This window comes from Musa acuminata, chromosome BXJ2-7, assembly GCF_036884655.1.
Source record: "Musa acuminata AAA Group cultivar baxijiao chromosome BXJ2-7, Cavendish_Baxijiao_AAA, whole genome shotgun sequence".
NCBI classification, from domain to species: domain Eukaryota; kingdom Viridiplantae; phylum Streptophyta; class Magnoliopsida; order Zingiberales; family Musaceae; genus Musa; species Musa acuminata.
In genome coordinates this window covers 594,635-726,141 of record NC_088344.1, presented here as the reverse complement: position 1 = coordinate 726,141, position 131,507 = coordinate 594,635, and the positions used below count along the sequence as shown (strand labels likewise).

The 131,507-nt window shown below is 42.5% G+C and overlaps 19 protein-coding genes, 1 non-coding gene and 1 pseudogene across 26 annotated transcripts; 11 read left to right on the top strand and 10 right to left on the bottom strand.

The window, feature by feature from the left end:
• Nucleotides 1–7,656: 7,656 nt before the first annotated feature.
• LOC135618011 (cytokinin dehydrogenase 5-like) lies at nt 7,657–8,418 on the bottom strand. The gene has a single exon (XM_065118912.1). The coding sequence runs from the start codon at nt 8,416–8,418 to the stop codon at nt 7,657–7,659; it is 762 nt and encodes a 253-aa protein (XP_064974984.1).
• Nucleotides 8,419–11,617: 3,199 nt separating this feature from the next.
• Nucleotides 11,618–12,838, top strand: LOC135616058 (uncharacterized). The gene is made up of 2 exons (XM_065115223.1): nt 11,618–12,153; nt 12,239–12,838. Exons 1-2 carry the CDS (start codon nt 12,010–12,012, stop codon nt 12,764–12,766), a joined length of 672 nt encoding a protein of 223 aa, XP_064971295.1. The 5' UTR covers nt 11,618–12,009; the 3' UTR covers nt 12,767–12,838.
• Nucleotides 12,839–26,254: 13,416 nt separating this feature from the next.
• LOC103990973 (auxin-responsive protein SAUR71-like) lies at nt 26,255–26,897 on the top strand. The gene has a single exon (XM_009410294.3). It carries the CDS (start codon nt 26,310–26,312, stop codon nt 26,679–26,681), a length of 372 nt encoding a protein of 123 aa, XP_009408569.2. The 5' UTR covers nt 26,255–26,309; the 3' UTR covers nt 26,682–26,897.
• A 1,363-nt stretch (nt 26,898–28,260) lies between these two features.
• On the bottom strand, nt 28,261–29,382 carry LOC103991156 (LOB domain-containing protein 4-like). The gene is made up of 2 exons (XM_009410515.3): nt 28,974–29,382; nt 28,261–28,810 (listed from the first exon to the last, which is right to left on the bottom strand). The coding sequence occupies exons 1-2, from the start codon at nt 29,148–29,150 to the stop codon at nt 28,427–28,429; spliced, it is 561 nt and encodes a 186-aa protein (XP_009408790.2). The 5' UTR covers nt 29,151–29,382; the 3' UTR covers nt 28,261–28,426.
• A 372-nt stretch (nt 29,383–29,754) lies between these two features.
• On the bottom strand, nt 29,755–36,912 carry LOC103991157 (transcription factor JUNGBRUNNEN 1-like). The gene is made up of 7 exons (XM_065115729.1): nt 36,547–36,912; nt 36,184–36,467; nt 34,774–36,103; nt 33,750–33,891; nt 31,382–31,718; nt 30,875–31,216; nt 29,755–30,770 (listed from the first exon to the last, which is right to left on the bottom strand). The coding sequence occupies exons 1-3, from the start codon at nt 36,746–36,748 to the stop codon at nt 35,816–35,818; spliced, it is 774 nt and encodes a 257-aa protein (XP_064971801.1). The 5' UTR covers nt 36,749–36,912; the 3' UTR covers nt 29,755–30,770; nt 30,875–31,216; nt 31,382–31,718; nt 33,750–33,891; nt 34,774–35,815.
• Nucleotides 36,913–43,720: 6,808 nt separating this feature from the next.
• On the bottom strand, nt 43,721–45,224 carry LOC135616155 (fe(2+) transport protein 1-like). Its single transcript, XM_065115342.1, has 3 exons — nt 44,480–45,224; nt 44,257–44,406; nt 43,721–44,158 (listed from the first exon to the last, which is right to left on the bottom strand). The coding sequence occupies exons 1-3, from the start codon at nt 45,113–45,115 to the stop codon at nt 43,853–43,855; spliced, it is 1,092 nt and encodes a 363-aa protein (XP_064971414.1). The 5' UTR covers nt 45,116–45,224; the 3' UTR covers nt 43,721–43,852.
• A 2,479-nt stretch (nt 45,225–47,703) lies between these two features.
• On the top strand, nt 47,704–48,921 carry LOC135616326 (probable BOI-related E3 ubiquitin-protein ligase 3). Of its 2 annotated transcripts, XM_065115520.1 has the most exons (3): nt 47,704–47,958; nt 48,077–48,294; nt 48,378–48,920. In XM_065115520.1, exons 2-3 carry the CDS (start codon nt 48,100–48,102, stop codon nt 48,831–48,833), a joined length of 651 nt encoding a protein of 216 aa, XP_064971592.1. In that variant the 5' UTR covers nt 47,704–47,958; nt 48,077–48,099; the 3' UTR covers nt 48,834–48,920. The 2 variants fall into 2 exon arrangements, with proteins under 2 accessions (XP_064971592.1, XP_064971591.1); XM_065115519.1 differs by lacking the exon at nt 47,704–47,958 and having other exon boundaries at nt 47,969–48,294; nt 48,378–48,921.
• Nucleotides 48,922–49,734: 813 nt separating this feature from the next.
• On the bottom strand, nt 49,735–50,883 carry LOC103991158 (uncharacterized). The gene has a single exon (XM_009410517.2). The coding sequence runs from the start codon at nt 50,881–50,883 to the stop codon at nt 49,735–49,737; it is 1,149 nt and encodes a 382-aa protein (XP_009408792.2).
• A 1,369-nt stretch (nt 50,884–52,252) lies between these two features.
• Nucleotides 52,253–54,718, top strand: LOC135618009 (putative proline-rich receptor-like protein kinase PERK6). Its single transcript, XM_065118910.1, has 8 exons — nt 52,253–52,682; nt 52,792–53,313; nt 53,399–53,485; nt 53,563–53,633; nt 53,793–53,869; nt 53,984–54,128; nt 54,204–54,365; nt 54,446–54,718. The coding sequence occupies exons 1-8, from the start codon at nt 52,523–52,525 to the stop codon at nt 54,716–54,718; spliced, it is 1,497 nt and encodes a 498-aa protein (XP_064974982.1). The 5' UTR covers nt 52,253–52,522.
• Nucleotides 54,719–55,180: 462 nt separating this feature from the next.
• LOC135586934 (U1 small nuclear ribonucleoprotein 70 kDa-like) lies at nt 55,181–60,794 on the top strand (annotated as a pseudogene).
• Nucleotides 60,795–61,888: 1,094 nt separating this feature from the next.
• On the top strand, nt 61,889–70,487 carry LOC135616489 (succinate dehydrogenase [ubiquinone] flavoprotein subunit, mitochondrial-like). Its single transcript, XM_065115728.1, has 16 exons — nt 61,889–62,113; nt 62,894–63,058; nt 64,095–64,182; nt 64,527–64,673; nt 64,770–64,910; nt 67,061–67,146; nt 67,222–67,314; nt 67,405–67,468; nt 67,658–67,801; nt 67,895–68,082; nt 68,190–68,364; nt 68,449–68,619; nt 68,719–68,788; nt 68,872–68,992; nt 69,074–69,111; nt 70,102–70,487. The coding sequence occupies exons 1-16, from the start codon at nt 61,997–61,999 to the stop codon at nt 70,202–70,204; spliced, it is 1,911 nt and encodes a 636-aa protein (XP_064971800.1). The 5' UTR covers nt 61,889–61,996; the 3' UTR covers nt 70,205–70,487.
• A 2,066-nt stretch (nt 70,488–72,553) lies between these two features.
• On the bottom strand, nt 72,554–72,626 carry TRNAR-CCU (transfer RNA arginine (anticodon CCU)). The gene has a single exon. It is a non-coding gene; the product is annotated as a tRNA-Arg (tRNA).
• Nucleotides 72,627–74,208: 1,582 nt separating this feature from the next.
• Nucleotides 74,209–77,008, top strand: LOC135582634 (transcription factor bHLH18-like). Of its 2 annotated transcripts, XM_065115726.1 has the most exons (5): nt 74,211–74,438; nt 74,915–74,971; nt 75,122–75,568; nt 76,028–76,423; nt 76,546–77,007. In XM_065115726.1, the coding sequence occupies exons 2-5, from the start codon at nt 74,936–74,938 to the stop codon at nt 76,609–76,611; spliced, it is 945 nt and encodes a 314-aa protein (XP_064971798.1). In that variant the 5' UTR covers nt 74,211–74,438; nt 74,915–74,935; the 3' UTR covers nt 76,612–77,007. The 2 variants fall into 2 exon arrangements, with proteins under 2 accessions (XP_064971797.1, XP_064971798.1); XM_065115725.1 differs by having other exon boundaries at nt 74,209–74,438; nt 74,915–75,568; nt 76,546–77,008.
• A 2,714-nt stretch (nt 77,009–79,722) lies between these two features.
• Nucleotides 79,723–83,497, top strand: LOC135616488 (leucine-rich repeat receptor-like serine/threonine-protein kinase BAM1). Its single transcript, XM_065115727.1, has 2 exons — nt 79,723–82,460; nt 82,913–83,497. The coding sequence occupies exons 1-2, from the start codon at nt 79,859–79,861 to the stop codon at nt 83,359–83,361; spliced, it is 3,051 nt and encodes a 1,016-aa protein (XP_064971799.1). The 5' UTR covers nt 79,723–79,858; the 3' UTR covers nt 83,362–83,497.
• A 4,715-nt stretch (nt 83,498–88,212) lies between these two features.
• Nucleotides 88,213–90,372, top strand: LOC103990981 (uncharacterized). The gene is made up of 2 exons (XM_009410307.3): nt 88,213–89,064; nt 89,327–90,372. Exons 1-2 carry the CDS (start codon nt 88,379–88,381, stop codon nt 90,036–90,038), a joined length of 1,398 nt encoding a protein of 465 aa, XP_009408582.2. The 5' UTR covers nt 88,213–88,378; the 3' UTR covers nt 90,039–90,372.
• Nucleotides 90,373–91,180: 808 nt separating this feature from the next.
• LOC135616487 (uncharacterized) lies at nt 91,181–93,410 on the top strand. 2 transcript variants are annotated; one of them, XM_065115724.1, is made up of 2 exons: nt 91,181–91,344; nt 91,890–93,410. In XM_065115724.1, exon 2 carries the CDS (start codon nt 92,009–92,011, stop codon nt 93,287–93,289), a length of 1,281 nt encoding a protein of 426 aa, XP_064971796.1. In that variant the 5' UTR covers nt 91,181–91,344; nt 91,890–92,008; the 3' UTR covers nt 93,290–93,410. The 2 variants fall into 2 exon arrangements, with proteins under 2 accessions (XP_064971796.1, XP_064971795.1); XM_065115723.1 differs by having other exon boundaries at nt 91,181–91,349.
• Nucleotides 93,411–97,569: 4,159 nt separating this feature from the next.
• Nucleotides 97,570–98,870, bottom strand: LOC135616057 (EPIDERMAL PATTERNING FACTOR-like protein 2). The gene is made up of 3 exons (XM_065115222.1): nt 98,181–98,870; nt 98,075–98,109; nt 97,570–97,999 (listed from the first exon to the last, which is right to left on the bottom strand). The coding sequence occupies exons 1-3, from the start codon at nt 98,278–98,280 to the stop codon at nt 97,763–97,765; spliced, it is 372 nt and encodes a 123-aa protein (XP_064971294.1). The 5' UTR covers nt 98,281–98,870; the 3' UTR covers nt 97,570–97,762.
• A 6,218-nt stretch (nt 98,871–105,088) lies between these two features.
• Nucleotides 105,089–109,760, top strand: LOC135616486 (probable xyloglucan glycosyltransferase 9). Of its 4 annotated transcripts, none has more exons than XM_065115721.1 (7): nt 105,089–105,214; nt 105,476–105,648; nt 105,729–106,600; nt 106,684–106,992; nt 107,084–107,374; nt 107,474–107,587; nt 108,717–109,760. In XM_065115721.1, exons 3-7 carry the CDS (start codon nt 105,815–105,817, stop codon nt 109,335–109,337), a joined length of 2,121 nt encoding a protein of 706 aa, XP_064971793.1. In that variant the 5' UTR covers nt 105,089–105,214; nt 105,476–105,648; nt 105,729–105,814; the 3' UTR covers nt 109,338–109,760. The 4 variants fall into 4 exon arrangements, with proteins under 4 accessions (XP_064971793.1, XP_064971792.1, XP_064971790.1 ...); XM_065115720.1 differs by having other exon boundaries at nt 105,726–106,600; XM_065115718.1 differs by having other exon boundaries at nt 105,476–106,600.
• Nucleotides 109,761–111,629: 1,869 nt separating this feature from the next.
• LOC103991161 (AP2-like ethylene-responsive transcription factor CRL5) lies at nt 111,630–114,970 on the bottom strand. The gene is made up of 9 exons (XM_009410519.3): nt 114,416–114,970; nt 113,728–114,310; nt 113,538–113,620; nt 113,354–113,362; nt 113,179–113,267; nt 113,029–113,102; nt 112,895–112,945; nt 112,733–112,809; nt 111,630–112,367 (listed from the first exon to the last, which is right to left on the bottom strand). The coding sequence occupies exons 1-9, from the start codon at nt 114,738–114,740 to the stop codon at nt 111,907–111,909; spliced, it is 1,752 nt and encodes a 583-aa protein (XP_009408794.2). The 5' UTR covers nt 114,741–114,970; the 3' UTR covers nt 111,630–111,906.
• A 7,196-nt stretch (nt 114,971–122,166) lies between these two features.
• LOC135616341 (RNA-binding protein 1-like) lies at nt 122,167–123,875 on the bottom strand. Its single transcript, XM_065115529.1, has 2 exons — nt 123,410–123,875; nt 122,167–122,887 (listed from the first exon to the last, which is right to left on the bottom strand). Exons 1-2 carry the CDS (start codon nt 123,851–123,853, stop codon nt 122,213–122,215), a joined length of 1,119 nt encoding a protein of 372 aa, XP_064971601.1. The 5' UTR covers nt 123,854–123,875; the 3' UTR covers nt 122,167–122,212.
• Nucleotides 123,876–127,242: 3,367 nt separating this feature from the next.
• LOC135616175 (RNA-binding protein 1-like) lies at nt 127,243–130,904 on the bottom strand. The gene is made up of 3 exons (XM_065115360.1): nt 130,475–130,904; nt 129,225–129,954; nt 127,243–127,495 (listed from the first exon to the last, which is right to left on the bottom strand). Exons 1-2 carry the CDS (start codon nt 130,868–130,870, stop codon nt 129,280–129,282), a joined length of 1,071 nt encoding a protein of 356 aa, XP_064971432.1. The 5' UTR covers nt 130,871–130,904; the 3' UTR covers nt 127,243–127,495; nt 129,225–129,279.
• Nucleotides 130,905–131,507: the final 603 nt, after the last annotated feature.

The window sequence follows — 131,507 nt, the reverse complement described above, 5'->3', positions numbered from 1 at the left end:
CTTTTTACATGGGACTCTAACTAAAGATGTCTTTATGCAGCAACCCCCTGGCTTTGTTCATCACCAGTATCCGAGATATGTCTGCAAATTATAAAAAGCCATTTATGGACTCCGTCAAGCTCCAAGAGCTTGGTATACTAAACTTAGATCGTTTCTGATATCAATTGGCTTCATCAATTACAAGTATGATACTTCTTTATTCCTACGACAACAACATAAAAATACAATATATCTTCTAGTATATGTAGATGATATTATTGTTATAGGCAATGATCCCTTACAGATTCAGACATTTTTAAAGCAATTGGCTAATCGATTCTCTCTTAAAGATTTAAGGCTCTTGTACTATTTTCTGGGAATGGAAGTAACATTTACATCCTTAAGTCTCCTCCTCTTACAGAGAAAGTATATTCAAGACTTATTATAAAAGACAAATATGCAGGATACAAAAGAAGTTGCTACTCCTCTCTCTACTAGTGAATCACTCAAATTATGTGATGGCAGCTCTACCACGGACTCAACTCAATACCGACAAGTACTTGGTTCCTTACAGTACTTGGCTCTCACCCATCCAGATATCTCATTTACAGTCAATAAATTATCTCAATACATACACCAGCCTTCTGCTATACATTGGTATACAATTAAATGAATTTTACGGTATCTTAAAGGGACCCTTAATCATGGTCACTTTCTCCGCAAAACTACTCCACTTCATCTCCATGCTCTTGCCGATGCTGATTGGGCAGGAAACTTTGATGATAGAACCTCCACGTCAGGGTATATCATCTTTCTTGAGTCTAATCCAATCAGTTGGAGTTCTAAGAAGCAAAAGACAGTGGCCCGGTCTACAACTGAAATTGAATATCGTGCAATTGCTATCGCTGCTGTTGAACTCATTTGGGTCATAAATCTCCTCAAGGAACTTAAAGTCAGCTCTACCCATATTCCTACAATATATCGTCACGATGTTGGAGCTACCTACTTATGTGTCAATCTAGTATTCCACTCACGCATGAAACATATTGCCATCGACTTTCACTTCGTGCGAGATCAAGTTATCAGATATCAACTTCGTGTCTCTCATGTCCATACAGCTAATCAACTAGCAGACTCACTTACGAAGCCTCTAGCCCGCAAATTATTTTTGTTGCATCAGTCCAAGATCGGTATCCTCGACAGGAGCTGATCTTGCGAGGGCATAATAGAGAGAGATTTCCTCAACTATATAGCAGATGAGATTTCGTCAATTGCACGAGGAAATCTCTCTACTCGGTTAAAGAAATCTTCTCGTTCACCATGTATAAATAGACTTCATGTGATACTAATTGGAATGTGTGTTTCTCTTTACCTTTACAATTTCATTTTTCATTCTCTCATTTTATGTTAAGAACCCCGAGGATGTAGTGTTAAAAGCACTCGGAAGATATATATTTCGAATAATGTTAGAGTCCAAAGGATACACATTCTAGGTGGTCTTGATGATGTTTGGAATACGAGTGCTTCGAGTATCAAAAAAGATGATCATATTATGGGTCATGTCTTTCTCTTGGAATCAATCCTTTTTGAAAGAATTTGAATGACGAGGCAAGGGTGTCGACGACAATGGAAAGGGAAGCGTTAGTGGTAGGAGATGGCGAGCAGTGGGCAGAGTCTGCCAAGTGCAGAGGTAGATAGGTTGGGGTCACCGATCGATGGCAATGGGTAGTGGGGAGAGTCTACAACATAAGCATGTACTGTAACAAGGAGTGGAGGAGTCAGGCTTAGGCGGTGATCGATGACAATGGACGATGGGAGAATTGGTGGCTACAACGATGGTAGCCATGGCCAATGATCGGTAGCAAACGACAATGAGGAGAGTCGACGATAGTAACAATGGGGGGACAAGGTGTGCGAGCGGTAAAGAGAGTCAATAGCAGGAGGAGGATGTGGGGAAGGAAAAAAAAAGGGGGACTATGAATAGTAAATTATTATTATTTATTATTTTTTAAAAATTATAAATAGTAAAAAAAGACTCTAAATAGTACTTACTATCTTTGATTTATGTCCATCACGTAAGTTCAAAATGCGTGGGAGGATCAGATTCGCGCATTAAGATCCGCACGTGGGTTATGATCTCAGTCGTAATAAGATGATTTATTTGTGGTAATATTTATTCCATCATTTTTGGTCTCCATGGAGCACCTCGATGTTGGTCGTGGCCAATTAATATAGCAGTTGTGTGGTACAATGTCATTACGTGGGTGTAATTATGGCTTCGCATCATCGACATTTGTTTGACTATCGAGACATACGTCCACACCGAAACATTAATGTGCGGTTATCGGGTCGGATTCAGATAGAACATGGATTTAGACCGAGTACCAATCGAGACGGCTTAAGATTCTACTTAGCGGATCTAATCTTGAGAATCCTTATGCGTTAACATAATTGATTGTTACGGTAAGTAACTTTTTTAGCCGTGGCCTCGGGGCCGTCGTGGCTCGATTCAGGTCCGGAAGGCGGTGATCTCCGTGGGGGCGTCCCTCGGGGTCTCCCGACGGCCGAGCTCGGTGGTTCGGGTCGGGAGGTCGGTTCGGCAAGTCGGGTCGGCGGTTCGGGTCGACGGTTCGGGTCGGGAGGCAGCTCCGCCGCAGCTTCGGGAAGAGGCGACACCGTCTCGCACATGCACACAGTTAGAGAAAGATGTAGAGGGGATAGTGGATGAGGCAGAAGAAGAGCCTCTGAGTGTTTTGTGTCTGAGTGAGTTCCTCCCCCTTTTTGTTCAGGGCTTCGGGGTATTTATAGAGGAGGTTTGATGTTACCTGACGTAGCTGTCTGCAGGGCAGGACTGTACCTTTGGTGGCGTCTGACATTGCCACTGGGGCTACGTGGGAGACCGGGAGATCGTAGGGTATGGGTGAGCTTCAACCGTTACCTGCTTCTGTCTCGTCCGGCTGTGCTGGGTCTGCCATTTTTTGTCATATCATATGCCCCCCCCGAAAGGAGCTATGCGTCGGTTCTTGCATGCAGGGGGTCCGATGCATGGCTTTTTACTTCAGGTGGGCTGGTCATGCATATCCGAGGCGTATGACGTAGGCGGGCTAGCCGCGCGGACGTGTCTCGTGCAACATGGGGTCGAGGTGCGCAACTCAGTCAGGAAGCCGAGCAGGGTTGGACTCGGAGCCAATGAGGGCTGAGGAGCACAGCGTAGGCGGGGTGATCGCGCAGGTGTGGTCCCGGGATGGCGTAGAGCCGAGGGTCGAGGAGCACAATGCAGGCGGGTTGGCCGCGCAGGTGTGGTCTCGGGAGGCGTAAAGCCGAGGGTCGAGGAGCACAACGCCGGCGGGGTGACCGCGCAGGTGTGATCTCGAGAGGCGTAGAGCCGAGGGCCGAGGAGCACAACGCAGGCGGGGTGACCGCGCAGGTGTGATCTCGGGAGGCGTAGAGCCGAGGGCCGAGGAGCACAACGCAGGCGGGGTGACCGCGCAGGTGTGGTTTCAGGATGGCGTAGAGCCGAGGGCCGAGGAGCACAACGCAGGCGGTTTGGCCACGCAAGTGTGGTCTCGGGAGGCGTAAAGCCGAGGGTCGAGGAGCACAACGCCGGCGGGGTGACCGCGTAGGTGTGATCTCGAGAGGCGTAGAGCCGAGGGTCGAGGAGCACAACGCCGGCGGGGTGACCGCGCAGGTGTGATCTCGAGAGGCGTAGAGCCGAGGGCCGAGGAGCACAACGCAGGCGGGGTGACCGCGCAGGTGTGATCTCGGGAGGCGTAGAGTCGAGGGCCGAGGAGCACAACGCAGGCGGGGTGACCGCGCAGGTGTGGTCTCGGGATGGCGTAGAGCCGAGGGCCGAGGAGCACAACGCAGGTGGGTTGGCCGCCCAGGTGTGGTCTCGGGATGGCGTAGAGCCGAGGGCCGAGGAGCACAACGCAGGCGGGGTGACCGCGCAGGTGTGTTCTCGGGTGGCGTAAAGCCGAAGAGCCGTGGAGCACGACGCAGGCGGGTTGACCGCGCAGGCGTGGTCTCGGGTGGCGTGAACCCGAAGAGCCGAGGAGCACGACGCAGGCGGGTTGGCCGCGCTGGTGTGGTCTCGGGATGGCGTAGAGCCGAGGGCCGAGGAGCACAACGCAGGCGGGGTGACCGCGCAGGTGTGGTCTCAGGATGGCGTAGAGCCGAGGGCCGAGGAGCACAACGCAGGCGTGGTGACCGCGCAGGTGCGGTCTCGGGATGGCTTAGAGCCGAAGAGCCGAGGAACACGACGCAGGCGGGGTGACCGCGCAGGTGTGTTCTCGGGTGGCGTAAAGCCGAAGAGCCGAGGAGCACGACGCAGGCGGGTTGGCCGCACTGGTGTGGTCTCGGGATGGCGTAGAGCCGAGGGCCGAGGAGCACAACGCAGGCGGGGTGACCGCGCAGGTGTGATCTCGGGAGTCGTAGAGCCGAGGGCCGAGGAGCACAACGCAGGCGGGGTGACCGCACAGGTGTGGTTTCAGGATGGCGTAGAGCCGAGGGCCGAGGAGCACAACGCAGGCGGTTTGACCGCGCAGGTGTGGTCTCGGGAGGCGTAAAGCCGAGGGTCGAGGAGCACAACGCCGGCGGGGTGACCGCGTAGGTGTGATCTCGAGAGGCGTAGAGTCGAGGGTCGAGGAGCACAACGCCGGCGGGGTGACCGCGCAGGTGTGATCTCGAGAGGCGTAGAGCCGAGGGTCGAGGAGCACAACGCCGGCGGGGTGACCGCGCAGGTGTGATCTCGAGAGGCGTAGAGCCGAGGGCCGAGGAGCACAACGCAGGCGGGGTGACCGCGCAGGTGTGATCTTGGGAGGCGTAGAGCCGAGGGCCGAGGAGCACAACGCAGGCGGGGTGACCGCGCAGGTGTGGTCTCGGGATGGCGTAGAGCCGAGGGCCGAGGAGCACAACGCAGGCGGGTTGGCCGCGCAGGTGTGGTCTCGGGATGGCGTAGAGCCGAGGGCCGAGGAGCACAACGCAGGCGGGGTGACCGCGCAGGTGTGTTCTCGGGTGGGCATAAAGCCGAAGAGCCGTGGAGCACAACGCAGGCGGGTTGACCGCGCAGGCGTGGTCTCGGGTGGCGAGAAGCCGAAGAGCCGAGGAGCACGACGCAGGCGGGTTGGCCGCGCTGGTGTGGTCTCGGGATGGCGTAGAGCCGAGGGCCGAGGAGCACAACGCAGGCGGGGTGACCGCGCAGGTGTGGTCTCGGGATGGCGTAGAGCCGAGGGCCGAGGAGCACAACGCAGGCGGGGTGACCGCGCAGGTGTGGTCTCGGGATGGCGTAGAGCCGAAGAGCCGAGGAACACGACGCAGGCGGGGTGACCGCGCAGGTGTGTTCTCGGGTGGCGTAAAGCCGAAGAGCCGAGGAGCACGACGCAGGCGGGTTGGCCGCGCTGGTGTGGTCTCGGGATAGCGTAGAGCCGAGGGCCAAGGAGCACAACGCAGGCGGGGTGACCGCGCAGGTGTGGTCTCAGGATGGCGTAGAGCCGAAGAGCCGAGGAACACGACGCAGGCGGGGTGACCGCGCAGGTGTGGTCTCGGGATGGTACGGAGCTAAAGGGGGTGTCCTCAAGCATTAAGCGACCGAGGAGGCCTCGGGCATTATGCGACCGAGGTGGCGGCCTCGGGCATTACGCGACCGAGGTGGTGGCCTCGGCAAGCATGGAGCCGAGGCACTCGACGCAGGCAGGATGCGGCCGAGGGATGTAACCCAGGTGGGCATGGTAGTGGATATGGCCGAGGAGTTCGGCGCGGGCAGGCTGGCCGTGCAGACGTGTCTCGGGGTTTATGAAGCCGAGGGGCACGACGCGGGCGTACTGGCGGCACTGGTCTGTCTCGGGAACATGGAGCCAAGGAGCACGACGTAGGCAGCTGGCGACGCAGGTGTAGTCTCGGGCATTACGCGACCGAGGAGCACGATGCAAGCGGGCAGACCGCGCAGGCGTGGTCGCAAGGGCCATGCGACCGAGTAGCACGATCAGGCGGGCAGGACGCGAGGACGTGGCCTCGGGCACCACGCGGCCGAGGAACACGACAGGCGGTCGGGCCGCGCTGAGGTGGGTCTCGACAGAGATTGGCCGAGGTGCTCGGTGCAGGCAGGCTGCGACCGAGGGACACCGCTCAGGCAGGCAGGCCGCGCTGAGGTGGGATTTCGGCAGAGAGTTGCCGCGGTGCTCGGTGCAGGCAGGCTGCGACCGAGGTACACCGCTCAGGCGGGCAGGTCGCGCTGAGGTGGGATTTCGACAGAGAGTTGCCAAGGTGCTCGGTGCAGGCAGGCTGCGACCGTGGTGGTGGGCTTGGCAAGCATGGAGCTGAGGGGTTCGGCGCAGGCAAGCCGCGGTCGAGGGGCGTGAACCAGGTGGATAGGGCCGTGGAGCTCGGCGCGGGCAGGCTGGCCGCGCAGACGTGTCTCGGGGTTTATGAAGCCGAGGGGCACGACGCGGGCGTACTGGCGACACTGGTCTGTCTCGGGAACATGGAGCCAAGGAGCACGACGCAGGCGGCTGGCGGCGCAGGTGTGGTCTCGGGCATTACGCGACCGAGGAGCACGACGCTGGCGGGCAGACCGCGCAGGCGTGGTCGCAAGGGCCATGCGGCCGAGTAGCACGACGCAGGCGGGCAGGACGCGAGGACGTGGACTCGGGCACCATGCAGCCGAGGTACACGATAGAGGCGGACAGGCCGCGCCGAGGTAGATCTCGGCAGTGATTGGCCGAGGTGCTCGGTGCAGGCAGGCTGCGACCGAGGGACACCGCTCAGGCGAGCAGGCCGCGTTGAGGTGGGATTTCGGCAGAGAGTTGCCGAGGTGCTCGGTGCAGGCAGGCTGCGACCGAGGTAGTGGGCTGCTTGCTGCGCATGAGGCCGAGTGGCCGAGGCAGCGTGCTGGCTGCACACGGGGCCGAGGGGCCGAGGCAGCGTGCTGCTTGCTGCGCATGAGGCCGAGGAGCCGAGGCAGCGAGGCTGCTAGGCAGCGTGCTACTTGCTGCGCATGAGGCCGAGTGGCCAAGGCAGCGAGGTAGCAAGGCAGCAAGGCAGTGTGCTGGCTGCGCATAAGGCCGAGTGGTCGAGGCTGCTTGCTGGCTGCGCACGAGGCCGAGTGGCCGAGGCAGCAAGGCAGCGTGCTACTTGCTGCGCATGAGGCCGAGTGGCCGAGGCAACGAGGCAGCAAGGCAGTGTGCTGGCTGCGCATGAGGCCGAGTGGCCGAGGCAGCGAGGCTGCTTGCTGGCTGCGCATGAGGCCGAGTGACCGAGGCAGCGAGGCAGCTTGCTGCGTATGAGGCAGAGTGGCCGAGGCAGCGTGTTACTTGCTGCGCATGAGGCCGAGTGGCCGAGGCAGCGAGCAAGGCAGTGTGCTGGCTGCGCATGAGGCCGAGTGGCCGAGGCAGCGAGGCTGCTTGCTGCGCATGAGGCCGAGTGGCCGAGGCAGCGCGCTGCTTGCTGCGCGTGAGGCCGAGTAGCCGAGGCAGCGTGCAGCGTGTTGGCTGCGCATGAGGCCGAGGAGCCGAGGCAGCGCGCTGCTTGCTGCGCATGAGGCCGAGTGGCCGAGGCAGCGTGCAGCGTGTTGGCTGCGCATGAGGCCGAGTAACACGCTGCACATGAGGCCGAGGAGCCGAGGCAGCGTGCAGCGTGTTGGCTGCACATGGGGCCGAAGGGTCAAGGCAGCGGGCTGCACCGTCAGCCGAGCAGCTGACGCGGGCTGGCCGCGCATGGGGCCGAGGTAGCATGTTGTGCCGTTAGCCGAAGAGCTGACGCGGGGTGGTCGCGTCTGGGGCCGAGGCAGCGAGGCTGCTTGCTGGCTGCGTGTGAGGCCGAGGAGCCGAGGCAGCGAGGCAGCAGCGTGTTGGAGTGAACAGAGCTTACCTTAACAGGGTTCTTGGGGGAGAAGAAGGACGACCTCCAGTTGTTGATGAGGCCTTCATCAATGATGACGAAGCCTTCGATGTAGTCGAACCTTTCGCTCCGGTGGGCGCTGTGGAGCGAGACGAGGAGCTCCTGGTCTCTGGTGAAGGCCGCGAAGTCGGAGTACAGTACTCGGATCCATCTCACCCCGTGAGGAGCTGTCTCCAGTGCAATCCGGGCTCTGATGATGATCCCAAACTGTCCCTGACCACCGAGAACTCCATGGAACAGCTCTGAGTTCTGCTCTTCTGAGCATGTTATCAGCTCGCCCTTGCCTGTGACCATATCGAGCTCGTGGACATTGCTGATCTGAGGCCCGTGGTGAAAGGCTTGCCCGCTTACGCCGGCGTTGGAGAGAGTGCTGCCGACCGACAAGTAGAGGTAGTCGGTCCACGACTTGGGCGCGAGGCCGTCGTTGGCTAGCGTCCAGTTCAACACATCGACCTGGAGATCACCCCCCGAGGCGTCGACATAGTACTCGCCCGTGGACGGCGAGCACGTCGGCTCCGGGCGGGGCGCGATCCGGCCGCGACTCATCTGGACCACGACGCCGTCCGGCGAGAGCGTCTGGCCCTTGATCGAGTGGCTGTGTCCCCTGGCGGAGACCGGCAACCAGCGGGCCGTGCGCGTGGGACCGATGGGCCGACGCGGGCGGAGGCGCGCGGGGGCCGAGCCGCGCGCGTGGGGACCGAGGAGCCGGGACGCGCGGGCTGGCCGCGTGCGTGGGGCCGACGCAGGCGAGGCGCGCGAGGCCGAGCCGCGCGCGTGGGGCTGGTCGCGCGCGGGCGGATTGGCCGCGCGCGTGGGGCCGACGCAGGCGAGGCGCGCGGGGCCGAGCCGCGCGCGTGGGGCTGGTCGCGCGCGGTCGGATTGGCCGCGCGCGTGGGGGCTGAGAAGCCGAGACGCGCGGGCTGGCCGCGCGCTTGGGGCCGATGCGGGCGGATTGGCCGACGCGCTCGGGCTGGTCGCGCGCGTGGGGCCGATGCGGGCGGATTGGCCGACGCGCTCGGGCTGGTCGCGCCTCGGGCTGGTCGCGCGCGTGGGGCCGATGCGGGCGGATTGGCCGACGCGCTCGGGCTGGTCGCGCGCGTGGGGCCGATGCGGGCGGATTGGCCGACGCGCTCGGGCTGGTCGCGCCCGTGGGGCCGGGGGGTCGAGGAGCCAAGACCAGCCGCAGAGGTCGCTGCTGCTAGTGCAGGTCGACTGCAGTGGAGCAACCAAGGAGAAGACTAACGTACCGTCATTCCGGACCCTCCTTCTAGCGTCATTCTGTTACGGTAAGTAACTTTTTTAGCCGTGGCCTCGGGGCCGTCGCGGCTCGGTTCGAGTCCGGAAGACGGTGATCTCCGTGGGGGCGTCCCTCGGGGTCTCCCGGCGGCCGAGCTCGGTGGTTCGGGTCGGGAGGTCGGTTCGGCAAGTCGGGTCGGCGGTTCGGGTCGACGATTCGGGTCGGGAGGCAGCTCCGCCGCAGCTTCGGGAAGAGGCGACACCGTCTCGCACCTGCACACAGGTCGGGCCGGGAGCTCGGCCCGACCCCTCCGACGATCAAGTTAGAGAAAGATGTGGAAGGGATAGTGGATGAGGCAAAAGAAGAGCCTCTGAGTGTTTTGTGTCTGAGTGAGTTCCTCCCCCTTTTTGTTCAGGGCTTCGGGGTATTTATAGAGGAGGTTTGATGTTACCTGACGTAGCTGTCTGCAGGGTAGGACTGTACCTTTGATGACGTCTGACATTGCCACTGGGGCTATGTGGGAGACCGGGAGATCGCAGGGTATGGGTGAGCTTCAACCGTTACCTGCTTCTGTCTCGTCCGGCTGTGCTAAGTCTGCCATTTTTTGTCATATCATTGATCGAGTTTTAAGGGTCATTAAGAAGTCAGGTAAATGGATTGGATCTCCTAAGCGATGGAGCTTCTTCTCTTGGCCTAAACACTGTGGGACCGAACGTTAATGCAGATGGGAGCTGCTCATCAATAGATCACGAATCATGGAGTTAGTTCTACTGCCACGAGCTCATCCTGTCATTTCGTGTGGCCAAGTAGTAGGTGGATGGTAGACTAAATTGGTTGGTCCCACCCGGAAAATTTGAGAATTAAATCTTATGTCTACTTTGTCTGATTATTAAGTTAAATATTACAAAAAATATATTTTCGATAAGTTTTTAAGGACAGTAATTAGCTAGTAAAGATTTAGATGATTTATCATATATCAGTTGTAAGAAAAGAATCGTTATTTTAATCATTGGTTGTTGTGTTTATTTATTTATTTATTTTTGGGTTGAAGTGTTAAAATGACAAAAAGAAAATAATAAATTAGCAAGAAATAGGAACAAGGAAAGAAGAAGATTTTTTATTTTTTTCTTATTGAGAGAGAATGGGATGTATTGGACATGGAAGTCCCATCTTCCAAGTTCTCTCATGCATTCAATGATGGCAACCCTTTGCATTCATTCCCCAAGTCACATTTGCCTTGAACCAAGGATCTCTATTAGAGAGAGAGAGAGAGAGAGAGAGAAGGGGGGGAGGACAAATCCAACGGAATACTCTACTCGAGTCAAGGCTATCATCACGGCTCACATAAAGTTGAGAGTGAATTCAATTTATTGAGAGAGAGAGAGAGAGAGAGAGAGTTGTATGGATATATCATGTAGTTATGGGAGTTGAACTACTTAATAATAATTATTATTATTAAGTCTTGGGATGACCTCTTTCTCTTTCTCTCTCATATGGCCCTTTTACTACGTTACTTGGCCTTAAATTGCAAAGACAAGGACATGCACCATCACGGGCCCCAAAGAGACAACTAACATTTGATTCATTAATGCATTGTCATTCACATGCACAAATCGGCGAAAAAAATGACAATATATATATATATATATATATATATATATATATATATATATATATATATATATATATATATATATATATATATATATATAAAGTGAAAACTCATGCTGATGGCTATTTTATTTTACAACGTGGAAGTTTATAAAGCACTAAATGATTTTATTATATTTTTACGTGAGCATGCATGTTGGACACACATTCATGTGGTGTTGATGTGACATCTATAACTGTTGGCATTTTGCAGTGAGTTAGGGCTATTATATATGTACATACATACATACATACATGTACATATTAAATATCAATTAACGTGTTATTAAATGATTCACTTATCTCTCACTATCAATTATGATATGATATGGTTCATCTAAAATTTATCCACCTGATTTGAATACCATAACGAAACTTTCAAAAATTTGAGTCATCTATGAAGATATGAGATATTAATACAACATAAAATCTTATGCTATTAAATTGTGTCAAATCAATTATATATCATTAAACTCTTATAGTATCTAATTAGTTATTGTATTATTAATACAAGTAATAAATTATAGGTTTGAGTTTATATGTGAACATCTTATACGTTGTTTAATATAATATTTATTTTTTTAATTATTAAAAAACACATATTTCGAATCCTTCATTGTTTTTTTTTCATCTCACACACATAATATTTATGAATAATAATTAATTAATTTTTTGTCTATATTCTTATTATGGATGAGAAGTAATTCTTTTGAAGCAACTTATAAGCAATCATTTTTATTGTAATTTAATTTGAAGTGGAGGAGTAATTGTGAATGGGGGTGGAGGAGATGAGGAGGACCACAGGATGAAGATGATAGATAGATAGATAGATAGATAGATAGATAGATAGATAGACAGACAGAAAGAAAGAAGAAGATGGCAGTGGGAAGTGAATCCAAGCGTTTGCAGACACCGCCTGCACATAACTCATGGAGGAGGAGAGTGTTGGCATCCATCGCCACTTCAAGGGGGCGACCAAATGGGGCGCAGCAGATGCCTCCGCTGCTTGCCGCCAAACCCCAGCATTTAATGCCGTCTCTTCCCCGTCCCTCGTCCCGTGCATGTCCTTCCAACCCTCCATTAATGCTCCCTAACCTTGTCTGACAGTGCCCTGTCACCAGCTCTCATTAACTACCTCGCTCCCCCAGCACATCAATCAATCGCATCCTTCATCTACTCCGCTTCCTTCTTCTTGGCACCTCCTCCCCTTCTCTTACGTCTCCAAGTACCGGAGTTCTTGCTGTCGAACGATGTTGGTTGAGGTGAGCTCGAGGGAGGGGGAGCGGGGTCCGATAACCCTCGATCTCCTCGGCGGATGCACGTCGGTGGCACCCAAAGACGTTGATGCTGGCTCGAAGCCGTCCATTGGCTGTCGTGGCGACCTCCGTCCGCTGGTTCGCACTCGGTTCCCGTTCTTCGTGGGTGGTTCTCGCCTTCGCCTCGTCTTGGGCTCACGTCGATGTTTCCTCGTACTCGCAGGACCTTAACCGGCTGCCGGACGACGGCCCGAAGCCGGTAGCGGCGGCGCTCGCCGGGAGCCAGAGCGTGTGCACCATCGAGAAAGTGAAGTGGGCGCTGGAGCGGGCGGAGCGCGAGTCGCGCGGCAGGGAGATGAAGGAGGAGGAGCAGCAGCGGCAGCGGCGGCGGCGGCGGAGGATGGGGATGGAGAGGAGGAGGAGGAGGAGTCATGAGGCATCGGACGGCTGCTCCTCCCCCTCGCCCTCGCCCTCGCCCTCACCCTCGCCCTCCTCTTCGTCGTCCATCACGACGGCGTCGATCAAGCGGCGGGGTGACGGGGAGGAGGGGTCCGCCGGCTGCGACTCCGCAGGCGGCAGCCTGGTGGCGGCGGGCTGCCCTAGCTGCCTTTCCTATGTGCTGATATCGAGGATGAACCCGCGGTGCCCACGCTGCGACTCGCAGGTGGCACCGCCCTTGGCGGCGACGGCTCCTCCGCCTCCGCAGAAGCGGCCCCGCATCGACCTCAATTTTGCGCTTTTCCCCCTGTAAAATTACTTAATTATGTATGTATATAAAAATATACAGGCAGGAGCAGTATAAAACAGTAATATTAATTTCCAAGTCCTCGCCATCATTTTATTATTATTATTATTATTATTATTGTTTTGATGCTTGTGGAATTCATATCATTTTTATCTCTTTACTGCTTTATCCCATTCCCTGGTAGATTAAATCATCAAATTTATTTATAGTTGTAAGTGTTGGAGAGGCTATGCGTTCATCTGTTGATCATCGTACATCTAATCTAATATTATTTTTCTCTCTATTGTTATGGTATCAAAAATAATAATCTAGTGACACATTATACCTTCGATAATAAGGTGCACCGCTTATCAATTATCATCATATAATTTAGTTTAAATTCACCTAAGGTTTTTGATTGAATAGATTTTTTTTTCCTAATATTTTGATGCACACAGCTACACCACAAGTAAAGTAGCCCAGTCCAACTTGTTCTTCTCATACAATTCCATATACTCATTCAACAGAGGAGGCGATGGGGGTTGCAGCACTCCGCAAGTCAGCTTCGACAAAATGAGTTGGCGACTCGCTTTCGTCGTTAATGTGCATGAAAGGGGTGGTGTGTTGGAAGGAAAGCTTGACTGAGAGAGAGAGAGAGAGGCTCCAAATTACTGCGCTCATACTGATCGATCTGTCATGTCTCATCCCGACTGCAGAGAGAAACATGACCATCCCATCTTCTCTCTCCGAATCCCCTTCTTCCACAATTTCTTCTTGTCCATTTCGTTCGTCGGTTTAGCTTGCATCAGTTGCACCCAAAGAAGATACGACTGGTTCATCGGTTGTACACATTTCATTCATTTTCTGCAACCATACTTAAATTAATTATCAATAGTTGAGCTCTTGATTTCTAATCGGATCGCTTTTGATCGATGATGATTGACAATACGATGTTTTTTTATTTTTTTACTTATTTTTAGGATATTTTGATCCAAAATATTTGTTATCGTAAGATGTTCCGAGTTAATCCAAGAGCTTGTCATGAGCCTTGGAATCAAGGTTAAGATGGTTTAACAAGATATTATTATTATTATTATTATTATTATTATTATTATTATTATTATTATTAAAAATATATATATTTTTATTGTTAAAAATAATAAAAATGTAAATATATAATTTATATTTTCTAAAGAGATCTAAGGTCCCGACTTGGATCCACTATTTATCAGATTCAATCAATGACCCTGAGACATGACGTACGGGAAGAAGAACCGAGTCATAACGGGTTTCGTCCTCATGCACTCACTCTCATCTTCCTCCTGAGTTGAGATGTATGGGGGGCGTGGGTAAATGTGCAAGAATGGTTAGATGGCGTGTGACGTCTCCTCCGGCACGGTCTCCGTCACCGTTCAAGGGCGACCGCGACTCCCCCTCCACCTCGCATTTAATGCGCCTCTCCCCCAGTGTGGTACGTCCATTTAAGGTTGCTGAGGTCCACGCATCGCCACCACCGCTGCCTGCATCTCCATTGTATTGTTGCCACCGCGCGCGTGATGGGAGTCTCGTCCGCGCCCGCCATTAATGCCGCTGCTGCTGATGAATGCGATGGCAAACAGCAGACGGTCGGAAGAGTCAACATGACAAACCATTCACACCATTTATTGGGTTCTTATGCCTCCATTCCCCATCATTTAATAACATCACTTTCCTTCTCTCTTTCGAGCTTTTATTGGGACAACAAAAATTGCAGGGTTTGATTTAAATAAATAACAAAGCATCTCTCTCGGTGAATGAATGCTTGAAGCAGAAATTGACCTCCAAGAATTCATGACTATCTATCTATCCTTGACTTGATTACTTTCTCTCTCTGTTTTCCAGGATGGAGGTTGGCTTCTTTCGAGGATTATATCTATGGATAGAGAGAGAAAGTCGTCGAACAGCAAACTCTGACATGGGAGAAGGAAGGATTAAGTCTCCCAGAGGAAGTAGAAGAAAATACATTCAACTTCTCTGTCCCAATTGCCTCACTCCATATCCTAAATTCCACCTAACACAACTAATCCATTATGGTGGATGCATACATTCAACATGTCGACAGTCTTGGGTAATTCAATGACCTCAATTGCAAGGTTCTGGTCACGATCAACAGCAGAGTAGCTACCTTGGTCACTATACGGAGAGATTGCCTTCGATCGTAAGATTAACGGGAACAAGGTGGTATGCATGAGGTCTGCTGCTGTTTGTCCACTTTCTGGCTACAAAATTGTTTCCAGCTTGGTAAGCTAAAGATTATGATATGAATCCAACCGGTTACATTCGAAATTAAATTCCTTGAATCCAACTAGATGTGGCAACCCCTAATGAATAAGGAATCCAGATCCAAAAGGCATCATCATCAAAAGAGTATAGGAATAGGAATGCCTTTTGATAAATTAAATTATTATTCCGAATTCAACTCCAGCGAAATCATGATAGAAGAAGACATTTTCAAGAATCATTAACTTTGCGGAGTGACCAAATAAATGCTTTGATTGTACCATATAAGTTAATCTGAGTGCTAAACAATCCTATAATATAAACAGGTGTAACTCATGCACTTGTATCAAACAGTAATGGCCGCATTGGACATTTCCAAATTATAGCAATCGTAGCAGGAAGAAGAGAACAAAACATGGAGTTCTTCAGTAACCACATCATGTTGACTACACACAGAAAATGTTGAACATCACATGGAATTAATTAATTCTAAGCATCCCTTGCTGACAGTAACCAAAATCTAGTGCTGCCAGTTCAAGCAACAGTAGGAAACATGGGCGCATGAGAAAGAACATTGGTGCGCATCCCAGTGCCCATGGAGATGAAGGTTGCTTCCACATCCTGTCTAAGAATGTTATTTCTGAAGTTGGTGTTTGTATTGCAGAATCCAAACCAGAATTGCTAAAACTTTAGGATGACAGGACTATTCCTACCTAATGTTTATCTAAGATGTCCCAAGCACCAACAACAAGGGTCAAAACAGCAATGAGATTGAAAGGTGAAAATAAAACTGGTAGATTTGTCAACATTATTATCTTCATTGAGTATGCTTCATAGGGTTTCTACTGTAGTCTATCTATGTAATAATTTCCTGTTCTTAGACAGCATTGCTGGTTTGTTTCACTGTCATTGTGCTTGAGATACAGCTGTATGCTTAGTTTTAAGTCAACAAGTAACTGGTTTTGCTGAAAGGGATTGCTTTAATTGGATTTGTCACCTTATCTTTTGTGTGTGGAACTATTCAAGGCTGATTGAGACATTGGAATCGTAGACCAGAAAATATAGTGTTCATTCAGGGTCGATAAAAATGTGTATAATAGAAGAGAGCAAATGCATGATTGGCAGAAAGATTAGCTTCCCTGAGAAGCATATCAAATTCCATGACCAAGTATGTTAGAGGTCTGCAGAATAATTCTCAGCGAATGTGTCAATTATGAACATGGACTTCGAGCTCCAAGGAAAACGAAAAACAAAGTGATTCTCTTGAATTGAATGGGTGGAGAGATGGAAGAAAGGAATTCTAATCTAAAGATTTCATATGACTCCTTGGTCCTGAGATGTCAGCTTTACATTTTGCTATTAAATATCACACTGATTGCAAGATTGCGATCAAAAGTGGAACTCAGCTCTTGCCCATATAAAGTTGAAAACAGTATTAGGCCTTGGTATAATTCTTCTAAATCAAGTTCTTCATCTTCATTTATAATTTCTGGTTCTTGCTTGTGTTTAAACTAAAATTCTCACATACTGAATTAGATGGAATGAAAAAGAAAGGTGACCTGTAAAACATCTTTAATAAACATACTTTTTTTCCTTTTTCTTTTGAATTTGAGGAAATCCTATATATACCACTTGTAGCCGTAAAAGAACAAGAACACATCGATGCATGCATCAAGTAAACTGCATGTCTTTTCCAAGGTTTCCTTGTCCAGATATTTCTTTCTCTGTTCGAGTTGCTGAATGAGCTCAAACAAAAAAAGATCTTTAAGCAGAAGGAAAACACGGCAGCTAAAGATGCCATCTGTTTTGGGTTTCTCCAATGCCGTCTCAAAAGGTGGAATAGATGCTGCAGAGAAATATCCCAATGGCTTAGCCCCAGTTGGTATATGGCTACAAAGAGCCAATCTGCATTTGTCTTGGATCCCAGACAATGAATTGAATTCATGTTAGTGAAAGACAAGGAAATAGAAAGACCTTTGTTTATGAGGAAATAGAAATACTTGCTACTCATGTAATAGAAATACTTGATATATATATATATATATATATATATATATATATATATATATATATATATATATATCAAGTTTGACTCAATCATGAGATTGATTAGATTTTTTCTATTATCTTTTATTAAATATTTTTCTTATAACTTTGATATCATGATAATTTTTTTTTTCTATATAAGGACAAATTCTAACAAGATTGATGTAGCCTGATATGTACGAGATTAGACATCAATGTTATTAATTTACGAACCAAAGTTATGTCAACTAACTCAGTCAATCATTAGCAATTTGAGGCTATTTTTTCACTCTATCTTTTTTTTTCTTATCTCACACAAATGAATATATATATATATATATATATATATAATTAATTTATGTTAGCTATTGTAGGATAACCATAAACTCTAATACACATTAATATGTTTTATAGAGTTATGGATGATGCTAAAAATATTAGGAGTATTTCAGATATTTTATTCTATTGTTTCATTCAGGGTCAATTAAAATAAATTTTTATTATGGTTAAAAGTGGTTAAGATGAAGTTAGTTTCTCAAGAGACATTACTCTCAATGACATATTTTGAAGGCGTATTTTATATCAAAATATGCATCAACCAAATGAAAGGGCCAAAGTCAAAGTCTTGGTCGTTGTTGTCTTCCTGGAAAGGAAGCCGCCAGATCACATCCGCGTTAACATAGCTCATCAGCTTTGTCTTGTCCAAGTACTGGGCATTCAGTGCCGGTGACTTGTATTGCATTTTTCTCTCCGGGAAATCATATCATCTCCCACCCACCCACATCAAGGACTACAAGTCCAGCAGAGTCATCCTTGACCACAAGTAGATGGCTTGAGTACTTTGTTACGCATTAGATACGACCAACCTATCTATCTATTTACCTTTTTTCGGTTTACATTCCATTAGAGCATTAATGATCTGCACATAATATATGATTTGATTAACTGCTAAGCAACCTTCTACATATCTATCCTTCTGAAATTTCAAAATAATTAAGAAAATTATTTCTTTGGATGGACAGATATGAAACATAATTGCATTTCTGTATTCAGTCGATGCACATGAGAATTGAAACTTCACAAATCAAATGCCACATTCGTTTGATCAGATCTTTGATCATATGAAAGATGCTTTTTCTTTTTCTTGAACAAAAGGCAAAAGAAGAAAAAGCAATACAAACCGAAAAAGCACCAAATTTAGCTTGAGGAAAATGTGGTGCAGTAAGTAACATGAGACCTAAGTATCAACAACAGAGAGCTTCTTCTCTTGGGGGAAGAAACGGAGGAGTCCTCTTCGTGCTGTGCATCACTTGGCTGTCATCTTCAACACTTGCTCAAAATGCTGTGCATCACATGGTATTCTAAGGACGCCCTTCTGCCGGTAGCCAAACTCCTGAGCTGCCAACTCCAGCAAGCTCACAAAGCATGGATGGTCGAAGGCCTTCACGCTCACCACGAACCTCTGCAACTCCTTCCCTGTGCCCACCATCACCGGAACATGTCCTTTAGGCGCTCGATCTACTCCGCGTTCCTCGGCTGGCTTCCCCATTCTCCTTCCGATCGAGTGATCGAGCTGCACATCTCTCTCCCTCTAATATGTGTGTATATATATACATATCGAGTCCCGGAGAGGAAAGCTTGGCATGTTTGACTCGAACGTCACGTTGTACGGAAGCTTTTCAAGCCACTGGCATGCAGTTAGATAGCTTATAGTACTTCTTTGTCTGGTCTACACTCGATGAACGTAACATGAAGAAAGGGAGGTGTGAAACCGGGAGAATGGGGGACTGTTCTTGTCTGCTTAGGGGCTCCATGGAACCTTCAAATGCATGTCTTGGATGGAGGATGGGAATATTTGTTTGACTTGCATTGTTGATGAAGAAAAACACGGCTTCAGATCTCACAAAAACCATCTTTCTTCTGGGTGTTTTCCTATGATTGTTACATGCATGCATGCAGGTGAAACCTGCGGACTCTTTCACCGCTTTAAGCTCATACTCACAGTAGCATTCAGCTCTCTCGGTTGCTCGTTCCTCCATGGAAGATGGGAGTCAGCACAAGAAAAGAAGATGTCCCACCATGACATCGATGCGTGTGTGACGGTGAGATGAGAGTTTCAGGACTGTACTCAAAACGACATGTGAGTTCCTCGGATTGAAACGGTGGGCGATGCAGATGGTATGGTGGTCTTCGTTGAATTGGAGCTGATCTGGCCATGTGAAGCCCCTTTTAAGAGCGTGGAAAACGAGAACAGAATCTTTCATGTTCTCAAATGCTGCTGGTTTTTTATGGAAATTTTTGGGCCAATATATTTAGAATATATAGAGACGCATCCAATATCTGGCCAAGTTTATTATCACATCAGATTGATCATCACAAATGGCATCAAAATGATCAAATAGAAAAAAAAAGATTATTATTTTTAGGATAGTAATTTTGATCGATTAAATTGATAAATTAATTATCTCATTTCAATCATAACATAATAAATATATTATCATGGTGTAAGAGTGGAAAGACTTCTTATAATTAGATCGATTAAATCGGTATGATTGTCCCCAAAAAAAATTACTAATTTAATACATATTGATCTTATCCACGATAGAGTTAATGATTGATTCCTATAAGACTTCAAGCTTGTCTAAGAATTCAACCATTTTATTTCGTTTGATTACTCCGACGTTAAAGTCAACAAGGCAGAAGAGGAAACGGATAAAGCTAAAGAAGTCATCATGCACAGACATCAATCAGACATCAATGTCGAGTGCCGACATCGAACGCTTGGAGCCTAATGTGAAAACTATGGATCATGTGATGTGGACATTCGTCATCAAATTGCATCGTATTTGTTGGTCAATAGTAGAAATTGGGTCAAACAAAGTTGCTGATGCTACTACGATGTATCATATGTGATTATATGTTCTTGGATTTTATCTCTCGGGGAAGTGATAAGAAGAACCGCAAAGAGTAAGACAATGACATGTCCTCATCAATTAATTCGATAGGTAATCATGTCTAGAAAAAGAAAAGATGAAAGTCATTCTTTACTTATATACTTATATGGACAATGATTCAAGATAGATGATTATGTGTTATCCTCGTTGTCACGCATGTGAATAAGATATCAAAGAGAGACTATTGGAGATAGTTAGAACCTACTTCTCCATAGAATATCTCATATAATGTGTTAGTTTGGCAAGTCCCATAGTTCCACATCGGGAAAATCAGACTTGTCGTCTCGTCTTGGAACTATAAATAAGGGCCTGAGCTTTGGTGTAAATACACCACGAGAAGTATCACAGACACCACAAGAAGTACAGCAGACATCACAAGAAAACCTGCTTATGGTTTGAAGTCTTCTTGTTTAGGAAGCTGAAGGTGTTTTATGGCCTAGGAACATTTCCTAAGGCATTTGTAAGTGTCCCTCTTTTATAATAGTAATTTGCTCCTCTTTCTTCCGTGGATGTAGGTCAAAGTCATTTGACCGAACCACGTATATCTGGTGTTCTGATGTTTTGTTTGTTCTTGTCGCTTTTATTATTTTCGCTTTATTGTCTTTGTTGTGTTGCCAAAATTACCCTTTGGTAAATATCCTGGGGCTAGCTCTAACAAATTGGTATCAGAGCCTGGTTCTGGGATCTTTTGGCAACGATGACAATAACAAAGATTGTTGTCGAGAAATTTGACAGAAATGTCAACTTCAGCATGTGGCAACTCAAGATGGAGGCCATTCTGGTTCAAGACGGAGTTGATTTGGCACTTCAGGGTGCTGAGAACATTCCAGATGGTACGTCAAAGGAAGATCTTGCGGGTATGGATAAGAAGGCCCGATCCAGCATCATTCTAAACCTCTCTGACGAGGTTTTACGGGAGGTAGCTACGGAGACTACGGCTAAGAGCATGTGGGACAAACTTAAAGCCTTGTACATGAAGAGGACAGTGGAGAATCGTCTCTACTTGAAGCAGAGTCTGTATATGCTTCGGATGGTTGAAGGTACATCTATACTCTCGCATCTTGATAAGTTTGATTCTTTGGTTATGGATTTGGAGAATATAGATGCAAAAATTGATGATGAGGATAAGGCTTTGTTGCTCTTGTGTTCTCTTCCCCAATCTTTTAAGCATTTCCGTGATACTTTGATTTATGGAAAAGAAACAGTTTTGTATCAAGAAATTAAATCTGCACTGAAATCTAAGGAGCAGATAGACAAGAATATCACTGGGGAAAGTAGAGAGAATCAAGCTGATGGTCTGGTTGTTAGGGGGAGAATGGATAAAAGAGAATTTGACAGTAGTAGATCTAAATCTAGATCTAAATCCAGACATAGAAATTTGGAATGCAGATATTGTCATAAAATGAGGCACATTAAATTTGATTGCTTTAAATTGAAAAATAAATTAAAGTAAAAGGAAAATTTTGTTGAGAAAACTATTGAATCCGCTGAAGCTAGTGTAGCATCCGATGAGAATTTTGGAAATATTTTCTTTGCTACTGATGACAGGACAAAGTCTAAAAATGAATGGATTTTAGATTCAGGTTGTTCTTATCACATGTGTCCCAATAGGGATTTGTTTTCCACATATGAATCTTGTAATGGTGGAATTGTTTTGATGGGCAATAATGCCGTATGTGATGTTGTTGGTAGAGGAACAATCCGAATTAAAATGCATGATGGTATTGTGAGGACGCTCACTAATGTTAGACATGTTCCTGATTTGAAAAAGAATCTCATTTCTTTAGGCACCCTAGAGGCCCTTTGGTGTAAATACACAGCTAAAGGTGGAGTTATGAAAGTTTCTAGAAGTGCTCTTATTGTTATGAAAGCTTGTAGGTCTGGTAGCTTGTATATTCTGCAGGGAACTACTGTCACAGGTTCAGTTGCAATTTCGTCATCATCATTGTTTGATTCTGACATCACCAAATTATGGCATATGCGTCATATGAGAAATATTCGACCACCACAAAGGTATGCAAATTTGGTTGCATATGCTTTGTCTGTTGCAGAAGAAACAAGTGAAGTTGGTGAGCCTACTTCCTATTCAGATGTAGTTTCTTGTGATAATTCCACTAAGTGGTTGATTGCTGAAGGAAAAGTCCTTGTTCAGAAAATTCATACGAAGGACAATCCAGCTGATATATTTACGAAGCCTCTTCCGGTTTACAAGTTCAAGCAGTGCTTGGACTTGGTTGGTGTTCATTGTTGGTGATTGCCCGTTGGGGCTTTTGTGAAGAAGGTGGAGCAAGTTTTGTTGGGACATGCCAAGGTGGAGATTTGTTAGTTTGGCAAGTCCCATAGTCTCACATCGGGAAAATCAGACTTGTTGTCTCGTCTTGGAACTATAAATAAGGGCCTGAGCTTTGATGTTAGACACACCACGAGAAGTACCACAGACACCACAAGAAGTACAGCAGGCATCACAAGAAAACCTGTTTATGGTTTGAAGTCTTCTTGTTTAGGAAGCTGAAGGTGTTTTATGGCCTAGGAACATTTCCTAAGGCATTTGTAAGTGTCCCTCTTTTATAATAGTAATTTGCTCCTTTTTCTTCCGTGGATGTAGGTCAAAGTCATTTGACCGAACCACGTATATCTAGTGTTCTGGTGTTTTGTTTGTTCTTGTCGCTTTTATTATTTCCGTTTTATTGTCTTTGTTGTGTTACCAAAATTACCCTTTGGTAAATATCCTGGGGCTAGCTCTAACATAATGTTCTGACCATTTAGTATAAAGGCTCGTCTCCAACATAATGAAAAAAAGACTTACTTTTTTTGGTCACTCATGCACTCATATAATTCGGGTTGCTAACTTGGGTATTGGAATGATCGAATCAAGAAACATTTTTCGATCTCGATCTTCATGTAGGTGGTACCTCAGGAGCTCGATGTTTTTCACCTAGGCGACACCTAGAATAGTTTATCCCTTTACAACCAAGTATAAAAGCTCATCTCCAACACTCATAATCTTATGTTATTAACTTGGGCGTTAGAGGGACCTAGGACTAGGTCGAGAAACCTCTCCTTACCTCAGTTTTTATGCAGGTGACATCTCAGGAGCTTGATGTTTCCATCTCAGAGACACCTCGAATAATCCTATGCAAACGGGTTCGGACCATGTTAAACTGATTAAGACATCAAAAACTTCTTCTCTCATCAAATAGTAATGTATGACTTTTTTTTTTTTATTTGAAGCATACATATAGGTAGTCATCGATACATTATACTTGTTTGACCAATAATGAGATTTGATCATATGAGATAAACGATGTCGCACTAGTAAAAATGTTAAATTCGTCCCATAAGGTTGATAATGCAACATTGTTAGAAAGCTAACTCAACCAAGTTGTTACTTCACAATTGTAACCTAATGATTCAATGCATGATCTCATAGTCCATTAATGATCAAATAATGCATGTAATCATTCATATCATTTACCATCATCTAACCTAATAATTCCTCATCACATAAAAATCCCTCCAAATACTTATTAATATTATACAAACAAATCTATACTAATTAAGTTTCATAGCATATATCTTTGGCATAATTTTTGCATTATCTTTCTTAACTTTCCGACACATCAACATAAGATGGGCTAAGAATTAGATCTCGGTTAACTCCGAATCTAACCCATATGTTGGACAATTAAAATCTATCTCAACACAAAGCAAGTGATATTTATTCTATATCTTTAGGTGAAAAATATAAAAAATAAAACCCAAATCTCTTATAAAATCCGACATCCAATTTTAATATGACGAACTCTATATTTAGGCTACAGTGACATAGTGAAATTAATCGAGAGTTTAGTCGGCACATATCAAAAACATTTCGTATGGGACAAGAGATGGTACCTAACTATACTAGATGGTACCTAATTATACTAGATCAGGTACCACATTCATCCCTTGGCTTCGTCATAGTTTGAGTAGATATGAATCATAGCATGTCCTTATCACTCTGCAAATTGGCACATCAATGGGCCAACAAGAAGGAATGATACCAAACTTATCCACACCTACCCTTTGTTTCAACTTTTTACCTTTGGGTGAGGCCTAATTTTTCACTTCAATTCTCAAGTCAATTCCAAGGTTAACGAGCCCCTAATCAACCCCAATCATGGTTAGTTTATATATATATAATCACCTTGGTGAATGTGCAAATATTCCTACAGAAATAATTGGGTGCATACAAATGACAGAGAGAGCAACAATTGCTAGACACAATGGACTTGTGAATTAAATTTTTGTGCATGTACCAAATCTTGGTCATTTCTTGTCATTTTATTGATCAAGGGATTTCATTTTATGTATAATTATGAGAAATGAGTTAAGAAACTTTGTTTCTTTAATAATAGGATAGCAATCGAGAGAAGCAATCCAATGACACCAATTCAGTGTTGCAACAATCTTTCTTTCTCCCCAAGATAAATATATTCTCAATAACCTGTTCTTATTGATCATTAAGCACACATAATTGGATAACCAGCTTCATACTTTTTTTGAATATGCAATTTATAATCATTAGATTGATCATCACCCTTGATTAAATGGTCCCTGGTAATGATTTTTTTTATTTATTTTTGGCATAATCGCAAACAATCTCGTTAGAGTAGATGCTAATGGACAATGTCGATTGGTCCGATGAACATATTTGGTCTCTTCATAGATAATTCTTTGTGATTGTCATGTTTACTATGTAATTACTTATGGATGAGTAGTTTTGTCGACAATGTGGAGAGCTCTTTGATCGTGGAGAGTCTCCAAACAATTCTTGGTAATTATTATTATTATACTTAGTAGGAGGAAATTACTCTCCGCTCGATGTCGACGTATATGGCTGATTGATCATCTACTAATTTCAAGCTCGCAAGGATAGTAAATCGTAGGTTCATGGAATCGTATATGTAAAAGAAAATTCTTTTCCTGACATGCAATTGTAAATTCATGCATGCCATGCCAAATTGGACATCATCATGACCTCCCCAAATATTCAGAAGAATAAAATAGAAAACACCTTCATTCTTTAATGGGTGTAGGAACTCCCAAACACAAAAGCATCATCGTCGTCATCACTCGCCAAACACCCAACTGAAGGTGGATAGTTTACGTGACTTGCTTGGGGATTGGGCAGAGGCACGAGGGGAAGTCTCGTCTTCGTGCAGCTTTTTGGCTTTAGGATACATTAAACTAAGTTACCATAAATGCTTAAAGAACGCATGATCGACTCACCAAAGGTCCGGCCGTGATCAGTAATGTACGGTGTACGTCATGGGCGCACTCGGTAGTATTCTAAACCCAACAGATGCATCAGCACCGTCCGATCTACGTGGATATGCGGAATCGACGATCATCGTCGTGAATGCGCGTGATGGGATTTGTCGAGGAAAGCCACTTCCTATTAGTTATTACTATTGTCGTCGTCGTTACAAAGGTAGCGGAGAAGTGGCTCCCAATCCAATGACAACTTGGGTTCGTGTGATCTCTCGCTTATAGGCATTTAGAGAGAAGAAAAGGCGACTGACTTGAAGTTGGATGAATCACCGAACAAAAATCGGCCATCATCCTACGAGTTGGATTAGAGCAATCGTATTCTTCAAATAATTCCACATATAAATTTCATGTAAGTCCATATCTAGTACTCCTACCTCGAGCATTGCAGTGATTTATGCTAGCGATGGAGGCCATTTGTGTGTGGGGGGGGTGGAGATTTATCGAGGTTAAGTGCAGCTTAATTAATTGAAATGGGTGTTGTGGTGCACAAGGTGGTGGGTTTTATACTCTCTAACTATGGTATCATGGAACAGTGTGTCACGGTCACCGTACCAAATGGACTACGGAAACCATATCATCCGCTTTACCTACTCCACTTCCATATTATATATCTTCACAAGAATTAATGGTTATTAAGATTTATTTGTTTATTAAAGCTTTCTCCGGTGGTGTGGACTGATAATACATTGGTTTCCTCGTTGGCTTTTGCGTTGACTCCACGTTGATTTTGATCCTATGCGTGCCGCAACTCTACCGCCGAATTAAGACAGGAATCGCCAGCGCGGCACACATCAAGAACCGCGTTGTGTGTGGATCACTACGCAACTCGTGACGCTAAAACGGCCCCCACGCGTTGAAAGAGCCGCTCGCTGTTGTACGAAGAACAGCTAAATCGGTAAACATAGATATAAATAATGGATTTAAAAGTCCTCCATTTTCCACTATAAATACGTACCCACCCACAGCGGCGGAGGCCACCTCGGCTCTCCTCGTTCGCCATCCTCCCACGGCAACAGAGAATGATCCGGCGGCTGTCGAGGGTGGTCGACTGCGCCCAGTACGAGTCGCTGCGTTGGTCCGGCAAGGGGAGGCGGCACGGGGAGCCGGCGCAGGGGCACTTCCCAGTGTACGTGGGGGAGGAGATGGAGCGGTTCGAGGTCCGAACAGAGCTCCTCGCCCGCCCGGCCTTCGTCCGGTTGCTGCGCCTCTCCGCCGACGAGTACGGCTACGAGCAGCGCGGCGTCCTACGCATCCCCTGCCCCGTCCCGCTCTTCCGCCGCCTCCTCGCCGCCGCTTCCTCCACGGAGGAGGAGGAGGAGAAGAAGGAGAAGGAGAAGGAGCTCCTGCGATCCTTCCCCGAGTTGCTCCTCGGTTCCTCCGACCGGAGTTGACCCGGCGTTTCGAATCGCTCGTCCTCTCGCGCCCCCACGGTTTCTCGATTCCCGGTTTTGCCCTTGCAATCCTACCGCAGATGAACCGCCCGGTGCGCTCAAAGGAGAAGGGTAGTTGTGGAATTTTGTGTTTCTAATCATCGAGTGTATGCACTATATCGATTGTAAATACGAGTGTATTATGCTTAATATGAACAATTATTGTCTTTGTCTTTTTTTTTTTGCCCTTAAATGAGAATAATTGCTTATATAAGAATTTACCCCATTAAAAAAGTATTTCCCAAACGTCATTTATTGCTTGAAAAAAAAATTGGCCCGACAAAATAAATTAACATCTTCATTATTGCTTATATATATATATATATATATATATATATATAATGCAAGACGAAAAAGATGATTAGCGTTAAAAGCACACATCGTACGAAAAGGAAGTTTGGATTCTCTCATGATATATGACGATGAAATGTCAACGCAGTAGGTATCACAAATAATCGCCTTAATCTGTCTTAAAAGAATAATTTGTCCTAAATAAAAAAACTCTTTAATCATGTTTTAACTACTAGAAAAATTGAGCTCAGCTGATCCATTCTTCCTGATCTTAAATTCTTTCATGTGCGACTTAGAGCACCACCGGGCATCTTCTGCGCTGCACAAAAGCAGAAGCTCTCATGTCTGATTGAATCTTACGCTTGGGCTTTTAGTTCTGGAGTATCTTTCACTCCAGTTGGGTCTGACGGGAACATTTGATCTTTTTGTTCCATCTATACGCTCTATAACAACGTCTCATCCATCAGAATTTGACGATGCAATCAGCAGCTGTGATGGATTTTGTCATGGCCATCTCCCTCCCTCTGCTTCTCTTTTCGATGCTGCTGGGCTTCAGCTGCTACTACCTGGGGAGGCTGAAGGGGCGGCAGGACGCGCGCGCCCGCGTCGGCTTGCAGCAGAGTTAGGAAGGCCCATATTGTGCTCGGCAGCCTTCTCTACGTGTGGATTCATGTTTGTGTTTTGATTCAGTGTAACTTTTGATCCATAAAATTGAAAAGATTTGTGATGATTTCTGATCCAAACACCACAAGAGACTCTGATATCGGTAAAAGTTTCTTCCTTTCTAGTCCAAGGTCTCATTTACAGAAGATGATCGCAGTTCCAATCACAAGAACGAACCTCTTGAGCCCCGGTACTCACAGAACACGAGCTTCTGGTTACAGACCACCTTCTCCTCCTCCTCCACCGCCAGCGATCTCGGCGATCTGGTGGCGCTGACACGTTCCTGTTACCCACTTTACAGTTATATATAATGGGGGAACTAAGAGCCGTGAGTGATGGATTCTGCTGCTTGTTTGCAGCTTTGTGGAACTTGTAGCAAATCTCACATATTGGTATTTCCTTCTGTCGTCTTACAATTTAATATACATCAAATGTTATTCTTCTGCTTGGCTTAATGCATAGCTCACTCGCATCTTATCTTTTATTGTCGTGATGCTGAGCCTCTGCTTACTTATCAGTGATGCTAACTACAAAATGAACAGTGTAGTGATAGCAGAATAATTATAGACATTATGTTAGGAGTAAATGACACCAACAGTACAGTTCTACACACAAGCACTTCAATTCTTGTTATAAGACGATGTCTGCATCACATGCAGCCTCTGTATCCAAAAGAAAAAGAGCTGCAATATTGCCATCTAGATATCAAAAGCTATCTTTATAAGACACGAGAACAGCACTGGCTGATGGTGCTAAAATGACCAAATTGGTGGTTCTGATCCCAGGTTAGTCTGGTCCAGCACCACCATGTCCAGGGCGAAGATTGGCTTGGCATTGACGGTGTCAGGCTCCATCAGTTGGTTGTGAGTGGGGGACATGGAGGAAGAGCCCGTGCTGGTGCTCCCTGCGCCCATGGGGCTGTGGCCAAGGCCAGCGTGGGCGAGGGAGGCGGCGTGGCTCATCCGCAAGTGCACCATTTGTGCTTGTGCCATGGCCAGCTGCGCCTGGAGTGCCTGGATTTGGCGATGGAGGGTGGAGATGGCGGCGACGCACCCGTACACTGGGTCGCGCACCCGGGCGTTGGCCTCGTACACCAGGCTGCTCACTGCGTCTCCTCGGTGCTGCACTGCTATCTCCTTTGATCACACAAACAATTTGAGTCGCATGGTGAGTTATGAAGCCATTCTTTTCATGTAATGTCTTGTGGTGATCGCAATCTTACAAGCACATTTTACACACACACACACAGACCGACACCCACACCCACACCCACAGAGAGAGAGAGAGAGAGAGAGAGACCTGCAAGAGCTTGCTGACGTTGCTGGCGCCGAACACCTTGTGCACGTTGGCGAACTTGTGGGGCTCGTCGGCAGGGAAGTGAGGAGCAAAGATGCAATCCTGCGTGCACCGCCGCCTGAGGAGCTTGCATGCTGCGCATGGCGAAACCGTGTTGTGCTTCCTAGCCACCTCCTTCATCCTTGCGCACACCGCTTTCCGAGCTGAGTTGGGCGACCTTCGGCCTCCTCTCCACAAGCCCAGCAGCCTAACTTTTAGCGCCCATGTCGCAATCCTTTGGGGGAAGAGAAAAGGCGAGCGATGAGGAGGAGGACGAACAAGGAGACAGTAAAGGTAGAGGGGAATGGTGAGTGTGACGGAGGCGGAGACGGTGTGGGTATTTGAAGCGTGAGGATATTCTCAGAGAGGCCCCACTGGCGGGGCGAAGTCATGCAGATTTGGCAAGGCAAGAACATCTCGGTTGACAAGATGTTTGTTTACGGTATCCACAGTCAATGTGTGTGTGTGTGTGTGCGTCCATGGTGAAGAAGAGATTTTAACTCTTGGATCTTATCTTCGACCATGTTTCCTTGTCGCTTCTCGTGCCCTTGTCTGGGCTTTCGAGGTCACAGTTGCAGATTAGTACGCGTAGAGAGAGAGAGAGAGAGAGAGAGAGAGAGTGGCCGCCATGGAGCCTTGTACTCCGTGTGGCTTCCTCGGGATTCAAATGTAGCAAAGCGAGCGATGGCCTCATCATCACCATCATGCTTAGTTCTGCATGCCCTAACACTACCAAAACCATGCATACTTTAACCTCATTCCTGCCGTAGAAAACAGTGACTTCTCATGCCAACACTGTGAAGAAAAAGGTCACACTTTGAACAGCGACGGAGGCACATCAAACTATTTAGTGACATCTTGAGATGATGGGGCACGAGAGAAGAGCCAAGCCAGGCAATCTCCGCAGAGTCTCTCTCATACATCTACTTCCTGTTCATATATACCCATGCTATTTTACTGTTACTCTTTCCCTCCCAGTTCTTTCAGTATAAGACAGGAATGATGATGTAGATTTTGGAGGAGCACACTGGAAGAGAGATCCATCGAGTGAGACCTCCACTGCAACAATCCTCCTTTGACTTGCTTGATGAGCTATCTGGGTTTTGAAGAATCTTCTTTTTCAAAGGTGAGTTAATTTGTTTGGAAGACCATCAATGCATCAATGGCCTTAATTAACATGAGAAGCTTAATTAGATTCTCATCCACATGGGGCCCTCTCCACTGTCCCTGCCTGGCATGACCCTACAACTTACACGTGATCAAACGACAGCAGAATGGCTGTCATAAGGTGCAAAAAAGCTTTCAGTGGACTGAAGCCAAGCAGAGGCAGGCGGCTTTGGGTAAAATTGTCAGGCTCTCATGTGTCTTGTGTAAATAGGCAAGCAGAAAAGGATCACATCAGAGTACTCCCTAGGATTGAACAATAACAGTCTGTTCTTCTTCCTCTGTCATTGGATGCATTCCCCATATGACTGAACGACTACAAGTTGCCTGAACTCTGATATGCCAATGGAGTAAGTTGCAGTGTACCAAGGACAATGGCTAGCAGGAAAGAAGGGTTTTCCCCATGAGATTTCAGAACTTGTAACTGCTGGTTCAACTCGATCTAAGTTGTTTCTTTACTCTCAGAAGGCTATGCGTGTGTGTGTCATCCATGGATGACAATGATTTTCCTGTTGCAGGCTGTCTCAGAGATGGGGAGAACTCAAGCATGGAGTGAATAAAACCAGTCTTATCAGGTCTTCTTGTCAGGTAAAAGCTCTGTACAAGTTCATTTTTAGGATGATAAGGAAAACAGAAAAACTTGCTGATGGAGGCAATAAAAATGGCAGTAGAAAAGAGATTGATGGGATGAGAAAAAGTACCTCAATGGACAACAAGCTGTGCAGCAAAAGGTGCTGCTACTTTTGCCATGGAAAAGCAGAGCTTGCGTGAGGGGGGTGAAGCATGCGCAGTGATGGGGCTGAAGTAGAAGTAATCGAGACTCGGAAGCAGCTCTTCCAGCATGAACACATATAATTAGAGATTCCTTTGTTTGTTCCCTCGGGGCTGCCTCCTAATTCAAGCTTAAGTCTGAAGTTCTCGCCATCTTCTTCCTCCAAATCTCTGTTAAGAGTTCGCCATGGTTGATACCGATGGCAAGAAGGAAGAGATGCGTGGGGAGTTGAATCATAACATGTATCTCTGAAATAGTAGAAAATGATGGCCTGCATGCATGTCAAACGAACAAAATGATTAGACTTGTGAAGTCTCAAACCACCGAGAAACTTCCTTTATTACAAGACAATTGTATTCCCACAAATCTCATAATTTGATGATAGATTAAGATTTAGTGGCAAATGACTAGATTATGATTAAGGATTAGTACTAACCTTTACAAACTGTTTCCGGGCTCCATCATCAAGTTGCATGAACTTAAAATAATCTGAGGTCTGTCAGCCACAGTCTGCCATCTCATTTGTAGGATGAAATTTTCTGGAAATAGAACTGGATATAATGTGTCGAAGAAGCCTGGAGAATTGCCGATAGCTCAATGAGTTTATATTGTTATTGATGATATTTACATGCCTGTAATTTTGAGGGATACATATGTTGTAACTGGTAATCTAATCCTCTCTGGTGAAGTTGAACCATGGAGCTTCGAGAAAACAGTAAAATGGAGGCCTCTCATGGTTCGCCAATACAATTGCTGGATCAATCTGATTTATCCTGCAAATATATATCGCAGCTAAAAAATTAAATTGAAATTAATTTTGCAGATATACTCGCGACAATGTATCATACGGGTAAACAAAAAATAGTAAAGTATGCAGCGATGAAAATCCCTTCCGGTTCCAAGATGTTCAACTAATCCACCATGAAAATGGCATCAGGTTGATTAATCTCAAGCTTCTGGAATCAACTAAAAGCTTACTGATCTCAGATAAGCAATTATCTTTGTTATAAGGTTTATCAGATACCCAACTCTTTGCGGCTCTGCTTTGGATTGCATTTAAAGCATCAATATCGATATGATCTCCCAGTCTTCTGCTACTGTCTTCAGCAGCTTAAGACCCATAGTAAACATCAAAGAGCCCTGCAACACTTCCCTGATGATGATAGCAGCAGTTACTTACCTCCGAAACATGCTCTGGTGATCTTCTACGCTTCAAATTTCTTGACACAAAAACTGTGGATTGCTTAAGATCAGTAAGACAGGTCGTAGTGATCTTTTTACCAACAACAAGACAGCAGATATCCCATGAAAACTTCTGGTTTTGAATATGTGATTGAAGATACAACAGAATACCATTCTGTCCAACCTCACATCTACTAAGACTTACCATCCACAATAAAGAATCCTTTGACAAATTGAACGGTAGCTAAACTTCTTGAAGTCGTTGTATTTGCTGTATACTTTGAAATTCTCATATAGCCAGTGTATCAATTCTTGGAAAAAGCCAAACTTGGCTCTCCAGTATAGGATGCAAGTCAAGGTCAATCTTTTCAACTATTATTAATCTAACTAGTAAGATGAACATTTGGCATGAGCGTATGTTCATCTTACGCATCCACGAATCCAAGCCTACCTGTCCAATGATTGATCTTTTGTGACCATTGACAAGATTGTCAAACGTCATGTAAGCCATGTCTTAGTTCTTGAAATTTAAGGCCAAATAACATAGCTGTTTGGTGGTGAAACTAAGTTTGATGTTTCAGTGGTTCCACTACCATTTGCCAGAAAGTTACCTTAGGCTTGCAGGACGGTAACTTTCAGATGTTAACGCTATTAAGTATCTGAAGAAAGCAAAGCCAATATGATCCTTATGACTGATTCAGATGTTATCACATTGAAGTTTCTCAAGAAAGCAAATTCAAATTGTTTCAAGAAATATCTGTTTACCTTTAGGACTTCAAATTCTTCCATCAGTACAACAGATTTCAACCTTATTACTTTACCAGTGGTTTGGACCACAAGCCTCTTTTCTTCTATTTTCCCTTTCCATTTTGCCACCAGGGATCCTAAAACTCAACTTTTATAAGTTGACAAGGCTAAATGAGCAGGGTAAAATATATGAGATATATTGCCCTAGCATTCATGGGCCAGGGTAAAATATATGAGATATCTCCCATGAAACACTAGCAAATATGGTGACTCAGCACTAGAGTCCAGGATCATGTACAAGCATTAATAGAGAAGCTAAAGATGACAAAATTTTTAATAAGACAAGACATATACAAGTTTAAAGCCTCAGAAGGATGAAACTGAGTGAAGTATTGTATATTCTTTATAGCCATTGAAAAGTCAAGGAGGAATTTTTTTTTGTCACATGCAGCATACTTTATGGCCTCATGCAAGGGCACTCGAGTTATATGTATTAATAAATATGTGTTAGGAGTTGTCAGTGGAATACTGGTGCACTTTCCTTTGTTTTAATTATAAGATGTGGAAAAAGGGCAAACAGAGCTGCAGCAGGTGTAGAATTGAGAAAGTCCTAAAACCAATATCCATGGAAATCTTTTTCTATTTCTTGTTCTTATCTGATCGACAGAGGCTAGCACAATGCTGTACAGAGTGGACCTTCTTTAGGAGAACAGAATGAATTACCAGGTGAAATGTTACCATATTGAACTTGACTCTTGTTTTAGGAAAAAAGGACAATCATCAGGCCAAATTTTAGATGGTTGGATTTTTGACTCAAAATCTATGATATTTAACATTTAAAAAGAACCATGTTAATGAAGACATGAAAGAAGTACCTTCATGATAGTTACTGGTGTAACATATAGAGCAATTCCATCCATAAGCTGATACTTGGGATGTCAAAAGGTAAGATTTCATGGACCGAATGAATGATCCTCGGTTATAGGCAATGTTTATTTCTCCTGTACTCCATTCAGCCTACACAAAATTAAGCATGAGTACAATAATATCATTTGCCTTACGATTTATAGGTTTGAAATAGACAAAAGAATTTTCAGATCATAATATGATAAACTTTTTGTCTTCAATTTAAGTTAAAAGGAAATGGAAATATATATCCTCTGGATATCTGGAACAAAGCCAGCAAAAAAATTGTAAAAATTCAGAACTTTTGGTGAAGTACATCGAAATCTCACGAAGATGATACCAGAAAAATGGATCTTTAGTAAAGCAATCAGCCAAAGAGCATAAACCTACAAAGCAAATATCAAGATGGGTACAAATGTGAATAGGATTTGATGTTAGATTTTTGACAAATTTCGCAGGCAGGGTAGAAAGAGGAAATCATAAAGCCAATCACACTTTCACATGATGTGCTATGATAAATTATCATTGACATAAAACACACAAGACATATTTCCTGATTTTTGTTCATCTGATTCATCTGTTGTCCAAGTTGAAATCACAATGTTCCCCTAAAAAGAAGTTGACATCACTACACATCACATTGATCATAATTGATTTCAGGGTCCTTTGTATCATTGACTAATCCATTAATATACTTGCATAGAAAAAAATAACAAGCAAGGTCAAGATATCCTGCGTCTACAGTAAGCAGTCAATGATCCAGAAAAGACTATCCATCCAAGAAAAAATATGCATATCTTTCAACACTAGCGTCTTGTTTTCTGATGGCACTGGAATCTTTCTTCTCAGATGTTCTTCGATCGTAGACCAGTTCATAGATTAGAATTTCCGCCGTCTACCGATCAACGATGCTAACGCAAATATTGTTTGACAAGAGAAAGGCCGAATACAAAAGGAAAAGAACGATCTTTTTGGGGGTACAAGGGAGCTCACGATCAATTGAGAGCGATTAGGGTCCCAAGAGACCCAGGTGCGGTCGAATATGGCGAGGAGAAAACTGAAGGCAGCCGAGGCGGACCATGAGCCCGAAGGCGAAGGACTGCAGCACCGGGCGCGGCCCGGCGGGTTGATGTCCGAGCCCCGGGAAGCACCAACCGAGGCCAGCGCCGGAGGAGTGGGCGCTCGGACCTTAGGAGCCGCCCACGACCCGCCGCGCCTCTCTTCATCATCGGGGATTTCCCTGTGAAGAAGGTGGAGGAGGGACTTGCGGTCATCGGAACAGTGTCCATTTAGGGCTCAACTGTAAGGTCAGAGGCAGGATTCAGGGTTTGTACTGACGACACAGGAGGGGCCCAGATTTGGGGTAACGCAGAAGAAATAGAAGCTCCTGAACCCTGCCTCGGAAGAAACAGGACATCCCATACCGATGGGCCCCGGTGGATTTCCGGTTCACGAAACAAGCACTTACGACGGTAGATCAAAGTCCACCGCATCAGATCGAAACGACAGAGACGAGACACCGATCATTATATTCAAATCAGGGATTGGACAAGAGTTCAAACCAGGCACGTGTCATGTTTGAATCGAGTATCTTATCTCTATGACGACGACCTCTTATCTATCCAGAGAGTCTCATCAAACGAGAAACAGAACTCCTTTTGAGAAGGTCTTTCTGTATGTATTTGTAATTGTGACATCTTCTACTATTTATTAGAATCTTAATAGCGTAGGTTTACATTTAGGATTGAGCTGTAAGTAATGAGCAACGCCTCTATTCTCTCTATTCTATGCATGTAAAAACTCCACAGACAGCATCTCAGTTTGCTGCATTATTGTAGCTCATGTCAGCGTGATGACTATGTCAGGAGACTGCACCGTGAAGCTCTTGCAGCATAAATTATCTTTCCGGGAAGTGAACTGCTGCCCTGTGTCCCAAAAAGTTCCCGATCACCATCTCTTCAACCCAAACATGATAGATTCTCGGGAGGGAAGTTTGGTAGCAGGACTCTTCTTTTTTCCCTCGGAGGCAACTGCTTCAATCTGTTATGAAGTCCATAATCCTTCCGAGTTCATCCCATTTACCATCTCCGCTGAAGAAATCATCCATGCCTGGACTCTGAACCATGTCAGGACACAAGGCCAAGGGAGCTTGCTTCATCAACTCCCAGTGGCCTGCGCATACTTGGCCGTTCTCTCCATTGGAATAGCCCGAGGAGGCGATGCACCAGCAGTCGTTCCCTGCGGTGCTTGACTCGGTTGGCGCATTTGGTGTCTTCCTGTGGGAGGCACTCTTCTTGAAGATTCGGCAGATCGTCCAGATTTCCTACACAAAGCGATGCAACAGAGTTTGATCAGCATTCGAGGATACTGCAAACGAAGGATTCGTTCAGCACGTAATCTCACAGCTTCACGCTTGCACGGAGAATTGCTGTCGGTGATGTTGGGAAGGCGGAACTCATGCATCATCCATTCCGTTTTGGTACCCTTTCCTGCACTCCCTCGGTAGTAAACCAGGGATTTCTTGAGGCCGATGCAGTCGCCGGAGTTGCCTGCGGAGTATATGGGCCTGTCGATGCCGGTCGCCTTCCAGAAACCTGACCCGGTCACCCTATTTGGCCTGATGCTGTTTCGGTACTTCCTCCCTCTGAGGCAGAAGAAGTACTCCTCGTCGCCACCAGTGCTCGCTTCTGCAAATATATCCAGCAACAAATGAGCACGATCGAGCTGAGTCCAACGCGATGTTTCCATCACGTAGATCCTACTTACTTGGTAGATCCCACGGATCATATTTGTAGATATCTATCTCTTTGATGATCTCCATGCTGAGACGCTTCTTGGCCACCTTCCGCCGGAGATAAAACCCCACGAGCTCTTCGTCGGTGGGACGGAACCGGAATCCCGGAAGAAGAACATCGTCTTCGTCCTCCACGGCTCCCTGTTCTCCCCTCTTGCCCATCCTCTCCTCCATGATCTCTCTCTCTCTCTCTCTCTCTCTCTCTCTCTCTCTCTCTCTTTACCCCTGCTACTCTCCTTCGTGAGTGAGAGCTAGCTATAAAAAGTGGTGGCCGTGGCCGTGGGCTCGGTCAAGTCACAACATCTGAAGCTTCCTCCCACCTTCTCCCTCCTTATGTATCCTCCACCTCAAATGACTTCTTCCTAACAAGCAGACACATGACACTAACACTAATTTGGTGACGGCTTGCTGGGGGATGTACAGTTTCTTGGTGCACAACTATCAGCTGATATGATGCAGACATTATTGTAATAAAAGCATAATATATTGGACTTGGGAAGCTGAGAGCTCAGTCTTCACCTCATACATCCTTTGCTTGGGACTTGATCAAATGGTTAAATGCTCTATCTCCTAAAAATTTGAAATAATTATATATTACCTTCTATAGTTAACTACGGTTAATATCCTGAAAGTCCCTAAACTTATAAAGGTAAAATATTTAACCATAATTTTTCTTACATCATTAACTTCGTTGAGTGCAAATGAAAAGAATAAAAATATAATTTTATTTATTTTTTAATTATTAAATTTATATCTACTATTCACACACCACACTTGCTCGACCTGTACTGCTTGACCTTTGTCGCACTTGCAATGCTCGCCACTACTGCACCTATACTACTCGTCGTTGTCGTCGCTCCTACACCACTTGACCATTGCCTCTCCTGCACCGCTTGACCCTATCGCACCAAACCCGCTTGACCATCGTCGCTCCTACACCCTTGTCGCCACTATACCAGACCCACTCGACTGCCGCACTTGCACCGTTTGCCATCGTCGCATCGGATCCAACTCGCCCGCTGTCCTGTCATCCCCACCTTGGCCGACGACGGTTTCATTGTCGTCAGAGAAGGTTGCTACATGTGCGTCTCCGCTTTAGAATCGATCCGACAATAACTCAGTGTTCCAGCCATACGTTGACGCCAAGGTCTAGTAGTGGGATAGCCTCACCTTCGGGATCACCTTCTCTGGCTAGGACTCGTTCGTCCTCAACTAGAAATTACAATTGTCCCCTTGCGATAGCCGTCTCTCCCTCTCCTCTCGCAATGCTCAACTCGTCGTCTTCCACCCTAAGGTCGACGAGATCTCCCTCCTCACCGTTAACACCACCACCAACCCCTCTGTACGATCTATCTCACTTTTTATCTCCTCTATTCTAATATACATATGAATCAAATATCTCAACCGAGCTAATAAATATGCTTAATTTCACTTCCAATATTACATTAAATCTGTTCTTATATTGTTAAACAAATGCATCATCAATCAAACTATTACTTCTTTGCTTTTCATATCAATAGTGGAGGATTCATGATAACATTTGCTAGAAGAAAGTATGCAGCAAAGTCCTCTCCTGTCTTTGTTTGCAACAATTCATATGCTCTATCGCCGTAGTGAACATGCCCAATTATGTGACAGGTGAGCAATGGATGAGCAAGTGCGACGGTTGAGTTGGGTCTAGTGTGGCGATGGTGAGAGATACAAGAGAGGTGGCGGTTGAGCAATGGTGGTCAAGCAATATAGGAACGATGATTGAGCAGTGCAGGTCGAGCGAGTGTGGTGGGCGAGTGACGGGCATGCAGGTAAGAAAGAGGAGAGGAAGAGAAATCAATTAGGGAATATAAATTTAATAATTTAAAAATAATAAAATTATATTTTTTTATTGTTTTCATTAGTATTTTTTTTATTCGTATAATTTTTTTCAACGATAAAATTAATGATGTAAGAAGAATTGGTGTTAATGTTTCACCTTTATAAGTATAGGGACTCTGATGTTACTTTTTAAAGTATAAAGACCAGAATGCTAATTATTGTTAAACATAAGGGGTAATATGTAATTATCCCTAAAAATTTTTATATTGTAGGAACATCACTGACCACAATAGATTTCCTTCATCATCAAAAGAAAATTCTATCTGATTTTAGGTAAAATTAATTTAAATAATTAAAATTAAATGTAATAAAAAAATAAAATTTAGATTAAAATAAAATAGATATATAATTATTTTTTAGTGCATGGATGAGGATGAAAATATTTATTGGGCTATGATTGATTTCTTAATTATTTAAAATTTTATATTTATCTTTTTAACTAATATAGATATTATATGTGGTATTAGAGCTTGGTTTAAAGAAGACCACTAGAAGTTGAAGTGTTATTGATTAAAAAAGGAGAGGTCAATAGATCCAGAAGGTGAAAAAAAAAAAAAGATGAGAAGTGTTGTTAATCAACTTCTTTCTATCTTTAAAAATGAAAATTATCAATTTTAAACTATTAAAATGATAACTCTTTTTTGTTTCATAAGGATTGTGAGATTTGCTTAAAATTGTTTTGTTAAGTATGATCGGTAAGATCTCAATATTATTAAAGATCAAAAGGATCAAATAAATAAAAACATGTAGAAAGATACAAGAACTCTCTATATGCTATCACAAACAATAGATGAGTCTCTATTTTCTCCAATCATATCAATATCAATATCAACATCAACATCAACATCAACAGAAACTTAAAAAATATTAAAAAGTATATTTAGAAGTATAACACTATAAAAAGTTGAATGCTTTGAATTTTGAATCTATTATTTATTTTTATTAAAAGTCTCTTCTATTATAAAATAAATAAGGTTTTATGGTGAAAACCTAAAAGATCAAACAATAGTAAAAATAAGTTTTATGAAGTTTATCTCCAAAATTTGATATAATTTATACTGCTATAGAAGAAACTAAAGATATAAGTATATTATCTATTGATAAATTAATGAAATCGCTTTTAGTTTATGAATAAAAAGCAAATATATTTTTAAATGAAACTTGAGAACATGCTCATTAAATGAATATAGATCAGAAGAAGAACGATTAAAAGAAAAAATTTAAAATCAAATCTCAAGGGAGCAGTCAGCATGATAGAGGTTATGGATGATTTGACACTCAAGATAGGGGACAAGGTCGATCAAATGAGAGTCGGAGGAACTCTAATGTAGGTAATAAAAAAACTTGTCAATCGTTTTATTATAAAAAAGTTAGGCATATTGAAAAAATTATTAAAACAAAAATTAAATAAATTATCATAAAGAAATTAGTGAAAACAATATACAGAAAATAATTTTCTTTATGACATTTGATGAAGAATATTCTAAATCTGTTTTAAACTTGAATAGTGGATGCAGTATTCATATAACAAAAGACAAAAGTTGTTTCAAATGCTAGATATTTTAATCAAATTTATGGTGCAAAATGGGAATGACAATAAAACTCAAGCGGAAAGGAAAAGAACATTTGTTATGAATACCAATTATAGTAAATAATTTATTGATAATATAATAATTATTTTTAGTTCAAAATAAAATCTTATTAGTATAAAATAATTGATGAGAAAAAAAAATATTTTTTATGATAAATTTATTTGATTTATGGTTAAAAATTTATTAGGAATTATGAGGATGACAAAAAAATAAAATATTTTCTTCATTATTTTATAGATTTCTCTTTTCTTACATTCACTACTATTGTTATTGATGAATTATGATATAAAAAATATGGTCATCTGAATTATAATAAACTAGAACTATTAAACCAGAAGAATATGATAGTTGGTTTGCCTAAAATTAAGAATCAAGATACTATATATAAATCTTAGGTTTTTAAAAAATAACACAAAAATTCCTTTTAGATAGGTTATTCTCGGAGAGACAAAAGAACGATTGAAAATTATGCATATAGATATATTTATGGGCTTATGCAAACTATCTTGCACGGGGGCACTAAACATATTGACGTCATTTATTTATGAACTGATTGATAAAGAAAGAATTTAAATATACCTACGTAAGATCAATTTGTTACCATTTTAATAAAAGCTTTGATGAAAAAATATATATTTTTAAGATAATTTCAAGTTACAATTATTTTAAATTAAAATGATGGGATAAAATTAATTCAAATAATTATGATTAGATATAATAAAAAAATAAAGATTTAGATTAAAATGAATAAATACATGATTAATTTTTTTATGCATGAATGAGAATAAGACGATTCATCAACCTATCATTGATTTTTCCTTATTTTAAAAATGTTTTCGTCATCCCTTGCGCTAACATCGCAAAAGATTCTACGTTTCGAAGGCAAACAAAGTTTTAGATGCAGGAGATTCCACACCAACTCAGTCAAACCCTCTATTTTCCATTGTCTCATAAGCAAGAACGAAGAGAGCCCATCGTTTCGTTTGGTGGGATGAGATCGATCGAGCATGTGCTCTACTAGTATTTTAATTGTATTTAGCCCAAGTCGCGTTCCACATGCCTTGGAAATTAGAACAAGAAGGAACGGTATGAGATAATTGAATTCTGCTGTTTCGACGGCGGCAGAATATTAATTTCTGAACTCAGCTCTCCGATGGATCAAAATTAATTAGGATTCTGATAAGTTCACTAAATTTGTCGGCATCGACAGAATACTCCGTCAAACGAGACAGTAGACACAACAACAACTAAAAAAGTCAACTGGTTTGACTGTTTGTGTCATTGTTTTATGCCACTTCATCAGCAGCATTAATACAAGTGGGTCCCTTTGATAATCCAATCAAATTCATTATGTCATATTAGGTGATGAGTTCGAATATTGTATCTCTCTCTCTCTCTCTCTCGATTTCACTCACGTCTGGTGTTTATTTCATGAGTTGAATCACAAATTAAGTCCGGATATTAGAAGAATTATCACCTGCACATGATCAAGATTGCTAATATCTCACATCAATCATAAGAGAAACTCGTACCAACCAAATCAAAACCATATCTACCTAGTGATGCCGTAATATTCAAGCCTCATTCTGCCATCTTATTTGTGTTTCTCCATTAAACAAGGAAAGCAAAGTTTGAAGAGTTTGCTTCAAGTAATCCATAGTCAAAGGCACGGCAAGTGACTCCCCAGACAATCCACATTATAACCTAATGAAATGGTTTTATTCTGATACCTGCTTTTGTGTTCATGACGTCTCATGCATGCTTCTATCAGACTTGGTCCAGAAAATAGGGAAGAATTCCAATAAATTAATGTCCACAAATGATAGCTGTCGAAGTTGGAAATGTTGAATGTGGCTATCGAGCATGTTCCTAAGAACAAAAATTCATAGTGCAAATTTGTAATTCAACTGTGTTCCATCAGCATGGATCTGAACATGTGCTGTGGCTGCTTATCTTTCTGATTTCTCAGGAGAAATGGTAGCCGATGTAGAATCTGACTTTGACTTGCTGGATGGTAAAAGATTCTCATGGACTTGTTGCCGGATGAAAAAAATATTCTTTTAACCGATCATAAATCAGCTTCGACTCATTGAATTGGGTAGCCAGCCATGCACTCACTCAGATAGGCATGGAATCGTGTGCTTTGTTTGATCAGGACGAATAGTCTCTTGGTTGAATAAGCGATCCTCTCTTTCTGACCATATAAAGACGTTGTTTATTCATGCTGTCTTTTTCTGATGATGGCCGACTAAATGAAACATGAAGCCTTCCTTCATCGTTTGTCTACTGTTCTTTTGAGAAACATACTTCTCGTTTCTCTATTCTCGATGCTGGGGTTTAATAGGACTATAACGGTGAGTGAATAAGCGATGAGGGAGAGCAGTAAAAAGAAGGAAGTAGTAGTGTTCCACTCTCGAAGAAACCTGCAACTCATTCCTCTGGTCGAAATAAATGCCTCATTAACAAGCAATAAATGTGCATCAAATGTTTGGTCAACACGAGGAAAACTGCAAGGATGAGAAGAACCGATACGTGATGACTGGTAGCAGGGTGGCCATCAGCAGCCCTGGACCAACACCACTGTTGATGACTTCAATCATATGAAGTCTTGCTGATACATACAAGAAGGAAACCGATGCAGCTACTGATCCAACACATAGATTGATGCTTCGTAGCTGCAGTGCAGTCCAGGAAATACTAGTGCCGTAGATCTTCTTGTGCGCGATCAAGTCACACTCTACGGACTTTGAAGAGAGCAGCAATAGGATGAGGTTGGTTGTGTGGGACTCTTTGACTTGGGCTGCTGTTTCATCGAAGGTATGCATGATTGGCATGTCATGATCGACCGCAGCAACCCTTTCGGACCACATTTACTTTGTTTACCGCCTGCCTGTGTTCCAAAAGGAGGACCGGTGTTTTGGCCTTCTCTACTTGAATTGTTTTATGTCGTCACACATATTCTAACATCAGCTATTTATGCCTCGCTTTCGATCTCCAATTTATTTCCTACAGACGGTGCGAGAGCTTTCCGAAGGTCCACTGAACTTCTAATTCATCAACAGCAATTCTATATAACATTAAAAATGTTTGAGGAATCAAATTTCTTGGAGGATAAGAAATCCTCGAACATTAAGGATTTATTACTCTATACATACCCTAAACGTTTCAAAGTTTGATATGAGAATGCATGGAGAAAAAAAATATATTTTATTTTAGTATAAATGTAGGAAAAGTGTATAAAAGATTCCTTTAATTTCAAAGAGAGATTTAATTCTTTAGTTTTTATTCAAAAATAAATAATCTAATTTATGTTTGTAATATATACACAAATAACATCATTTTGGTTATTCTTTTACGGTAAAAAAATTTGTGTTTATGGTCTCAAAAAAATTTGTTTTAAAGATCCAAATATATAATTGGATAAATTGGAGGTATAATAGCAAAATAATTGCTTCACCCTACCTATATGGACTTAAATTTTGTGAGTCTTTTGCTATGTAATAGCATTAGTCGATCCAAAACTTAGATGTGACTATATGTATATATTACAAACATAAATTAGAATAAGGTATATTTAATTATTTATTACATACTTCCACATTGAAACTAACAAAAGATAAAATGTGAGGAAAAATACCATATCAGGCGCTTTTTTCTCTAAGAATTGAGCAATCTACTTTAATTTAATACGACGACATTACAGAGAAGAAAAATGAGAGAAAAAGAATACATAGAGATTTATGTAAGCTATTTAATATTCCTAAAGAGAGAAGCACGCATGCATGGATTGATGAGGTGAGGAGACATGCACGCTTCAGGCCCATTTGGCCATGAGAGACATGCCGCCGGCGCCCAACAGCACCGCTACGTAAGCCCAGAGTTGAAGCTTGAAGCTGCCTTGTAGCTTTGGCCCCATGAAGTCGTTGGCCAGGAGATCCACCATGGCCGTGTAGTTGAGCAGCCCCGCGGAGGCGGCGTTCAGCAGCCCCACCACGATGAGCGCCGTCGGGCTGTTGTCTCTGTAGGTGTTGGACAGCCCGATGCCGAGGACGACTCCGAACGGGGTGGTCACCGCGAAGAAGAAGGCCAGGATGCCTCTCATCTTCATCCCGTACTCCGCCTGCAGCAGCCCAGCTCACGGATGTGTTTGAAGCTAGCACGAAGAGATAGACAGACGCTTGATTCTTTTTATATGAGGAGAGAGTTTATTATCCGTACCTGAAGAATGCAGCCACCGAGGCCCATTCCTTCGAAGAGTTGGTGGAAACAAAGGGCAGCCACCAGAGGCCGGATGGTGCAGACGTTCTCAGAGGCTCCCATGGACAGCCCTATCACCACAGAGTGAACTATGATGCCCATCTCCAGCACCTGCATGGTTTACCATTGAAGCAGATACTGTTGCGGTCGCATCATGATCGGTTGAACGATCGAGGAGGCTTACCTGTGCTATAATGCGGTTTCGGAGCACCACAGTTTCTCGCCCATCTTTGCCGTCCGCATCGAGCTGCGGCACGGCGCAATGGCCGTGGCCGGTGACCGTGGCGCTGCTGACCTTCGGCCTCCTCTTATTGTAAGAGGTGAGCATCATGGAGTCCAACATCAGCGTGCCGATGGCCGACAGCATGGCGACGAAGGTGGTGAACGGGAACTTGGACCATGGGTCTTCGGGCAGGCAAGGCGAGCCGAGGTCGTCGAAGGAGTCCGGCAGGACATGCATGTACCCGGTGGCGAGGATCACACCGGAGGCGAAGGCCTTGACGACCACGAAGAGGTCGCGGTCGGGCCCGAGCGCGGGCACCGAGCGGGAGAAGAGGGGGAGGCAGACGCCGAGCATGCTGGCGACGAGGATGGCAGCGATGGCGATGATCTTCAGCTGCAGGGCCGCCGCCTTGTTGTGGCAATCCCCGGGGAACTTGGTGTCGCACTCCGACGGCACCGAGGATTCCGTCTCGTTGGCCGCAGCCACAGCGTTGCAGAGGAGGAGGAGAAGGAGGAGGACGCCGGTGTTGTGGAAACGGGAAGCCATTGTTCTCCAAGGTTGGTGATTGTTTGGCGTTGTCATCGCAGTTCGAAGCATGGAGGCGTAATTATAGCGCTGAAACAGAGGTGGCACCCGCGAGAGATCGCTAAGTGCAAGGTGAGTTTATGCTGCTTCCATCCAGTTGACCTTTTCCTCGATATCAGAATGTGAAATGACGAGTTAGCGACATGGCACGCCACTTGGGAGCACGAGGAACGAACGGCGACGGGATATCTTTGGGCATTCCGGTGTGGCGTGTGCCATCTTGGGACGAGACACACGCCAAGGTGTTCCGTAGCGCGTGAAGTACCGCGTTCCTCATCGAGGGTGGGCGCGAAGGGCACGAGGTGGGGAAGGATCTATTCCAACGCAAGGCAGGAGAAGCGGGTGATGCACACGACGTGTTCGATGAAAACCCTCGAACAGCTCTCGACATGAAGCTCTTAAGGAATCAAATCAAATCAATTCGATTCAATTCAAATGATGATCCGCAAGAAATTTATTCTAATAATGTCATGGAAATAATTGAAATAAGGTATCTAAGGAAATGATTCAATCATTCATGTAGCTTTCTTAGAAATTTCTTACGAAATACAACTCATCATAATTGAGGTTGACAAGATAGTATACACTCAATTATGAGTGGATTATCTTTGCCATGTATTGTTAGCCTCTTTATGGCATCAAAGTTGTCATGATTTCAAGGAAAAAGATTCAATCATTCATGTGAGAATTTTAGAATTTTATTATGGAATATAATCCATTATAATTGAGGTTGATCATCTATTCCTATGTGTTTAGCAATCTTGTGTATAGAGAGTATACACTCAATTATGAGTGGATCATCTTTTGCCATAATATTTTTAGCCTATTTATGGCACCAAATTTGTTATGATTTCAAGGAATTGTTAATAAAAAAACATTAAACAAGCTTCATAAACATTTCAAATTATACACTTGTTAATATAATAACATGGTTAGGATGATTTTTGAAGGCTATATATATATATATATATATCATATATAAAAATAGAAGTATAAAAAATGTGACATATCAAGACAGAAGCCAGAATAATTAAAATGATTAACATTGAATCAAATGTAAAGAGACCTTAAATTCCTTCTCGTGCATCTACCAAATCCTTGTTGATTACATCTGAGACTACATGTTCCCAAATCCTTCACTTTCACCCTTCATTGGGTCATGGTGCTACTGAATATTAAGTTGAATGATAATGGCCACAAGGTGAATCCATGGAGAATGGATTATGCAAAGATTCTGTAGCTCTTTTCATTGGGCAACCATACAAAAACTAGTTTTTATTGGTTTGCCTAACTTTTGATGTCTAACATCATAGATAGGTTCTTTGGAATTTTCTTTCCTATCCACCCCAGATTTGCTTGCCCTCCATGAATGTTGTTCCCAAGTCGTTGGTACCACCATGGTGGAGACTTCAGACCTGGTCTGTGATCCACATGTGACACCTACAGCACCTTCGATGGGACTGTAGCATCCATTTGTTTGGTGGCCAAAGGTCACTGTAGGTCATGCATTCCAAGCAAAAGTGGGAGACCAAACATCCAAATGACAGTATACTGGTGGCGGCAGGGAAGTTGCCTTGGAACTGAGCTTTCTTGTGCCTCTTGTTCAGGATATGGGGACAACCTTTGCTTTGAATATATCAAAGCTAACGTGGGGAGCAACCACCACATACAAAGAAGCAAAGAAAGATCAGAAAACAAAGAGGAAAGGAAGGTAGGGAACGAAGAAGAAGAAGAAGAGTGGTCAGAGAGATTCTCACCGAATAGGGGTAGATAGAACAAAGGGTAGGGCAGCTGTGTTTTCTTGAGGATTCACCTTTTAAGTTGGGCAGAAAAAGTGAGAGTCGAGGCAAGTCCTTGCAATTTTAAGAGTGATATGTAGGATTTATGTGTCCCACTTTTTCTGGTCTTCACCTTTTTAAGGCCTCTAATACTTGAAGCAATGTGGGGATTGATGTGATTGGGGTGATGGAAACAATAATGGAGTCTTGGGAGAGTTGATGGAGAGAGATCACATGCCATTTGATGGGCATTCTCTTTCCCCATTCTTCATCATCCCTGGCAGCAGTCATGAGGCAAGAAAGAGAGAGAGAGAGAGGATCTCACTGTTTATGGACAAAAGTGCATCAATAACTATGAGCACTGCTTTTTAGTAGCTGAACATATCCACCAGTAACTGTGGCTATCTAGTCTGAGCTAAATTATAATACTCAAAACACTTTATTTGAGGACCACAAATCAAATACATGAGCAACCTCTTTATCTAGAACATAGAAAATTGTTCAATGCATTATGATTCTCCTTTTATGTTGTTGCTATATATATCCAAATCTGGCATTCCTTTGTTAAAGTTCATCTTTTAATTCTATTACTTTAAGTTATAGAGGAAAAAGTTCTTCTGGGATTAATCAGATAAAAGGTCAGCAATAATGTTTGGAAGGTAAATATATGAGATAATTTTGGATTATACTATCTTTGCTTTAGTTTAGTGTAGATTAGAAATTATCACTATTCAGGTTGCCAATCAGTATAAGGATGATATCATATGGAGCATTTCAGCCAAAGTTAGAAGTTTAGAGTCCCCTTTCTTTGTCTGTGGAATTGAGAGTTTGATCTAAATGTAAGGAACAAAACAAAGGATCTTTCTTGATCCTCTACTTGTTTCCTTGCTTTCTTTTAACTTTCTTCTTTCTCCTCTCTTTGTGAACCAAAACTTAGATAAATCCCTTCCATTGCATCCTCTCTCTCTCTCTCTCTCTCTCCCCATATATATACAGCATCATGAAACACCCCTTTCTCAGGGCAGTAGAAGCCCACAACCTTCACCTCTTCTCCTCTCAACCCCTCCTAAGAAGCAGGTTCCAACTTCTCATCACCATTTGTTTCTTCTCCATGCATGCATGCTAATGTCTTCTCTTATTGTAGTGGCAGTCGTGGCTCTCGAACTGTATTGCTGCTTCTTACTGTGCTGTACAGGGAATCAACCAAGCTTGCACACCATGCAAATGGGATTCCTCTCGCCGGTATCCGGTGCTGCTGCCGCCCCCGGCAGTGGGCTCGGCTTCAACAACGTCGCCTCCGCCGCAGTGCTAGCGCCAAGGAAGCGGTTGCGCCAGGTCTCGCTTCTTGGCGATGACATGTCCTCCCACCTGCAGCAGCAGGTGCTCGACATCGATCGCCTCATCCTGCAACACGTAATTCTCCGGGTTCCGTAGTTGATGGCTTCTCTGGATCGAAGGAATTAGCGGTTTCTGAGGCTTGGCATTGGAAATGGCAGGCGGAGAGGGCGCGGGCGGAGCTGACGGAGCGGCGGAAGCGGTTCACGAGGCAGATCCTCGCTGCGCTGGAGGAAGGCATGTCGAAGCGGCTTAGGGCGAGCCAAGAAGAGATCGCAAGGTTAGGGAAGATGAACTGGGCATTGGAGGAGCGCATGAAGAGCCTGTGCGTGGAGAACCAGATGTGGCGCGACATGGCGCGGAGCAACGAGGCAACGGCCAACGCGCTGAGGGCCAACCTCGAACAGTTCCTCTCGGCGCAGGCGAGGGCAGAGGAGGAGGCAGCGACCGCCGACGACGCCGAATCCTGCTGCTGCGTAGGCGACGGGGAGGAGGAGGCCGGCGTGAGGAGGGAGTGGAGGAGAGATTGCCGGAGCTGGCACGACGGCGAACCGTCGGTGCTGCTACTACCGTGCCAATGCCGCAAGAATGGTAGTGTGTGCATAAACATGTCTTGAATTCAACAACAACAGAGCACTATATGCATCTGATAGATACTTTAGAGTCCTTCTGGTCTGTTCTTTCAACCAAATTGAATTTATTGGAGTGTTTGTAGTTCCTTCCCTTGATCCACCCAATCTCTTCTCTTCAAGTGAGGTAGGCCATTCGACTTGGTCTTTCGACGATCATCTACCCCCAAAACTAGGGGAGTAGAAATGGGGGTCGCATCTTCCTCTCCATCTACAGACTTTAGGCCGCACCCTTTATTGTGTGTGCATTGCAGTGCCCAATCCTCAAACAGAACACTACCGCTATCATTAAACAGAAGACTAATATATAAATAAATAAATAAATATATATATATATATACATTTATTAATTTTTATTTTATTGAATATTTTACTGAATATTTTATTTTACTTAATAAAATATTATTTCATATATATTAATACGATTAGAAAAAATAGAAATATTTTATATCCAATATATACAAACATATCTTATATTATATCTTGATTGATACGACTATCCAAAGCAACCATGATATTTTTAATTATTATTAGCAATTGATCTTAATCATTATAAAAAAAAAACAATCTTATACAGGATTATTAACTAATAAACATGATTATGTTTTAACATTATTAATATTTAAGACATAAAATAAAACCAAAATAATCATATTCTTAAATCATACCATAACTTAAACAAACAAGAAAATACAACATATTACATTCTACGTCAAAGAAAAAAAAAAAAAAGTAAAACAAAATTTACATAGATAGATGAGGAACAAGAAAAGCACAAACCACATAACATAAAATACGATCACGATTCCACCAACTTCCTTTATTTCTTCATACCTTTTCCCTACTCCCTCTGAAGCAGCCTCATGAGATTTCTGTGAAGAGCGAGCTGTCAGAGATCGAATGGGCCGTTCGGATCCAGCTGCTTGCAAAGGCCGAGGTAAGTCAGGTAGAGTACTCGGTCCTTGGCGCCGGTGCGGTGGTTCTTGGTATGCTTGCAGAAATACTTGAGCTGTTCCAGCGTGCAGTATCCCAACGTCTGCCCCAGCAGCATGAACAGCCAGTTGATGTTGCGTTTCTTTCCGTCCACCAACGGCCGCATGCAGTTGGGCTGCCCGCAGGCGTCGCAGTCCGGGAACGTCGGGTTCATCCACTCCGCCGGCGCCCGGTCGTGCATGAGGTGCCTCGTCGCCGCGATGCGACACGCCACCTCCCGGAACTTGGACTCCAGGTCGTACCTGATTATCCTCCGCGCCTCGCACCGCTTGCACTGCGCATCCCCGTATACCTCCTTGAGGTCATGGGAGAGCAAGTAACTCAGGCTGTGGACGGTGGCCCGACGATCGGTGGACCAAGGAAAGATTGGTTTGATGGAGTCGCTCTTCCCGCTCCTAGGCCCCTGGGTGGGGTTGCGCCGTGTGCGTCCCCCGCCCGACCGAGGCGAAGCAGAAGCAGAAGATGAAGAAGCAACAGCAGCGGCAGGATTGGTGGGAGGAGGGATGACCGTGTAACGACGAGGAACATGCAAGACGGGAGGGAAAGGCGGCGGCAAGTTAGTCTGCGAATACTGGTGCGGCTGTTGCTGCAGTGTAGGCGGCGGCGGCGGCAGCAAAGAAGAGGAGGAGGAGGGAGGGTTCGACACGTGACGTGACGGAGAGACTCCGAGGGTGAGTTCGACGTTGAGATCGTCGGATCTGCACAAAGAGTTCTCCACAGTACTCTTGCTGTTCATCTTGATCCGCCTTTGGCCTTCTTCTTCTTCTTCTTCGACATCTGCTTCTGTCGTGGGGAGATATATACAGGAAGGGGAGGGCCGAGATCGGTGGTGATAGAGCTGACGAGGATGAGATGGAGCGGTCGGTTTGAAGTTCGAAATTGCAAAGATTAAGGAGAAGGGGGTGGTGTAAGTTGTGGTGGAAGACCAGAAGCCAGGCTGTTGCTTAGGGTTTCGGAAACCAACTCCGCGAGAGTAATGGCGGCACTCGCTGTGTCTTGTGCTCACATCCCTCCCCTTATCTCGCCCCTCTCTCATCTCCTCCATTTCTTTTCCCTATTTATTATTATTAGACTGGCAGAACTAAGAATTGATTGTTGTGATGATACAACGATTAAGAATATAACTAGTATTCGTTTTATGTCTTCGACATGTATAATTGAGAGTACATATACGTGGAGAATAGGAACACACATATATGCTATATTATACGGAAAACTATGCTACGAAGACAGGATATGTTCTATGTCTGTTTCCCATCGACACTGACAGGATCCCTGCTTATCTAAATCATCGAGATTTGGATAATAACTGCAAAAGACCTGATTCGATAGGCAAACAGTTCCACATGAGTACCTAATGATTCGATTTTTCTGGTCCGATATCTATCACATCATGTCGATTTGTTCAGTATCTGATCTAGCTTTTAATGAAATCCAATTCCAATATTTGATTGACTTTGCTATCCTCGATAGGCTTCATATGAACAAATACGGTCTTTGCCTTCATCAACATGCATCAGCAGCAGCATGGCTTGTATTGAATTGGTTTTGCTGAGAATTGACATCTGTTTTACATTCTGTTCCTGTACAGAACACATTCTTTTGATCTTCTAGTCTTCCAGTTCCATGAAGAACAAGCAGGTTTAAAGGACTTCCTGGATTCTGTGATCTACAGAAAGAAAGCTATCTTCTTCTCAGTTCTTTCGACGTCTGCATGCACAGTTCAAAGGTGCAACACCACCACACTGTGTCGTCAGGACCAACCCCTGCGTGCGAAACACGGTTGTGGCCGCTTTCGCACGCGTGCCAAGGACAAGTAATATCGAGCGGTGGCGCGGGAAGCAGTCAACCGCCAGCCCAAGAATAGACAGCAGGTTGGCTAAGAATGGAGGACGACGGAGCGTCTTCTCTTCCTTCCTCTTTCTCTTCTGTTTCTTGTTACTCCCATCCTTTTCTCCCCTTAATTCCAGCCTGCTTGATGGCTCCTCTGATGGCATGCCCACATAGAAATAGCAAATCTATATATCACTCCAAGGATCGGAGTGCTGGTGTTTGGAGAAGGACGACGCTGCGCCTTCACGCACCATCTCCTCCCTCGCCCTTCTCTGAGTACCATCCTCGTCCCTCCCCTTGGATCATGAGAAGATAGCAGAAAAGGTATTTGTAGGAATTGAAGATTCATGTTTTCATGGCGTTTGTTTGATGGCTTCTGATCATGGAGCTCTTTGTAGGGGTTCTTAGTACACTACCACGGCATTGTCCGAAACAACAGTTGAGAGGGAGGGCGGCGAGTCCGGAATATGACTTCCGCTCGGCCGCCGGATGTTTCCTCATCAACCTCAATCAATTCTTCGTTTTCGTCGTCGTCAGTATCTCCTCCTCCATTGAAGTCGCCGGACGCTTCCCCACCTCCGACCGCTAGCCCAACACCGCCCGATAAATCACCGCCCTCGCCTCCTTCATCCTCGAAAGACTCCTCGCCATCGCTGGAGTCAGACGATGGCTCTTCTTCAGTTCCCTCGCCATCTCCACTGCCCACCTCGCTGCGGCGGCCCTCTCGGACATCGTCGTCGCCGGTCACTCCCTACTCCAAGTCGTTGGTGCATGCTGATTCCACGAATGATTCAGGGGGGTCAACACCGGCAGACTCATTCTCCAAGTCAAGTGAAGTTCACCATTCTGATATGAACTTGCCGCTTATCATCGGAGTGGCGGCAGGCTTAGGGCTATTCTTTGTCCTCATGGTAATTGCATGCGTCTGTTGCTCCACGAAGAAGAAGAAGAAGGAGAAGGACAAGGGCCACAACGCTATGCAGTACTATTCCGATCCTTCGGGATACAAAGGTACACGAAGCAATCTCTTGGCTTAAATCTTACGGACAAAACTACGAGTCTCAAGTGCAGATTACTTAACCAAGAAGTAGTGCAACCGACAACTTGTCTGTGATTGTAGACAGCGACTATTACGGCGGTGGACCGCCCCAAAAGTGGCACAACGAAGGCCATGACGTGAAGGTGCCACCACCTCCGGGACCCTTGCACGGAGGAGGGTGGCATGCTCACCATCCTCCGCCCATGATGAACAGCGAAGACGCAACCTCAGCCTACTCAGCGCCTCATGGTCCTCCACTGCCACCCCCCTCCCCTGTCATCGCCCTCGCCTTCAACAAGAGCACCTTCTGCTACGAAGAGCTCGCGACTGCGACCAACGGGTTCTCGCATGCTAACCTGTTGGGGCAGGGAGGATTTGGGTACGTGCACAAAGGAGTTCTCCCCAATGGGAAGGAGATCGCAGTGAAGCAACTCAAGTCGGGGAGCGGACAGGGAGAGCGGGAGTTCCAGGCTGAGGTCGACATCATTAGCCGCGTTCACCATCGCCACCTCGTGTCCCTCGTCGGATACTGCATCTCTGGTTCACAGAGAATGCTGGTGTACGAGTTCGTCCCCAACAAGACGCTCGAGTACCACCTCCATGGTCAGCACTTTACTCCATTGTTTCCGCAGCCTGCATCGAAGATGCTTGTCGAATCAATCTCAATCTTTCCTGCCATCTGCTGCAGGAAAAGGACTCTCGGCGATGGATTGGTCGACCAGACTCAAAATTGCGTTAGGATCAGCCAGAGGACTCGCTTACCTGCATGAGGACTGTGAGTAAATTGCACATCTTCTCGAGGAATCTGTGTTATGATCTCTAGCTTATTTGATTGAAATCATCTCCTCGAAGGTCACCCTCGAATCATTCACCGTGATATCAAGTCTGCCAACATCCTCCTGGATTTAAAATTCGAAGCCATGGTAAGACAGTTCGTTTTGTTGTTGCAGTACGAAGTGCTTCAGATTGCAAAGAAAAAACAAAAAATTGGAGAGAAATGAAAATGTCAGTCGATGAACTTTTGCATATTACATGCGCAATGTATCCTAAAATCTTTAGTTTATGTAAAAACATGTATGTAGGTGGCAGATTTCGGGTTGGCCAAACTGTCGTCCGACAACCACACTCATGTTTCCACACGTGTTATGGGAACGTTCGGGTGAGCAAGATGTTTGATGAATTGCCAGCTTCTCACTACAGCAAATTCCAGTCTCTATCGTCACTGTTTCTAAGACATCATCGTCTGTTGTTCCCCCCCCCCTTTGGTGACCAGGTATTTGGCTCCTGAGTACGCATCGAGCGGGAAGCTGACAGAGAAATCTGATGTCTTTTCCTATGGAGTGATGCTTCTGGAGCTGATAACAGGACGACGACCGGTCGATACACACACATTCATGGAAGATAGCTTGGTGGACTGGGTAAGTGTTCTTCCGCCATGCGTGCTATGGTTTCAGCTGTCAAAACCGACTGACACATTGGCTTGATCTCAACAGGCAAGGCCTGTGTTGTCGCGTGCTTTGGCTGACGGAGACTACGATGAGATAGCTGATCCACGCTTAGATGGCAACTACGATCCCATGGAGATGGCACGCATGGTGGCTTGTGCCGCTGCCAGCGTTCGCCACTCTGCGAGAAGACGACCGAAGATGAGCCAGGTTTGATCACTGAAAACTTCACCGTTGCTGTGTTCGCCTCAAATCCATGACCTGTGTGTTTAAACTTATGAAAACATCAGATTGTGAGAGCATTGGAAGGCGACGTATCGCTGGAAGACTTGAACGAGGGGATGAGGCCCGGGCAGAGCATGCTCTTCGGCTCAGGCTCCGACTATGAATCGAACTCGTACACCTCCAGCATGAACCGTCTCAGAAAGGTTATGATCGCAAGCCCTGAATACAGTGATGGGTACGACGGACCGATCACAGAATTCGAGCATTGCCATTCTGCATCCAGCAGCGGAGGATTCTCCGGCGACTTGAATCCTATCGGAAAACAAAGGCATTTTTGAGGAGGCCAACACGAGGCCCAGCTCCTTGAGCATCATGCTTCCCGGTATCTGGTCTTTAAGATCGACACAATGTCCGGCGAAGAAGATCTTCTGTGACTTCAATGGTTGATGATGTACACTACTCGAGCACATTTATTTGTCATTTACAGGGAAAAATGTGTAGAGGGAAAACAGGATTCGAGGATGATGTTGTGCTTTATCCAATTGTTCTCGTTTAGCTAATGGATTTTGTATCTCATTCGTCTATTCGAAACCTCATCTTTTAAATATCATATAAAAATATGTTTATTGGGTGATCATGCATTTGATTCATCGAATGCTAACGTCATCTGAAAGCCAACGCGGAAAACACCTGTTAGAACGCGTGTGCATCATGTCGCGACTTGAGACACAACCATCCACGGCGACGTGGCATTTATGGCTTGGAGTAACAATGGGAATACTATCACTGGGAAACGCGGTATTAAAAATCGCACGGAGGGAAACTGAACCCCTGCGATCTCATTCATCTGTTTGGGGCGGGCCGCTCGCTCGCCCGCCTTCTTCCACCTCCCTCCGGTGGGGGGCGATTGATCCCCTCTCGTTCTAGCCGCCCTTCGAGTCGTGGAGGATGGGGGATTACAACGATGCCTTCAATCGCAACAACGCCGCCGTCCAGGCCCGCACCAAAGCCCAGAATGAGCCAATGTCCTCCAGCTGAAACATGTAATCTCGATAAGCCTCTTTTGCTCCTTCTATTTACCTCTTTGATCCATTGTTGCCCTAACTCGGACACGGTCCGGCTTAGGTTCACGGCCTCTTGATCTGGTCCCCCTCTTCTAGGGTTCGATAATCTATTATCTTTTTGGAATGTTAGCCGTTTTTCCTTTTTTCGTTGGTAGATCTTGTTTCTCATTCATTTGATCACAGTTTCCACAAAGTTTGCATTTATTGGATTCTATAGGAAGAAGTTTTCATCGTTGAATACTTATCTGTTTGCGATCTTCTTGTTGCTGTTGGGTTCGCTGGTGATGATAAATATTATTTTCTTTTGCTTGTTTGGGGCTCATATTGGATACTTTATGATGGTTTTTGCTTCATCGGCTTAGTTTGTTTGTGGTAACTTAAAATGGCTGTTTTAATAGCTGCATGGAATATGTGCTCGTTTATCAAGATTTGCTTTTGTTCTTTCTTTGCTCGTATCTGTGCGCTTGTATGTTTCATGGTCTTTCATGCCAAAACTTTCCTGTGATTTAAACAAAAAATTTGTATCTGATTCTTAGCATGGCTATCGATCTGCTTTATTTTTACAGAATATAGTTCGCTTATAGTCATAGATAGTGTGATGTTTCAGTTTATGACGCTTGTGTGATGGTTTTGCTTAAACTAGATTGGGCAGAGTCGCTCAACTGGGCTTACTGCTAATCTTTTGAAGCTTTTTGAGCCCCAGCCTCCTTTGGAGTATACACCACCTCCTGAGAAAAGGAAATGTCCTCCCTATACAGGTAGTGTTTCTTTCACAAGTTATTATTATGTTAAGTTTGATTAAGAGAGTTCATTGCAATCTAAATTTTTATGTGCTCTCAAGGGATGGTGCAATTTGTTATCCGGTTTGCTGAACCAGGCGATGCTGAATATGCTCCACCTGTTGTTGAGGGTGAAACTCCGGTGAGATGTGTTTTCTGCTTAATAACTTGTCAAGGCTTTGTATTTTACGTCTTGATCATGCTGATTTACAGCAACCTATTGCTAAGGGGATGTATGCGAACCATTTCAATAATTCATGTAATTTGTCTTGTCCTAATTATAGCTGAACAAATGGCACAAATGCATGCAATTTGTCATAATTCATCCTCAGGATACGTAGGAACTCAATGATGCTATTTTCTTTTTAAATCTTTCTATGACTAAAAGATGCATATGTATCTTTGCTGATGTTAGGATCTAAGTTGGCTAAAACAGTGTATGCTGTTTCAATACCTGCTATATGCTTTGAATTGTTGAAACCTGAGTGCAGTCTTTGCGAAATGTTATCTTGATGTATACCTGCTAGACAGAGTTTGCAAGCAGAGTTGAGCGAAATCATAGCTGGCTGTTTTTGTAAATGCATTCAACTGTTGTTTAGCTTCACGATGCTGAACATTGTTGATTGAATTTTCAACCTTTATATGGTTGATAGACTTCTTTTTTAATCTCATTTTTATAAGTTTGTCACATAGCTTATGGAAGTGCTCATTCTTTATGGTGCTTGCCTGTCTTTTACATCAGTTTCTTAATCCTAGTGGTATAGCAGCTATAATATTTTGGTGCTCATGTAGACAGTGGGAGGTGTGTATGAGTAGTTGTAGAGAAATTTCTTCTCCTGTGAATGCCTGTCATGAAGGGACAAGTGAACCCTGTGCATTTAACTGCATATCTGGTTATGATGTTATCCAGTATTGTTCAAAATGCCATGATCTACAATCCCTTTTATTGTCTTATATGTTGAGATCTGTATTATCCAGACTACCTCTCTCTTTTGTGACTGTATATAGACAACTTGTTCCACTTGTCAAGAGATACATGTCCTAGGCACTTCCTTGGGTATATTATGTTTCTTATTTGGTTACAGACACAAAGAAGAGCTAGGATTCGAAAATTATGGCTTGAGGAGGGTGCAAGGAAGGCTGCTGAAGAGTTGGAGAAATGTAATTGTTCTATAAATACTTATGTGCTAAAAAGTTTTTAGCCTCCCTAGCGTCAAACATCTTTGTTTTCTTTCAGATGATCCATCTAAAGATCCAAATGTAACCTTTCATCCATATAAGACACTTTTTGTTGCCAGACTTGTATGTTTTCTGCACTGGTCGACTTTATTTTATCCTTGTAATTGATGTACTGCTTCATTTATCATTATGCTTGTGCAGAATTATGAGACCACTGAACATTGGATTAAAAGGGATTTGAAACTTATGGACCAATCAAGCGGGTAAGTGTGTTTTTGTTGTTGGGGGCACATGCTATTGCTCTCAACATAAGTAAGGTTATATAATTCTGATCAGCACAAAGTATGAGAAAAGGTTTCTCCCATAAATCAGTTTTTTTCATTCAACCTCTGAAAAATGTTCTATTTTCTCTGTTTCTTTAAATCTTTTATTTGCTCTGTAAGCCCATGATTATCTTTGATAAACTAGAAAGTAGGAATAGGGGATAATCACAGGTATATTAACCATATATAGCAAGATGAATATCATTCATATATATATATATATATATATATATATATATATATATATATATATATATATATATATATATATATATATATATATATATATATATATATATATATATATATATATAAAGTGTTTTTTTTATCATTTTAGTTGGTGGCAATACTTGAGAAGCCAGATGATTGTTACATCATGAAGAAAATGGGTGTAGCACAAGTAAATTCCAAAGTTGTATGTAGGTTTTCTTAATTCCTTCATTTGAGTTGTGGTCAGTGGACATTATATGGAAATTTAGATCACATCCTAGCTATTAGCTACTTGCAAGTGGTTTGCTATTATAAGAAGAAACACTGCTGGTAAGAAGAGGTCCTGTCTCTCTCATCTCTGAATTCATGTAATTTCATTCTCAGTGTTTGTTTGTGGTCAATGCAAGTGCAACCATCAGTCAACTTGGTTACATAAGGGTGATCAGGGTAGTAAATCATGAGTTCAATTATATTGAGTTCAATTATATTGAGTTCAATTATACAAATCATTCCTTCACGAAGGCAGTGAAAACCTCTAATTTCCCCTCAGATTCCCTCTGCAGTAAGCAGGATCTCCAATATTTTGAGTTCAATTATATTGTGGTTTTATTGCTACTGAAATGTTTTTCTGGTTTTAAAGGCCAAATGAAAATCTTTTCATCATCCAGAAGGTTTCTGGTATATTTAGAAATTTTCTGGTATAATCTATTTATAATGTCTGTTTTTAGCTACTCGTAAAATTCCCTGGTAAGGGGGCGGTAAAACTATTTGATTCTTCCGGTAATGGGACATACACCGGTTTTGTGCCAACTTAATTTGTACGCTGATGATTCATCTCGCATTGTGAAGCCTTACACCTATGAAGGCGAGCACCGCTAGTGAGCTGTGGTGCCTGTTTGTCATGCCATTCATGCTCACCGGTTTCACTCTATAAATTTATTTTTCTTCTGTGATTCTCAGGTATGGTTAATCACAGACAAAGAGACAAAAACACCTAGAGGATATGCTTTCATTGAATACATGCAGACATGAGACATGAAAAGTGTGGCTGAAAGTTATCTTGTAGTATTCATAAACAACCTGTACTCATAATTGTTACAATAGTTGGGTTTTTTTTGCATCATGCAGCTGCATATAAGCAAGCTGATGGTCGGAAGATAGACAATAAAAGAGTACTTGTTCATGTTGAGCAAGGAAGATCGGTGCCAAATTGGCGACCTCAAAGGTTGGGTGGTGGACTTGGAACAACCAGGACTGGAGGGGAAGAAGTTAATCAGAAGCATTCTGTCAGGTAATTGAGCGAAAATTTGACCTTCAATATGCTGGTACCTCTGTAGACTAGTTTCAAGTAGTACCATATTCTGGATGGTTATGTTTCAAATTTTAGATAAATCAAAGTTGATTATTTTTGTCTAAGTTTGTAAATAGTTTGCTCGGGTTGTGATTATGTAAGAACAGCTGCCTTCTTTGTTGTTTGTCAATATAGCATAAATACACAGTGGTGTTGTTTTTCATATGAGCTTTCCTTCTGTAGTAAAATGTCAATTATTATTGTGAACTTGATTGAGCCTTCAAGGCAGTTTCAGAACATTATCATTTTGCAATTACTTACTGTGCTAAAATTTCCAGTCAAAAATTCTTCCTAGTTTTGAACCAGTTGAGCCTCACAGGAGGCTTTTTTTATTTAATATTCAACAGGTTTTGGTACTTGCTCTGATGCAAAATTCATTTTTTATCATATTGGTACTATGTGATTCTATTTTCTAAGAGGAATTTGTGGTTAAAATTGTTTGAACTTACTTGTGTACATGTAGTCTTTGTGGGAGATAGATGACAGATGTTAGTGAATAGTAAGTCCAGTGGATACATGCTTATGTTTTGTACCTACATTAGAGCCTTAAAATTGGTGACTAGTAGATAAACGTTCTTGCAACTAGTAACTATTAATGTAGTTGTACTACTTGTTGCAGGGAACTTGGGATTTTCTTGCATAATAATTGCATTTTAATTTGTATCTTCATTTTGTGGATGACACTGCCCTAGATGTGTTTGGAGCATCAATATTTATGAGTATTTTCTTTTTGTACACGAATTTTTCTTCTTCCCAGGGAGCAGCAGCAATGTGCATCAGGACATTCTAGATCAGAGGAGTCAAGAGCACAAGATGATCGTCAGGTGGCCAGGTATGATGACCTCTTCATTTTCCATTTTCTAGTGAAGGTACAAGTATAAATTTAGGATTCTGGTGACATCAGTAGTTTACATCATGTTTCTAGCATCTATCAGTTATTCATTTTTCAATGGGTGGACATGGAGAAGTCTCGAGAAAGGGGACGGGATGGAGAGCGAGAATGGGAGAGGCCCCCTGAACGTTCCCATGATAGGGCATGGGAGCGAAGGAATGACAGACAGTACCACCATTCGGACCGAGATAGAAACAGAGAAAGGGACAGAGAGGGGAAATGAGTGTGGCAGAGAAAGGGAGAGAGAACGTGATCGTGATCGGGGTCATGGCAGAGATAAGGAAAGAGAACGTGGTCGTGACAATGACTGTGAACATGATAGTCGACCTGAAAGGGACCAGGTGCACGAGAGAGGCTATGATCAAGCTGGCTATGAAAGGGACCATGGTTATTCACATGACAAAGAAGCTGGATATGGTAGTGAGTCGAAGCATGGCAGGGGAAGCTGGATAAAATCCAGTAGCTGAGGTTGGTTCGGTTGCCGGTGGTTGCCACTGGTATGTCGTCTTTCTGCGTCTTCCATTCAGTATGTCACTTGTTATCAGTTTTTGCTAATCTTACAACATGAAAATCTCTGAATTTGTCGTGGGAAAATACTTCATGCAATTATTTCCCAGATATTGTCTTCCATCATTATTTCATTTTTTTTTTTATACAAGTATACCTTGGTGTAAGAGTAACCTTTTCATGGATGTACTGACAACAGGTTGTTGTTCCAAATCATAATTCCATTAGCATGCATCATGTGCGAAGTTATCAGATGTGTTATATACCAATGCAATTCAAACTGTTAAGGGAATCATCCAGATATGTAATGGGAAAATAAACGATGTATTCTTTCTTCAGAGGTGAATTTTGTTGAGGACATTTCCATTTGGTGAAGCATGTCGTGTGGAAGAAGCTTCTACAGGTGAGGGCAAGGCGTGGAGCCTGGTGTTGGTGGTGCCGCGTCTCGCTTGGTGCGGCCAGCGGGACGTCCATCGTCGTGGCTATCGGTCTCGCCAGTGGCTGCAAAAGGAGATACACTTGGACCGGTAATCTAACTCTCTCCATCGTTAACCCTTTCAGGTCAAAGCTTAGCAAATTGCCCTTACTTTTGTATCGTTACATCACTGACGTGCCATGAAGCACCTTGGCCAAAACACTAGTGATAATTATTATTATGAGCTATAATTTACATATGTGTCATAAGTTCTTCTAGTGTTTGATAACTTAATTTGATGCATAGTAAGTAATCTGAGTCATTTGCATCAACTAGCATGAAGTGGAATTTGTCAATTTAATTATGAGGCATTATTGTGTTTGGTTGTGGTGATGTATTTGACAAATCTTTCTCCATCATTTACAATTACACATAATTTTATTTTTTATACTTGGCAATAATTTTTTAAATATTAATTTATATTAAGAGATTCTTAGGTTGGTCTGGTTTTCTTCTTGATTGAGATTATCTCAAGAGATTATTCATTGATATTATAATCGAATAAAATAATAATTTTATCAAAGTAAATAAATAAATAAATAAAAGAGAGAGGAGACCGACCGAGACTTGTATCGGATTTGGGGAGGATCAATACGCAGTGGCAGCAACCTTCTAATGGGAACAATGTTACCCTAGTTTTCACCCGCGACGGGTTAAAATGGCAAACTTGTAATTAAAAAGCATTGCAGGGAATATAAACTTGTAGAATCGACAGGCCACACGCCTTTTTAAGCGAACCAGAGACAGTGGGTGTCGCCTTGTCTCCGTTCGCTGCCGTCTTCCTCCAGGTTCCTCTTTGTGTGAGATAAAGGAGATCGGCGAGAGGCTTGGAGGCGATGTGGCGCCGCTGCTTGCCGCGGAACTTCCGCTTCTCGAGGAAGGCGTCGCCGATCGGGAGCGAGCCGATCCGTCAGTCGCCGTGGACGGCGCCTAGATCCTTCTCCACTGACTCGGTATTCGATTTGATCTGCGATCCGTTTGATGTCGTTCTAGTTCTTTAGTGCCGATCTCAGCTTGGAAACGCGCCTTGCTTTCCAGACCACTCGCATCACGTGCGTCCTCTGCACGTTGATCGACAGCGGGTCAGAGGATCAAAACCTCAAAACCCTCTAATTTCTTTAGATTTGTTTTAACGAGGGTTTGTTTCGTTCAAGCTAAATCTTCATTTTTGTTTGGTTAGTTGTTCTTAGTCGGATGATCGTTGCATTTCGCTATCAACTTTCGAGTGTCTTTTTCCCGGTCTTCTGCTTTGCCTCTTCATTCATTTGTCATCTAGTTGTTTTATATTATAGCTTTTGGGTTACCACTTTTCCACTATATATTTTTAAATAGTTTCATTTGGTTTTCCGTTTCAACATTTCCTTCGCAATGATGATTCAAAGGAACACTATTTGCCACTTATGAGTTGCCAATTAGGTCCTATGTTTCATGGAATTTGATATTTGTTCTATGTGATTCTGTATGAAATTACATTTCCTCATTCGCATATTCTTGATTGCAATTCTGGTTCTGAGAGGATTTTCAAGTTTATTTTGCCCAGGTACATAGTTTTCATTGATTTTCTTTATTCTCCCTCTTTTGTCCATCATTAAATTCTTGCATGTCGAATAATTTCTGTTAGTTGGCATTTGTTGCAATCTTTTGTAATTTGTAGCCAGTTGATTATAATGACAGCAACTCATCTCATCTTCAATGGCAAACTTAGTATCTGACTTTTGTTGCTTGTGATGAAGGTTGGGCGCTCTTCATATACTGTCGTTGATCACACATATGATGCAGTGGTTGTAGGCGCTGGAGGTGCAGGGCTAAGAGCAGCCATTGGTCTGTCAGAGCATGGCTTTAATACTGCTTGCATTACCAAGCTCTTTCCTACTCGCTCTCACACGGTTGCTGCACAGGTGCTGAAATCTAGTACGACAACTTGGGCTCTTTTTGGTTTTTAAAAATCAGACTAGAATTTATGACACTAGGTTCGACCTCAGATGATAATATATGTAAAGATATTGATACCTATTTGCATTGAATATGAAAATCCTTGTTAAATAGCTTTCTGCAAACTGCAAGATCATTGGTTTGGTAGGTCTTCATGTTCTTGGAGGCAGATCAAATATGATGCTCTGAAAAGACAGAGAAGGACACGGAGAAAAAAAGAAGAGCACAAATTATGTAGAAGGAAACAAAAATAAAAGCACAAAATATGTTGAAGTCAGGTCCAGAGTAAGACCTACCATAAAAACTGTATGATGACTAATCTGCTTGGAGAAGTTTAAAGCTAGAATTATGACATTTAAGCACCACTGAGATGACTAACTGCAAAGAATTTTGGAAAGGTCTTTTCTTTTAGAACAATAAGAATAGCAAGATTAGTTAGAAATGAGCTTCTTGGTGAATAATACTTATAATCACATGAGGTTTCTTGAAATGTACAATTAATGAATTAAAGTAACAACTCTGTGGCTGTGAAGCCTTTTGGACATTTCTGGTAGTGGTGATAAGTGATAACTTCCATATCCCTGGAATTCCCACAATAACGCATTGCAATGCAACCCCTACTACTTCACGTGACATTTCTTAGATAATCTAATAAGATAAGCACCCTCAGATGGAAGTCAATCCTTTTTCTTATTAATGTGAAAGATCATTTTTAATTTATTTTGTTGATTTTTTACAAATTAGGGAACTTCTAGGAGCCATTATTTTGACTGTTGTTTAGTAAAACTCATTTACTTCCTATATCATTATACAGAACAAATTCTGGATGAGAATGCAAGATTATTTGTTTAAATAGTCAATTAACTTTTTCAAATCCCTGTGGGTTGTTCTGTGTCTCTCATAGGATTGGATGTTCAGACTTTTTAAAGGTCGTTAATTAGTTTTTAATTGCTGTCTGTTTGAATATTTTTTTGCTGAAGTGTGATGGGACACTACATGCAGGGTGGTATAAATGCTGCTCTTGGTAATATGAGCGAAGATGACTGGAGGTGGCACATGTATGATACTGTTAAAGGAAGTGACTGGCTAGGTAACTAATTTGCAAATAATTTTTGTTCTGTTTACTTTGTACTTTTATCTTCATACAACTATTTGAAGTAGATCTTCCTGAACACTTGATTTTGTGGTGGCAAAGTTAAATGTAGAACATCAGCTCTTTGTTGCTAGGGGAATCATAGATTGCTTGTTTTTGACTGTGTTTCTCAAGAACAAATAATGCTAAATGCTTTATTCTCTAGGATTCTTCTGCATAAATGCAAGATTTTCTATTTTTTGACAGATTCTAAAGATGCTGTCTTTCGGTTGACTGAGTTTCTGTACTCTTATTGCTTCCATCTGTGTTACTGACATGCAACCCTCGTTGAATTATATCAGGTGATCAGGATTCCATTCAGTATATGTGCAGAGAAGCACCAAAAGCAGTCATTGAACTGGAAAACTATGGATTACCTTTTTCCAGGACTGAAGATGGCAAAATATATCAACGGGCTTTTGGAGGTCAAAGTTTGGATTTTGGAAAAGGTAGATGCTTTGCCTTTTGATTATTTTTCTGGTCATTGGGGTTTCTCCAGCTTTGAAGTGTTTAAATGTTCCTCTCACATTGGTTCACATCTTTAGGTGGCCAGGCATATCGTTGTGCATGTGCTGCTGATCGAACTGGCCATGCCTTGCTGCACACACTTTATGGGCAAGCGATGAAGCATAATACTCAGTTTTTTGTTGAATACTTTGCTTTGGATCTTCTCATGGATAGCAAAGGTAAGCAGCATCACATGCCATCAATCCTAATGTTTTTCACTTAATCAATAATGAACTTTTCTTAGAGTTCGTTGATCTTGATAATTTCACTTTTTTAAACTCTAGCTACTGTCAATATCTAGATATCTCATTCTCTTCCCTTTTCTTTATCCAAGAACTTAGATTGGCACTGGCTGTTTATAATTGGTAGATTCCTGTATTTAATGAGGAACTATCAATTTCATATATGCACTTAACATATTGTTCACTGATAGATCTAAAATTGCCTTTCCAATTGGCTATGTGGATCTTAGTTGAAGTCTTACTTTTTGATAGAAACGAGTTTCATATCTTCAAATCCTTCTTGGAAAAATAAAAAAATATGAAGGAAAAAACCTAGTAGCAAGGTTTGACTTACTGGTCCGAGCCGGTGTGTCGCCCAGTCGACGGCACGGCACGTGCTGCTCCATACCGATGTACCAACACATGGTACGTCGATGTGTACCGATGTTTTGACGAGGAAGAAAAAAAGGTTGAAGAGGAAGGTTTAGTGGAGGAATAGAGGAGGAAGGAGAAAGAAAGAAGGAAGAAAAAGAAAAAAGAGAATGAGGAGGAGAAGAAATGCAGTGATACCTGGGAAGCAGCTACAGCGTTGAAAGGAAGCAGTAGCATCACAGCAACGAAGAGGCGGTGCCACTACAGCATCGCAATGGCGAAGCAGTGATGAGGCAGCGTCGCTGCAGCATCGCAGAGGTGAAGTGGCAACGAGTTAGTGCTGCTGCCGCATCGCAGTGGCAAAGTGATGAAAAGGCAATGCCGCTGTAGCATCGCAGTGGCGAATCAGCGAAGAGGTAGCGTCGCTGCAGCGGTGAAGCTGTGAAGAGGCAGCACCGCTGCAGCATTGCATCAGCGAAGAGGCAGTGCTGTGGCTTCATACGCGAGAAGAGCCCTAATATGTTTTTTTTTACGCTGAAATAGACAGAGGCCCACCACTTTTTGATTTTTTTTATTGTTTTAATGCAGACCACCCGAAACGGGGTGGTCCGTGTATCAGTCCATGCTTGGATCGGTATGTACCACCAAAATCATACTGTTTCGGGCGGTACAGCAATTCCTGCCTAGGAGTGTGGGTTCAGGTTTCATTTTAGGTGTGTACTCTGGTGAAAGGTTCTTCCTACATATTTATTTTGTATTTTATTGCTGTGTCTAGTTTAAATACATATTTACAGTCAAAGAGAAGGGAGCAGGGATGAGATTTTTAAGTTTTAAAAATGAACCATCAAATCTTTCTTTATGTTTAACCAAATTTATGTCTGGAATTCCATGAAATTTTGTGACTCACAATGTTTTGATTCTTGAATATTTAAGATTATTTCATGGTCATTAAAACTAGAGCTTTCCGTGCAAGTTTGAGGACAACCTCAAAAAAAGTTCTACTGGTTTTATGAAAATTTAACAAACTGGATATTTTTGAAATTTAAAAGGATTGACAGAGTGAAGTATTCAATGCCTAAAAAAATGATCTTACTTCAAAAGTTTCTAATTCTGGTAAAATCACGGTCCGTGAATGAAGATATCAGTTGCAACTTTCTTGTGCAACTCGATTTGATGCTTTCTTGTGCCCTGTAGTCCATAAAATTATGATGATGGGTCAATGATTAAAATTACTTTCTTGAAGATAAGGTTCAAAGTGTTTTGAGGATATAGGAGCATTGACTGTGTAATCCTTAAGTTTCAAATTATGATTATTTTGCTGTATGGTTTGATCCAGATACTTGGTTCCTTTACTGCATCACTTCTTTGTTTGTTGTTCCTTGTATTTAATTATGCAGGATAACATCTTATTCTGTGTAAAAATGATTTGGTTGCTTGATAATGTCTTAGCCTACAAACTATACTTGTGGTGGACTTGTTTATCTGTAAACAATGAAATTGTGACATACTAATCATGTGGTAGCCTTATTAGAGAAACAGTGGAATTCTGTTTTGACTATATCATGCATTTATTCTCGCATTTGGTTCGCCAGCTTCTTGCAGTCGTTGCAACTTTCTTCCATGATATTTTCTATCTATTCCTTTCTGCTTGATGGACATTATATTGAGGTTTATGTTCGTATGTATGTTTATGCCGTCCATCTATGTGCTAATATCTGTCTTTTGGCAACACTCAGGGACTTGCCAAGGTGTGATTGCACTGAATATGGAGGATGGGACCCTTCATCGTTTCCATGCAGCCAACACAATTTTAGCTACTGGGGTATTGATAGTTTATAGGGAATTCAAAATGTCATTTCTTCGATCAGTTGTATACAATTGAATTTGTTTGACTCAGGGCTATGGTAGAGCTTACTTCTCTGCAACCTCAGCTCATACATGTACTGGAGATGGCAATGCTATGGTCGCACGAGCTGGGTTACCTCTCGAGGTTTATATAATGATTTTTGCCCTATCAAGAGGTTTTAATTTCCAGGCATTTCCTATTCTTTTTGTGCTTAGTTGGTTATCCTTCCTGCAGGACCTTGAGTTCGTTCAATTTCACCCTACAGGCATATATGGTGCTGGATGCCTGATCACTGAAGGTTTGTTGTGGTTATTGCTTGTTTTCAAGTGCTCTAACTGATAAAATAGTTTCCAATGTTGGTTGTGTTCTTTTACTACATAGTCTTAACCGATATCAAAGTCTTTGAAGTTTTAGCCTCTGTACATATTGATATTTTTTATGCATGGTTTTGTTCACTTATCCTTTTGTTTCAAAAACTAACTTTTAGGATCTCGGGGCGAGGGTGGTATCCTTAGGAACAGTGAAGGTGAACGTTTCATGGAACGATATGCTCCTACGGCAAAGGATCTTGCATCACGCGATGTGGTTTCTAGATCTATGACAATGGAAATAAGAGAAGGTCGTGGTGTAGGTATGAGCCGAAGGATCACTTGCTAGTTCATGCTGATTTTATGAGTGCAATTAAGTGCTTATCGTTGATATCTGGTTCTTTTGAATATCGTAGGGGCACTTAAGGATCACATTTATCTTCATCTGAATCATTTACCTCCGGATGTTCTCAAGGAAAGACTTCCTGGGATATCTGAGACTGCTGCTATTTTTGCTGGTGTTGATGTCACTAAGGAACCCATCCCTGTTCTGCCTACCGTGCACTATAATATGGGTGGAATACCGACAAACTACCATGGCGAGGTAACGTCAAGTGGTAGTAGTCATAGAACTGATTTTTAGAGTATCACTTGCTGTTTTTTATATCTGTTGCTGATTCTGCTTTTTTGCACCTATGATTGGTTTCTCAGGTAGTTCATATAAAGGGTGATGATCCAGATGCAGTGGTTCCTGGTTTGATGGCTGCTGGAGAGGCAGCTTGTGCATCTGTCCATGGAGCAAATAGGCTTGGCGCAAACTCACTTCTTGATATTGTTGTTTTTGGCAGAGCCTGTGCAAACAGAGTCGCGGAAATCTGCAAGCCAGGTATGCTTTTACTTTATCTCTGTGGAAGCTAAAACTTACGAAAGGTCTATCGTAAATAACCAAGCATCTTTATTTAATTTACAGGGGAGAAGCAGAAACCACTTGAGAAAGATGCTGGAGAAAAGACCATTGCTTGGCTGGATAAGTTAAGGAACTCAAATGGTTCACTGCCAACTTCAAAAATTCGTCTAAACATGCAACGGGTGATGCAAAATAATGCTGCTGTGTTTCGAACACAAGAAACACTAGAAGAAGGTTCTTTCTGGCTACGACTCATTAGTGTCAATTTGTAGAAAACGTGATCTGGTGGATTTTCTATAGCTCTTATTGTTCTGTTGCATGAATTTATTTTAGGTTGTCAGTTGATAGACAAAGCATGGGAGAGCTTTCATGATGTCAAAATCCATGATCGGAGTCTGATATGGTTGTGCCCTTTACTTAATGGCCTCGATGATGACATCTACTTTATATCTATTTCAGTCATCTGATTTCTCATTATCCTTGCAGGAACTCCGACTTAATAGAGACTGTTGAGCTAGAAAATCTTTTAATAAATGCATGTATAACAATGCACTCAGCTGAGGCAAGAAAGGAAAGTCGAGGAGCTCATGCTCGCGAAGACTTTACGGTCAGATTCACTTTCTGCTGAATATGTTATTTCCTTTTTGTGCTGATTTCTTAGTATAACATCACCTCTTTTTTGTTGCAGAAAAGAGATGATGAGAAGTGGCTGAAACACACACTAGGGTTAGTATATTAAAAACTCTTTTTATCTAGAATACCATCTAACAATTTCAACATCTGGAAAGAAAATCTCAATCATATTAATGTAGTTCCATTGCATGTTTCTGCGTGTAGCAAGTGTTCAAGTAGATGGAATACAAAATCCCAGTTTCTGTTTATTAGTTTCTTTGGTAGAAAGGACATCAGTGGTAGGGACTATGGACATTAAAGATTGTGAAGAAAACCAGGGTCATTCTGTTGCATGTTAGCGTTAGAAAATGGATATGTATGAATTGCCAATGATGGTGGAGCTTTAGATACAATTTTATAAAATACTTAAACTGTTAGGTTTAGTACCAAAACTTTCTTAGTTTTGGCTTTCGGATGTATCAGTTGGATTTACAAAAAATATTGCTGGTTAGAAAATTACTCATTAGAAAAGAGAGAATTTTTTTATAATTTTAGAGATTGTACATATTTTCTTGAATTTTTGTATGTGATGATACGAGGATATGAACTACAAGGGTCCAAGCCTCAAAAACATTTTGAACAGTGTTCCTTGATAACATCTACCAAATGGAACTTGATTTTGGTTAAAACTGAAGACATTGACAATTGGGTTGTTTCAAAGTCTTCAGGAGCATGAGCGTATGAACATCTGAGCATGTGATACTTGACATGCTCATAACCTCAGAGCATAAATTGGATTAGAAGCTTGAGGAGATAGATATCTTTGACATACAACCTTGATAAAAGTTCTCATAGAGCTAGCTATCCACATTCATGATTAAATCTATGCTCTTATCGTTGCTGTTAGAGATCCTATGCATGGAAAAGGATGAAACAAATATCTGATGCAGAACTAATATAATTCTCTGCACGGTTGAATTTGTTTCCGTTCCCTCCATCAGATGCTCCACTTCTTACAGACAAAACATGGGCGACCAGTATTTATAGTTGTATTTGTACTTGATTGATTCTTCATAATGTGAAGTTTATTTGCTTTTGCCGCAGGTATTGGGAGAATGGGAAAGTCAAGCTAACCTATAGGCCTGTCCATATGAACACTTTGGATGATGAAGTGGAGTCATTCCCACCGAAAGCACGGGTTTACTAATGCCTGCTTTCTTGCCTGTGTTGTTTTTCGAGCAATATCTGACTGGAGATGTTTTTAAGGTTAAAATAATGGAACATCAGCATTCTCTGAGAAGAACTCGTTTATCTGTCAGTGAAAAAACTGAAATAATGTCCATGTAATTTATGTCAGAGAGAAAGATGCTGATAACTTATGATCTGTGATCAGCATTTCTTTTTATTTTTATTTTTTATTTTAATTTTCTCAACTGAACTCATCTCCCAGTCGTTGCTTTCATTATGCAATTTTCTATCCCATCTTTGTATGATTCGCATAACTGCCCTTAATGTTAGTAAAGTGGTAGAAACATATCAGTTATGGTAGTCTGCTATGGTTTAAAGTTTAAACCCCCCCCCGGAGTTTCTCTCTTAATAATGCAGGATTATGCTGTACACGAGCGGTAGGTATTATTATTATGTTGTAAAGATTCACTCTCCATGCAAGCATTTATGAACTAACTATTCCCCACCCCTCCGGCAAGCCAACTTTGCGGATGAATCTGTGATGACATGATCCATGTTGATGCTGACGTGAAGCGTCCCCAGTGGCCGAGCACCGAGAGTAATGAGGGTTGCACCTAACAGGGATCCCCATGGCTGATTTGTTTCTCATATATCCAATCCACCACTGTAACAGAGAGAGAGAGAGAGAGAGAGAGAGAGAGAGCCGCAAGTGCCCCCTCCTCTGCTATGCTATCATCGCGGACTCCCTCCGGCAAGCCAACTTTGCGGATGAATCTGTGATGACATGATCCATGTTGATGCTGACGTGAAGCGTCCCCAGTGGCCGAGCACCGAGAGTAATGAGGGTTGCACCTAACAGGGATCCCCATGGCTGATTTGTTTCTCATATATCCAATCCACCACTGTAACAGAGAGAGAGAGAGAGAGAGAGAGAGAGAGCCGCAAGTGCCCCCTCCTCTGCTATGCTATCATCGCGGACTCCTACTGCAGCGCTCTTCATCCATCTTCTCTCCCACCCACTTTGTTTGGAAAGAGACTCTTAAGATGTGAGCTGTTCTATGAACCTTTTTTTCGACTGTTGGGATGAGATTTCTTTTGTAAATAGTGTTTTCTTGACCGGCATATATGATCGACAGGGATAGGAAATTGCAGATGTTGACATAGATATATTGTGTTTTCATGATAGGCATATATGATCGACGGGGATACATTGTTTTTGCTTAATCTCGTCGGGTTGGGGAATCATCTGAACTTTGATCAGCATACGCACATGGAGAAGAAGACGACATCCAAGATGAAGAGGAGATCGTCTTCGCCGACCAGCACTGGCGCGTTATCGGAACAGGCTGTGGCTGCACAGCAGGCGAAGAGGAAGAGAGGCCGGCCACGCAAAGTGGTGGAGGTGGCGGTGGAAAGGAATGAAGAGGAGGAACAAAAGTCTGCCGCTGCTGCTGCTGCTGCTGCTGCTGAGAACGAACAAGTCGAGGCAGTGGAAGCAATCCAACAACAACAAGAAGAAGAGAAACCAAAGAGCAGAACAAGGAGAAAAAGCCAACAGCCTCGCAAGAGTAGTTGAACCCCCCCATCCACTCTTCTCTTCCTCTCAGTCATCTACTGGTATCCTTTAATCTCCTTGGAATAATCTCTGTGCCTCTGATGCTTCTCCTGCTCTCACTCATCTTGTAGTCACAGTTGTGTTTGTGTGATCAAAACTCGTGCAACATGATTCTGAGATGTGTGTGCGTATGCGGTTTACTGAGATCATGCAGTTGGTGAGAGAGTCCGTTGCCTGTCCTTGTTCCCCGACAAGTCAACGACACAATAGATAGAGTGGATGATGATGGTCAACCATCCTCACATTCTTATTCTTGTAATGTTATAGACCAATCCTGCATGAAATTACGTATCTAACATAAGGCTTCAAAATTTGACAGAGGCAGAAAGAAAAGAACAATCGCATCTTTTTCGCCTATTGCAATCGTAGACGATCGATCGATCTACTGATCGTTCGGATGGTCCCAACCCACATTAAATGTCCCACCAACAGAGCAGGCATGTGTGTGATGATAAGATCGAGTTCATAAAGTGGATGGTGGTTGAGTATGCCCACAACAACGCAATGCATGCAAAATAAAATATTAATAGAAAGTAGTATTTTCTTCTTCAATTGATCTAAGAACTGCCGGTCCAAAGATCCAATCAATAAGTTTGGAGAGCAGCTGAACAGATTTGATCTATTGCATGCTCTATCGTTTCTTCTACTGTCCTCGTTTTGCTGAAAGCTGACTGTTACTGAAGCATTCAATTCAATAGTAAAGGATTATATTAAGCAATTCGAAAAAGATCCATTATAAATAACTGTAAAAACCGCGCCAGGTAGGGGTCGAACCTACGACTTTCTGCTTAGGAAACAGACGCTCTATCCACTGAGCTACAGGCGCTTTCGTTGAATATTGGCATATTTATAAGATATTTAAATGTTGATATATATATCATATAATTATATTATGTGCTCGGGAGAGAAGAAAAAAAAAAGGTGGGAGAAAAAAGAAATCGAGTACATGTTGACTTAGGAATTAGGAAAGAAAGAAAAATAAAGCCTATGAGTTGATGATAATTGCCAACCATCATAAGAAGAAGATGACAGGATCGAGTGGGATGATGTTGACCACGATGATAGATCGAAAAATATCCTTGAGTTGCTCATGCTTGTAGAACCTCAATCGTAGAGGCAATAGGAGTTGAATGTGGGTCATGATCAGATATTATTATCAACATTCATTTTCTTCCTCTTTCACTAATTAATTAACGCATGCTAGCTAAAGAATTAAATTTAAAGATTTCCTTTTTGTGTTTATCTGAAACATAGGGATTCCTATAGCTTGAGGACAAGAATAGAGGTACAAAGTTCCTCCAATTTTTCTTCAAATTTTAAGCTCCAAAAAATTAGAGAGAAAAAAGACAAACAAAAAACACAGATTGAAATTATAGACAATGAATGACCCTAACAGGTTAGATGTGGATTAGCCTACTGCTGATGATTGTTCATTAGTTTTCTTGGCACTGTTGCCGCTCTGTTAATCATCATCCATAGAAAGATATTGACAGGATCTTATGTTGGCTGGTATTGTAGCTTAGTGTCTTTCTCCTTCTCCAGCTACTCCCACTTTCATTGGTCCATGGATCCCTCTGCTAATGGCCTGCGGGCAATCTTCTCTGATACCGTGACAAGTAATCTATAATGATCCGATGACCATATGAATTCTTAGTTTTAAATATCAATGCAATCTGTCCTTGTTGGTGGAAGGCACGTAAGAAGCATAAAATGAGTTACTGAAGCTATGGATTAGTTTTCAAAGGTTTGTGGGCGATGTGGATTAAATAAGAGATCTGCCACGGATTACACTGGTGATCTGTCTTAATCAGTAAGTATGATTCTTTTAATGAAATCACTGATAATGAAATCTCAGATAAAGGAGTTATATCAACTGATGCAACACTGGCCTTTGAAATGTCTTGTAGCTTCCATCATCGTCTTCTTCTTCTTCTGCTGACTTTATATACCCTGTGTACTCGTTTCATCACTTGAAATGGATTCATGTCTGTGTTTGGCTGCCAGTTTCTCTCGCATGCTGTTGTAATTTCATGAAGGTGGATAAGAATGTTCAGTACTCCAAGATAGTGGGAAACGGGTAATCACTAAGACAACGCAAGATACTCTTTCTAGATCTCACATCAATCTGCTCAAAAACAATTCACAGAAGCCATTTCATCTGTTCATATGTCCACATATAATTGAGGGTGCTGCTTGGGCCCACTGCTGCAATCACTTCTATTCGGTCTCTCTCACTACCACCAGACATGATTATTATAGACATGAATAAGATACTAAAAGATCTCCTCGACTATGATATTGTGAAGATATTCTCATATGCTTTTCCTTTTGTTTGACCACATTTTCTGAATGCCTTTTGTTGTGGCTCTCTTTCTTATCAAAACAAATCTTTTCTGTTAGATTATGTCATATAGTTTTGTAATTGTAGGCATTATTTTCCTTGATCAAGCTTGTAGAAGACTTGTCCCAATATAACATGAGGGAAAACATGAAATCAAGAGGACCAGGGAGTGTTCACACAAAGGAGACGACTCTCCGGGAACTCAAGGGATGATAGAGCAGTTCTGCTTTCGACTAGGAGAGAAGAAGTTGATGCCGAACATGAGTCTTCTTCTTCTTCCTTGATGTTTTTAGCTAGGTAAGTGTTCTTTGATATCTTCAGCGAGTACTTGTCTAAATAGGAAGTGCATGCATGAAAGCTGAGTGCCTTGTGATCTTCTTTAATTTTCTTGTATATATGGAACGAAGTATGAATTCGTCCTCGCTAAGAAGCATGCTGGAAGTTTTGATATGAATCAAGAGCTCTCCTGTGTGTGCTCAGAAGCTCGTCTTCTGAGCTATTTGATCCAAATCTCTTTTCCTTTTCCTTTCCTGTTTGGGTGTAATAAATAATATAAACAGGCTGTTCTGTTCCGAGTCTCCTTGGTCCTTGAATTCCACTGCTTCATGTTCGATCAGGACAACATGTTATTCCATGAACTGGATTCCACGATGTTTCTTGGTGGTTTATGTCGGGATTTCCACTGCTTCATGTTCGATCGAGACAACATGTTATTCCGTGAACTGGATTCCACAATATTTCTTAGTGGTTTATGCCAGGATCTCTTTGTTCAGGGAAGTGGATCATAGAAGGACATGGAGGCACCCTGGAACGACTGGTTTGCACAAAGTGTAAGTGTACGCCATGCATCAAAGCTGCTTGGAACTACATGGGCTTTTAGGGTTTAATCTCGGAAACAAAAGATGTCAAACTCTTCTGCAGACCTTGTTCTTCGAGAGAAACATCTTTGTGGTAGTTTTCTATCCATGCCTAATCTGCAGGGAATCGATGAGTCTAACCTTCTCCACCGGTGGGAAATAACATCAACCCATGAAGACACACCACCGGTTGCACCGGCGCCCGGGAGAGGCTTCCGGCAGTCCCTCTCTTCCGAGAGCCAAACCTCGCATCCTGTTCCGGCAGGCCTCGTTGCGGGATCAAGACTGACTACTCGAGGGATCATCAGCTGGAATTTCCTGGCCAACGAAGACATGGATCCCGATGCCTCATTCCCAGCACCTCTTCTACATGTTCCCGGGGTATCTACGAAGCCAAAGGAAGAGATGAGGGTTCCGGCTGCTGGTGGCAAGCATGAAGCTGTTCTTCACCGGGGAGCGACGACTGTCAACGCTCAAGCTCAAGAGCACATCATCGCCGAGAGAAACCGGCGGGAGAAGCTCAACCAGAAGTTCATTGCACTTTCGGCGATAATCCCTGGGCTTAAAAAGGTAGCTTCGGTTGCTTGGTATAGGAGACATGTCTCTCTTCCTTACGGCTTGTTAGAAATCAGATATTGACGACTTCGAGTCAATTCAATTCAAAAACTTTATAAGTCAAACATTAATCTTTAGTAATATTAGACTATTCTCTCTGTCCATCACTTTTTTATCTCATGAATATTTTCCACGGTTTTAGCGGTATTAACATTGGTAGGAAACAGACCAATCAAGACTGGACACAAATATATGGTTTCTGAACACTCTCAGAATCCTGAGAAGACTTGGAGAAATATATGTTTTCGTTCTGTTTTCTGATGCGAGATTACATGAAATAATAGGATGACAAACGTATGATTATGTTACACGGTGATAGATAGAGAGAGAGAGAGAGAGATGGATGGGAATTATGGATGAGAAATTGCATATAACTTGCCTCGATTTGTATGCATATATATATCAATTTGCTAGGCGGACAAGGCTTCTGTTCTTGGAGATGCAGTGCGATACGTGAAAGAACTGGAGGCAAGAGTGAAGACCCTGGAAGACCAGAACGTGAAGAGGACTGTGGAATCCGTGGTCCTCGTCAAGAAGTCCCAGCCCTCTGCTGCTGATGCTGATGCTGATGCTGATGATGATGGTTCCTCCTCCGATGAGAACTTTGATGCACAACCATCACAGAAGCCTTTTCCTGAGATCGAAGCCAAGGTTTCCGGGAAGACGGTGCTGATGAGAATTCACTGCGAGAACCGCAAAGGGGTTATCGTGAAGATCCTATCCGAGATCGAGAGCATCAATCTCACCATAATCAATACCAATGTCATGCCATTTCTTGGCTCCTCTATCAACGTAACAGTGACAGCACAGGCAAGACCTTACTTTCCTGGTTTTCTCATGTATATGAGCTTGTGAGCAACTCATGTTCGATCTAATATCGCTGACCTCAATGTGAAAGAGAATGAATGCAATTTTCTTTTCTTGTTGCACAGATAGAAGAGGAATTCTCAATGACGGTGAAGGATCTTGTGAGGAAGCTGGGATCTGCTTTGAGCTAGCTTGTTCATGCGTGAAGAAACTATGCATGGGTGGCTTATTATATAGACAATATTGTATCTCAGCAGTTTGTAATGCTCTCCCTTTACACTATCCATGGGTGGCTTTGTATATATATATATATATATATATATATATATATATATATATATAACATGAAGAGCTTTAGGCCATTCCTCCAAGAATCTCCATTACTGCTTGCTCTTTGCTGCAACTCCTACTTCGATCGAGTCACTCTCCTCATCCTTTCTCCCATTTAGCAAAAGATGACTTTTGTAAGATTCTTCCACGAGAACTTTGCTGTCTCTACTGGTTGTGTATGGCAAATGGTAGTGTTTGGTGCCTGATTTGATGGAATCCAAACCTGTAGGAATTTGTATGTTTGCGGATCACATTTTCTATTCCTTTCTGTCAGCTTTCTTCTTCTTCTTCTTCAGACATCTCGTCTCTAATCATAAATTTGATCAGTTTTAGTTGTGCAATTTTTGATAGTAAGAGATAATAATTTTATCCCAGTTTACTCAAAAACAAAAAAAATCCCTAATAATAGGGTTTTATTGGATGACCCCTCTGGTTTATATTTTACTAAGGTGTCATGAACTTGTTTTGCTTTGTCTAACTCGTATAATACCCTTGTATATTCATTCGTAAGAGGTCAGTCTCTCCGAAACCTCTTATAATCCCTTAAGAACTTACAAAAAATAAGACATATTAGAGAAATTGATTAACTCGAAATCTCGTAGATATTTCAACAAATACTTGATAGATAATATAAATCACAAATATAAACTTTATAAGTTCTGAACTGTCACGTTAATAAGGGTCCAAAGTGATCTACTAGAACTAAAAATCTCGACAAGTACTCATATAACACTGTCGTAGAATAAGATAGTAAACCAACCCTAGACATTATCCCAAAGTCTCATGCAATCATATGTCATATGGGTAGCTCATGGGTGTTATGTTGGTTGACATTCGACACTACTTTGTGGTATTAGAAAATCCCTCAAATGGTTGCCAAAATGGCTTATTTTTGGGCAGTTTTATCTCTACGCGATGACTGTATATAATGTATTTACAAGACTATGACGATCACAAAATCTAACCAAAATAGGATTACTAAGCCTACTACAAGTCCTCTACATGTTGTGTAAGGAATGAGCAAAATTGAAAGACACAAATATACGTAAACATTACATCGAATACTCTTTGTATAGATTTATCTATGACATTCTCCCTCACTTATTTTTTCGACATCTTAGTCGAAGCCTTTACGGATGCTACATCTTCTCACCTTTGTTAAATATTCAATCTTCTACTCCGGTTGCAATATGCTTCTTGGCTCTCAACTGCTCTCAGTCGTAATAGTTGAATAGTCAAACTTTGTTCACCGATGCTACTTCACCTCACAAATAACTTTGAATTTAATGTGGGGTCGATCAAGTTGTGTTAATCTTTGTTGGTTTTTACAAATCTCTTATGAAGAAAAAAGACCATTGTTGTATGTCAATCTCTCAAATGTCTTGCGCTGCTTGAACTGAGTGGATACCTATTAGAGTTTAACAGGCATCAACTCATAGACTTTGAAGTTCTAAGGTCTTTTTATGAAAAAGTTACCAATCGATTTCTCTTCTACTTAATTGTCGACTCCAAGTAGGTTTGTATTATTTCTACTTTTGATTGACATTAAGTTGGAAAATAAAATACACAATCTACTCTCGGTAGAATCAATAACCATTCGTAAGGATGTAACAACTATTATTTTCCACTAAGTTTCTTCGAATAACCTTTGAACATGTTTAAAACTTCTCCATTGGATAAATAAGAGAACCGAGGAATGCTCAATTTTATTCATTCTCTTTAAGGGTTGAGAAAGTAAATGTTATTTGACTTCGCCCACCTCCTCAAGGATTGTACTTCATACATCAAGCTGATTATTAGTCTTTACTTACTCTTTGCTCATATTTATGAAGTACTCGAAGTGTTTGTACTCATTGCATTGAATTAGATACTACAATTCGGCTCCTTTTTGCCATTAAACTTCTAGAATATAATAAGTTTTACTTGAAGAAAGTAAAATTTCACCTCAATCTTGATTAATTATTTGATAGTTTTGGTCACCTATGGGATTATACAATCTTTTATATCATTTTTGTCGCCAACTCCTATAAGTAGAAAAGAAATAGCACCACATATTATTTACAATGTTCTTGGTTGAGCATTCCTACATCGACCTGAAGTCTCTCATTTCGGTTATCTTAATGAGAAGCTCATCGATATCGGTTTTGCAAAGTTCTTTGGCATCTATCCTTTAGCTTTATCTCGATGCTTGGAGTTTGTCTCTATGCTCTCCATCTTCTCAACTCTTTTCATGACTATGTGCCCCCTCTGTATGAGAGCAAGGGATCAGTGAGTTCATGAAAGTCCCCCATCTATAATACTATTGCACTGCTATCCCCATAACCATACTATTCATCATCTCACATTTGTGTTCATTTCTTCGTGATCGATAGATTTACCTTTGCGATATTATAGCATTCCATTAAATCCACCTTCCTCCTTCCCTCTTTATTCTTATCATATGTTTTTTTTTTTTTTTCTCCTCTCTCATGATGATGGACGAGGAATGGTGAATAGCGAAAGCTATGAGATGATGAGAACAAGGTGATATGGAATAATTTTTTTAGGGAATGTTCGGGTATTTCTTAAATTGAAAGATATTATTTGATAAAAATAAAAATGAGGATACCTTGAGAAAAATTAAAAAATATTTTTATATATATATATATAGTCATTTGAGGAAGATTGATGATTCAAGATCTAATTTGCTAAATTTACTTGTTAAAGCCTTAGGATTTGAATTTTTATTTCATAATTTTTTTTATCTGAAAATATTAATGATATAATAAATTTATTTATTAAAGATCGAGGATTTAAAATTCTGTCTGGCTGATTTTTTTTAATACAAATAATTAAAATTTTGGACTTTTCTTTTAGAAAAATAGACGTTTCATAAATGAAAACGGCTGGCATCGACAGTCGACAGTACTATGCGTCGATTTTGATATTTCAAACTCAACGCATGTGTGTGTGTGTGTAAATGTGAAGGTCGGTGGTGTACGCCCACATCGTCTTTCTCTCTCTCTCGAAGACCGAGTGAGTGTTCGAGTGTGAGACGAAGAAGAAGAGCCAAATTAGTTCACGCGCCACTCAGAGAGTCAGCTGTAGTAGTTTCACGACCACACAGAGATGCTATTACTGCTCTCCCACCTCCTCTTCGTCTTCCTCTTCCGCCCATCCGCGGCGGCGGCGGCCGCCGGTGCCGTCTACGCCGAGGAGCACCATGCCCTACTCTCCATCAAGTCCCAACTCTCCGACCCCGGCGCCGCCCTTACCGCCTGGGACCCCGCCACCGACCACTGCGCCTGGTCCGGCGTCACCTGCGACCGCGCCGCTGTCGTGGAGCTCGACCTCTCCGGGCGCAACCTCTCCGGTCCCCTCTCCCCCGCCTTCGGCAGCCTCCGCTCCCTCCTCCGCCTCTCGGCCGCCGAAAACTCCCTCTCCGGCCCCATCCCCCCGGCTCTGGCCCTCCTCACCGTCCTCCGCCACCTCAACCTCTCCAACAACCTCTTCGATGGCTCCTTCCCCCCCGCCCTCGCCGGCCTCGCTGATCTCCGTGTCCTCGACCTCTACAACAACAATCTCACCGGGCCCCTCCCCCGCGAGGTGGCGGCGCTTCACCAGCTCCGCCACCTTCACCTCGGTGGCAACTTCTTCTCCGGCTCCATCCCCTCGGAGTACGGCCGCTGGCAGTTCCTCGAGTACCTCGCCGTCTCCGGCAACGAGCTCGGCGGACCAATCCCGCCGGAGATCGGCAACCTCTCCTCGCTCCGTGAGTTGTACATCGGCTACTACAACAGCTACGAGGGCGGTCTTCCGCCGGAGATCGGCAACCTGTCCACCCTGCTGCGCCTGGACGTCGCCAACTGCGGCCTCTCCGGCCGCATCCCGCCCGAGATCGGAAACCTCCGGATCCTCGACTCCCTCTTCCTCCAGGTGAACGGCCTCGTCGGCGAGATCCCGCTGGAGCTCGGCCGCCTCAGGAGCCTCAAGTCGATGGACCTCTCTAACAATGCCCTCACCGGAGAGATCCCGCCGAGCTTTGCTGACCTCGGAAACCTCACCCTTCTCAACCTCTTCCGCAACAAGCTCTTCGGCGCCATCCCGGAGTTCGTCGGCGATCTCCCCGAGCTCGAGGTGCTCCAGCTATGGGAGAACAACTTCACCGGGAGTGTCCCTCGCCGGCTCGGCAAGAACGGCCGCCTTCAGTCCCTAGACCTTTCGTCGAACAAGCTCACCGGATCGCTTCCCCCGGATCTCTGCTACGGCAACAAGCTCCAAACTTTGATCGCGCTGGGGAACTTCCTCTTCGGCCCGATACCGGAGTCCCTTGGCCGCTGCAAATCCTTGAGCCGCATCAGAATGGCGGAGAACTACCTCAACGGAAGCATTCCGAGAGGCCTCTTTAGCTTGCCCAATCTGTCTCAGGTTGAGCTCCAGGACAATCTCCTCACCGGCGGCTTCCCGGATACTGGGCGTTCCCCAATATCTCCAAATCTTGGGCAGATTTGTCTGTCCAACAACCGGCTCACCAGCCCTCTGCCGCCGTCCATCGCCAACTTTTTCGGCCTTCAGAAGCTGCTGCTGAACCAGAACTCGTTCACCGGCGGTATCCCACCGGAGGTCGGGAGGTTGCAGCAGCTCTCGAAGCTGGACTTCAGTGGCAACCGGTTTGCCGGCCCAATCGCTCCCGAGATCAGCAAGTGCAAGCTGCTGACTTTTGTCGATCTTAGCAGGAACGAACTGTCTGGCGACATTCCCGAAGAGATTGCGGCGATGCGCATCTTGAATTACCTCAATCTGTCGAGGAATCATCTCGAGGGCCAAATCCCGGCGGCCATCTCCACAATGCAGAGCCTGACGCAGGTGGACTTCTCTTACAACAACCTCTCCGGCGTCGTCCCAGGCACCGGCCAGTTTAGCTACTTCAACGCCACTTCCTTCGTCGGCAACCCGGACCTCTGTGGCGCTTATCTCGGGCTATGCCGACCTGGCATCTCCAATGCAGGACATTCGACTGGCGCCAAAGGCTCCCTCTCAGCCTCCTCCAAGCTTCTGCTTGTCATTGGCCTTCTTCTCTGTTCTGCTGCTTTTGCCATCGCCGCCCTCTTCAAGGCCCGATCTTTGAAGAAAGCGAGCGAGGCTCGTGCGTGGAAGCTCACCGCGTTCCAGCGGCTTGAATTCACTTGCGATGATGTGTTGAACTGTTTGAAGGAGGAAAACATCATAGGCAAAGGAGGGGCTGGGATAGTTTACAAGGGTGTCATGCCCAATGGTGAACAGGTTGCGGTGAAGAGGCTCCCTGCGATGAGTCGAGGAGGATTGTCGCACGACCATGGGTTCAATGCGGAGATACAGACTCTGGGGAGGATCCGTCACCGGAACATTGTAAGGCTGCTGGGCTTTTGCTCGAACCACGAGACCAATTTCCTGGTCTATGAGTACATGCCTAATGGGAGCCTTGGGGAGGTTCTCCATGGGAAGAAGGGTGGGCATTTGCATTGGGACACAAGGTATAAGATTGCGGTGGAGGCAGCCAAGGGTCTCTGCTACCTCCATCATGATTGCTCGCCATTGATCCTCCACCGGGATGTCAAGTCCAACAATATTCTCTTGGATTCCAACTTTGAAGCTCATGTGGCTGATTTTGGACTGGCCAGGTTCTTGCAGGACTCGGGCACCTCCGAATGCATGTCTGCTATTGCCGGTTCTTATGGTTACATAGCTCCAGGTGATCTTCCTTTCTCTGATCTAATGATCAATAGATTGCTTTTATATTTTTTTTATCGAGCTAAGATTTCTTTTCCTGGTAAAATTTATTGTGATCTATAATTGACAACAGATAAACTTGTTTGTGGCTTTCCAATCTTTCCTACAGTAGTTTTCTGGTTAAAGCTTTGTCACGCTTCAAACTCTCTGCCTCATAAGACTACTTCTACAGAGTTCATGGAACCGCTTAGATATTAAACATAAGGAATAACTTGCAATGAATTCTCTTTTCTACCACCTTTTCCTGTCGTAGTTCCGTTCCTTCTATTGTGCTACTTGGCCTCCGTTGTCTTAGTAGAACGGAGTTGGCATCCAAGAAATGAGTTGCTGACAATGAGATATTTCAGCTCAATTTGCAGTCTCCTACATCTACGTTAATGGTAATTATTCTTTATGTCACACTTTGGCACACAGAGTATGCTTACACCCTTAAGGTGGATGAGAAGAGCGATGTTTACAGCTTCGGAGTGGTGCTTCTGGAACTGGTTACGGGGAGGAAGCCCGTTGGTGAATTTGGCGATGGGGTTGACATTGTTCAATGGGTTAGAGAGGTGACAGGCTTGAAGAAGGGAGAGGTGACCAAGATCTTGGACCCGAGGCTTCCGACGGTTCCCCTCCACGAGGTGATGCATGTGTTTTGTGTCGCAATGCTCTGCGTGGAGGAGCACAGCGTCGAGCGGCCTACGATGAGGGAAGTTGTTCAAATCCTAACGGAGCTCCCAAAACCACCACCAAAGCAGGGAGGAGACACTCCCACTCCCAGAGGTGATGTATCGGCGCCGCGATATATCATCCACGAAACTAGAGAGCAGCAACAGCAACCAGCTTCAGATTCACTCCCATCAGATCTCCTTAGCATGTAATGCACCAGAAGTTTGAGGTTTGCTTCACGAGTCTCGTTTCCTTGGCTTTCAATTGCTTGATCTGTAGCTATAAGAAAGGTTATTTAGGTTGTTGCAATGCATGTACAGCTGAATTGGTGAGTTATTTTGCCTTGTATATGATCCAATGTTGTCGTGTTACTTTCCTGCTTGCCGCTCACTGTCTGAACTCCACCAGTGAAACTTGAATGAGGTAGTCAGCAAAGGAGAGAGTGCAGTTACTGGAGAGAGAAGAGATTCCCCAGACATGAAATTTTGAATTAAATGTGCTCGAGTCCTCTTCTCTGCAGGGCCATAAAAGCAATCCAGTAGAACCAAAGATACCATCATCGGCTCGCCTGTTGCTATCTGATTTGACAGGCTGAAACAAGGACAGCGAAACCCTTGTACTGGGTGTCCGGTTGATGTTTTCCAGATGCTTGGTCATGTTTTCCAGGTTTGGATTGGGATCCTCCTCCTCTGTTCTGAGCTCAATCTCAAGGATTAGGTGCTGCCCTCTTATAGCTGAAGACCCTGGAGATCTATCTATCTATCTATCTAATGGTGAATGAATCCCCCATCCATTACAAGTACTTGGAGAGCTCTCTCACCTGAAATGGATGATGGAGATTCACTGAGACATAGAAACCAAACAATCTCTCTTAATTGTAACTTAATATCTGTGTCCTACAGATTTGGCAGGGAAGATCCATTTCATGCCAACCCAAATAATTGGGATATGCAGCTTGTTTTTGTTGAAAAGAAATAAAAGTTTGCATTCAGAAGGTTTCGGACAGGAGAGTTGCCTGCAAAAGTGAATTGACCTCTGTTGAGCCTTGTCATCGCTATAGAATTATATTATAGCAAGTGTCCATAGTTTGGCAGCAATCACAACTCAGATAAGATACTTGTGGACATTGGATTCTTCCTGCATCTACCAGACAGTAAATAAAACTCTTTATTTTGACCATGATGATGTGCTGCTGTGCCTGCTGCTGCCTCCCATGAGAGCAGTAATCAGTGGGTAGATTTGATTTCTCCATAGTAACAGCAGACGGCAGCTTTTCGTTACTGACTCATGGAGCGGTAGCGAGTTCCTGTCAGCCTGTGTTCATCATCAGAAAAGAAAGCCCACCACCACTTCATCATCTCTTCTCTCGTGGCCACAAGTGAGACACGATCGGTGAAGCCGTGCACCGGCAGGAGAGGCCATCGTTTCTGCCCCAGGGTTGACCAACGACCTCCACGCTTGCAAGTGTCACCCACACCTGTTGTCAAAACAATGCGGGCTAATGATCACACCCTGATGAACCAGTGTTTCGACTCCGCGGCAATGGATTCCATTGATGCCAGTATGAGGTTTAAACTGTCTTGACTTCACCGTCCATATGGATTGGCTCTGATACTCGATTTATAGTTGAATGTAAATGAGAAACAAACTTTTACTCCAAGTCTACAGCTTTTCCCAGGCACCGCAATGATGATGATGATGAGCTGCTGCTGCGACCCCTCGAGATCCCCGGTTTGATCCAACCCCATGCACATGCCACGACAGAGGTGCTGTCAATGGCAACAGGACACAGGCCATGTGAAGTGTCCTCTTCCTTGTCTCACTGTCAGACTACTTTGGTGACTCACACTGTTCCCATTGACTTTTTTCCTGACAAATTAATAAATGCCTGTAGCAGAGAGACGTCTCAACTTTCTTTCTTTTTTTTTTTCAAAGAAAACAATTGGACTTCACTCGATAACATAAAATAAAATATACTGATTGATAAATTATCCATTGAGCAAATTGCATAATAATCTCGTTGAACACATGGACAAAACAAGTTAAATGGTACCTCCAAGTGTCCATTCATCTACATACTAATCTCTTTGACGTCGAAAATAATTTTAATGTACATATTAATTCATTACCATGTTATAACGAATCATCACATTCAATTTTTTATATATATATATATATATAAAAGGTTAGTTGTTTGATGTCGTATCTGTCTCAAACAATTGTCGACGAAATCTATATCATAACTCGCGGCGCATCACACTCATACCAAATTAGCATGACGGAGTAGTTCCTTACAACATCGTATGACATCGTTCCAAGCGACGATCATACGACGATACTGCCTCGCCACTTGAGGATCAATCATTGTGTTAAATTCATATACAATTGATCCTCGCACAGTAGTATAAAAGCCCCTGACCAGCATCTAGCCAGGGGAGCAAAAAAAGGCAACTACTAACTTAATCCTCCAGGGGCCAAAGTCGAAAATCCCCCGACGAGGGCCTTTTGTGCAGGAGTTCGACCACCTCCGGAAGACGGTGTTAGCTCGGTCCCGACCGAGAGATGCCTTTCCCTAGATGACATCTTTCCCTAGACGACATCAGCATCCTGACATCTTAATATAGTCGATTTTGGCACTTCCTCCTCGATCGTGAACTTCCAACATCGATCCGTGGGCCAAGTCGTGCTAGCCCATCCGTCACGAAGTTCATCAACAGTTAACTTTGATTAATTTAGACTAAGTTGGTTGGTAAAATGGTAATAACCTTGAACTATGTGCGATTGCTTGACGTAATTTATTAATTAGATGTATTTAATTGATTAAGAAATTAGAGTTAATTTGGTGTCGGAAAGCCAATTGATATGGGGTTGAAGCCACTCGAAGGATTGCCAACCCCTCGTAGATAAATCATTGATAACTTAATTACTTTATGATTCTCAGATTTAACGCATAATCCCATGATCTCATTTATAGTTAGACGAAGTACGTAGTTATTTCGGACATTTAATCATGACCTTGATCCAAAACTATAATATAAAATACTCCAAGTACATTCTCTATGAACATAATTGTGTTTATACATATTAGACAGTCGGATGAATTCTCTGTATCTAAATTAACTTAAGCAGGTTTTGTTGAGTAAGCCTCTAACGCAATCTTATAGAATATCTAACTCGAACTCATTTTCACTACTTGATGGACATCGATTAGCTCCGATTCAACATCCAGAGTATGAATTAATGCTGAAACCTCAAAAATGATCATCGAATCAACCCCCACAAAAAGAAATCAAAATTTTATAAGGTCCTAATCCCTTATGGATCATTTATGTTGAATCAAAAGAGGCCCAAATCGATCCATTTCCTGCCCGATTGACGGCACCTACCAATCAGGCTCAATTATTACAACAAAATGAAATGCATGCATTGATCTATTTTGTTTCATTACGCTTGTTGCTTAAAGATAATGGTTTGAGAAGATTAGCGTGCCCTAATACCTACCCTTATAAATTATTAATAAAATATTTTCATAAAATTTTTATCCAAAAAAATAAAAATTATTATTTTTGCATAAAAGTATTAAGAAAATATTTGGGCAATGTATCTAGAAAAATCTCCACTAATTGATTTTCAAATACATCAATCTTTTAGATTTTTTTTATCAAATTGAAACAGTAAACTGGATTTGATCTTCTCATATTCTTTCTTTTTTTATCGCCACACTTTATTATTATTATTATTATTATTATTATTATTATTACATATTCTCATATATTATTCTTTCATTATTGTTCATCTACCCTTCTTCTACTCGTCTTTGTGTTGACGCGAATCAGTTCATCGATACGAATTGATTTAATTTAAGAAAAAATTGAGATTTAATGAAAGTTTTTTGTCCAAAAATATTGACCGACTCATTATGGACTGACCACCACCGAAAAAAGAAAGCAAAAAGATAATAATAATAATAATAATAAACCCACTTGGTTTGTAACTGAGAATATGTGTACGTATACCGACATATTATTAAATGGAAACAGTTTAGATTATTATACTGAAATACCATAAATAGTAGTAATAAGCTCGACTGTTTGTATAGCTATGGCACTGTTACTATTTACATTAAAGAAGACAGTAATCGGTAGTTATAAAGGAGGAGGAGTTATCGACTGTACCGATCAACGGAGTTCGATCATGGACTTGCGCCGCTTTATGATTCGTGCTCATCGTCTCTGTGGGCGATAAAAGTCGTCATTTGTTGTCGATGTACGGGGCCGTACGCGAAAAAGCGCATCCGCATCGAATGCGCATGTGCCCGGCCACCCGTGGGTCCCGTCGTGCCTTGTTCCCACGCGGATCGAATCGGGTAGGCTCCATTTGGCCCCGCCACCCGAATCCGCTACGTTCTACACCGCACGACTAACCCAATCGGAGCCTCCTCGACCCGCGCCGATGACCCGATCCGACTCGCTCGCAGATCCAATCTGCAAGGCGGGTCCACTCTCAGCAGGATTCGAATTCATGTGGGGCCCACGACACTTGTGCTGGCTCCTGGGGAACCCTGACGGAGCTGAGACAGCAGATCGGATTCCGGGCGCGGGTCGCTGAGGGTGAGAGACGTGTCGTTGTTGAAGCTGTTGTTAAGGTCTAAATCAAGGCCGGCGGGGATGAGAACCACTACTCCAATTAGTACACAAGCGGCGTGAGGGGGGAGGCCACGACGGCGTCGACTTCGGATTCCAAATTGTCTCAGTTCCGAGGACAACCTGTCCACAGCTGTCCTCCAATTTCTTTTTTTTTATTTATTTTTTTAAAAAATCTAGTTATTCTCCACCCAAGTGTCCATCGCACCAATGTATCGCCAAAAATAATAATAATAATAACTCTTTTAACAAGTGAGAAGGTAATTTTTTTTCTTTTTCTGAAAAAGGTATTAACATTAATAAAAATAATAATAATTTTTTTTTCTTTTCAATTATCCTATTTTTATGATAAAAATCAGTTCTTTTTGTTGCCCAGTACCGTACTATCTGCCATGGAAACCATTTCGCCAGCCTGTCGTCTGTTCTTTCTCTCACACCTTGCCTTTTAAGCTTTCCTGCTTCCGAGTCCATCCCCCCTCATCACCGCCACCCCTCCTCTCCCTCTCCTCTTTAACCTCGTCTTTCCACTCCCATACACGGCGACATTACCGAGAGGAGGATCAAGATCGGGTTGGATTAGTGTCAGATGGATCCGTGCCCGTTCGTTCGGGTCGTCGTCGGTAACCTGGCGTTGAAGGTAGCTGTGGCAGCGCCGCCCGCCGGGGCCGGCGTCCACCCTTCCGCCGCCCCTTGCTTCGCCAAGATCCGCCTCGACAAGTTTCCCCGCCAGACCCTCGCCGTCCCCCTCGTCCCCCACGACGAACCCCCCGCCACCCCCACCTCGGATGCCTCCGTCGCCGCCCGGTTCCACCTTTCCAAGGACGACCTCGCCCGGATCGCGGGCAAGCCGTCCTTCTTCGCCTCCCATGGCGGCTGCGCCAGGCTTAAGGTCTCCGTTTACACCGGCAGGAGGGGCAGAACATGTGGGGTGAGCTCTGGGCGGCTCCTGGGTAAGGTCACGATGCCGCTGGACCTGAAGGGGGCCTTGGCGGAGAGCGGAGCGGGCAAGCCTGTGGCGTTCCATAGCGGATGGGTCTCCCTTGGCAAGAATAAATTCAGGCTTGCGAAAGGCACCTCTTCCTCGCCATCGTCCTCGGAGGCGCACTTGTATCTGACGGTGAAGGCAGAGCAGGATCCTCGGTTCGTGTTCGAGTTCGACGGTGAACCGGAGTGCAGCCCTCAGGTGTTCCAGGTGCAGGGCAATATGAGACAGCCAGTATTCACTTGCAAGTTCAGCTGCCGCATTGCCGGCGACGGCAAATTGAGCACTAGGTTTGTCCTCAGCCCCCTTCTATTCTTATCCCCTTGACTTTTTCCCAGTGTTTCTTCGTCAGCGCTGGAATTTAGTTCTATTCTTGGTGCATTACCATTTGGAGGATAATTAGCATTTGATCTGTTATATTCTTCCTATCCTTGATGATTTTGAACCAAATCTTTGTAATTTTAGGAGAAAGATGGGTATTTGTTCGATTGATGGAACGTATTCCATATGATCGGAGAACAAAAAATTGAGCTTTTTTTTTGTCTGTTGCAGATCGGTGCTTTCGGAGCCAGGGAACTCGAGGAGTTGGCTTACATCGTTCGGATCGGAGCGGGAGCGGCCGGTGAAAGAGCGGAAGGGGTGGTCGGTGACGGTCCATGATCTCTCCGGATCGCCGGTGGCCCTTGCCTCCATGGTGACCCCCTTCGTCCCCTCCTCTGGTACCGACCGGGTGAGCCGCTCCAATCCCGGCGCATGGCTGGTGCTCCGGCCCGGGGAAGGCACATGGAAGCCGTGGGGGCGCCTCGAGGCCTGGCGCGAGCGCGGCGGCGCCGGCTCCGGTGATGGCCTCGGTTACCGTTTCGAACTCCTCCCCGAGGCCGCCATGGGTGCCGGCGTCACCCTCGCCGAGTCCACCCTCAGCGCAGCCAAGGGCGGCCAGTTTACCATCGACCTAATCGAAGTATCCGGCACCCCCGTCAGCCGGTCGGTCTCGCCGGGGTGCAGCCCCAGGGTTGGCGGCGACTTGGGCTACGCGCTGTGGCCCTGCTCGAGCTACCGCGGGTTCGTGATGTCCTCGACGGTTTCCGGCGAGAGGCGGAGCGGACGCCCGACGGTGGAGGTAGGCGTGCAGCACGTGGGATGCAGCGAGGACGCCGCCGCCTTCGTGGCGCTCGGTGCCGCCGTCGACCTGAGCATGGACGCCTGCCGCCTCTTCTCCCACAATCTCCGGAAGGAGCTGAGCGCGCCAGACTCGTCGCGTTGACAGGTCCCCAACATAGCCATCATCTCCTTATTTCTTCCTCTCTTTGTACAAGCGGGAAGTGTTTCCCAAGCACTTGTGTGTTTTGTTTCTCATCTGCTGCTGCGGCTCTGCTTACATTTATTGAGTCTTCTAGATGTGTTTTTTTATGCTAGAAGTCTAGTAGTACATTAGAGAGCGCGAGAGAGAGAGAGAGAGAGAGAGAGAGAGAGAGAGAGAGTAACCTGCAGCCTGTGCCATGATCTTGTGTCCTGTTGTGATGTCCCTTTGCGTGAATGCAGTGGAAAAGCAAGATCAATCGAGTATAAAACTGTAAGTGCTCCTGCATTTGAGCTCCTTTGTTTGCTTGCTGTCTCTTGATGTTGATGATGAAGTCTTACCTCTAATGTTTTCTCTGGTTTATGATGCGATGTGGGTAACTATGATTTCATACACTAGTTGTATACATTGGGTGGGATGATCCTTTTCTTGCCAGAAACTAAAGCAAACTTGTGTGATGGTGATGACAGAGTAGTGAAGTGGTGGGCGCCTGAGACGAGTCTTGTGTGTTTTCTTTTTCTTCTTCTCTTGCCTGTGCTGCAGTGGTGCAATGCTTCTTTATACTGTGGAATTAGGGGTACGCAATCCATATAATATAGTTTCTCTCTGCTTTGGTAACAGAGCTTGACAAAATGTTTGGCTGATGGTCTCCACTTTTAACCCAATCCACTTGGATCACCTCATCATCCATTTATATTTCTTCAAGTGCCAATTCACCCAACTCATGTTGTGAGTGGCAATGTCACCTACACATGATCTGGTCTAAAGCCAACAGCGAGTCCAGACGCAAAATTCTTATAATTTTTAATCAATATTAATTGATAATGAGACATAATTTAATTTATTTTTATTTTTATATATTCTTAAAATAAAATTTATTATTTTTAAAATTTGATCTTAATACATGATTTTTTTTTTTACTCTCATATCAGATTTATTAATTTGTATTTTGTATTAAAATAAAATGCATCAGATTTTCTTTTCCATATACAAAATCTAGAAACTTCCTATATTATAACCGGAAGCTGAAAAAGGGTCCCATGTGGACCCCACTCTTCTTTATAAGTAGCGATCGGGTCTGATTCGATGGCAATGTGTTTGAACGCGGAATAGTTTTAGTCCGACGATGTCTTCTCTCCCTCTCTCTGTGTCCATGTGTGCTGATAGAAGACCGCCCTCCTTCCTCCCTCCTCCGCCCTTCACCATGCCTCTCTCGCTCCCTGCATCCGCGAAGCAACCACAGTAAGGGAAAAGGAGCATCCCCCTCCGGGTAAGGTAGCTTCCAATCTCATCTGCTTCTCAGATTTTACTGCAGCCTTGATCGAGATGCTTCCTCTGTTGATTTGTTCCTTTTTGTTCACACATCATTCTTGGTAGCTTCTTCTTGGAATTTTGGGAGAGCAAATTTGTTTTTGCAGACGGAAAAGAAGCCTTTCCCCCCTCCTCTTCTTAATGTATGAAACTGTGTTTGGGATTGGATTTTGAGGTGGTGGATGCTCGTGAAAGAGGGATGGGCTTCTACTTATTTTCCCTTCTGTTGTTCTTTTGTCTCCTGGAATCTTGGTTTATTTTCCCTTTTATTTTGCCTTTTGAAGTGAACCACAGGTCATTCTCTGAGCGATTAGGGTATTCCTTTTGTAAGCGAAATAAAGGAGTCATGTTTCTTGCTCTTGTTAGGGGTTTCCCAAAATTACCCGCATCATGTTGACGGAGTCGTCGATTTTTTATGCTCATCTATATTAATCAGCTCGAGACGCAGCAGAAATATTGACCTAGTTGATTTTTATTTTCTTGATTTTTCTTTGGGTTATCTAGGTGCAGATACAGTGGGGTGTCCTCAGGTACTATAGTATATATATCTCTTTGTGGTTTGGGCAATCCTGAAATTGGACAACCTGTACGATTTCAAGGAGCTGTCTTTGGAGATAGTCATCATGATGAGGCAGGCATCTAGTAGGAACCAGAGGAACAAAGGTTTAAGATTGACAAATGTTCTTCAGATTTGCCTCTTGGCTGCTGTCTGCTTCTGGTTGCTTTATCAGCTTAAGCATTCTTATGACAAGAAAAAGGCACTGGATGAACAGAATCCGAGGATTTTGAACAATGTAGAGGACAGCCAGCCGGGTTTTATAGACCTTGGTAGGAAGGACCTCCCTCGCGACAAGATGATGATCTCTGGGGATAAGATCCATAACAAGGAAGAAGAAAATGATGAAATTGAAGAGGATGAAGATCGGGACGCTCAACGAGTGATGGAGGATGAAGAAGCAAAAGGGGTTGGAGATGATGGGATCGATGAGGAAGATAATGAGCAAGTCGATGAGCAGGATGATCAAGAGAGAGGAGATGAGGAAACTGAGGATGGGGAAGATTCCATGAATGAAGAAAACAAGGAAGACCAAGTTGATGAAGCAGAGTTCCTGGATGGCCGAGAGCATGAGGAAAGTTCTTCCCAGGAGGCTCATGAAGAAAGTTATAAAAGAGATGATGCTTCCAGTGCTGTGCATCGAGAAAACCAAGTGACTGGAACAGAAGATAAAAATGACAGTGTGGACGAGGAGCAACTGAAGAATGATGAAATGGAAGTAGAGACAATACATACTACTAGCAGAAAGGATGATGGTCTCAACGACCATAATAATATGAGTGTTGCTCTTGTAGTTGCCATAAGCAATGATACCATTCAGAATAATAGCCTCACCATAAATAGTGCTGCTGCTGCTGCTGAAAGAATTGTGCAAGAGCTTTCTTCTGCTGACAATCAAACAAGGCTGCAGGCCAACTCTACGATAGAAAGTGCATCTTACCATCAAGTGAAGCTTCAAACTGATTCACCAATAGACGTTGCTGACAATGCAGCTGAAGGAAAAACTCACACTCTGTTGCTCGAGAATGGAACTCTTATAAGAAGCTCAAATGATGATCAAAATATAACAACTGGATTGGGAAGTCCAGAAGAGGATAACTCCAACTTGAAAAGTGTGGTGGAGGAACAACCTAAGAAGTCCAACACAAACATTGGGCAAGATAACTTGGAGGAACTCTCAACTGTTTCTCTTGCTGTCAATGAAAATGGAGATGCAGTTGAGGGAGACTCAGCTGGTTCTTCGCATAGAATGGTCATTGATGAAGAAAGGGATGCACGTATCGATTTATCGACCTTACCTGATGTCCAAATTGATGTAAAGAACATAGAAGATGAAGCTGCAGAATAATGTTTGTGTGTGAAGGCAAAAGGGTTTTTTTTTTGTTGGAATGTAAAAGATATACCTTAGTAGACTGGTGTTTCTTACTAGTTTTGCTTCCTTAAATTGCTCTACATCTGCTTTGATGCAATTTTTGTTTAATGCCATACATTCCCAACACTGTGTTGTCCAGATGAGATCCAAATGTTAATGGAAGAGTATTTTTAAAAACACACTTGTGCTTCTTATTAGCAAGTATATGTTTCTGTTTTTTTGAATGGACCTGCAAATAGACTTGCGGATTTATGGATGAAGACAGCAAAACTGGTTTCCTTTTGGTCATCATTTCAAGTGGATGTGCATATTTCTTTGACAAAATAATAGCAACATATCTGCAGCTTGTTTTTTGCTTCAAAATGACCAACATCTTACTTTTTTAGCAAAAACATTTTAGCTACCAGCCCACCAATGCCCATGAAATTGAGCATCAACACAGAGAACATATCATTTACTCACATTGTTTGATGACTATTTCAGTTATATTGTCGGCTTCATATGGTAAGGGTTCCAGTAAGTATGCTGAAGCTTCATAGTTCTGCTTCTCTGTCTTTTTGTAAAAATTATAGGGTTCCTAGTAACATCCCTGTTGGATGGATCCGTTACCAACTTGTTTTGGTGCATTTATGGTGTAAATATTTTGGGTTGAAGCTATATAATGATCATCTTGACCATCACACAAATGTTCTATTGAAGGCTCTTGCCCCTGGTTTTTGCTGATTGATTTGTATGCTAATGTTGCTGATTGATTTGTAAACTGATGTTAATTATTTCACAGAAACTTTTGTGTTTATTATATGTTTCTGCTATCAAAATGCTTTTACTTCATATTTTGTTGAATTTCTAGTAGTGTCCTACCCACTAAAGAAGTCACATTGCATCTTTGTGGGTAGCCAGGACATGAAAGTGAAATCCTTATGGCTTCTAAGGCATGGTCAGAGGTCTTTGAACCTTGAAAGGTATGATGTTTTAGAGTTTAAAGCTCAATTGTTGTACTCCAGGCACATTTTTTAGTGATTTTTTTTTTCCAATCAGTCTTCTGTTGAGGAAAACTCTGATAATTGAACTTGTTTATGCTTTCAGCTCTACTTGTTTCTGCTTTAGATAAGTTTGTGATGAAATATTATTTCAATATGTACATCTCATACTTAATTCTTGCACATACATATACATTCTGTTTTTTTCTCTATAATTACAATTCAACTATTATTTTACTTCAAAGTTTATAAGGGTCATTGGAATTCTGTTTGAAACCGCAAGTTCAGGCTTCTAATCGTGAATAAAAAATTAAAAAAAACATATTCCACTTCTTAAGCTGCTCTGAATTGTTAAATTAAGATAGATGGGGGCCATGTAGGTTAGCAAGATATGGCCTAACTGTTTATTCACCGAAAATTCTAGGACATATTTGATGTCCTATTCGGTGCTGAAACTGCTGGAAGGACAGTAAGCTAAGACAATATATTTATAGTAGAAATCAAGAATCGAGATGAAACATAAGTTCTCATCTACTAAGATTTTCACATCTCAGATTGATTTAGCTAACTTGCCAATCATTGGCTGTTTCTGCTTTTAATAAAGTGTGGTATTTCAGGTGGGGTTTACATATTTGGTGCCAGCGTTCATCTAATACATGTGAGCTTTGTAATAACAAGCTTCTAATTTTTCTTTCTAAACCATATTGCACCTCCTTTTGGTTTTTGTATTTGGAGAGAAAAGGAAGAAGGGGGATGTTTGTCAGTTGGGATGATATGAAGTGATATACCTTGCATCAGTATCTGGGAAGCAGATTGTTGATTCAAATTTAGATACATCTTTTCATAATTTTGGATGAGAAGTCATTTTACAACTTGAAGGATCCTTGTGCCTGCATAAAGATAAAATTCATTGCTGTCTGATGCACTCTGTTGGTTAAAATATGTCATTTGAAATGTTTAGTTTTCCACTGCATATGATGAACAATGTGAAACTAAATGTTGCTCCTTAAGAAAAAAGAATTGAATAAATGCCAATGTTGATTCTAGATCTTGGTGATTCTTAGTCTTGATAAGAACAGAGTGGAGAAACTGAACATAAAGTCAAATTTTTAGGAGTTATGGATTGAAATAGCTAATGATGCTTTATTTATAAGCAATACCTTTCCTACAGATGCAAGTCACATTGGCTTATTATCCCAACAATAATTCAGATCCATAATCACTTTTGTGTTCAGTTTGTACCTTGTTTTATGGAATTTGGCAGGAGCACTGAATCATTCTAATTAGGCTTGTGGACACATGCTTTCTTTTGAGTCTGTGGAGCCCTTGTTGAACTTTTAGCTTGTCTCTGCAATAGTACAGATTACATGAATATTGTGGGGTTGGATTGAGACACACAACCTGAAAGCTATGATGGGAAGCTTTATTGCTGGTTCGTTATCATATCTAGCTGACCAGCTATCTGCCACATTTGTAGTCAAAGATGAAGTGTAAGTGGAATGACATGAAAGCAATTATTTTGGCATCGTATTGCAAATTACTGTGTTAGCAGCTTTTCTTATATTATTTCCGTCAGATTGATTTTAAATCAGTATTGCATCCTTGAAACCAAAAATGTTGGTTTTGGGCCTATGCCTGTTGTCGCATTACAGTTTTACAAGTGTTTTTCTATAATGTGCTAAAAATCTTGCACATCTTTCTACTAGTACTGGTTATGAAGTTCATGGTAGCTGTGCTATAATTGATGAAGGTACACATGACATAGCCCACCATTTTATCTGAACATTCATTTGGAGTTTAGTTCCTTTTAAGATTCTGCTATTTTCTTATCTTTACAATTGAATTCTCATAAAAGGTCTATGTTATGATTTTATCTAACATGTGTATATATTAATGAAAATTATAGCAGGTAATCTCTATGATGCAAAGAAGGTCTGAACACCAGCTGTAGTAGTCACATGGACCTCTCTGGAAAGTAGTAACTGGATCCTGTTTTTCTGCATTGAACTAAGACTAGCACATCCATTTTCTTCCTTTTCTTTGGTCAAAAATATTGTGGACCTGCAAAAAGAAAATATGTCACAATATGAGGCTGGCAAATGATTGATGGCTTCAACTGATGGTCATCAGAAAAATGAAGCCTGTGAAGACGTAAATTTGATGTTTACAGTTTAATGAAACTTCGATCTACTTTCTCGGACTACATTTTATTTACTCTTTGTATGTGGATCATTGTTTGAGATAACTTCTGTTTACATCAGTCTCTAAAGAAACCCATTATGTTTGTATGTAGCAGTAAGCTGTGTTTTCTGTATAATAGTCGTCATTAATTAGAGTATTGGCTGTTATTGAGTTCTGTAACTATTCATCAGATGGGCTACTAATATTGTCAATGATCAAGGAGAGTATTATTGTTTGCCAAACAATATCTTTTTAGGTTTTTGGACCAGTGATCTGATCAACAATGCTAGTTTAGCGATATAAGTGAGAATTTTAGAAAAATAAATTGAATATTGACAGTTGTTTGCTGTACTCGGATCTTAAATTGTAATGATTTTAATGCGTTCACTATATTGGGTATGTCTTAACAGATCTTTAAAACTTCTGCTGCAGATTCTTGATGGTAAGGAGCTCAGAAGAGTTTAGCCATTGGATGTGCAGGTATCTTCTTTCTCTACCACACAACATGCGTGCATTTGCAACAGGCTCATCTAAATTTATGCTAGTGATGTACTCCACATATGAATCAGCACATGATCTCAAGCAGAAAACGGAATGTGTGAGCTGATACCAACTTTATTTTATTTCATCTCTTAAGGATTAAACTTTCTGACTTGCTTTATCATCAAAGTCTCTCTATTTGCAGACCCCTGTTTTTTAGCTGATTCGAGTAAGAGTTGGATGAGGCCAACATGCAGTAGATCATGAACAGAGAATATTGTGACGGTATACATCATGTGCTTGCTGTAGCAGATACAACTCGGCGTAGGACACAGCAGCCAACCCAACAACAGATCGAAACAAGAGAGAGCATAAAATCCAGGATGAACTCGGAAGAGCAGAGAAACTAGATGGCAGAATCTTGCCCTCATCAATCATTTGCTTGCAATATATACCTTGAGATCAGGTCAGATCAGATCAGATACTTCAGCTGGATACTGATTAGTGGACGTGATGTTTCATGGAGGTGGAATGGCGTCCAGCGGCAGCGCAAAATCTCTGCATGATGTGCCAAGGGAGCAGCTTCCTTTGTGTCCCGTCTTCAACACCAGCACAACCAGAGGCCAAACATGGAAGTATTTTATGTCAAATGTAGTAAGTACATGATGATGTCCGATAGCCAAAACTTAGAAAGGTTGATTGAGCAAAGCCTGGAGGATAAACAAATGGCAAGAAGGAGATCCATAAAGAAGAAACAGAAGAGGAGTATTATCCACAATTCAATCTGGCGTTGACTGGGTTCAATGGGTCATGGATTAAATATCCTGTTCCCACATTTGCATTTCCAGCTGAGGGGCTTGTAGTTGGAGCTGTAATCGCCCCTCAAAGTGGCTATACCCCAGAATCGCCGAGTTGGATTCCTCTCTTGTGGGATTACTGGCACTTGGACTGCTTCACACTGGCCGCAGGTCATGCACCTCCTCTCACAGATTGGCGGTCTCGATCCAATCAAAGCTCTCACCATCAGCTTCTCCTCTCCTCTCCCCTGCATCACCATATATACAGCACTGCCATGTTACCAGGTGTAGAGATGAAATGAGTTCTCGCCGTGAAGACTTACATCTGCATACTCGAGAAGCCTGAACACCGATCTACCTGCAACCGAGGCACCGAAAACTTTCAAACCTTGAATGTAGAAGCTGAGAACCAAGTCGGAACAAGCTTACCTTCGACCAAAAGCTTGACATGAGATGAACTCAAGAGGATGAGCACCAAGAGGAGAAGATGGAATGGTCTCTGACTGTCGATAGGGTGGAGAAGTCCCATTACTTGATGTAGTTGAACCGAGTATACGAGGACTTATGCAGGGAGACGAATTTAGAAGGAGAGGGAGAGAGAGGCAGTGCTTTGCCTTGCTTCTGCTTTTATAGGGGGGGTGGGGTGTGTGTATGAGTGAGAGAGAGAGAGAGAGAGAGAGAGAGAGAGAGAGAGAGATGATAGTTCAACCTGGCAATTGGACTGATCCGAGACAAGGAACGTGCACTAAATCCTTCCTCAGAAAAAGATTAGGTCGGCAAGCTGTGCTTTCAATTCTTGTTGGAAATGGGCAGTGCGATCTCCATCAACCATGTCCCATCTGTGGAGCAGTAATGGAACAAATAGGTACGTGGTTGAAACACCTTCGCCCAACGGCAAGAAAAGCAGCGGCACCCACCCAGAGAGTAAAGTGACCGGCGAGGAAAGGTTGTCGCGGTACAAAAGAGGAGGAAGAAAACCACATGCCTGATAGAAGATAGAATAAAGGACCTGAAACAAACGCTGCAAAGAAGACGATGATCAGGTGTGTTCTTGGTACAGATTTGGTCCCTCTCTCTCTCTCTCTCTCTCTCTCTCTCGCTCTCCCTCTTCATCCTCTTTAGGACAAACGAGGAGAACCTGACTGCAAGCACTGCAACCAGACGCGAATTAGCGTCCTTTTTTGGTTGGATTCTGGTGTGCATTAAAGTTGACATGAACATATGAATGCATTTATCTCGCCACTACCTTAATAAGTGGATGAGTAGGGCGACATCCATCTAAAAATTACACTCATTACATTTTGGAAGAGATATGATTGAGTTACTTATGTGCAGAGTAATTTTTTAAAACAAGATTTGAAAGATATTTTTAATACATCAAATGACGTACATACATGATGCTCACGGATGAACTCTCTAAGCCTAAATGGTTTAGAAGGATCCTCATCATGTTTATTGTACTATTCTCTTTTTTTTAGTTGTTACTAATTCAAAAAGTCATTTTATAATATAGTCAATTGGGCCACGGCCCATTAAGCCCAATTGTTTCTATTGTATGCTCCACTCCAACATGAAATTTTTTTAAATAAAAAAAATACATTAGATTAACAAAAATTCATACAGACGTGATAGAGTATATTTTCGCACCGTCCAACTAGCAACCACCTTAAATCACACGTGGTGCTACTCCATCTAGCTGGCAACCACCTTAGATCACCACGTAGCTTAACTTAGAAATGACACCACATCTCAAGTCCGAAACAATGCACTATAAATCCATGCCAACAAGAATTAAGTAAGGCCAGCCAACAAGAATATGACCCTGTAAAGCATAGGCTCGAGAGGATGGCCCCAGAACAGACAAACCGCCCACCGAAAATATCAACGGATGCCAATAAGGAATAAAAATCGCCCCAAGTAAATGCTAGGGGACAAGATTTACTATCCACAAAAATCTGATTTAAGCTTCGGAGGGATCAAGCCAGAACTCCCCTCTCTGACATTGACCTATTATGCAGGGACTCGAGACCAGAAACCTCTCGTGAATTCACTAAGAGAACACCATAAGAGAAGACGATTACCGCTCTCCGCCCTTTCTCCTTAAAGCCTTCATTTAGAGAAATCCCGTGGGTGACCTTACACAATCGGGACTGAACCAAGTTGTGCCCCTTCCTGAGTCACGACATAAAGAATCATAATATTTTTTGATGCTAGAATGAGGGCCCGATATCGCAAGAGCATATGCCAGCAAATGACCTCAGCGAGCACCTTTACGAGGAGATACCCGCTGCCCATCCTACCTTCCACCTCGAAGGTCAATAGCTATGGGTATAACTACATTAATGAGGGAGATGAGCTAGTCTGATCGAGTTTGAGTGCGCTAAAGCTTCGATGCCATTGAGTGAGATTAAATTTGAGACTCCTGGGCCATCGTTAAAGCTTCATTCATAAAATCTATATCAGAAGCAAGAGTGGAGGCCTTATTAGGATGGGTTGAAGGAGTATAGCCATTGTGTGTGGTGTGATTATTGTAATAGGTCCTTCTTTGGACTTTGATTTGAAGCTCGCCCGACTTCTCATCTTTATTGTGCCCCACAATAACAGCTTACTCCGACTATACTGATATTGTGCCCCACAATATCATATGCAAAATATAAGTTGAGTATAATTTCATGAGTTATGGCTTAGAAAAAATTAGTATCTCCTGTTTTAACTTACATTTCGTAAGGTAGGGAAAGGGAGTAATAAAATATTATACAGATGCAAGCATATCTTCCCCTATCACTTGAAGCTCTAGCGACATGCGCCTTCAACATATTTTTAATGCAGACAATGATTTCGAAAAGAATTCTACAAAACATTAGCTTAATAAAAAGGTTGGGTAGCTGAATCGAAGGAGGCATAGTAGTCATGGTCTCTGTGAGGGGTTAAAAATCTTCATGGGAAGATGTTTAATGCTACTCTTTTATGAACCAAGGTGAATATATTTATCATGTCTTGCTCATTGTAGAAACGAAAGCATAGGAACCCTCCGATGAGGTTGATGATTTAGAGGGATAACTTTAGCACCCAGAGAGATGAGAGTTTGGCTTGGATGACTACAAATAGAGTTTCCGGTTGTTCCTAACATGCTACACGTCTATTGGGGGTAGGATCGATACATGTCTAGAGTGTTTCTAATAATTTCTTTATTTTTATAGCCAAGTCTACATCAAAGTGTCATGAATTCATCATGGACATTTGACGAAAGTGCCACGGATATAATGATTGATGCCTTCGATAATATTTTTATTTTATAAATTTGAGTAATTTAAATTCACATGCTATAAATATGAAGAGATCATATTTGCATATTATTAGGATACTTCTTAACATCTAAGTTGTTAATTCAAGTTGATATTCAACTAACTCAATAATAGATGACTATATATATTTAACTTAGAATGTCTCAACTAATATCAAGAAGTCAAATTTCTTTTATTAGTTTTAAAGTAAATTTTTGTTGAAAAATATTGGGAAGCGACGTTGCATATGCGTAGCAGCAGAAGAACATAAAATCACAAAAAAAATTCATAAAAATATAAAACTATGTATATTAAAGATTGTGTTACCTAGGATCATATATCCTTGAATGTGCCCTCCTCTCTAGTGGTGATCCACACAACAGGGCTGCAATGATGCTCCTCAAAACTTCATGCTTGCTTTGAGGAGGAGAAGGGGAGGAGACTAGAAGAGACAACTAAAAAGCTCTCGCCCATGAACCATTGATTCCCTCCTATTTATAGAGATCCGCTGCCAACTTAACCATAATATATTATGTCATATTGAGTATTGGATCTTCATCCAACTACCCAAGCCTCATATATTAGTGGATCTCTATCCAATAATCTCTCATGGGCTCTTATTGGATCTCATCCAGAGGATCCAATAATTTAGAAGCTTATTGAATATCTAATAAGATAGAGGCTCTAGCGGATATCTCATATCTGAACCTCTACTTATCGCAATGCCTACCATATGTGTGTGACCCTTTAGGCCCAATATCGAGCTGGCCGTGAGTCATACCTGTTAGAACTCCTTCTGACTTAGTGAATTATTATCATCGTAATAATTCACTCAACTCATCGATTGTGGATGTACTATGCCACTACATTGTAGTCCCTAGATAATATAAGAGAATCCAATCCATCGGACCTGTCTATCCTCAGTTACCGTGTACCTATAGTCCCTCATCCATCTAATATTCCAGAGATCGTATACCGGGCATAGTGCTGTCAAACTTATATAATTTCTACTCGAGTCTTGCTCCAATCGGATTCTCTTAGAGAACTATTTTTCTCTTAATTCGAATGACCCTGATCAAGGATTTGTTTGAGCAAGAATACATGAGATATTCCTTTCATGACACCGACAGTGGATGATCCTCTATCGACACTCAATAGTCCTCGTAAGGTTAGCTATCACTCCCAATAACCGACTGTGCTAAAGATGAAACTTCCAGACATATAAGTCTAGTATCAAAGAATGTAATACTCATACAAGACATCCTTGGTATCTTAAGTCTAAGGACCATATACACTATTGGAACTACGAAATCTTTGTTTGACAATAAGGCATTATCAATCATCCAGCATTCCGTAAGCGGATCAATTAGTAAACTTATTCTCCAATGAGCACTTGTACTGTATCCCTAGTGTCCTCACACGAGCAGCTATGAGATTAACTATATCCATCATATGGACGGATGCACAGCACATCAATCTATTCGGTTATCTCGATGTCCCTTTCGAGTAATCTATGACCGGGATTATTTAGGATCTATATTTAAAGACGAATCAGTCTCATTATCGTGATCTCATCACGATCCAATTCTCATTGTATATCCATTGACATCACAATATATTAAAGCAATAGACATATAAAGTGATAAAATATTAAAATATAATAATAAATAAAAAGACTACATACGAAGTCACACGTGTCATCACTCATGTGATTGGCTTGTAGGGCATATGACTAACAATTTTAAGTAAATTATAATATTACTAAATATATAAATGAATTATAAAAAAATTAAGATGTTTTACAAAAGTTTTTTGTTTTTATCATTTCGATTGTAACGCTTAGTAAATACATAAGGATAATAACAAGTGTAAGACAATGGATTCTGCTTTACTCTTGTCACCATACTAACCAATTGCATCTTGGCTTTCTTCTTTTAATTTCTTTCTTCATTTTGAGTTGAAGGGGTTCTAAATCTTAAATCATTATGGAGGTGGTGCCCCAACATTGTTTGACCCACCCAATTCTGACCCCCCCACCACCAACCAAAATAAATTTTTTAAGACCTTCCATTTGACATTCTTTCTAATTGATTTTTTTAATAAGAACTTGTCGGTGATTCATTCTTAAAATATCTAATTATTGGGAATTATAATATATGTATTTAATTTCTTCAAAAGTGAGTATGATCCAAGTATGTCTAAAGTAAGTATAACTCATCATTGTCTATTTCAAAACGTGATCCAAATTGTTCTTAAATAGATGGACTTTGAACCAAGTACAACTCGTTACATTACGAACATTATATAATGATTACATTACAATCAAAGTCAACACATAAAATATGAGTTTGATTTTGGCGTGCTTTATTTCCGAAAATGTGTGTTCTACACTCTATGATTGATAAGAATTAAGTGATTTTTCTTAAGGAGTGATGTTATACACATGGCACATAATTGTAGGGGGCAAATAATGCAAACGATCAAGCATCATATCATAGTGACAAACATGGATTTTCTTCACTTGTTTCACCAAAATGTAAATTATGAAACTTGAGCTCAAATTCGCCATCTTTGGTCGATAATTCCACTTGGCAAGATTTGACCACTCCAATATATTTTGATAAAGAACAATTTTTATTCAACTAAATTGTTTTAGCATAGCACGTCGTAATAGAGGCTCTCTTAAGTTGACTTTCAACTCTGAGACAACTCTATACTATTAGGTCAAATAGGTTAATAATACATGTACACATATATAAAGAGATGGATATGTAGATAAATATGGAAGAGAGAGAGAGAGAGAGAGAGAGAGAGAGAGAGAGAGAGAAGCACCTTATAACAATGCTAGTTTTGCTGCATTAGATTTGGCATCTTCATCATCGAGTCAAACATCATATTATGAACAAGCATCTCCAACACTTGGTAACCTTTTGGAAGCTAGCATGGTCCGTAAATATAAAATATTCATCCCTTTTTTAATGATTCTTATGATTTATTTACTTTAAATAATTATGGGTAATAATGAAAAAAAGAAATATCATTATCTCTCGGTGAAACAAGAAGAATCAAATATACGAGAGCTTAACGTAGATCAACATTCAAAACTAATGTCACATTACCATGTGAAAGAGAAATCTACCGCGATGAGTCCACAAGGGATGGATGCATCATGCATTCGTCACCAACAATACAAGGGGATCCGAATGCGTGGCATGCACATTCACGATGCTAGTCAACAGAAAGAAGAACACATCGAAGTCAAAGGAAGGTACAAACGAGGAAGACTTCATCCATTCATCCATCCATCCATCCTTACGATAACGATGCAATAGGTCTCAGCGATGGATTGATTCATCGTCTCACGAGTGCCTTCAAACGAGCACAACAAAAAGGTCAACGTAGAGAACGAGATGACCGCGGCGGTTCCGTGGATTCCGCGTTTAACTCGGAGCCACGACGTGCGGCCGGCTCGAACCGGCGGCCGCGCCGAATGCCGTGATCTCGGACACAACACCGCCACGCGTCATCGTCCCCCCCCCAACCCCGCTCGTCTCGGCAGAACTGGTTTTGCAAGACCCGCTGCCGCTCACCAACCCACTAGCTTACCCGATGGGTGAGAGAAGCCCGATCGGCACACGGCACGAAACGGGGAAGCTTACCTTCTTCTCTTTTATTACCCCCAATACGTGCCCCCGAGCTTACCAAAGAGTGGGCCCCCACGGACAATGTTGTATTCCTGATGGCCAATCGAAACATGCTTACATGACATCTTTGATTTGGGTGAGGTGGTGGCGTGAGAAGACGAGTACAAGATTAGGAAATCATTGGAAGTGACGGCTTGAATTCCGCAATTAGTGCAGTGGATCTATGATTTCGGTGAGGCAAACCATGTTTTACTGATATGTGTCGGTGCTTTGCCACGGCAACGTTTTCTCCGTTTCTGTAACCAACTGTGATGATTCCCATTTGTTTATTTTTAGCGGACATATGATTGATCGAATTCGGTGGATATATAATTCGGATTGATCTGTTTGAGGTTGTCGACTCCATTTACTATTTTTTGCTTCCATCATCAAACTGGAAAACAAGTCCTTATCCACAGTATTACTATAATAGACATCCCAACTGGGAGAGAAGGAATCATCGTGGCATTAGCATTGATCGTAGGCGAGCGAGAAGGTACCATTCTCGAGTTTTTTCATCTTTTGTGGTAGGAATACAAGGAAATCAAGTTTGTTTGCTTCAAATTCTTTAGCTGGAATTCATTCTATTATGGTTCCCGAATTCTTCTTCTGAGATTAATTACTTTTATTAACTCCATCTTTATCTCTCGTAATTCGCCGTAGCAATGTGGGAAACGCATTAAAAAACCTGCCTTTTTTTATGCTCTCTCTCTCTCTCTTTCCTTTTTCTTTAAATTTTCTCTTCTCTTCTGTGGAGGTCGGCGGTAGACGTGCTGAGCTGCTCTTCCCTTCTCCTCTTCCGGTGGCCTTTGTCGTGCCCTTCATACCGCGGGGAAGGAGAGCGGCAAGCTCGCCTGCCTCAAAGCTGCACGCTTTAAAGAAGAAGACGCCTGCTCGCATTCGACTCACTCTCCTCCCTCTCCTTCTGAGGTAAAAATCCCACCTTTTCGCTCTCTCTCGCCCGAGGAAGCCGCATTGCCGTCGTAACCCTCCCTTTCGACCGCCAGAAGCTTGGATCGGAGGTGGAAATCGACCCCCAACGCCGGATTAATCGGAAAGGTTGGATCTTGATCGTGTTCGGAAGGTGGTGGAAGTAATGTCGCCGCCGTTCGGGTGGTGGGACAAAAAGGCCCACCGAGGGACGCCGGTGATCGTCAAAATGGAGAACCCCAACTGGTCCATCTCGGAGATATCGTCGCCTGACGACGAGGATGAGTACGGCATCGGCGCCGGCGCCGGCGAGGAGTTTGCCGCCGCCGGGAGAGTGCCGCGGAAGGGTGCCCGGGTGAAGAACGCGAAGCAGATTACTTGGGTGCTTCTCCTTAAGGCTCACCGCGCCGCAGGGTGCCTCACGTTTCTCGCCTCCGCCGCCGTTGGCCTCGCGTCCGCCGTGCGCCGGCGCGTAGCGTCCGGGCGGACGGACTCCGACACGACCTCCTCGTCGGACGAGGAGAGCCCCGTGCTGCGGTCGCGGTTCTATTCCTGCATCAAGGCCTTCCTCTGGATCTCCGTCGTTTTGCTTTCTTTGGAGATCGCCGCTTACCTCAAAGGCTGGCATTTGACCGCCTGGGAGATTCAGCCCTTGGTTCTTCCATCGTCCTTCGGCGTCCGGGGTTTCCTCGAGTCTCTCTACACCGGGTGGGTGCGCTTCCGGGTGGAATACGTCGCTCCGCCGCTCCAGTTCCTCGCCAACGCCTGCGTCATCCTCTTCCTCGTCCAAAGCGCCGACCGTCTCATCCTCTGCCTCGGCTGCTTCTGGATCCGCTTCAAGGGGATCAAACCCACGCCGAAAGGCGCCGTTGGAGCTTCCAAGGACCTCGAATCCGGCGGTGAGGACTACCCTATGGTTCTAGTCCAGATGCCCATGTGCAATGAGAAAGAGGTAAGCTTGGATATCTGCAAGTTGGATACGAGGCTTGTGAGCCAAAATGACCATCTTTGCGCACTTTCGCTGGCATTTGGCAGGTCTATCAGCAATCGATTGCCGCAGTGTGTAATTTGGATTGGCCGAGGTCCAACATTCTGATTCAGGTGTTGGATGACTCCGATGACCCCACGACGCAAACTCTGATCAAGGAGGAGGTGGAGAAGTGGCAGCAGAATGGCGCTCGGATCATGTACCGTCACCGGGTTATTCGAGATGGTTACAAGGCCGGCAACCTCAAGTCGGCAATGAATTGTAGCTATGTCAACGACTACGAGTTTGTCGCCATTTTTGATGCCGACTTCCAGCCTGCTCCGGATTTCTTGAAACGGACTTTGCCTCATTTCAAGGTATGTGTTTGCCTTGAGCTTTTTTTTTTCTCCATTTTAGTGCTAAAGCTTGACATTTAATGGCATTTTTGATTTTCTGGTATATTTACAGGACAACGAGGAGCTGGGATTGGTGCAGGCAAGGTGGTCGTTTGTGAACAAAGATGAGAATTTGCTGACCCGGCTTCAGAACATTAATCTCTGCTTCCACTTTGAGGTGGAGCAGCAGGTGAATGGGGTGTTCATCAACTTCTTCGGGTTCAATGGCACCGCAGGAGTTTGGAGGATCAAGGCACTGGAGGATGCCGGAGGGTGGCTGGAGAGGACCACAGTCGAGGACATGGACATTGCAGTGCGAGCTCACCTAAAAGGATGGAAGTTCGTATACCTTAATGATGTAGAGGTATGACAAGGTCTTTCAATTGCCTGAAATTTCTTGAATTTACAGTACTGCATGTAGATATTGAAGTGTTTCTCTTTCATGTTTGAATACTATGTTCAGTGTCAATGCGAGCTGCCGGAATGCTACGAGGCTTACAGGAAGCAGCAGCATCGTTGGCACTCCGGCCCTATGCAGCTGTTCAGGCTCTGTTTGCCAGACATCATCCGATCTGAGGTACCATTCATAAACCTAAACATAAGAAGTTTTATCCAATGCATTGAAGCTTGTCTATAAAATACCTTGTCATAGAAATAACCAGCTGGTTAACTGTCGGTATAGAGGAAATAACTGGCTTAATTAAATTCTTCTTAATGGAACATGAGAAACTTTACTTAAGCGCATTAAAGCTTCTCTTATCTCTTCCAGTTTTGTCAGTTATCTTGTCTGCGAAATAACAAGCTAATAAACTGTTTGGTAAGAGGAATTATCCGGCTTAATACCACTATCTCATAATGGAAATGGATTGTCCTACATTTCTGTGATATGACATACATCGGCATCATAACATAAACTAGCTAAAAATTGGATAGTTAACAAAGTGGCCCGTGAAGCTTAAAATATATGGGAGAAGCTTGATATTCACATTCTCTATATTTTCAGTTGTATTGGATCATCATGGCATATCAGAAAGAAGATACAATCTCAGCATATTAGCCTTTTTCTCAGTGTATCAACCTAATGATGATGTACTCTTTGCATCAAAGGATCGATTGAACAATTAGATGTGTTAAATAGGGGTTGAAATGATGAAAAGGTGGTGCAAGTTTACATGTGCATTCACTATCTTATTCAAATTCATGCTATATTTATGGACCTCATGGTAAGCCATTGTATGATTGTCAGGGCATAGCAGAAGATGGAAAATATTTTAGCACTGCAACTAAAGGAAACTGAAGCCAATATGACTAAATGCAAATTAAGTTTTGGTTTCCCTGCTTTATGTAGTGTAAATATTCTGGTCATTTCTTATCTGTTTGATGCCATATCTTTGGTGGAAATTATGTCATACATGGATGAATGAACAGAATTTTGCAATTTAATTATAATAATGTCCAAAATGCATACATGTGGTCGGCAATTAACAAGAATAGAACAACTGGGGCCCTTTGTTTCCCTTTTTTGGCTGCCTTTGAACATGCTTCACTGTGACTGCCATAGCAATTATTAGTGATACTTAAAAGAGCTAAAGCTACTGAAACTTGAGCGGTTCGCTGAAGTCTCGATTATGTTATTACTTGATATTTCTTGTTGAAATGTAGGTTAATGATATTCTTTGCACTAACCTGTGCTGTTCCCATTTCAGATTGGGTTCTGGAAGAAGTCCAACTTGATATTTCTCTTCTTCCTCCTTCGGAAACTCATATTACCTTTCTACTCTTTTACCCTATTCTGCATTATCCTCCCGTTGACGATGTTTGTTCCAGAAGCTGAGCTCCCTGCATGGGTGGTTTGTTATGTTCCCGCAACCATGTCGTTCCTCAATATCCTCCCAGCCCCGAGATCCTTCCCCTTTATTGTCCCGTATCTTCTTTTCGAGAACACCATGTCGGTGACCAAGTTCAATGCAATGATCTCAGGTCTCTTCCAGCTTGGGAGTGCCTATGAGTGGGTAGTAACTAAGAAGTCTGGCCGTTCCTCTGAGGGTGATCTTATTTCTCTCATGAAGAAGGAACCCATGCAGCAACGAGGTGCTTCTGTACCGAATTTTGAAGCAATTGCAAAGGAGGAACCCCGACCACAAAAGGTATCGAAGAAAAAGCACAACAGGATTTACCGTAAGGAGCTAGCACTTGCTTTCCTTCTTCTAACTGCATCAGCTCGAAGCTTGCTGTCGGCCCAGGGTATCCATTTCTACTTTCTCCTTTTCCAGGGGATCTCATTTTTGTTGGTGGGTCTCGATCTGATAGGTGAGCAGATTGATTGAAAGAGTAGGTAAGAAAAGGCTTATTAGTATTGGCAACGATCACAGGGACCACATGATATTGAAGAATATATTAGTTTGGAGAAGGGTGTGCAACTAAATTGCCCTCCCAATGAGAGATCCAAGTAACAACACTTCCTCTCCGTGGAGAAGTAGATAGTCAGTCTCAACCCATAGAATTCTCCAATCTTTCAGGAGCCATTTAATTTGCAAAAAAAGGATGATGATAAGAGGGGAATTCAGTTATAGCAAGACCAATTTCATCTTTCAACAGCTACATAAACTTATAGCAAAATAAACTTTGGTGAATAGCTGCATTGTGTGTTTCAAAAGGAGCTCGATGACCTCCAGCGAGGACATGTAACAGCTGTGAATCTACCTTTACAGACTTGTTCATCCAATTATAAAACTATATGATTTTTGTCCTGTCTTCTCAATATTATGGTCAAACTATACTTGTATCTAAAGTGTGTTTTAACTTTTTGAACTTGTTCTTAAACATCATCGAAGAGTGTGTTACTGAACTGTGTAAAATTAGTGCAGCAATGCAAAAATATTGTGCAGTCTGGACTCGAACTAGCATGACCTAAACTGGATTTTGCAAGGGTCACTGTTTTACCAAATATGCATCATATTCTGAATTCACAGAGTGGAACCTCAGAGCATTCTGCAGAAAATTTTATCTTTTCTCAAGTCTTTTTGGGGTGGTAAGCCATGTTCCATACTTTTGACACTGCTTTCCTAAATCCTTCAAGCATTGAAGGGAAGCTATACACCATCAAATTGCAGCCTCTGTTATAGCCAATGCATTACTGTCAACAAATAGTCCAGTTTGCCTCCTCACAGTGGCTTACCTGGATGTTTACATGGACAATTCTGCAGTCCAAAAGTATGATGCTGTAATTTTTGCAGCTTGAAGTTGCAGAGTAGTGTGTTCTGCATAATACCTTTGGTGAAAAATGAGCAGTAAGCTTAACTTGTGCCAACAATAGCATAATAGAGGGGACAATTGTTAGAATGATGGTAGTTCTTTACTGAATGTATCACATGAGACAATGTTGGTCAGACAAATTTTATATTCATTATTTTCTGATTAAGTGTTTTATCATTAATTCTCTGTTCCTACAGTGATATCACTATATTAAGTAAGGAAGCTAATGATTTTTTTTTTTCTCAAAAGAAGAAAAAGACCAACGAATTGTCTTACATTATGACAAGAAGAGGAATCACTATATTAAGCAAGGAAGCTAATGACGTTTTTTTCCCAAAGAAGAAAAGGACCAACCAATTGGCTTACATTATGAGACAAGAAGAAGAATGACATTCTTCTTCTTCTTCATCATCTTCTTCTTATCCATCAACAATTGAGAATCAATGTTCAGCATCATTCGCTACATTGTTTGGAGCTCTCGACGAGCGTGCTATTTTGTGATCTGATATGGAGTCCAGCCTCACAACCTTCTCGGACTGCTAGGCTGAGTGCATTACCAACTCCTGCCCATTCTGAGGCATGAAGAAGACGGAGCTAATTCTAATGCTCGAGGAAATGCTGAAAGTATTCCAAGGTTTCACAGTCTACTACTTATCACAGTGCATAACTGGCACACTCCAAATTCCTTATGACATTAATAATGGATCATTATTCAACCGAGAGATATGTTTTTGTGATTGGTAGATTCTGTTCAAGCCATAATGGTCACCAAAAAGAAAACCAGCAACCGAGTGATAGATATGCTTTTTAATACTCTTTGTACAAGCAGGAGATATCATCATGGGTAGATTCATCTTATTTCTACACGCTGATGCATTGCGAGAGTTTAAAGCATGTGTTCCCGCTTACTACTTACTGGGGTTGATGATTCTCCATTGTTACATTAGCTCATCTTTTTGCTTGGTAGCAGTTGAAACTACTGCGAGGCATTTAGAACCAGCGGCATTATAGTAATTCTTCACCTCACAGGACCGCATGAGATCAGATGCCGCAGATTCTCGCCGCCGACACAGGTCAAACTCCGGCGATCAACGCTTCCGGAGCGGCGCGCGGCCGCACCTGCTTACGTGGCAAGTGAGACAAGATCTAGGGAATAGATTGACCGCTGTGGATATGTTGTATATATAGCATCTAATAATAATGAAGAAAAATGATAAGGTCAACATCACACCAAGTGTTAATTGTGATTAAAGATGGTGTTATACCTCTAAGATAAGGATTAGAGGCATCTTTTTTTTTTTGGAAAATAACACAAAAAAGAAAGAAAGAAACTTAGATGCTGCTCAAATACCAAAAGATTAGAATGAACCAAACCAAATCATCATCAAAGATAACTAGTATCTCCATAAGCTCCCAAGCCTCAACACTGCAAAATTCTCCCCCAAATGGACCAAATGAGTAGATACAAAACACTTGCAGTCCACTGAGGAAGGCCTGAGGCCTGATCTCATGGATGGAGCACCAATCTCCACTAGAACCAGCTTAACATGACCACACCATTTCCCTCCCCAGCTTTCCCTGTCACAACCTGGTTGCTGCTATCTGCAGCTGTGCTTGCTGAGACGTCAGAGATGATGATGCTTATGCATCTGTCCAAGCAGCAAAAACTGGCATGTGAGCCAGAGGCAGTGCCGACCTCATCTGGGCTGGTGCCATCCATGTGTTTGATGCTGGAGTGCTGATGAACCTTGATGAGGCCTTTCCGAAGAGCATGGAAACCTCGGTCCTCTCAGAATCCATGCCCTGACCATTCCCCGGATCACCGCCGACCAGACCATCAAGATTCGTCGTGAAGATCTCGGGCTCGAATTCCAGTCTCTGCGTTTGCTCTTCCGAGATCGGCGCTGGCTGCTCTGCTACAGGGACGACACCCGGGGCGTCCATGTTCTTGTTTCTTCTTGCATGTTCACCCGACAGCAGAGTGCTGCTCGCCATTATCTTCTCCACGTCGTATCTCGACATGTCGAAGTTGGTGACGGCGTTGGATCCACGGAACTTGATGGCAGCGATGTCATACGCCTCGGCTGCTTCCTCCTGGGTGCCTGAGATTTGATGTCAAATGCTAAACCATCAGCTTTTGGGGAGGTAAATGCTTTTTTTGTTTTCACTTTCATCATTAAAGAAAGAGAATGAATCGGTCAAACAAAGACTTGGGAGGCACTGAGCGGTGATCAGCCTTGCGGAGTAATGCATTACTGTTAGCCAACAAAGTAAGTCGTGCTGTGGAAAGCATGCGTCGCCGGAAAGAAGAAAGGAGCTCAAAGTGTGTAGGATTTGGTGGAAGCATCATGATTGGGTTTCTGACTCGAGGAGTCGAGGATATGGATGGTCACGCGTTGATGATAGAACCATGCATGCAGATGACACCGAGCACAACGAGCCACATCAAGATCATCTACAAACTCACTGAAGGTTCCAAGATAAAGATCTTTGTTTCCGGAGACCCTCCCGATGCGAGCTTGCCACCTTCCGTGCTGGTGATGCCTGGAAAATGCACATGTACCAAGAACAAATTAACAGGTTAATGGATGTGCTCGCTGCTGTGATTTCAGAGAGAGTCAGTCAAAACCTCGTCACTCCTCGGTACATCGAGGCTCCTCGCGAGAACCCACTGCTCTTCCTGCACACGAGAGAACAAAATGGATCGGATGTTATGAACAACGACATGAATGGCAGGCCTCGTGAGAAAGCAAGCCGAGCCACCTTCTCAGATGGGCAACATATTCCTGCCGACTCATGTTCTTCATTTCTTCGAGCTCTTCCTGGTAATCTTCCAACTGCTTCCAACCTACCTGCCGTTAGTGGATAGACAGATACCAAGTTCTTCAAGAACTGATGGTTTCAAACATGTACCGGGAAGTTGATGTGTGTGCTTGTTCCCCAGTATTTGAGTGCCGCCAAGTCATAGGCTCTCGCAGCTTTCTCTTCCATATCATAACCACCTGGAACCCATAGTAATTAAAACTGCTACATAAGATTGTTCTATGAATGAATCGAGTGATGATAAGATGACGAGATAGGAGCATACCCAAATAAACTGTGTCCAAACAAGTGTGTTTTTTTGCCATTCAGGATTATCCCAGGCAGGAAGATAACGAATCAGATATGATAAAATAGTCAGCTATGGATGCTTCCAAGATGAACAAACAACAGTAACGAAGTCTGCTGTTAGGAATAAGATGTTGATGATGTATTAAGTTTGTTCTACCAACCTTGTCTTCCTTTCCTTGTTTGTCCTTCCTTCTTGCAACTGTTATCCCAAAGATGAGCTTCATATCTGCCGGTCCATCTATGCCTGATGAAGAAACATGACTCTTGGGAAATTGTTTAAGAGGAAAGCTATGAAAGATCTAAGAGAAGAGCCAAACGTAAGGTAGGTGCCAAGAGAACCTCGACGCTCACCTGGTGACACCCCTGTACTGGGATGTTCTCTGACCAAATGTATCGATCGACTTGCGGTGAACTGGCTGCTTCTGGCCTCCTTTCCCGGTTCCTCTCTTCTTTGTTGGATCCAAGGTGACGTAGTCATTCGCTGTAGCAGAAGAGGCGTGCTGTGGTGCTGTGACACAACTGGACTGTGAAACAGAGCTCATGGACAAGCTCAAGGACTGCAACTCCCCGTATCCCATGGCACCCACCGGACCGGCGTTGCCACCATTATAATCCATGGGCACCCAGGTTTTGAGCCTTGGCACGGCTTCATTCCTCACGGCATGACCTTGTAATGGAGCCTGGTACATCTCATGGCTGGTGAGCAGGGAGCAGATCCCTTGCTGCAGTGGCTGCAAGTATGGGAGTTGTTCATGGAGGATGTCCGAAGGATGGCTTCTGCTACCCTCAGGCTCTGGGTTCTGCTGGTAGTACATGCTGTCCAAGCTTAAAGCCATCGCTCCCCTATCATTGTTCCCATACTGATGATGGGTCCCCATATTTGGACCACAGCCTAAGAAGTCTTCCAGTTTGGGGGATGGAGAAGGCACCATTGCTTCACATGAAACAAAACATGAGGAAAAGATGCGGCGAGTGTTTGAGATACACCTGCTAGTTCGCGAGTGTGGAAGCTAAACAAAGTGAGTGTTGCGAGACAGACCTTCTTGTTGTTGTGATCTGCTGAGGGCTTCCACGAGGTAGAGAGACCCATCAGACTTCAGTGGCATGGAAGACAACTGTGAGTAGTATCCATGGCCTCCTCCATTCTCGCTGACCCCGAAGCTGAAACCGGAGCTGCTTAGCTGATGAGTAGCAGAGAGGAAGAAACTGCCAGCGAGTGCAGAGACAGCATCAGGAGTGGGCTGAGATTGGTGATGATGGCTGTGGTTATGCGGTTGGTGGTGTGAGTCGACAGAAAGCTCCATGCTCATGTGAGGGGAGAGCGAGAAGCCCAGCCAGCTATTATGGTTGTCCATGGACTTCATCTTCCTTCCTTCCTTCCTTGCACTAGGGCATTTTTAACAAGACCCAAGGCGAGGCAGCTCAATCATTGGATAGTACACAGTGTAATCATTCTACCCTCCTTGTAGCTGCCCACCATTTGAACTTGGGTTTATGTGTTCAAACCTCACTCCAAGTGAGCTCGCTCTCATGGTGGGATATACCTAAAGCGCGTCCCCGTGTGTTCTCTACGCACACACAAAGCAAAGCAAAGCAAAGGAAGGAGCATGAGAGAGCACCACAGGCCCCTTTAAACTAAGCAAAAAGAATGAGGTCCAACAAGCAAATGCCGGATAAAATTCCACTCTCCTCCTGCGTGCGTTCCATTGGGATCTGTGTTCTGAGACGGACCATCACTTTTTCTTCAGCCCACTGAACCCTACTAAACCCTCTCCTAACAAGGCTTAAAACCCCAAGCAGAGCTGCACCCAAAATGGGAGTTCTATTACCCAAAGGAAAAGCTTTCGAAAAACCCATAGAATTTATGGGGGGAGGCTGGCGCTTGTCATCGAGGGTTTGTGGTGATCCGATGGCCAAAACAAGTGCTTTTCTTCAGAGTCGCATACCGACAGGGAGGACAACTGTCCCAACTTGTCACTTCGCCACAGTTCTGGCTAGCTCTCTACTACTCTACACTGCAAGTGACGGATCCACTTGGGAACATATATTTTAAGCCATTTCATAATCCTTCTTCTTCAACCCAAAGAAGCAGGTGGGTCAATCGGAAACCAAGGAAAAGAAAGCTCTTTACATGACTGCACCAATATAATAGCATCATCAGACACATGGTCTAATACTTGAGGCGGAAAAGTGGCACACAATAATATTATTATATATTATTTGAGTACAGCAACAAGTAATGCATGCAGACAGACGTGCATTGCTTTGCATCTCCCTCCACCCCGGCCTTCCCATCTGTCTTGATTACTGTAATGATGGTCGAGAGCAGCAACTACGACTACATCCCACAAGAACGCTTTTGCCTGCGAATTATTGCACTGCGATGCTTCACCTCATGCTGCTGCTCCAGCCCATCACCTCTTGTTCCAGTAGTCCCTTTCAAGTGGCAGAGACGAGCATGTTGTGATGACGTACTTTGCTTCTTCTTGCCAATTCACGTCATAATTCTCGGTGTCTTTGTTGGCCACCATGCTAACAATGAGCATGGCAAGAGAAAACCTGTCTCTCCGGTCAAGCCACGCCACGCCACGCCACGCCACGCCACGTTTCTTCAAGTCGATAATGGTCGGTGTGAACAGCACCGGCTGTGCCACCGTTCACAGCCCATGCACGTCGAACGGCGTCCCAGCTGAGCGACGCCGGCGAAGTTGTCGACCCCAAGGTCGCCATAAAAATTTAAAGGGAGGAGTCCTAAGACAGCTAATCTCGCCATAAAAATCCACGATAATATACTCCTCTGCTCGAGTGTGAGATCACATGATGCATCTGATCCAGGCAAATGAAAAGGGATGCCATGAGCTATGCCAAAACAGTTCAAGTTCCCATGCGTACTTGTATGTGCTTGTGACAAAGACTCATCCACAAATAACCAGGTTGTAAACTAAATATCAATTGTTTGCTTGTATTCCAAACAACATTTCCTGCATACTTTTTTGGTGATGTTTGTCTACAGTGAAGCCATGGTTGATGCTTTTCTTTGTGCATGTAATGAGAGCGTGAGCTTTCACAAAATATCGGTCCATATCAAGTTCACAACCACAGAAGTTGTACCAACCAGGTTGTCTTTTCCATCATCCTCAGCAACAGATACGGATGGACCTGCAGGCTGTGGAGCTAGTGACCACAAGGTGCTCGACATCAAGTCATGATTAGTTCTTCCATAAAACATTAAGTAAAGTCGTTCCACCACATCCTTTTTGGAGGCTTTATTTTTCAGAAATTGAATGCAAAAAAGAAAGAAAAAAAAAAAAGAGGAGGAGGAGGAGGAAAGCAGCAATGTTTTATGTTCATGGAGCAAGAAGTACTTTATTCAGAGGTGGGTCACTGGTATTTCAAAAGATTCACAAGTGGGACGCAGTTCACTGACCAGAGTCCCTTGGAGACGGTGGTGTTGCCCTCTCTGAGCACTGCAAGAGCAGCCTCAGGCAACAGCACTATCAGATCCAAAACCTAATTGGCAGACATTTCTCCTCAGAAACATTCTGTGACAAGAGGAGAGCAAAAGACAAACCCATCTGTCCCTCCGATCCAGAATAGATATGTTTGGGTTCTTAGTACCAAGATGGCATGAGCACCGGTCATGCATGGACATAAGAGGGGCCACAGGCCTACACCCTTTGACAAGACAAGTCGATGGAGCAAGACCCTCCTCTTGTGTGCATGTCAAAGAAGAAGAAGAAGAGGAGCTGAAATCAAAAGAGAGACAAATAATAATAATAATAATAATAATGATAATAAAAGAAAAAGGCATAAAGCTTACAACAGTACCTTGCAAGGGGTTGGAGCAACTCATCCATCATTGACCTTACTATTTTATTTATGGACAAAGCTGAGGAGGGCCCATCAGCATTTTGAGCTCACCTGTCTCGCTTGCCGTGACAGAAGAAGCATGGCATTTATAACAGTTGTCGATGCCAGGCTAAGCCAAAGTCGTGACATTTTCTTTAGCAACAAGCTTGGAAGGAATGTTTCAGGAGCTTTATCCTCCGGATATCATTTAGATTATGGCAGTACAAGAGCTTTAATTCAATGCTTTTCAAGCTCAACTTATTAACATTACGCTATATATTGGTTTGAGTTCAATTGACAGCCACAGTTTGGCTTCTCTGTCTTGCCTTTGTGGTATGAGAACAAACTAAATGTAGTCAGTACTGAACACAGCCCAAAATGTTGAACTTTTGTCTGCAACCTGGTCAGGCATGTGAGCATCTGCTGTCTAATACGAAACAATGTGAGGAACTGTACATTAGGCAGCATCAGATTTTTGTTGGATATCAGGTAAATCCAAGCCTTAGATAATGAGGAATCTATAGATAAACAAATTTTCTTTCTCCACCTCAAATCTATAGGCAGAAACATTGACAAACCGAAAACCCCTTGGTTGAACTTATGAGAAGAACTGAACCTAGAACATGAAATTTGAGATGAATAGACAACAAGGGAAACAAGACAGGAGAAGATCTAGTAATTTGTTCTTATATGGAAGGAGACATATCTTTCTTTCAACCTTTTCCCTCCATCCCTGTTGTCCCACAGTGCGATCTTTAAAGCCCAGGACAGGCAAATAACCATTGCAGTATGTGGACTGACAAAGTAAAAGGAGGATAAAAGCTCATAAGAAATAAAGTAAAAGCTTACTCCATTCAAACCTTCTGCAGCCATGCAGTCCACAGCAATAATGGAGTTAAATGCTGGTTGTATCCTTCACGAGGGAATGAAGCACAAGATTCAAACAAAATCCAAGCAAGCATACCCTAATAAAGTGTGCATAGGCCCCAGAAGGAAAGGGAGTAAAGAGTCCCTCGACAGCAACTAAACAAGCACCAAAGCAACCAGGAAGAACAAACAGGCATGTAAAGAAGTCACGAGAGAGCGAGCGAGCGAGAGAGTGACAGAGAGAGAGAGAGAGTAACTTTCTTGCCGTTCCATATAAGAACTCTCAACTAAATCTTCTTATTCTCTCTCTCTCTCTCTCTCTCTCTCTCTTTCACGCACTGTCTCTGCAATTTTCCTGCTCACAACCATATTGTCTCCTAGTGCTCTTACTCCCCTAAGACCATTCGCCACTATGCATGAGAGGTCAACATCCGATAGGAGATCGGCCATGTTCCCTGATCAACACATGTGCTTCTTGAACACTTGCTTTTATACTAGGAAAAGCATTGGTCAGCATGAAATGTAGGGTTTATCTGAGGAGGCGACGCACAAGATTCCAAAAACCTACGGGCAAAGCAGCTTGGCTTGAGGGCAACGATGGTGGGGATGTTAAACTCGATGCAGAGATGATGCCATTCATTAAGCTGTAGGCTACAGAAATCTCAAACCTTAAACCCAAGTCGTGGCAGTCTCCCTGCTGCAACGGTGGGGTTCACTCCCAAGTTGAATTATGTGCGTGCTTCCACATTCTCGCTCTCCTGAGCGTGATCAGAGAGAGGAACACAGAGAAAGAGAAAGCGCTCAATGCAGAAGGTCCTCAGAGCTGTGCTGCAAGCCTGAAAAGAAGCCATTTTTTTTTTGCTTTCTGCTTTTGCTTTTCTTCACCTGGTCTGGAATTGAAACTGAAAGGGGAAAAGAAGCCATGCATTTTGCGCAAGCTTTGGGACATTCGAGTAGGCGATAAAAGATCAAACATTCTCAAACACGAACTAATCATTCCTGCCGCTTCGTTTATGATGCCACCGAAACGGCAGCAACTCCATGTTGCATGCACCCCTCGCAATGCATCTCATGCTCAACAATATGGGCTTGGCTGTAGATGATTCAGGAGACGAGACGAGACGAGACGAGACGAGACGGCACACGAGGACGGCGAGGGGGGGGGTCAATTCTAAGCGAGCTTTTTCGCCTTCTTTTTCCGGGTTCACGAACAAGACGCCACTGAGGGCACAAACTTTATGATCGATCCCTAATGGAGATGGATGAATTGACCTGGATGTGAGATGAACAAGAGGAAAATATGGAGTTGAGCTTTCGTCTCCATCAACATGGAATGATATGTGATGGGACCTCTATTTATTGATGAGACCGCAACATCAACCAAATATAACCCATCAATTATCCCTTTACAGGCTCAACGGCTGATGTCTGAGCAAGTTTAGTTAGTAGATATAAGATTTTGTAGTATGGTCTTCGAGATGAATGGCAGCTTCGAGTGAGGAGACTCGTCGCATCGAATGCCCCACAACGACAAGGCTGCGTCATGCTTCTTCCACAGTTTCAGATTCTCCATTATCCATGTCGATTTCAGATTAAAATAAAAAGACATAAAGCAGTAAACAAACTAAGTTTGATTGACAAGCTCTAATTCGTTGCAATGAGTAGAGACAATGAACTAAAAACTAATATTTAATATAAAAAAGAAGAAACTAATCTCGATCAAGAACTAAAGGAAATTACAGGTTTCATCCCCTACACTTTTTTTTTGCTACAATAGAGCATGATGCTAAATAAAACTTGGTGATTATGGTATCATAAATCTTCAGTCAGATAAGCTGTTCGAACGACGCTCTCTAGGTATCGTGAGACATCATAGTATTGTAGATTATAGCCACATCCTACGCTCAAATCCAGTCAACGTCAATTACCTATTAAAATAAAAACATGTCAATTGATGCCTTAGCATCATCATATAACCAAGAAATAACAAACAGTAATAATAAAATTTCCTACTGTAAGTTCTAACAGTTAATGTTAGAGCAGTAAGAGAGAATCTCGTGATGTGTTGGCCTACAATGATAACAAAAATGACGTATCAGAGAAAATTGAAGAGATAAATAACAACATGATCAACAGGGTATGAAGCAATTTTCCAGAGTCCAGCTTTGATCCTAAGCTGTGAAGTCCTTTTGGATAGAAACTAGCAGCAATGAAATCTTTAAGAGCCAGAGGCAACATGTACCCGAACATTATAGCATAACAACAACAACAATAACAAAAAGGACGTTCTCCTATAGGAAAATGTTTGTGAGTGAAAATTCACAACACAACTTGGATGTTCCATGATGGAGACAAGCACTTCCAAATAAAGTGGATTTGGAAGACCATTTTTATACAACAAGCAAGCGCATTATAAATCAGCCGCAGCATAATCTGTCAAATATACTAGCATGCATGGATTGAAGTAACCATTTGTATCAACATAGAGTGCCATACACACAAAACACACAAAAAAAAAAATCATAGAAAATGATGCATGCCCCATGGGTGTATCCATCAGTCCTCTCCTCCAATCATCCTTTTTATTAACCTAATTGAAGGTTAGGAATATAAGATTCCTAAATCTGGAAATAATCATCGTCTCCTCTATTAGTGAAGATATATAGCTGTTGTTTGCGCAATTGTTTAGAGCTTCAATAGTCAATACTTTTGTTTTGTTTACACCCTTAGTTCAAGTAAAAACTTGTAAATATACTATGTCAATTTCTGTTGATCTGTAAAGATTTAAGCTTCTCCACAGATTTCTGTCAGATATAGAAAAGTCTGAAAAATCCAGACTATTAGTCCAATATCTATTAGTTCAATGTCAAACTTGAACTACACTTTGATGTAGAAAATTGCATCTTACTGGTGTTAGTAATGTCTCAAATCCTAGTATATTTTGTGAAAACAAAACAAAAAGAACAATCAAAATCAAGCAAATGCGGCCTGACCAGATCAATCTGACATGCAACAAACCCAACACCAACTCCCCTACTCCCTAGTAAATCATGCTGAAGTGGTACAGATTGCATATTATAGCATTCCTAATATAAATCACATATGGTTACAGAATATAATAAATTTCAGACTGCTCCTATTAACATTTATATTATCACGTTCTGCTTCCAGAACTGCCTGGTGTTGGCTCTGTAAAATGCCAACTCATATTTAAATTGCCATACACTCGTTACACTTTTCCGGTTGACACTGCATCTATTGATAAACGATCATTATAAAGAATATGCACTGAAGAACAACAGAATCTACAATACCATCCCCATTGTTTAGTGCTTAATGTTTAATTTATTTTGCTGATGTTATTCTTACCTCATCAAATTTTAGGCAGATTGATCGTCACCAGAAGGGTGTTAAATGTTTAGCCTACTGAATCCTAAGGTAAGCCGAATCAAGGCAAGTGAAGACCGAATCAGATGAATTAACTGAGTTGGTTTAGTTTCCTATACTAGGATGAAATCAGGATAATTCTGAGACAAGCTTCGACAGGCTTAAGACCAGTCAACTGTCCTAGTTGTTGGCTTCAGTAACCAATAGAATTCTCACAGATTATACGAGGCTGATAGAAAACAAAATAAGTAATTGCTATGAGTAAAAAAGACTAAGCAACTGCTAGAGTTCTCACTCCATAAAAGGTTCCACATTTGCAGAAGACAGATCTATGCAAGTTCTATCGGAGAATGAACAATCAAGTCAATAAGTTCTTACCCCAGCCCTCTATCACCTCCATCGCAACCTTAAGGTTAAATTTTTGAAATCTTAGGCCGTACAAGGAAGTTACAAAATACAAAGGCAAACAACATTACCGTTTCACAATGAAAAATATAACCATCTTAGCAGATCGAACCCCATTGTCAGGATGCCAATTGCAAAAACAAAATATTCTTCCTGAGCAATTTTATAAGGATGTAAGATTGTAAACATAAAAAACCAGTGAATTACTATGTATAGCTTAAACATGAATAGCAGTTCAATGCAAAAAAGAATAAAACAAAAAAAGGACATACCAATCAGCATTTACTTTGCACCACAATTATCACCTCCTTTAACTTGTGATTTCTCTCTACTTCAAGGTGTCTCCATTTGTATAGCAGTAGTCTCCATTACTGTCATCAGATGCATGAAACAGAAGATGATCATGAGCAGGCATGTTGCTCCCAGAGCCTCCCATGACATAAGGGTAGTAGGTCACAAGCGTTGGCATCCACCTTGGATCATTCAAAGGGCTCACAAATTGGTATCCATATAGAGTAATACCACATGAACCAGGTCCACAATATCCATGTGTTGCATGATAACAGCCTTGATAGGCGTCATAAATCGGCCACCTTCGACCTCCACCTCCTCCAATGCTTGAACTACGATAATTGTTGTTATTTCTGTTATTGGTATAATTATTATCATTCTTGGGTATTGCTACCTTGACATCTACAAATTTCCCTTTCAGCTCATGGTAGTTGTTCTTCAATACCATTGCTACAGAGTCTTCAGAGGAAAATGTGACAAAACCAAAACCCCTTGGCCGTTGAGTTATATTATTGTACATCACCACAGCGTCCATGACAGAACCAAAGTTCTCAAAATAATTCTTGAGTTCATGTTGATTGATGCTGTCAGGTAAACCTCCTATAAAGATCTTCTTTGGGTTAGTGATACTGCCATTGTTAAAAAAACAGTAACTGCTGGACTCCCCTGCAGGATGGCACGACGGATAACGCCTAGCTCTTGTTACATCAACCTAAAAATGACAAAGAAAACCCAAGAGACAACACAATTAAGGATACTTTTGTAATTACTCTTTCAAAAAACCAACTGTTCAATTAGACAAAATTGAACTTGATGTTAAGATAGAGCAAGGATAAAAGCAAAGATATAATGCCGAAAAAACAGTAATTAATTACTTTCTGTTCTGAACTAACAGAGGAAAAAAGAATCTTCTTTGACTTTTCTTGGGTAATCAAATTTGCGTGAATAATCCTCTATCAACTTGCAAATTGCACAATAAATATGAACACCATGATCTTTTCTAGTTTCCTTCTGCATTGAATGAGGCACAGTTCAACGATATCTTTGAAAAATTACCAAGAAACATACTCAAATTGCAGTTAACAGAACACCCTTTTCCCCAGCAGTACGTTCTAAAACCCAATTCAACCATAGTAAGTAAATAAAAGATTTGTATTTCTCGACGCAGAAGAACACCACCAAGTAGAAACGGAGGAAAAGGAAAGGATGGGTGGGTGTGTCGGGGGATACGAACCGTCTTTCCATCGATGACATGCATCGCCTCCTTGAGCGCGCTCTCGGCATTATCCGGATTGACGAACCGAACGAAGCCGAACCCCCTCGAGTTGCCCGTGATGCGGTCCCGTATCACGGTCACCTCCCTCAACTCGCCATACTCAGCGAAGTGCTCCACCAGCAACGCCTCCCCCGTTTCCGATGAGATGCCGCCGACGAAAAGCTTCCCCTGCACCGTCAACGCCGCCGACGACGAGGAAAGCCCAGAGGCGACCTCGACCGGCGGAGACGACGACGGCAGTGACACCAATTCTTCTTGTCTGCCCGGGCAATGCTTGCTCGATCCTGGCCCCGACGACAACGAGGGCCCAGCGGAGACGTCCCTCGGCGGACACGACGACGACAATGGCTCCATCGCTCGCGACCGCACCGGGATGGGGTTTGTTCGTTCGATCCTCCACATTAAATAGATGAAGTGTAACAGAATATTTTGCTATATGAAACAGAATCTATAATATAATATTACGTATAATATAATATTCATATTATACGTAAAAAAATTTATGAAAATTATTTGACGATTGCTTATTCATGATAATAAATTAACTGTTACGATAATATTATGAAGTCCCAAGTCTCATAAATTTGAATTACTATATAATTATTATGTCAATAAAAATATAAATAATGTGTACATTATCTTTGATATGATTTATGATGATTACTTTTCATAAATATAATAAATGATATACTCATATTTTTAATTTATAAAATTGAGATATATACTTTTTAAAATATATTATTTTTAACATTCTATCAAATATTAGCTGACCATGCATAAGTGTTAAAGTTTACATTAAGTATAATACAATGAGCCAAAATATACTAGCATACTTTGACATGAGATTAATTTATCTTAATATTTAGGGTGAAGCGGGAATATTTTTGTTCAACGATCAATATTTGAGATGAAAAATATCTTAAATTTTTATATATTTTAAAATATTTAATTATATATGATGTTATGATATGATTGATGTAATAAAGATATATTAATCTTGATTATTTTTTAAATTCGATACGTGAAGTTTATAGGGTTAGAATCTTCATTTAAAAAGAAGAATATAATGCTTTTATGTTTTTGAGGACCTATTTATAAATATAAATATTATAGGGACTAAATTATAAAAATTATATAAAAAAATAATGTGATGAACTATTAGACTCATGATTTAGAATGACAGTGTTATAGCTTATGCCTCAAGATAGTTAAAATATGATGTGATGAACTATTCGACCCATGATTTAGAATTAACAATAATAGTGTTTGCCTTAAAAATTTGACGATATTATATTTATGGTGAGAAATATGAAATATATATTGATCATAAGAGTTTGAAGTATTTCTTTACTTAAAAGGATCTGAATGAGGTAGAGGAGAATGTTCGAGTTAGCAAAAGATTATGATTGTATAACCAATTGCCATCATAGGAAAATAAATATAGTTGTTGATACATTGAGTAGAAAATCAGTCAATTTAGTTACCTCATATGACATCATGCAATGACTCCTCATCGCTCGTTCATTTTGTTTAGTTTTGTGGAGTTATTGTCTTGAAGTATTTTTCCTTAATATATGCGATCTATTGCATATAATTCTAGGACTTAATCCTCCTAGATATCTATCATGTTAGAGCAACTTCTCTCTTCGCATCCTTTCCTTTGGAAGTTTTGAAGTCTACTATCCCCTTGGTCTACTCCGCTTTGCCAAACAAACTTTGCATTGTTCTGCCCCTGCTGCACCCCTCAAGGCCTAGTAACATACTAAACCTGTTATACATATCAACCTCCTATGGATGTATCTTTCTCATGCTGAAGAGAAAGTTTCAATGCTCCATGACATCACGTTTCTGTCACCTTGGGATGGTCATGAATATTCTATCGTCTATATACAAACTCTTACATGAGTACTAAATTCTTCGAGTTAGTAATTCTCTCACCTATGTGAGCTTTGCATAACTCTTTCGATCGCTAAGCAATCCATCCCATTTTACATGGTCTCATCCTTTACCAAGTGCTTCACTTGCCTTAAGCACCGTCAAGTTTGGTTGCTAACATCGAGTCATAGCTCAAACTTAGTCATCCCAACTTTTGGTGCGCTATGCATTCTTCCAAACTTGTTTGTCCTTGTGGTGCCTCTCGCATGAAAGATTGGTCATTCATCTTAATGTCAATATTAGATGCTCACTCCTCCAAGTGACTCATTTTCCTATATTTCAATGTCCGCTTCACTAAACGGTTGTGCATGTTGGCTACCCTCAACATAGCCCCATTAGGTCCCCTACATTTGTATGCTAAATGTTTCTATGTATGCTTGTCCCACTTTGATACCAAACGTAATGAATTTAGTTGGGTTTACTTTGGTCGTGCATCACCCTCGCATGTCCATCCGCAAAGGTCAACATTCTCGAAACCTCCTATGGTATCTTATGACCTACAAAAGAGAAATCGGGTTAGAGAAAGTATTTCAATTGGGATTCATAAGCAATAATTTTAGCAAATACTATATAACCAATGTAAATTATAAATATAGATTTTGTAAACTCTAAACGATCACACGATAAAGGGTCCAAGATGGTCCACTACAAACTGAAATGGCCACAAGTGCCCATATGATATAACTTTTGTTTACAAGCTAAAAATAGCTACCGAAGCTAACCAAAATAGGGCTGTTAAGCCTATGACTAGCCCTCTCCATGTTGTGCAATGTGATAGTTACAAGTGCTCTACAAGCCAATCACATGAATAATGACACATGTGATACGTTACACAATCTTTTTTATTTTTATTATTATGATATTTTATTACTTTATATTGATGATAAATATATATTGTAATCTCTCTGGATTTATGTAATAAGAATTAAATCATGATGAGATCATAATAATGGACCAATTCACTTATAAACACAGACCCTAAATATTCCCGGTCATATATATTTTTCCCATGACAATGAAAAATATAACCATCTTAGCAGATCGAACCCCATTGTCAGGATGCCAATTGCAAAAACAAAATATTCTTCCTAAGCAATTTTATAAGGATGTAAGATTGTAAACATAAGAAACCAGTGAATTACTATGTATATCTTAAACATGAATAGCAGTTCAATGCAAAAAAGAATAAAACAAAAAAAGGACATACCAATCAGCATTTACTTTGCACCACAATTATGGCCTCCTTCAACTTGTGATTCTCTCTACTTCAAGGTGTCTCCATTTGTATAGCAGTAGTCTCCATTACTGTCATCAGATGCATGAAACAGAAGACGATCATGCGCAGGCATGTTGCTCCCAGAGCCTCCCATGACATAAGGGTAGTAGTCTCCATTACTGTCATCAGATGTATGAAACAGAAGACGATCATGCGCAGGCATGTTGCTCCCAGAGCCTCCCATGACATAAGGGTAGTAGGTCACAATGTACCCTTATTTTTTGGGGGGGGGGGGGGGGGGGGGGGGGTGTGGGAGAAAGGAATACTAGGTTTGCAATGTACCATAAAAGATTTACGAGATTAAACAAAAAAATAATCAAGCTTGTTCAAAAGACATATATGTGCAATAAAACAAAAAAATGAAGTTCCATATTTAAAGTGGTTGCCATCCTGTTAGAATTATAGTGGTTATATATATATATATATATATATATATATATATATATATATATATATATATATATATATATATATATATATATATATATATATATATATATATATATATATATATATATACTTATAATATTAAAGACAAAGTAATGCCATAATGAGAGAAATTTACATGTCTGAACCAAAATTTGTCTTTCTCAATGTCAACAACAGTTTTTCCTTCAATATTTTTGAAATTACAGGTTTCATTCCCTACTCTTTTTTGAGATTTTTTTTCTTTTTTTTTTTGTCACAATAGAGCATGATGCTAAATAAAACATGGTGATTATGTATCATAAAGCTTCAATCTGTTCGAACAGTACTCTCTGGGTATCGCGAAACATTATTGTATTATAGATTATAGTAAGATCCTATGCTCAAATCAAGTCTTCGTCACTTACCTATTAAAATAAAAAAAATAAAACATGTCAATTGATGTCTTAACATCATATAACCAAGAAACATGATCAACAATAAAATTTCCTTCAGTAAATTCTAACAGCCAATGTTAGAGCAGTAAGAGAGAATCTCGTGATGTGTTGACCTACAATGATGACATAAATGACGTATCCGAGAAAATTGAAGAGATAAATAACAACATGATCAACAGGGTATGAAGCAATTTTCCAGAGTCCAGTTTTGATCCTAAGCCGAAGTCCTTTAGGATAGAAACTACCAGCAATGAAGTCTTTAAGAGCCACAGGCAACATGTACTTGAACATTATAGCATAACAACAACAACAAAAGGACGTTCTCTTATAGGAAAATGTTTGTGAGTGAAAATTCGCAACACAACTTGGATGTTCCTTGATGGACACAAGCACTTCAAAATAAAGTGGATTTGGAAGACCATGTTTATACAACAAGCAAGCGCATTATAAATCATCCGCAGCATAATCTGTCAAATATACTAGCATGCATGGATTGAAGTAATCATTTGTATGAACATAGAATGCCATACACACAAAACACACAAAAAAAAAAATCATAGAAAATGATGCATGCCCCATGGGTGTATCCATCAGTCCTCTCCTCCAATCACCCTTTTTATTAACCTAATTGAAGGTTAGGAATATAAGATTCCTCAATCTGGAAATAATCATCGTCTCCTCTATTAGTGAAGATATATAACTGTTGTTTGTGCAATTGTTTAGAGCTGCAATAGTTATACTTTTGTTTTGTTTATACGCTTAGTTCAAGTAAAAACATGTAAATATACTATGTCAATTTCTGTTGATCCAGAAAGATTTCTGTCAGATATAAAAAAATCTTACATTGCCATACACTCATTACACATTTCCGGTTGACACTGCATCTATTGATAAATGATCATTATAAAGAATATGCACTGAAGAAAAACAGAATCTACAAGACCATCCCCATATTGTTTAGTGCTTAATGTTTAATTTATTTTGCTGATATTATTCTTACCTCATCAAAATTTTTAGGCAGATTGATCATCACCAAAAGGGTGTTAAATGTTTAGCCTACTGAATCCTAAGGTAAGCCGCATCAAGGCAAGGGAAGACCGAATCAGATGAATTAACTGAGTTGGTTTAGTTTCCTATATTAGGATGAAATCAGGATAATTCTGAGACAAGCTTCGACAGGCTTAAGATCAGTCAACTGTACTAGTTGTTGGCTTCAGTAACCAATAGAATTCTCACACAGATCGTACGAGGCTGATAGAAAACAAAATAAGTAATTGCTATGAGTAAAAAAGACTAAGCAACTGCTAGAGTTCTCATTCCATAAAAGGTTCCACATTTGCAGAAGACAGATCTATGCAAGTTCTATTGAAGAATGAACAATCAAGTCAATAAGTTCTTACCCCAGCCCTCTATCACCTCCATCGCAACCTTAAGGTTAAAATTTTGAAATCATAGGTCGTACAAGGAAATTACAAAAGACACAGGCAAACAACATCACCCTTTCACAATGAAAAATATAACCATCTTAGCAGATCGAACCCCATTGTCAGGATGCCAATTGCAAAAACAAAATATTCTTCCTAAGCAATTTTATAAGGATGTAAGATTGTAAACATAAGAAACCAGTGAATTACTATGTATATCTTAAACATGAATAGCAGTTCAATGCAAAAAAGAATAAAACAAAAAAAGGACATACCAATCAGCATTTACTTTGCACCACAATTATGGCCTCCTTCAACTTGTGATTCTCTCTACTTCAAGGTGTCTCCATTTGTATAGCAGTAGTCTCCATTACTGTCATCAGATGCATGAAACAGAAGACGATCATGCGCAGGCATGTTGCTCCCAGAGCCTCCCATGACATAAGGGTAGTAGGTCACAAGCGTTGGCATCCACCTTGGATCATTCAAAGGGCTCACAAATTGGTATCCATATAGAGTAATACCACATGAACCAGGTCCACAATATCCATGTGTTGCATGATAACAGCCTTGATAGGCGTCATAAATCGGCCACCTTTGACCTCCACCACCTCCAATGCTTGAACTACGATAATTGTTGTTATTTCTGTTATTGGTATAAGTAATATCAATCTTGGGTATTGCTACCTTGACATCTACAAATTTCCCTTTCAGCTCATGGTAGTTCTTCTTCAATACCATTGCTACAGAGTCTTCGGAGGAAAATGTGACAAAACCAAAACCCCTTGGCCGTTGAGTTATATTATTGTACATCACCACAGCGTCCATGACAGAACCAAAGTTCTCAAAATAATTCTTGAGTTCATTTTGATCGATGCTGTCAGGTAAACCTCCTATAAAGATCTTCTTTGGGTTAGTGATACTGCCATTGTTAAAAAAACAGTAACTGCTGGACTCCCCTGCAGGATGGCACGACGGATAACGCCTAGCTCTTTTTACATCAACCTAAAAATGACAAAGAAAACCCAAGAGACAACACAATTAAGGATACTTTTGTAATTACTCTTTCTAAAAACAAACTGTTCAATTAGACAAAATTGAACTTGATGTTAAGATAGAGCAAGGATAAAAGCAAAGATATACTGCCGAAAAAACAGTAATTAATTACTTTCTGTTCTGAACTAACAGAGGAAAAAAGAATCTTCTTTGTCTTTTCTTGGGTAATCAAATTTGCGTGAATAATCCTCTATCGACTTGCAAATTGCACAATAAATATGAACACCATGATCTTTTCTAGTTTCCTTCTGCATTGAATGAGGCACAGCTCAACGATATCTTTGAAAAATTACCAAGAAACATACTCAAATTGCAGTTAACAGAACACCCTTTTCCCCAGCAGTACGTTCTAAAACCCAATTCAACCATAGTAAGTAAATAAAAGATTTGTATTTCACGACGCAGAAGAACACCACCAAGTAGAAACGGAGGAAAAGGAAAGGAAGGGTGGGTGTGTCGGGATACGAACCGTCTTTCCATCGATGACATGCATCTCCTCATTGAGCGCGTTCTCGGCATCATCCGGATTGACGAACCGAACGAAGCCGAACCCCCTCGAGTTACCCGTGACGCGGTTCCGTATCACGGTCACCTCCCTCAACTCGCCATACTCAGCGAAGTGCTCCACCAGCAACGCCTCCCCCGTTTCCGATGAGATGCCGCCGACGAAAAGCTTCCCCTGCACCGTCAACGCCGCCGACGACGAGGGAAGCCCAGAGGCGACCTCTACCGGCGGAGACGACGGCGGCAGTGACACCAATTCTTCTTGTCTGCCCGGGCAATGCTCGCTCGATTCTGGCCCCGACGACAAGGGCGACTCAGCGGCGACCTCCCTCGGCGGACACGACGACGACAACGACTCCATCGCTCGCGACCGCACCGGGATGGGGTTTGTTCGCTCGATCTTCCGCACAGATAGATCCAGTGAAAGCAGGCATCATTAAATAGAGGAAGTGAACGAAGCAGAATCCGACTCAAACTCTTCCTTATCTCTTTTTTGCAACTTAATTCAAAAAAATTATTTGTTTATACTTTTAAAAAATATATATGTTTGTTGATATTGAATTTTAATTTGTAACTATAAAACAATTTTAATTAAACAAATTATGGTTCACAGTTGTCGAGTCTAAAACTAACTGTTTAACCACCACACCACACTGGCTACGAATGTTATAATTTATTTTTTTTTTATTTTTTTTAAATTAATATGATAATTTTTTATAATTTGGTTTCCTAATCTAATTTTTTTGATAATTTTTATACTAATAACAAAAGATTAAGCTTCCCATCTAAATCATATGAGATTCAAAATACTTTTTTTATTTTCAAGAAAAATCTTCACATTTTTTGCTGTATTTTTCTGAATATTTTTTCTTTTCACTAATTGATTTCTAGTCGAATCAAAATCATTTAAATGGAGGAGATTGAAACAATAATATATATATATATATATATATATATATATATATATATATATATATATATACATTTATATTTATAAA

Coding starts and splice junctions, on each gene's coding strand:
- LOC135618011 (XM_065118912.1), bottom strand. CDS start 8,418: ATGAGTCGCGGCCGGATCGCGCCCCGCCCGGAGCCGACGTGCTCGCCG.
- LOC135616058 (XM_065115223.1), top strand. CDS start 12,010: ATGTTGGTTGAGGTGAGCTCGAGGGAGGGGGAGCGGGGTCCGATAACC. Junction 12,154..12,238: donor GTGGCGACCTCCGTCCGCTG/GTTCGCACTCGG, acceptor TCGTACTCGCAG/GACCTTAACCGGCTGCCGGA.
- LOC103990973 (XM_009410294.3), top strand. CDS start 26,310: ATGATCCGGCGGCTGTCGAGGGTGGTCGACTGCGCCCAGTACGAGTCG.
- LOC103991156 (XM_009410515.3), bottom strand. CDS start 29,150: ATGAAGGAGGTGGCTAGGAAGCACAACACGGTTTCGCCATGCGCAGCA. Junction 28,811..28,973: donor ACGTCAGCAAGCTCTTGCAG/GTCTCTCTCTCT, acceptor GTGTGATCAAAG/GAGATAGCAGTGCAGCACCG.
- LOC103991157 (XM_065115729.1), bottom strand. CDS start 36,748: ATGGAGGAGAGGATGGGCAAGAGGGGAGAACAGGGAGCCGTGGAGGAC. Junction 36,468..36,546: donor TGATCCGTGGGATCTACCAA/GTAAGTAGGATC, acceptor ATATATTTGCAG/AAGCGAGCACTGGTGGCGAC. Junction 36,104..36,183: donor CTCCGTGCAAGCGTGAAGCT/GTGAGATTACGT, acceptor CGCTTTGTGTAG/GAAATCTGGACGATCTGCCG.
- LOC135616155 (XM_065115342.1), bottom strand. CDS start 45,115: ATGCTTCGAACTGCGATGACAACGCCAAACAATCACCAACCTTGGAGA. Junction 44,407..44,479: donor GAAACCGCATTATAGCACAG/GTAAGCCTCCTC, acceptor TAAACCATGCAG/GTGCTGGAGATGGGCATCAT. Junction 44,159..44,256: donor TCGGTGGCTGCATTCTTCAG/GTACGGATAATA, acceptor GGGCTGCTGCAG/GCGGAGTACGGGATGAAGAT.
- LOC135616326 (XM_065115519.1), top strand. CDS start 48,001: ATGCTAATGTCTTCTCTTATTGTAGTGGCAGTCGTGGCTCTCGAACTG. Junction 48,295..48,377: donor ATCGCCTCATCCTGCAACAC/GTAATTCTCCGG, acceptor TGGAAATGGCAG/GCGGAGAGGGCGCGGGCGGA.
- LOC103991158 (XM_009410517.2), bottom strand. CDS start 50,883: ATGGAGGAGATGAGAGAGGGGCGAGATAAGGGGAGGGATGTGAGCACA.
- LOC135618009 (XM_065118910.1), top strand. CDS start 52,523: ATGAACTTGCCGCTTATCATCGGAGTGGCGGCAGGCTTAGGGCTATTC. Junction 53,870..53,983: donor CGTGTTATGGGAACGTTCGG/GTGAGCAAGATG, acceptor TTTGGTGACCAG/GTATTTGGCTCCTGAGTACG. Junction 54,129..54,203: donor AAGATAGCTTGGTGGACTGG/GTAAGTGTTCTT, acceptor TGATCTCAACAG/GCAAGGCCTGTGTTGTCGCG.
- LOC135616489 (XM_065115728.1), top strand. CDS start 61,997: ATGTGGCGCCGCTGCTTGCCGCGGAACTTCCGCTTCTCGAGGAAGGCG. Junction 62,114..62,893: donor GATCCTTCTCCACTGACTCG/GTATTCGATTTG, acceptor CTTGTGATGAAG/GTTGGGCGCTCTTCATATAC. Junction 67,315..67,404: donor GAGCTGGGTTACCTCTCGAG/GTTTATATAATG, acceptor TCCTTCCTGCAG/GACCTTGAGTTCGTTCAATT.
- LOC135582634 (XM_065115725.1), top strand. CDS start 75,044: ATGTCAAACTCTTCTGCAGACCTTGTTCTTCGAGAGAAACATCTTTGT. Junction 75,569..76,027: donor TAATCCCTGGGCTTAAAAAG/GTAGCTTCGGTT, acceptor TCAATTTGCTAG/GCGGACAAGGCTTCTGTTCT. Junction 76,424..76,545: donor ACGTAACAGTGACAGCACAG/GCAAGACCTTAC, acceptor CTTGTTGCACAG/ATAGAAGAGGAATTCTCAAT.
- LOC135616488 (XM_065115727.1), top strand. CDS start 79,859: ATGCTATTACTGCTCTCCCACCTCCTCTTCGTCTTCCTCTTCCGCCCA. Junction 82,461..82,912: donor TTATGGTTACATAGCTCCAG/GTGATCTTCCTT, acceptor TTTGGCACACAG/AGTATGCTTACACCCTTAAG.
- LOC103990981 (XM_009410307.3), top strand. CDS start 88,379: ATGGATCCGTGCCCGTTCGTTCGGGTCGTCGTCGGTAACCTGGCGTTG. Junction 89,065..89,326: donor GACGGCAAATTGAGCACTAG/GTTTGTCCTCAG, acceptor TGTCTGTTGCAG/ATCGGTGCTTTCGGAGCCAG.
- LOC135616487 (XM_065115724.1), top strand. CDS start 92,009: ATGATGAGGCAGGCATCTAGTAGGAACCAGAGGAACAAAGGTTTAAGA.
- LOC135616057 (XM_065115222.1), bottom strand. CDS start 98,280: ATGGGACTTCTCCACCCTATCGACAGTCAGAGACCATTCCATCTTCTC. Junction 98,110..98,180: donor TGTCAAGCTTTTGGTCGAAG/GTAAGCTTGTTC, acceptor CCTCGGTTGCAG/GTAGATCGGTGTTCAGGCTT. Junction 98,000..98,074: donor GGCTTCTCGAGTATGCAGAT/GTAAGTCTTCAC, acceptor ATGGTGATGCAG/GGGAGAGGAGAGGAGAAGCT.
- LOC135616486 (XM_065115721.1), top strand. CDS start 105,815: ATGTCGCCGCCGTTCGGGTGGTGGGACAAAAAGGCCCACCGAGGGACG. Junction 107,375..107,473: donor TATACCTTAATGATGTAGAG/GTATGACAAGGT, acceptor TACTATGTTCAG/TGTCAATGCGAGCTGCCGGA. Junction 107,588..108,716: donor CAGACATCATCCGATCTGAG/GTACCATTCATA, acceptor TTCCCATTTCAG/ATTGGGTTCTGGAAGAAGTC.
- LOC103991161 (XM_009410519.3), bottom strand. CDS start 114,740: ATGAAGTCCATGGACAACCATAATAGCTGGCTGGGCTTCTCGCTCTCC. Junction 113,621..113,727: donor CAGTACAGGGGTGTCACCAG/GTGAGCGTCGAG, acceptor TTTCTTCATCAG/GCATAGATGGACCGGCAGAT. Junction 112,368..112,732: donor TCTTTATCTTGGAACCTTCA/GTGAGTTTGTAG, acceptor ATCAAATCTCAG/GCACCCAGGAGGAAGCAGCC.
- LOC135616341 (XM_065115529.1), bottom strand. CDS start 123,853: ATGTGGAGGATCGAACGAACAAACCCCATCCCGGTGCGGTCGCGAGCG. Junction 122,888..123,409: donor ATGTCATCGATGGAAAGACG/GTTCGTATCCCC, acceptor TGTCATTTTTAG/GTTGATGTAACAAGAGCTAG.
- LOC135616175 (XM_065115360.1), bottom strand. CDS start 130,870: ATGGAGTCGTTGTCGTCGTCGTGTCCGCCGAGGGAGGTCGCCGCTGAG. Junction 129,955..130,474: donor ATGTCATCGATGGAAAGACG/GTTCGTATCCCG, acceptor TGTCATTTTTAG/GTTGATGTAAAAAGAGCTAG.